Raw genomic sequence first — 144,179 nt, forward strand, 5'->3', positions numbered from 1 at the left:
GAGAGGCTAAATGTTTTATCTCTGAAATGCACACAGCGATTATTGGCACTATGAATGATGCCAAATTGTATTAGCAGATCCTTGTGGCAACTCGGGGAAATGTAAAACCTATGCCTCATGTTCCATAGCTACCTCTTCACACTGTCATGAGACCAAGACCAAACTTTCTTCAAATGATGCACTAAAAAAGTCACATAATTGTAGGTGGTCATATGAAAGCCTCAGCAATATTTGATATGAAGGGAACAATATTGATTTAGATTATCTTGATGCTGATCTTAGTATCTATGAGTACTTGATTCTCAGAGTTATGTCACTCTAGTACTGCAGATCATCCACAGATTTATTTTACAATTTGAATACAATTGGTTTCTTAGTTACGTTGAAAACTGAACTTTGTTCAATTTCTAAATGTATTTTCTCAAATTACTGCAAAGAACAAATTAATGCAAAATAAAGTAGCAGATGTTTTGTGGACCTTCTCTCTTGCATTAGTGCTTAAAATCATTATAGGAAAAACACAGGATTGAGTTTAGAAAAATGAAAAACTAATTTCTCTTGGTTGTAAAGATTATATGTTTTGAAAGCTTTTATTAAAACTGATATTGAATTTGAACTACTTTGATAGTTTTACCTTTTGTTTAAATTTTTTTGACTTAATGCTAAACTGAATTTCATTTAAAATAATTTAAATATACTACAAAGGTTTCAGAGTATACAAATGCAGTTACAAATTATATGCTGTCTAGAAAGCATGCTAGGCATATTGTTTTACATGTTTATATATTGTTCATGCTTTACATGAACAATTGGAGGTTCCAGTTTATTTATGAAAGTTTTTGAAAGGATTTAAATTATTTCATAATCAAGCTTTTAAATTTTACTTTATGCAAAATCTTATTAAAAGCAATCTTAACTAGGCTATAGTTCGATTTAAAATCTTTCTAGTTTTTATGTGTATGATACTTAATTTTTTTTTCTTTTGGTTTTTTGAGATAGAGTATGGCTCTGTCGACCAGGCTGAAGTGAAATGGCACGATCTTGGCTCACTGCAACCTCCGCCTTCTGAATTCAAGTGATTCTCCTGTCTCAGCCTCTGGAGTAGCTGGGATTATAGGTGCCTGCAACCACACCCTGCTAATTTTGTATTTTTAGTAGAGACAGGGTTTTGCCATGTTGGCCAGGCTGGTCTCGAACTCCTGACTTCAGGTGATCCACCGACCTTGGCCTCCAAAAGTGCTAGAATTACAGGCATGAGCCACCACACCCAACTCAAGACTTAATTATTTTTAATGCATGCACAAAATCTTCTACTTTTGTGTCTGGGAGGATTTTTCATAATGTATACTCTGTGTTGCTTTATTGCTTGTAAATCTTCCTGATACTATCTGTGTAAATTATTTTAAATATGAATAAAAATATTTTCATGCTATAAAATACTTTTTAGTAAAGAAGTTTTTGCAAAATTAAGTAAATATGGGATGCATTCCCATTTAAATAAAAATTAAGGAATCAGTGCCTCAATATTAAATTTAAAATTTTCATTGAAAACAAATGCCACTTGGTAATGTTTTATTTTCTAAGTTAGATGCTTCATTGTATTATTCGTAATAGATTTTTAAATATTATACACATAATTTATTTATAATATTTATATCCATTTTAATTCTGGCCAATTATGATAATTGAATCCTCAGGAAAGTTATATTATTAGACTTACATAATTAAGTAGCTGTTTCTGAACATATTTAGACAACATGCATTGGACTAGTGCCCAGCTTAGGGTGTCTAAAGTTGGTTCTGTTTCATTTCCTGTCCTACCTACGAGTTAAACCTTCCTCCCATGAAGGAGGTTTTTAGCACCTATTGGGAGAAAAAAGATCATTTCTTAAAAATATTGTTTACTATAAGGAAAACAAATAAAATCTTATTTTAATTCTATTCACTTTATGCGGGAAAAAAAAAGGATGAAATTGAGCTGTCTTTGACCATATCCAGGAGGTAGAGTTGCCTCCAATAAATTGTTTATATGGCAGTTGGTAGAATATTTTTGAACAGCAAATCTGATTATGTTTCTCTTGCATTTCGAACTCAACGACTTCCAATTGACTTTTCCATAAAAGCCAACTCTCCTCCACCAAACGTCCTTCCAACTCCACCCTGCCTTTTAGTTCTACCTCCTCTCACACACCTTGCTCACTACTGGTGAGCAATTTGAGTCTGTCCTCATGCTTTATGATTTTCAAATCCCTGGAATACTCTCTCCCTAACTCCTCCTTCATCTAATGAGTCTTACAATTTCAGTCTTCATTTAAACATTTTCTTATCAAACCCTTCCCTGACTATGTTAACCCTCCATACCAGCCCACATCCACACACTTCGTACTTCTTCCTTTCATCACATTTACAATGCTTTTATTACTTTTTCATCATCATCCCCTATGATAGATTACAAGTTCCCAAAGGACTAGAAATGCTTCTGTTCCCAACACAGTCTATTCCCAGTACACACGATATACACGGTGCCCAAAGCTCTACAGATGAATCAATACATTTTTTATTTAATAAAGCATCAAAATAGTTTCATAAAAGACATTTTCATCCAGTCCCTGAGAACTGCATCTATTGATTTAAAGCACCCTTAGCACATTTTATTTCTTCAAACAGAGGCATGAATAAAGCAGAGTAGTTTAGTTGGAACCACAAGTATGTCCTTATCAGCAGATAAAACAAACACAGACTTTCTACAAAGAACCCTTAAAACATTTTCCTCCAGATCACCTCATTCCCACAGGTCAAGTTCAAATTTTATTGAGGTGTAATTATACAGATACAGTAAAATAAATATATGCTATGGAATGTTGACACCATCAAGCTCACTCTTTAGTGACTAAGTTCATTTTGATGATACAGTTTTTAAAGAATATATGTTTAATATGTTGACCATTCAGACTTTATATATAAGTTTCAAGAAGCTGAAATGCATATTCCTGCAGATGAAAATTTCAGTAAGAAACAAAGCAGTTCTTGCTAGAAAAAGACTCGTAATTTGGAGCTACTACGTATGTTGGAATGTGAAATTATGTGATAGGGCCACAAGCCAAATATAAAGTCTTTATAGAAAGTCTCTGCCCCTCAGATCTTCTGTCTCTCCTGGCATAGACAGAAAACGACTCCTCCTTTGACTCCAACTCTTCAGTGAAATGGGGAATTAATAGAGGGAATTGACTATGGAACTCACCTAAGATGAATATAACATAAAGTAACACACTAAAAATATGGCAGCTAAATGAATCTCTACATTCTGAGTAGTAAGATCCACAAGATTATTTTAGCCCACCCTATTCAAGAACTAAAATATAACAGCCAAACTTAAAGGCCATACCTCCCCTACATTCAGGAAATTGAAGGTTTCTTCTATAGAGAAGTTGCATCAAGGCCGGGCACAGTGGCTGATGCCTGTAATCTCAGCATTTTGGGAGGCCAAAGCAGGCAGATCACCTGAAGTCAGGAGTTCAAGACCAGCCTGGCCAACATGGTGTGACCCCTCCCTCTACTATAAATACAACAATTAGCTGGGTGTGGTGGTGCATGCTTGTAGTCCCAGCTACTAAGGAGGCTGAGACAGGAGGATCGCTTGTTGAACCCAGGAAGCAGAGGTTGCAGTGAGCTGAGATCACGCCACTGGCCTGAGTGACAGAGAAAGACTGACTCAAAAAAAAAAAAAAAAAAGTTGCATCAAAAGAAAAGACAGATACTGACATCGGGAGCCTTCCCCAAACAAAATGTTTAGAAGATAAAACCAAACACCGCATGTTCTCACTCATAGGTGGGAACTGAACAATGAGATCACTTGGACTCGGGAAGGGGAACATCACACACTGGGGCCTATCATGGGGAGCGGGGAGGAGGGAGGGATTGCATTGGGGAGTTATACATGATATAAATGATGAATTGATGGGTGCTGACGAGTTGATGGGTGCAGCACACCAACATGGCATAAGTATACATATGTAACAAACCTGCACGTTATGTACATATACCCTAGAACTTAAAGTATAATAAAAAAAAAAAAGAAAGAAAGAAAACGGAGATTTTGACACTTCACATCTTTGGAGTGTTTAAATTTTTATTCAATCAACATAGGCTATTCTCAAAATTTAAATATATATATAGTAAAATAAAAATATATACATGTGTAAACATACAAAAAAAATAGATGTTCTCTTCTCTCTTTCTTTTTTTTTTCTTTTTTGAGACGGAGTCTCGCTCTGTCAACCCAGGCTGGAGTGCTGTGGCCGGATCTCAGCTCACTGCAAGCTCCGCCTCCCAGGTTCACGCCATTCTCCTGCCTCAGCCTCCCGAGTAGCTGGGACTACAGGCGCCGCCACCTCGCCCGGCTAGTTTTTTGTAGTTTTTTTTAGTAGAGACGGGGTTTCACCGTGTTAGCCAGGATGGTCTCGATCTCCTGACCTCGTGATCCGCCCGTCTCGGCCTCCCAAAGTGCTGGGATTACAGGCTTGAGCCACCGCTCCCGGCCAGATGTTCTCTTCTCTCATCACCTTACAGAATGTATGCCAGTTGACAAACCCCACCTTTGCACATAGAGCTATCTGTCATCTTTTAAACACTTCTTCTGACTAGAAAGTCAAGGATAAGCAGACCATATGAGACAAGCTTTCACATAAATATAGTGGCCAAAACAAATGAACTGAAGAAAACAGAGCGCAGGCATGAAATTGAAGAAAACTATAAAAAAAACCACTCTATTATATTTGAAGAATTAAAAGACAGTGTATTCATAAAACAATAATGGACTGACATTTAAAGATGAACATTCAGAAAATAAGAAACAACTTCTAAAGTTTAAATTATGAAATAAAAATTTGAAAGTGGTATATAAATTTAAATAATATTCTAAATAGAATAAAAAGGCAAATAAATGAAAAATCAGAGAAGGTAAGGAAATTAGAGGATCAATATAGGAGAGAGAATAGAGAAAATGGACTGGAAATTTTTTCAAAAAATGGTTCACTGTACACACAGAACAATGAATAACAGAAGATTTACCCCAAAATGCATCATTATGTCACTGTGAATTTTAGAACACTGTGAATACAAAATATTTTAGAGGGAGGGAGACAGAGAGACAAGAGATACAGGTTGTAAACACAACCTTGATGAGAAGTCATTGTAACAATGAAACAATCTGAAATTCTGAAGGAAAGTGAAAACCAATCTAAAGTCTTATATTCACTGAAACTAGCATTTAACTTATAAGAGTGGAATGAGGAGATTTTTAGGCATGAAAAGTTTCAAAATATGTACATTTCATGAACGTTTTTCTCAGAAAGTTACTGGAGGATATGTTCCACCAAAACAATGGAACGAATCACAGGAATGAGGATCTACTAAAGGAGAGAGGCTAAGGGATTCCAATGATTACAATGATGAGAAATCCCATGGGAATTTCAGCTCCATTAATCCAGGTAGGAGAAGGATGAAAGTTTCCTCTAGGAGCGTCATCTCTAAGAAAAAAGAAAAAGAAATTGCTTGATGTGATTGACCACGTTGGTTGAAGTTTTACAGCTTATCCCAAAGAATTAAAATGTAGTGATGGCACATAGAAAACTAAGTAACTGAATAAATAATTTAATGATAATTTATTACACAATAAATAAAATTAAAAGGCAATTATTAATTTCAGGAAAAACAGAAAACATATAAGAAAGGAAATTAAATTATGGTAAATTACTTAGCTTACCAATAAATATTATTTATACAACCACAATCATGCAAACACTACATATTAATCTAACTAAAATTGTGACACACGTGCAGAAGATTGGCAATGGTATGTGTGTGAGTGTGAATGTGTGTATGTTTGTGTGTGTGTATGTGAGGGGGAGAGGAAGACACAAAGAGAGAGAGAGAGAAACAGAAAGAGACAGAGAGAGAAGACAGACTTCTACCAATCTACCATCTTCCTTGGCAGGCAGTCAACTAATAGGTAATGGACTATATTGGTTACCCAACCATTCATAATTCTTCCTCATGGGGCCTAAATTTTATTAAGTTTCCAAATCAAACTGTCTCTTGTGTGATTCAGAGAAAGCTGACATCATCTATAGCTCTAGGGATAGATATGAAACTAAACATGAATGGCAATCATTTTCTTCTGGCATGGTTGGTTTAAAAATGGCCACATGACCTAATTCTGGCCAGTGACACAAGGGGATGTCTTCTGGGCAGTTTCTGGGTAGAGACAGAAATAAAAGCACTTCTTCTTTTTCTGGGTAACTTCCTGTCAACATAATGCCCAGGACTTCTGTAAACATGTTGCTACCAGTACAAGAACCATAGGAGAGCAGGGTCAATAACATTGGAGAGAAATAGAGGCAGAGACCTAACAGACTGTGCCTGGGGACTTCCCTGTCTCTGGACAACTTCATATGTGCACTAGTAAGTTTTATTTAATTTCAGCCAAATCAAGAGGCTAAGAAACAGCCCAGGGTTTCAAAGATGATAAGTGGCAAAATCAGGATTGGAACCCAGATTGGCCTGAGTCAAAGACCTGAGGTCAACATAATGTCATACTGTCGTTGTTGAGCAATCTTTAAAGTATCCTCTTAAAAATAGAAATCAAATTTGTGATAGAGAAAGAAATTAGTGCATGTGAAAGTGGGGGGGATGTGCCCTATTGTCAACAATAAAGACTACAAATAAACTCTAATAACTTACCTTCTACTGATTTATTCTCACAATAAAAAGTGGCATTTTTGGTTTTAGGTGGTTGCAGTATCAAAACTAATTATTTTCTTGACTATGAAATAATTATATAACTTTAATTACTTAATTATAGACCAATGTCAAATACACTTTAGCAGTATCAACAACAAATAACAACAAACTATTGCCATAAAAAGGTAATTCAAATTATTATTTTATCTGGGACATTGTAATATATTCAAAATAATCCAGTTTCCCAAATTCAGAAAGTTTATTTTTTCTTTAATATGTTTTAATTTAAATATATTACAGACTAAATCAAGTTATAACAATTTAATTTATTATTTAGCACAGTGATTTGCTTTTGTATGTACATATTCAAAGAGAAAGCAGGATCTAATTCATTTTGAAAGCCGAAAGACAAAGAACAGTGTCTGGAATGTGGTCCCTGCACTAAAACTATTTGTTGAATGAAAAACTGTGCATCTACTTTAAGAAAACCAAGAGTGGAATAAAGATAAAAAGAGATTTTTGACTTTTGGGATTGATTTTGGCCAATCTTGCTGTGTGGATACTAGTTGTATCATTTATTTATTTTGATTTAGAAAATAAGTTATAATTATTGAAAAACTGAAGCATTCAAAGAAGGCATTAAAGTAGTTGATTTGATAATATTTCTCATTTCTTGAAATTTAAAATGTTTAGGGAAAAAATTTTTATTTAATAACCTGTTGTTCATATAAGTATTTATCTTTTATTATAGCTAAAACCTTTTTTGGTAAATACTGATAATCCTTTGCACTTAAATAATGTTATTAGGATATAATTGGTGTCAATAGTCTCTGAATTCCAATTTTTAAGAACCATATTAACAGCTGAAAAAAAAAAAAAAGAGTGCCCATAGACATTAACAAAGTAACACTGCAACAGTAATTAAGAAAAATACTGTGGTTGAAGTAAAAGATAAATTAGAGGGCAGTAACCAAATGGTTACCTTTCAATACCAGAGTGGCATAATGTAATGTTAGAGAACTTTGCAAAATAAGATGTCTGCAGGGAGTTCACCCACCATTTCACATGCATTCAGCAAATGGGCTGCATGATCATTATAGTGATCTTCAAAAAGGATGAAGTGGCTCTGTGCATTGTGATCTGTGCCTATAATACAGAAAATTATACCTGATAGAAACCATCCCTTTTAGAAACCTGTTATGAAAAAATACGCTAAAGAAGACAACACTTATAATTCTAAGGTGCTGCAGTCAGACTGGTCATGGTGTGGCACACTGGCCAATGCCATGCTTTTCTCTATTGGTATATGCTTTAAAGCAAATTCTCCTTACTTTCAGTTCTATTGCAAAAATGTTTCCTTTTTTGGAAAAAAAAAAAAAAAAAGCCACAGAATGCATTACCCAGATTTTAAGAATGTAGATTAAGAATACCATTTGTACCTTTATGCCATATTTCTGAAGAATATCCACTTCCCTAAGACCAAAGTTTTATAATTTTCTATGATTTTATCCTCTCTGTTCTTTCCATAACATCTAATATCAGAGTTATTTACATCTTTAACAAAATAACATCTAATATTAGAGTTTTACAACTGTTTCTATTACATAATAGATCTCAGTATTTTCTTAGGTAGACTATACTTCATTTCAAGAGAGCATCCTTAGAGATTTCACCAAGTAGAATTATAATACAATTGTTTAACTGAAAGTTTCTGTTTGAATCAAACACCTGTGATCAATGTATGTTAATCTCATGTCTGTCATAAAAAGCTCTGCCAGAATAGGGAGGACCAGAACCAGCAGTCTAAGAGCCATGGGCAGGACAGGTAAAGAAATACCTAATAGCAGATGGTAAGACAAAAAATGCAGGCAGGAGGCCTTGAGGAGGTTCAGAGGTTCAATTAAGTGACAGAACTCCATTTTCTGGAAAACTTAGAAGAAGATCAGGAAAGATCTCAGTCTGAGATGAATTAGGCAATCAGACAGGGATCGAAGATACTGACTAAAATACTTGAACCAAGGTATATAAGGACATGCTTAATTATAGAGGAATAAAGTAACACCACCATTATCGGAAATTGAGCAGAGCATACAATCAGAACTGACTCAGAAAGATTCAATTCCATCCTGAGCCCAAGAATTATTGCTCATAGACTCCTTGTATTCTCAATACTTACGGAAAGGATTGGTTTTAGATTCTAGGGGTAGGAAAAGAAGCCAGTCAAAATTTATGGGGGTCTAAAGCATCAGAGATCTTTTTAAAAAAATTATATGAGTTACAAATATAAAATAAAACAAAGAAGCGAGTCCTCATTTAGAATAAGAAAAGAAAACCTAATAATTTAGAGAATCCTTGGAGCTCAGGCCCCTTTTTTCTAAGATTTCCCCAGGCAGTTTCTGAGAAGTGTTTTCTTAGTGATTGTTCCTGATTACAGCCTGGCTTCCCTTCCAGCCTAGCACATTGTACAACTCCCAGACACTCCTAACTCTCACAGGGGCCTTTGCAAATGAGGGGCATTGACATTTAAGCTTCAATTCCAGGGTAAATCTACCTCTGGGCAGAGCAGATGTCAGAGAAAGGAGCTAAATGGTCCCAAGAAGCAGGAGAATGAGAGATAATAAAGGCAGAGAGTCTTTCAAAAAAGTCATTAGAAACTACCGTTGAACAAGAAAATGTTGACGATACATGGTGATTAATCATAATTAATGCTAATCTGGTGTTAGCTATGCCAGCAAGTATGTCATCGTGTGGAACTTTGGTCAAACATATTTGGAAGACTGAATGTGAATGCCACAATGATTGCTGACCCTGTTGGATGACTCACGGCCTAGACAGTTCTGCCCAATCGTTTTGACTAGTCACAAACATCTGCTAAAATCATCTTCAAAATACTTGTGTTTGCTGGCATTCTTTCCTATCCTGGCATGCTCTTCTTACTTTGAACTTGACTGAGTTTCGTTTTACATCTGACATCATTTTGCTAGGTACAAGGGTTTCACAACTCATATCCACCTAAAGAAGATTCCAGATAAGCACACTAAGATGACTAAAACATAGAATTAGTGTTATTTAAAAAATACACTGAAAAGTGTCCTTATCCTCTCTTGAAGACAAATAGGAAACGAAAGAAATAAAACACCTCAGAAAATAAACCATGCTCATTTTTCCTGGGATAAATCACTGTTTTTGTTGCACCAGGAAACCTGTTTTACTTATGGTTAAGCAGGTCATTTTAATGTTTAAGTCTAGCTCCTAGGAAATTCTTCCCCTTACTCTTTGTGTTTGGTTCTTTTTATTTCTAATTTCTTAATGTAGTTGGTCTCATACAGGCTTTGTTTGAAAGGATGTTCAACCTTGAAAACGTCACCTGGTAAATCATTCAAGTCAAATTACAGCTTAAAGAATTTAAAGGGAAAACTGCTGGGGCCCACAGACTATACTGCAAACCTCTCATATGTAAAGGGCAGCTTCAGATTTGTGGCAACTCAATCATCCTAAAATTAGAGAGGTCATCCCCTGACATCTGCAGCAGAGGAATGACTTAGAATGAAGAGTCACAGCAAAAAAGCTCTGCTTCATGGTGTTCTCTAAGCCCTCATCTCCAGTTTGTATGTTATATTTGCTTTTGTTTCTGCTTCCATCTAAGTTCTGATCTTAAACTATATTTCCCGACGCTATAATCAATGACTTCTCTGAGGCTTCCTCCTATTGCCCAGTCTCTCTTCTGTAAGACTTCTCCTATTTATCTGAGTTTAACAGTCTCTTTTGCCGATTTCTTTTTTCCTGTTTCGTCAAAAGGGTCCGCCTTCTCTGAGTTTCAGCTCTTGGATGCCTGGTGGTTTTTCTTTGTCCTCTAATTCATTTAACATCCCCCTTCATCCGTACCTCCAGGGTTATTACACGAATTCCCGAAGCTTTACTTCTTATTCATTCCACAAATATTCATTGACTAAATATTCATTGACTCCTTTTTCTCTCTTACGCCCACATTCAAACATCAAATTTTGTTGGCTCTACATTCAAATCTATCTGGAAATTGACCTTCATTTACTGCTACTGACTTGCTTAAAGCCTCCGTCATCTCTCTCCTGGAATACTGCATTATCCTTCAAGTTGGTCTACAGGTCTACAGGCTTCCCGCTTCATTTCTCCACTCACCCTCCCTTATCTTCCTCATGTGGACTGTGGACTCTGTGGACTCTGTGATCCTTTTTAAATCCTACTTCAGATCATGTCACTGCTCTGCTTACAACCATCCAAAACGCATTTCAATTCATCCAGGGTAAAGGACAAAGCTGTTGCCAGGCTCTACCCTTATCACACTGTTTATCTGCCTGTCTCCGCCCTGCTTATTACCTCTCAGGCTTCATCTCCTACTATTCTTACCCATAGTCACTGAACACTCAATTGCCCTCTTGTCTCCTCACAACACTCCAGATATTTCTGGTCTCACGGTCCTTGTACTTCCTGTTTCTTCTGCCTGGAACGCAGGTCCCCTGTACAGCATGGCCCCCTCTTTTCCTCACCATTTTCAGATCTTTGCTTAAGAATCGTCTTCTCAATGGGGCTTTCCCAGGATCCCTTACTAAGGTTTCAGTATACCTCCCTCCTTATTGATCCTTCCTAGTTACGTTTCCTGATTTACTTTCCTTCTACCACTTATTACCATGACATGTTTATCTCTGTTTCACCTGAAACTAAAGCACAATAGATTTTTGTTTTTTTGTGTCACTAATAAATTTGTTTTTACCAACATCTATCTAGAACAATGCCTGAGATATAGTAGTCACGGAATATTTTTTGAATGACTCAATGAATAAACAAATGTGCTACTATGGTACTTACTCTTCAATGATGAAAAATAATTGAATCCTGACCTTAATAGATAGACTGTCTAATAATAATGCTAAGAAAAGACCCTGTCACAAATGAGAGAGGTTTGCTTCAGAAGTTAGAAATCATGGAACAGGGACAACTCTATCCAGCCTGAGGTAGTGCAAGGTACCCCAGTTTTAGCCCGATGAAGGAAGGAGGACAGGTTTTGTCATCCTTGTTTTTTTTTTTTTTAGATATAGGGATAACATGAACAAAGGTATGGTTGCTGAGCAAATGCTGCTTCTCTCGTTTCTCCTCAAATTTCCTTACCATTTCTGAGCATGTCACCCTGACTTCTTATGATCAAGAGTTACATCATTGGAGTAGCTACTACCACAGCAGATTGGGAATGCCTGGGAATTAATGAGCGTCCCTCAGCCCTTAAGTCAATGACTGATAGGTATTGGGAATATATATCCCAGTTCTCTGACCCATTGACCAGGATATTTTTGAGTGATATATAGTACATCAATTTTGTGGGATTAAGCTCCAGTTACCCACTGTGGTTGATTTAATTGGATATTTTCCCCTTCCTGTGTCATTTTAGTCTCACCTATCTTGTTTTCTCGAAACCCTCCACAAACTGCTAGTCACTGAATTTGGGCTCATGCTCGGGATTCGGAGGAACCCAAATGATTCCTCCCTAAACTTTAGAGAATTAAAGCGACATAGTATTTGGTCTGCTTTAGGAGATAATAAAGCAAACTACATTGGTTGGGTTTAGTTTGGCATGAAGGAATCTGAATACTATGTTAGGGAATTTGTATTGTTTCCAAATCTCTTATGAAACCTGTTTGGGGATGAAGCAATCAAAAGGATAGGAGTATGATTCATTTAGTTGTGGTATAAGTGGTATTATACTGGTGGTAGGGAAAGTCTACAGGAAATGGCATAGGATACACTCAAGAGTGCATTAGTTAGTGAGGTAGTAGTGAGAATGGAAAGGAATAGATGAAGAGAGAACATAAAGCGGAAAAAATGACAAGTTTTGGAGTCCAGCTCTGTGAGCTGGCGGGTGTAGGGGATAGGAATAGCGAAGTAAAAATGTCTGAGGACATATGAGTTAGAGAGCAGTAGTACCAACAGAGATGAGGGAGCTGAGTAGAATCTGGATTTGATGAGTTAAAAGATAATATCGGGCCAGGTGTGGTGGCTCACGCCTGTAATCCCAACACTTTCGGAGGCCGAGGTGGGTGGATCACGAGGTCAGGAGATCAAGACCATCCTGGCTAACACGGTGAAAGCCCATCTCTACTAAAAATACAAAAAAAATTAGCCAGGCCTAGTGGCAGGCGCCTGTAGTCCCAGTTACTCCAGAGGTTGAGGCAGGAGAATGGTGTGAATCAGGGAGGCCGAGGAAGCTTGCAGTGAGCTGAGATTGCACCACTGCACTCCAGCCGGGGTGACAGAGCATGACTCTGTTTCAAAAAAAAAAAAAAAAAAAGACATACCGAGTTGGTGCCAATGGAACATCCAAGTAGAAATGTTCAGCAGATGGCTGGAAATATAAGAAAGCAGGAAGGATTTGGTTTCAGAATTGGGGCTCTTTCAGACTGTGTTAGAAGTGTCTAGGTATTTTGAAAATCCCAAAGAAACACTTGTTTTATATGAGTCTCACAGTACAGACGTTGTGACTCTTAACAGAGAAGGAAGAATGTCAAAGTAACCTGAAATTATTAGTGGACTTTTGGAGTTTAAACACACACACACACACACACCCCTGTGTTGCAGAGAAGCCGTTAAGCATTCATGAGGGGAACGGGGGTTTGCGAGAGCAGGAAACCAGGTTGTAGCTCTGCAAGTTCTTAAAGATACTGGAGAACCAAGGAAGCAAGAAGTCAAGTTCAAGGAGTTTGGCAATTGCAGGTTTGGCTTTCTGGAGACAGATTTGGCCAAAACACCAGCCACTCATAGCGGAGTCCTTGGACTCAGAGGACTGATGCTGTTTGCTTTGTGCCTAGTTTTATGAAGCTGTACTTGCCACACATGAAAGGCTGTCATTAAGGAATCCATCTTTTAGCTTTTTTTTTCCCCCTTCAGACTAAATAAACCTTATTTTATTCTTCTCACAGGTCATAGTTTCCATTTCTTTAATTATTTGTTACTCTTCTCAGAACTTTCTCCAGTTTTCCTCTTCTTTTAAAAAACTGAGACCAAACCTTCAAAACAGAGTAATAACTGGCTTAGTTGTGGGCACAGGAAGTGATTCTTTTCTAAAATGTCACATCCCAGGCAACATTTCTTTGCAAGTTTTCCACCTGTTTCTAATGCTACCAAGATAAGATGAAAGCATTAAGTTCATGTTATCCTGGTATATGAATTTTAGACAAAATGTCATCATAATGGAATACATTTTTCCACAATTTTGTTTTAATTTCAAAGGCCCAGAGTTATAGCGGGTGTTGTCTCAATTCTGTTTTTTTCTCATTTCACGAAAATTGAGGCACGAGATTCCAGAATGGTAGCAGTTTGGTACTCTTTCTCCTATAAGATAGCGTATGTCATTAAATGTATGAGGCAAAACTGTCAAACTTTTTTCTTAATTATTCATTTGCTCCCACTCATTCCAACAAATTAAAACCTTGGCTAGTTAAAATGTGAGAACATAAAAAAGGGAATTTTCTTAGACATCAGTCAAAAATGGAAGGAGTGGCGGCCAAGGCTCAGAGACCTCGACCACTCCGACCACGTCTTTAGGAGTAATTTTCCATGCGGACTGGAGGAAGATCTTGTAAGCACAGCCCTGGCATTACACACGTTGGGCTCTGATTCCGCAGGATTTACAAGCCTCATTACTGGAAAGCGTCTAAGGCTCTCTTGGCACAAGCAGCGGAGCAAGAAATGTTCACTGGACAATAAAACTTTCGGTTTACGGAGTAAAATAAAAGCACGGCCTTCCTTTTACAGGGTGATGAACCTGCCCCTGAATTAATGAGGGGCGATCCATTTCCATGGCTTAGGGTCTGGCAAGGTTCCATTCAGACCAGATTGCGGCAGATCTGCAGTCACTTCAGACTGGGTGGGGCATCCAAGTCCACAGAAGTGCAAATTCTCACCCTTAGCGGCTGCTGTGGAAGCTACTGGGGCTGGGACAGCAGAGAAGAACCCAGACGGGAGCACCGCCCTCCCGCCAGATTCCCAGCGGCTCCTCCTCTCTCTCCCAAACCCACTCCCAAACGTAAGGGCAGTCTTCCCCGTTCCAGGCAGAAGCGCTGCGTGAGTCTCCACACGTAGCCGCAGGCAGCTCCTTAAATAGCGTCCGAGCTGAGCAAACAGTCCAGACGTGGGGCCCAGGAGGGCGAGCGGAGGCGACCGCACCGGGCGCGCAGCGGCGGCGGGTCAGCGGGCGGCCAATAGCCAGGGCGCGGCCCGCCCCGTCGCCTCCCCTCGGGGAGCCTATAAGGCCACCGCAGCGCCCCGGGCGCCTGCTGCTCCGCGCCTCAGCCGACGACCTGACTCTGCTGCGTTACGCGCAGCTCACGCTGCCGGCCCCGCGCCTTGCCCACCCGCTCCCGCCCGCAATCGCTAGCCCAGGGCGGACCCGGGTCTCTGCGCTCTCGCGAGAAGTGCAGCGCTGCGGGGCCGTGGGCGCCTGAGCCCGCGCGGCCCTCGAGGGCCGAACATGGGGGTGCGCACGGTGAAGCCTCAGCTGCTGCTCCTGGCGCTCGTCCTCCACCTCTGGAATCCCTATCTGGGTGCAGACTCGGAGAAGCCCTCGAGCATCCCCACAGGTGAGCACCCTGCGGTGTCCCGCTGTCCCGCGAGGCTCGGTCGGCGGGGGGGCAGTTCATTCATCCACCAACCCTTCCGCGGGGCTGGCCAGGTGAGTAGTGGGGGCCTGTCCCTCCTCTCCAGGACCGCCAGGGTCTTCCCCAGAATTGCGGTCGGGCGGCGCTGGTCCCAGGGGAAGTGTAGGGGCACCCGCCCTTGTTGACTCCTTGAAGTTCTCGGTGAACTCAGCTTGCCCCAATTTCCCTGCAGAACAAGTTGGAGTTTCCTTTTGGACTTGCAGGTCATGGGCACAACACCTTTCCTGCAGCTCTCCTTTCTCTTCCCTCGTTTCTGAGAGTTGGCATGGATTTATCCGTGATGGACGAGGCAGTACTCCTTCTGTGACCTAAACACGGGGCTTAGTGTACTTTCTAATTGATGGTGACACATTCCTTCCAGCACCCCAGGAAGCAGCCGGTAACACCTCCCTCTTGCCAAAAACAACGCTCGCTCAAAAACCTTAGTTGTTTTTAGTAAGGCTGCCTGGTTACCCAATACCTCCAGGCGGCAGCTTTCCTCCTTTGGGATCTGAAGGGGAAGCTGTTCGGATACACGGCTGCTCCCCTTACCTACCCTTTTCTTGAGCCCGGTGCTGTTTCTTGTTTTCAGAAGCTGGAACTGCAGCGAGAGTCTAGTCAAGTTCTTGTAAAACAAAACTTTTTACATTTAGCCAGATTAAAGAGAGTTTCACAACGTTTGTCTAAACGTGCTTTGCTGCCTTTTGTGGCACATGAAAAATCCTTGCAGTTTTCCACATTTGTGCTCTTTGTGCTCAACTCTCTGAAATTAGATCTTGCATTTGAATGACCTTCTAATGTCCTTTTTTGTTGTTGTTGTTAAGGCATTTTGGCATCTTTTTTTTCTCCCAAGTTAATAGAGTGCTTTTCTACTTGAACTTTTCTTAAGCCTAAGGACAGAAATTTCTATTTCAGAATTACATTCAGAAAGTGACATTTGGTCTGCAGTCCAGCTCATCCATGTAGCAATAGTTTTGTTTTCATCTTTAAGTGTTTCAGATAACGTCAGCAGGCTGAACTGCCCATCTTTCTACAAAACAGTGCTTGCTTTGTTAGCTTGAGAACCTTCAGCATTCAGATGGATTTCTATCAGTTACAGGATGCTTTTCTTTCTGTTAGGTATATGTGACCATTTAAAATGGATTTCTGAACCCGTGTGATTCCTCTAAATTTGAACTACACTTTTGCATAATTTAAAAATATTTCTACTAGCATAATATCTAGAAAGTGGAAAGTAAGTGCCTTCAGCAAATTTGAAAGTAGAGACATTTAAAAAGGAAAAACAAAACAAAACGAAAAGACTTCCCCAGAAAAATGTCTTTCTTTGTTGAAACATCCAAGGAAACTTTAATTGGGAAATAAAACAATCTCTAAGGACTTTGTTATATTTAAAGAGGCCTCTATGGCCTTTGTATGTTTTATTCCACTTGATTGCCACTACCCCTTACTTTTTAATAGAGGACCTCCCTTTGTAGCTGCCTTTATGTTTATAGTCAAAATCAACTTCCCTTCTCACTCTGGATTTTAAATTTCATGGAACTGGACAGTAAACTTTTAATGGATTGTGATATCAGAGAAAGAGAATTTTAGATATGAAAGTTTCCTCAGGAGAAGACCACATGAAACCCACTGTTTAAATCTGAGGACTGGTCACTTTTGGTAAGCAGGCGGGAATTCGGTTAGGATCGAAATGTGGGGAAATACTAATTTGTGATAGGTGAAGCCAGCACTAGTCAGTTTGGTTACAAATTTCGGTGTAGGTAGATGTTCTTATAGGTTATATGATAAACTAATAAACGTAGAGGAGAACTGCTTGATAAGGTGGGCAGAATCATGGACTGTGGTCTATATTATTCTTTAAATATTTCAACTGAAAATTACTGAATAGAAACCTATTTGTTGACATAAATATCAAGATCTTCTATAGGACCCTAAATTGTCTAGCTTAATAGTTCTTTAAGAAGAGTGCTTTTCATCTCTAACCCTGTATATCTGTCAACATGTCCCAACTAATCAAGAAGAAATGGTTTAGATCACAATTTCTTGGCCCTATTGACATTTTGAGCCAGACACTTCTTTGCTTTGGGGAACTATGCTGTACATCGACGTTTAGCAGTATCCTTAACCTCTGTGCACTAGGTGCCAGTAGTATTCCTTTTCTAATCTAAGCACCAGAAAAAAAAAAAAAAAAAAAAAAGGCCAAATGTCCCCAGGGGGACAAAATTTTGCCCAGGGTTAAGAATCATGGGATTAGACAAATCTGTTTGTATTTGAGGCAGTGTGGCATTATAGCGTTACTGAAATGATAACAGCAAATCATTTTTGAAAACAAATATTTATAGTGATTTTCAGTTTACCCACTGTAGTTGGGAATGTGACACACATTCATCAATTTTTGGAGTGTAATTTTTCCTAGCTCTGGTGCTTTGTTGACCAGAGTTGAGAACTTAGCTTTTTGTTACATTTTTGAGAGTTCTCTGTGCTGTGTTGGTTCCTTTTGGTTGCCACTTTATTCTTAGCAGGGAAAGACTAAATAAGATTTTGGTTAAAATAATCATTTTCTCTGAAAATAATGTATAGGAATTGTTACCTGAAAATCATATTCTTATGGGAACTTTCAGAGGCAGAACCTTCCTAATCAGTGCCAGTAAATCAGGTTCATACCCTGATTTATCTTTCCTGTCTTTTCTGCCTTCTAGATGGAATAAGGAGAAGGTGGACGTATTCCTGCCAAGTCTTTGCCGTCAGGTCTCTAGACGTGAATCAAATTTGTGTGTGTTTTCTGAGGCACCTTACTATTCTATGATCCAAATTGGGCAGAAACCAAGTTTTGGGCAAAAATAAAGGAAATGGTTTCAAATGTTTCTGTCAAGACCAGTATTTTTCTACCACATTCATTCATTTATAAACTCTCTAATTTACTGTGGTACATTCAAGGAAAAAAGGAAAGATTTATCCCTATCTACTGATGCAAACCAGCAATTTACGGGGTGGAGAGGAAAAGAGCAAGGGCCTGGAGAAACCTCTGGAAGAGAGAGGGTCTTGTCCTCTGTACTTTCTGTATTCTGTGCTTCAGCCACACAGAATGACATATCATCCATAAACAGACTGTGCCTTTTATTTCATATGAAAGCAAGCATATAAAACAACTCTAGAGAATGTGAAGACAAGAAATTAAAATTAAATTGAGCTACACTTTTCTATCCATCACATGGGACAAAGCATCTTAAAATAAACTCTGATTGTACCAAATGTCAGGATGGGAATTGACCGTTGGTGGAAGCACAGTGTTTTTGGAGAACAATTTAATAATGTCTACTGGAGTTGAGAATCCACATGTCCTGTAATCCTAGATATGTAGATGAATAGTTCTCTCAAATTTCTGTTCCTTTTTAGTTTTTTGAAATCCTGTTTATTGTTTAAGTCTAGCTCCTAGGAAATTCTTCCCCTTGCTGTTTTTGTTTGGTTCTTTTTGTTTTTAACTTAATGTGGTTGGTTTATACATATCATATTTACTTTCACTGTAGGTTCTTATGCTTAATAAATTATAAACTCTTTAAAATGAAGGGCTGAGTTTTATTCATTTTTATGCTCTTCAGGGTCTACACTGTTCTTTTGCCACAGACATTCTCAGGTTTTGTTTACTGAGTTTCTGGCCTGTTCTGAGAATTATGAAAAGTAGCATGCAGTCAATGAGGTTGCTAGTTTCTCCTTCCCCCAGAACTTGATCCGAATTCACTGAGGTTCCTTTCTCTGCTTGGGAACCCATACGCTACATGATGTAACAGCTTAAAAGTGCAATATCTGCTGCCTTGTTTCTGAACCATGTTTGGCAACCCTTCTCCACAGGTTATATTTCTCCCTCTACCTGCTTTACTCAATACAAAGTGGCAACTGCACTATTACTTTCAGGTAGTTGGGTGCCATAATTTTTTTTATTGGTGGTGAAATGGAGATTTGGAATGCTTGCGTAACTTGCACAAGCTCACATAGCTGGAAAGCACTAGAAGAGGAGGCTGTGCTCCTTCAGGCTGTGCTTGTCTTTCCTGACCTCCTAATTATTCTCTTGGACTTTTGGGACCTATGGGAAAGAAACAGAAACTGGCCATCAGTGACTTAGAGAACGAAAAGGAAAGCTTTGCTAAAAGGGAAAAGACGTAGTTTGCAGGTGACATAAAAGGAGGAGGAAGAGTAGGCACAGGCTGAAGGAAAACTGGGCCCTAGGCAAGAGTGGCAAATTATGGCCCATAGGCCAAATCTAGCAGACCCCAAACAGCTACCTGTGTTTGTGTGGTCTGTGAACTAACAGTGATGTTTACATTTTTAAATGGTTGAAAAATATCAAAAGGAGAATAATATACTATGAAACATGAAAATTATAGAAATTAAAGTTTTATTGTCTCTCAGCCAAATTCATTCGTTTACATACTGTCTGGCTGCTTTGGTGCTACAAGGCAGAGCTGAATAGTAGTTACAGAGACTATGAGGCCTGCAAAGTCTGAAGTATTTACTAGCTGGTCCTATACAGAAAACTTTGCCGAACCTTGCCTTAGGAGATGACATTCCCACTTAAGCTGTGCTTCATGCCAATCTGCTGCTCTGTGGGAAGGAGCTGGCTTCTGGACAGTAGCAGCTGGCTCTGGGCATTTCAGAGACCTGTTTTTCATTTTAGAATTTGCCAGTGATTCCTATGGTGTTTTGCATTCAAACATAGAGCTTCTCTGTTACATCTTTTTAAATACAGCACTTGAAGCTAACAAGACATGCTCTTTGGTGTAAATAGTGCCCTCATGGTCAAAAATGGTTGAAATACTGATTGCTAGCTGGAAAGAAGATGCAAATTTCTTCTTCAGAGCTTGAGTATATTCTAGAAATTTGTTCTTGAAACCTGGTTATGAATTTGTGGCTGAGCTCCTGGGAGGAAATAGTTAGCAGGTTGATCAAAGAGTATTTTTATTTTTCTTTAATCATTGCTATAAATTAGGCTTAACTGAGAATTTGGTAGCTTTTAAAGTGACATATTCTCTTTAATTTACATTTTACTCATTTGCATTTGCTGTAGAATGCTTGCCTCACCAAACTAAACTGAACAGAACTAATTTTCTTTCTTTCTTTCTTTCTTTTTTTTTTTTTTTGAGACGGAGTCTCGCTCTGTCGCCCAGGCTGGAGTGCAGTGGCGCGATCTCGGCTCACTGCAAGCTCCGCCTCCCGGGTTCCCGCCATTCTTCCGCCTCAGCCTCCGAGTAGCTGGGACTACAGGCGCCTGCCACCGCGCCCGGCTAGTTTTTTGTATTTTTAGTAGAGACGGGGTTTCACCGTGTTAGCCAGGAGGGTCTTGATCTCCTGACCTCCTGACCTCGTGATCCGCCTGCCTCGGCCTCCCAAAGTGCTGGAATTACAGGCTTGAGCCACCGCGCCCGGCCAATTTTTGTATTTTTTTTTTAAGTAGAGATGTAGTTTCACCATCTTGGTTAGGCTGGTCTTGAACTCCTGACCTCGTGATCCAACCCCTCGGCTTCCCAAAGTGCTGGGATTACAGGCGTGAGCCACCGCGCCTGGCCAACAAAACTAATTTTCAAAGCTATTGAGATTGCAGTTAAAAATGGTTATCTAGAATAGTAGAATTATAGAGACTGTGTTATTTTATTTATTTATTTATAGATAGGGTCTCATGCTGTGGGTCAGGCTAGAATGCAGTGATGCTGTCATAGCTCACTACAGCCGTGGGCTCAGTGATCCTGTTCATCACCTCAGCCTCCCAAGTAGCTGGGACTGCAACTCTGTTGTTATTTGTTATCTTTATTCTGCTTACCACCTTAAAGCCTACGTGTTGCAACCCATATTTGGTAATTACACTACTAAAGATGGTGTAGCAGTACAGAATTGATTACTGCCCGACTGTGTCACAAAGATACCTCTTCAAAAACTACTGTTTGTAATTTAAAAATATAGTAACCTCAAATAAGTTTTTGTTTTCAGAGTAACTTTCAAGCTATTCAAAGAGCAAAGATATATTGTTTTTTTTTACACAGAAGGAAGATTTTCATTACAGATTTTCTTTTGTGTATTAAAAGAGGGAAATGTACTTTTGTTAATTTTAATTTGGTTTTCTTCAAAACAATACAATCAGGTTTATGCATTTACATACTTAGTTACTGATTGACTCATGCATTTTTTTCAGGCCTTGTTTTAGTAGCATATTGTGGCAGATTTAGGGAAATAATAATATTTTAAAATTTATAATAAAATATGGATATACTTCCCCTTTCTTGCATTTATTTCTTAAATGAGATGTGATTAAGTGAGGAAATACTTAATTTGTTAGTGTTGAAATATGCTTCATGTTTAGAATTTGTTTTCTGTTATAAGAAATTAGGTTTAAATGAGAACACTTGGACACAGGAAGGGGAACATCACACATCAAGGCCTGTGCTGGGGTTGGGGTAGGGGGGAGGGATGACATTAGGAGATATACCTAATGTAAATGACAAGTTAATGGGTGCAGCACACTAACATGGCACATGTATACATATGTAACAGACCTGCACATTGTGCACATGTACCCTAGAACTTAAAGTATAATAATAAATAAGTAAATAAATAAATAAGAAATTAGGTTTAAAGTTTAGTTTGTATAGGTTTGTAATTAAATTTTAACCAGGGAAAAATCTGTAAATAGCAACTGGATAACCTTTGCTCTTCATTTCAAGAGCCCTTAACACTAATTATTATTATTATTTTTTGCTGTTCTTTTTTATTATTAGTCTTCTCGCAAGAGAGTATCAGTTTCTGTGCAAGTTTGTGAGTGATGGAGATACTCCCCAGGCATTATCAATATAGAAGTGACAAGGTATACTACATTGGAGTGTCCTTTCCTTTTTTGGCTGAAGAACTGTATTTATAATAAAAGTCTACACCAGAAGTTTAAAGTAAAAATCTTATTTCAAGTTTGTATACGATAAAGAACATGATTATTACTGTAAATATACTCAATAGACTTTTAATATAAATAAAAGTCTTGGTGAACATACGGCTAAAATGAGGGGCTACTTGAGGCAGGGGAGTGGTCAGAAAATGTGTTTCATATAAACATTGGTGAATTTGCAAAAATAGGCCAGAGTTGAAATTAAATATCATTTGTTATACTGATAGTTTATTGATTTTAATATTGCTTTTATTATCTTGTGTGCATAAGACATCCTGGTGCATTAACTAATCATCTGCTCATTTAATTTGGGGTTATATTCTCAAATTTTTGCAAAGAACTTTCTCATTTGCTTTCTAGTTACTGCTAACCTGTTTTAGGGTTCCTTCCTTAGGGTAGTGAGAGACAGGAATTTCCTCTGATTTAAATGCTGTTTTTCTACTTTTTAAATTTTTTTTTTAATTTTTATTTTTTGCTGTGGACAGGTAAAAATTCTATATGGGACAAAGGAATTTTTAAGTACACATAATTTTTATTGTTCTTGACAGTACTCCTGGTCAGTCTTGAACACTCAAGTGCAGTAAGGAGATACTGAATATGCATCATGCTCCACAACTTGACCCTCCCACAGGCACAGCAACAAGCAGAATAGATAATGTGGATTTTGGCAGTCTTGGCTTTCTGATGCTAGGGCATCGATCTGGCCTGGGAGAAGAAAAGATCCAGAAGCTATACTTTATTCTGGAGACCCAGCACACAGTGTCTCATAGGCAAGGCTACTCTGTCATTGACTATTCTGTTTTAAATGATTTGGAGCCACAGCTTTTGTGGGGTTTCAGATGCAAAATACTTAGAGATGCTGCACACAGGGCTAAGAAGGGAGCCCATAACATTTAGGTCTTTTTAAATGCATTCTCTAACAGATTCTTTAAGCATTTAAATCTTTCCTTCCTGTTTCTAGCAATGTACTGATACCAACAGCTATTTCATCTTTAAAAATTTGGCAAATATAGAATTTAAATTATTTCTTTCTTAAAAAGGGAACCAGCTAACAGTTTACTGGTAGACTAAAATGTTCTCCTTAATTTGATCACCTGGGGAAGTCTTAGAGCACTGTTGTTGTGAAGAGGGCGGATAGGTTCTTTGATGGGATTTTCCAGTCTCGTCCAAGCCAGATCTGAGGCTCCTTGTCTTCAGAGGCCTCTTCTCCTGCTCTGGCTGTACTGGTTCTTTCCTGGCCTCCAGCTGGCACCACAGTGGTGACCAGAATGTCCTGCTGGTCCAGGGCCTCTGGAATTCCTGCCGGCCACGTCTAGAGAAGGACAATCCTCCTTTTCTTCTTAGTTTGGTTTAGACAAGGTTGGAATTTTTTAAACAGTGACTTTACTAAGTAACCAAGGGCAAAACAAAACAAAACCCCACACTGGAAAATCACCGAGGCAAAGAAATGAACAGATTTACCAAGTAGAGATTCAGAGTTCTTACTCTCCTCTGACTTTGGTATAGTTATATACCTGCACACCTGGCACATTTTGAGGGTTCATGAGTTCTGTGCCCTTGCCCAGCATTTCTTTCTCCCCTCTTCACTCTCATTCCTCACTTCTTCCTACCACTTTCTTTTACACAGACAACTCTTCTCCATGGTTGGAGTCCATGAGATCCATGGGTAGACAAGTGCTAATAGATGGTCTAGGTATATTTGTCATTTCTTAAGGATATATCACATTGCATATTAACATAACTCTAGCCATTGGGCACTTTATTTTCTTCAATAGGTAGAATTTTTTTTTTTTTTTTTTTTTTGGTGAGGGGGAACAGAGGCTTGCTCTGTCATCCAGACTAGAGTGGAGTGGTGTGATCTCAGCTCACTGCAACCTCTGTCTCCTGGGTTCACGTGGTTCTCCTGCCTCAGCCTCCTGAGTAGCTGGGTTATAGGCGTGTGCCACCATGCCCAGCTAATTTTTGTATTTTTAGTAGAGACGGGTTTCACCATGTTGGTCAGGCTGGTCTCAAACTCCTGACCTCAGATGATCCGCCCGCCTTGGCCTCCCAAAGTGCTGGGATTACAGGTGTGAGGCATCGCGCCCGGCCAATAAGTAGAAAATTTTTGTGCTGTTGCCCATAACAATTTTTGTATTGCATTAATTCTTGATTTTAGTAGCAAGTTGTGTATGCTTTTATAAGCCTACGCAATTTAGTAAATCTACATTAATTTAGTTAAGCTTTACAAATTCTCTCATAATACAATTTTTTTAGAGGTAACTAACAGCATTTTAACTTTTTAGATGCAAATGTATGCCAACAATAATTCCCATTGTGTAATACTGTGAAAATTTGGTAATTTATATATATATATATATATATATATATATATATATATATATTTTTGAGACGGAGTCTCGCTGTGTCGCCCAGGCTGGAGTGCAGTGGCCGGATCTCAGCTCACTGTAAGCTCCGCCTCCCGGGTTTACGCCATTCTCCTGCCTCAGCCTCCCAAGTAGCTGGGACTACAGGCGCCCACCACCTCGCCCGGCTAATTTTTTTGTATTTTTTAGTAGAGACGAGGTTTCACCGTGTTAGCCAGGATGGTCTCGATCTCCTGACCTCGTGATCCTCCCATGTCGGCCCCCCAAAGTGCTGGGATTACAGGCTTGAGCCACCGCTCCCGGCCGATAATTAATATTTTAAAATATAATTGGAGTATTTATTGACTGGCTAGTCTGTGTTTTGTTGCTTTGTGTGAAGGAAAAAGAGAAAAAAAAAAAAAAAAAACAGAATGAACAAACAAAAACCACACAAGGCTCAGTTCCTGTTCTGTATTGAAATTCTAAGATTCTTACAGGGAAAATAATGTATATGTAAAACTGAGCAAATCAAAGAAGCACTTAGGGGTAAGCAACCTGGGCTACAGGGAAGAACATACACATCTGGCATCAGGAAACCTACATCTAAGTTCTCATCCTTCCTCCTTCCACTCACCAACCTTGAGCCAATTCTTGAGCCTCTTCAGTTTTCACTTGTAATTTGTGATCCTTATAGTGTTGTGATTTGATGTCTCTTGACTCTTTTTTTTTTTGAGCTGGAGTTTCATTCTTCTCCTCCAGGCTGGAGTGCAATGGCGTGAGATCTCGGCTCACTGCAACCTCCACCTCTGGGGTTCAAGTGATTCTCCTGCCTCAGCCTCCTGAGTAGCTGGGATTACAGGCATGCACTACCATGACCAGCTAATTTTGTATTTTTAGAAGAGACAGGGTTTCTCCATGCTTGTCAGGCTGGTCTTGAACTCCTGACCTCAGGTGAACTGCCCACCTCAGCTTCTAAAAGTGCTGAGATTACAGGCCTGAGCCACTGTGCTTGGCTAATGGCTCTTGACTTTTAAGTGTCAGAATGGTGGTAGAGACAGAGTGCTGCAGGAATCAGAAAAGAGGTCTCAAGAAGGCATAGATATAAGGTTGTTTTGTGTTTTAAATTCTACTTTTTCTACTGGTTATTGTATCAAGATCTGGAGTTGGCCAGGACTTGGTGTTGCTTTTTTCTCTAATTAGATTTGATTTAGATGCAGGACAGTAGGCCAAGAATAACTAGAATTAAATTGACATTTAAAAATATTCCAAGTGTTTTTATATGAGAAGAGAAAACAGTCTGGTGTTTTTATGAAGCTATTTTCTGTTTTCAGAGAGGAACCATATCCTCTTCAGTACATTTAAATATTGTAAGCTGTTAAAAAAATAAACTTATATTCATCTGTTTTAGTTCTGAACTTTAAGTCAAATAAATTAATAACAATTATGCTGGTAACTTTTTTTTAACTGTTAGTTTGGGTTCAGGGGTACATGTGAAGTTTTGTTACACAGGTGAACTCATGTGATGGGAGTTTGTTGTATCGATTATTTCATCTCCCATGTATTAAGCCCAGTACCCAGTAGTTATCTTCTCTGCTCCTCTCTCTGCTCCCACCATCACCCTTAAGTTGAGCCCAGTGTCTGTTTTTCCTTTCTTTATGTTCATGAGTTCTCATCATTTAGCGTCCACATATAAGTGAAAATATTCAGTATTTGGATTTCTGTTCCTGTGTTAGTTTGCTAAGGATAATAGCCTCCAGCTCCATCCATATTCTCGAAAAAAAACATGATCTCATTTTTTTTAAAAGGCTACATAGAAATTAAAGTGAAGTTTTATGATATGTGCTACTTAAAAATTGGGGACCCTTGTCTAACTTGTTACGTAAATAGTCATCAGAATACCTAGATTCAACTTTTAGATTCATTCATTATCTTTAAAATATGATTGCATTTAGTGAACTGAAAACATGGTAAATAAAAACAAAATCAGTTTGTGGGAGAAAAGTACTTATGTGCATATGTATACGTGTGTATGAGTATGTACACATTTGTTTTTACTAGCCATGGAGATTATTGTTGAGCCTTGAGAAAGGAATAGAAAGTATGAGTACCTTTTAATCTGGACTTTTCTTCTTCGATGTATTGCTATTGTTATTGTCACAGCAGCATTTGTTCTACATGTGTTTGCATCTTTGAATGGAGCATATCTAGTGAGTGGTACACTCTGCAACTTAATCTTTGGAGAAGATGGTGGTATGCAGTGGTTTTTTTTCTGGCTATTTTTCCTACTGTTTTCAGATGGATTTGATGTAAATTGAAGGAAGCAGTTCAAACAGAACAATTGGAAGGGAAAGAAGGTAACTTAGTTTTAAAAACGTATATAGTTACCTACACAGTTGTTTTCTAAGTGTAAAATTAGCAAGTATTACAGAAGTATTTAGCCTGGGTGTTGGTTTTTGGAAATTAACAAGTATTTATTGAATAAGCAAATAAAAACCAGTAGCTGTTTCTTTTGTACAGTATATTAGGTTGAAGAAAAATTTGGTTTATTAAAATGATAACTAAGTTTTATCTTATTGTTTAGTATCACTTGATATTTTATGTTCCTCAGGCATAAACATGTTTTTTTTTTTTAAATGAAGTATTACATTTTAAACAACTAGTGTAATATCCTAAAAAACCGAGCTCCTCCTCCCTGAGTGGCTGTATTGCACCAGTACCATCAGCTCCATGAGTTGTGGCAGAGTGGATAAGTGAGATTTTTTTTTCATGTTTTGATAAAAGATAAACTAAGAAGTCTACTTTTGAACCATAGACACAAAGTTAAAAAATAACTGTGATTGATAATTATATCTCATTTTCTGTAACCAGATTTAAATTCTTTATTGATGCAAGGCATGAATTTTTCTTAATAATTCTCAGAATATCCCACACTTACATTAGTTTCGAAGCATATTTGGTTTGTAGAAAATTCTTTCGAGAAAGAGTCCTATTCAGTTTGAAGAGGTGATGGGAGTGAGAGGGTAAGTGAAACAGAGGAAGGGAAGTTGCTTTTAAGTGTGGTACAGAATTACAAAATATGTGACTTGAATGAGTTCACAAATAATTCAGAAAAATCTGAACTAGAAGCCACTGCTGGGTGCTGGCAAGGGAAATTTTGCTTATGTAAAATGTGGCACTGAATTCTTCCCTGAACAGAAAGATGGTTTGGGTAGTTTCATCCTTGGGATTTATTTATCTGGATTATGCTTATTGTGGTTGTAGCATTTCATATTAACTGTAACAAATGGAATATCTCAGCCATTGTTTGCATGCTATGACTTTCAGCCTGTGGTCCAGTGTGCATGGACCCCGATGCAGCATATACACTGAGACAGTGTATAGTGCTGAAGTTTTTTATTTGGTTTCAGGAAGTCAGCTGGTTACTTCAGTAATCAGCAGAGATTCAGAAATATAGATGCTGTAATATTTTGATGCAGCCATGGGTGTATTTCATATCACTTCATATTTCTGATAAATTGAGGTACAAGTCTGTTGTGCTTTGAATTATTGGAAAGTTGTGTTATTTCCTCTTTTATTATGATTAAGTATATTACAAAGAATTTGGGATGATGTTTTTAAAATATTAGGGCAAATGCAGAAACAGTGCAGAGGAGTGCTTGCTTTCTTGATATAGCCAGAGGGTGCTCACTATACAAGGAGACTAGAGACCTCTAACTTTGAACTTCAAACTTTGAAGTCATTTTTTCTCATTCCTCTGATTTATTCTTGGTATTCAGGTATATTGCTTTGCTCATTATTTTGTCTCCATCTTTTTTTGTTTGTTTCATCTGTAGTGGAAAATGTGTGTGTGTGCGTGTATGTGTGTGTGTGTATGTGACTCCCTGCCTGCCTGTATAAATAATTAGATATCTGAAACAGGTAAAGATTATTTTTAACATGATTTTAATATTGTTATTGCATTCAGCAGTGATTCCTTAATGTTATTTAATACCTATCGAAATTCACCTTTGCCTCTTTTTCTCAAATGTCTTTTTATAGTTGATTTATTTGATCTGGATCCATAAATGTATCTTCCTAAACACCTTCCAAGCTGTCACTATCTTAGTCTACAGTGCAGGACTCTGGTAGCCTCAGGGTCATATCTAGCCTGCATATTGTTTTCCAAAGTCTCAAATTAAGTTCTATGTTTCTGGCAATTTTACTTAAAAATCAGAATTTTTCTTGCCTTGGAGGAAAACAAAGGAAAAGAAGGCCTGGAAACCCTGGGTTTTCCTTCCCATGTGGCAACAATAGTTAACTGGCTCTGAAGAGTCCTCTCCTTGTATGGGGTGCTTGTGCACTCCAGTCACCATAGCAGAGGCCTGGCCTCTTCACTGATGTGTTTGCAGCCCCCTCTCAGTATACATCACTGAATTAGATAATTATCATTGTTTCTGAAATTATTTTTCTTGTCTCATCTTTCTTGAGTTCAGTGACTCTTAACCAGGGGTGGTTTTGTCCCCCCTGGAATATTTGGTAACATCTAGAGACATTTTGTTGTGAGCAGTGGGTGCTCCTGGCATCCTGTGGGTAGAGTCCAGGGACGCTGCTAAAACGTCCTGCATTACACAGCATGACCCCATCACTCTCTCCCACCCCCACCCCAAGAAAGAATTATCTGGCCCCAAATGTCAGTAGTGCTGAAGTTGAGAAACTCTGCTACGGTCTGATGGCACACTTCTGATTTCACTGCCCTGCTTCTAGTGCCTTCTCTATTTCCAAATGTATTTATTATCATTTCCCAGTTTGCACTCCCTATTCATACTGGATTCCTCACTATCCAGTCAAGAGATCATGCTTTTACCCATCTTTTGGGGGAGGGGGGATTATATTTCCAGGTTCCTTGACTGTCAAAATACTGTTTGTCATTTTTTAAGGCCTCTATCTGGCTCATTTAGCTAGCTGTTTCTGATGACACTTTATTGCAATGTTCTCAAAAAATCATTTTGTTATAACTGGAAAATTCCTTGAAAATCTATTTGAACTCTCCCTCATTACAGTCTCTGCTTCTCCAGTCTAAGAAACTGAATATAGATATATTAAATCTTATATTCTAGTTTTTTTTTGTAGATTTTTATTGTCCCTTCAGTGTTGAGCTTCTACAGTATTCTCTGCAAATATATAATCTGTGATTTAAATTAGTATTTAGTATGTTATCCTCAGTCTTTTCATATGAACTGACTTTACATTCTTAATTGGATTTTAACCTGCAAGAGGATAGAGATTCTATCTCTTGAATTGCTGTGCCTTAGAACTCCCAGCCTCTGAAGCTTCTCTGCCTATAGGCCTTACAGAGGGACAGTCCATTAACCCTTGGCTTGCCCTAGTCACAACTAACAAGATATAAGTGGGCACCCTATGTTGGTCTGGGTTCTATTCAAATGAAGAACCCATTTTAGATATCTTGAACAAAAGTAGATTTAACAAAGTAATTACAAGCTTATACAATTATTGGAAAGCCTGGAAGAATGGGCTTTAGCAAAGCTTCCAACTGTGACTTCTAGAATAGCAGAAATAGCTGACCATACTAGGAGGCTCCTACCTCTGTCCCAGCTGGGAATCAGTAGCCCACCATTGGAAGTATTGAATTCAGAAATAGGCTTCCATAGATGTAACCCAGGGATGGAGAAGCTGTCTCCATTGATTCCTGATGCCCTTGAGGCTGGTGACTATACCAACAATGCAGAATTCAGCCACAGCCTTTGCTGCTGTCAATATGTCTGTCTGTCTGTCTGTCTGTCTCTCTCTCTCTCTCTCTCTCTCTCTCTCTCTCTCTCCCTCTCCCTCTCCCTCTCCCCCCTCCTTCTCTCTCCCTCCCTCTCCCTCTACCCACCCTCCTTCCCAGTTCCCACAAAGTGTGAGATTGACCCTAGAACACTGGTGTAGGGTAAACCATATCCTTCTGACCATGCTTACCAATGGAAACATCCAAAAGTGATAGAGAGAGGACCATCTGTTTTTCTGATCTCATAGGAACACATCTTAGAGGAAGGGTATAATTTACATCCAAATGTTCAGCTCCAAAGAACTTGGAGAAATGCACCTTTAATATTTGATTTTTCTCATGACTTTCTTCAGTAATTGTTCTTGAAGCTTGGCAAAGCTTTAAATTATTTTAAAATTTTATGGATGTTTTTGACAATAGGGACCCAGTAAGGGCTTAGCATTACATGAAATACATGCTTTTTTAACATGGAGCGCTATTGTAAAGTTCTAAGCATGTTGAATACGTTCTCAGCTTTTAAGAGGAGCAATTTCTAAGAAAGTCATGGGAAAAAATAAACTAAACTATGAAATAGAGGCAACTAAGTAATCAAAATTTATTGTGCCCTCACCATCCTTATTGTTTTAAGGCCAGTGGATCATAACTTTTATGGAAGAGACAGCATGGTACAACTTAATCCTAATTACAATTTTATGATATTTGACTTATAGTTATTTATTCATCTCTTATTCAGTAGTGCTTTTATTTTATACAGCACCCTATAACTTTCAGTAAATTCTTGGCTGACTAATGTCACTTTTCTGAGATAAAGACAGTGGGGCTTCCTCACAGCTTCTGGATTTTGAGAATGTCAATAATAATTCTGGCTCATTAAGGAAGGAAGGATTTAATTTGACTCAGCCTTTTAAAAGTTCATGATAACAAAAGTACAAAAGAAAACTTTGTGAATTACCGTAATTGTACTTTCTAATTGTAAATTTATGTTTCACGATTTTTATTTGAAAGTTTACTTTTTATGTAATTGTTTTTTACTTTTGTAGTTTCTTTGCTCATAACAGTAACGGTAGTTAAGCTTATGGCTGAAACTCCTGCTGAACAAATCTACAGAGGAGTATCTTACATTCAAATTAGAATGTTGATCTTCCTCACATTATTTGGAGTTGGGACACCCCAACTAATGTGGTATTTATTTATTTTAAAATTTCATTTGTTTTGCTCATGGTGACAATTTCAGGTGGTAAGTAGAGGTACCTTAGTGTTCAAATTAACACACAGACAAAACTAGATTGGGAATGGCTGGAATAGAATTAATACATGTCTGTCTGGGTTTATAATGCCACCATGGCAGTTTAGTTTTCGGTTTTGTGTGTGTGTATTTAAAATGATACAGCTAAAAACATTTGCTTTTATTTTGATGAAGAGAAAAATATTTGGGAAATCTGGATTTATTTTGATGATATGCCTGGGATGTAGTCTGTTTAGCCCTTTAAGTGACATTTTTCATCTAAATTGTTGTGAAAGCTCTGGTAAGAAATGACAGCTCCTATAAGAAATGTTGAAGCGCCAGTAGAAATCAGTAAGAACTAGGATATAGTAGATCTAGTGAAGATGGCATAACTTTGTGTAAGAGTTGTATTTTCGGTTACAATGACAGTAATGCTTGTAACTGAAAACAAAGATAGTTAAGAATAAATTTAAATTTGTCCATGAACTCACTATCAATTAGTAAACAATGTAAAACACTGTGATAGTATTCATTTTTTTCTGTTTGTATATCTTCATATATTTTCTTTATAAAATCAGGATATACATACATACTTATAAGCATACTGACACAGTTTTGTATTTGTCTTATTTACAAAATAGTATATTTTAAGCATTTCCCATGGCATTGAATACTCTTCAAGCAATGATTTTTAAGTAACATTTTTATATCTGTCGTGGGATTATACCATAATTTTTATAACCATTACCTTATTATTCAATATATAGCTTGTTTGCCATTTGACGCTAATAGAAATAATATTGTTGGGGTATTATTGAAAATAGGTTTTGGTTTCCATTTTTACCTATTTTTATAGGAAAAGTTCAAGAAACAAAATATTTAAATCAAAAGATATGTACTCTCTTTGTCTCTTATTACATACTGTGGAGTTGATTTCCAGAAGGTTTTATAAATTTTCACTTCCATGAGCAGTGTACAAAAGGGTATGGAAATCTTGGCAAGCATTACTTTTCAAAATACTTTCTTCAGGGTTTTAAGGGAAAATTGTGTCTGATTCTCTTTATCCTCCTTTTTTATTTCTTAAATTTATAGTGATTTATTTACTTGCTAAAATATTTACTTCTGTTTCCTCTGTGAGTTGCATATTCATGTCAGTGGTGTGTACATTCTAGTGGAGTTAGAAAGGACAGTAAACAAATGTATTGGGAAGGTATAAATCTTAAAAAGAAAAATAAAATGAGATTAGAGTGATTAGGTTGAAGAATACCATTATAGGTACTGTTTTCAGGAGAGACTTCTTATCTTTGATTAATTTGAGCATAGAAGGGTGGAGGCTTTCTGAGAGAGGAGGGTTACAGGCAGCAGGGACCACGATATAAATGCTCTTGGCTGAGGATGTATTTGATGTGTCTGCAGAGCAGCCAGGAGAACAGTGTGCCTGCAGTAGGGACAAGGAGGGTATAGTGATGGAAGAGATCAGATTGTCAGTCAAGACCAGATCGCTTAGTTACTTGGAGTTTGGAGTAGGGTAAAGAGTTTGGATTTTATTGAGAACAAGAGGTAAACCCTTAAAAAAAACTTGGGGCGAAACGCAAGATATGTGTGTGAATTAGAAAAGGTGATCTTATCTGGACTTGTGGTTGGTGAATGTAATATATGCTGATTTCAGTCCCATTTTCCCCTTTAGCCTCTCTAAAGAGTGGCTCTATTATATAGTTGCTAAACTGTATACATTGTGACCCTGAATTGATAGAGTTGTAGCTTTATCATTCTGACCAGTAGAAAGGAGAGATTGACAGTGGCCAGGGTAGATACAGGGAGATTCTCTAAGAGAAGATTTCAGTAGTCTAGGGAGAAGAGGATAGTGCCCAGGTTTAGACTAGTCACAGAAAAGATGGTTAGGAGAGAGGCTGGATCCTGTAATGCTGATAGAATTTGTGGTCAACTTAGATGGAGAATGTGAGAGAAAAACAGGAGTTAAGGATGACTCCAAATTTTATTCTTAAAATTTTGCATCGTAGAAGTTTTAATTTGTTTAAGTCTTACACAAATTGGGTATATACTCTACATGCTGTTTTTTTTTTTAATATTCTCACTCGTGTTTACATAGACTGGAACAACTTTGAGGGACTCTGGTGACTGTTTTATTTTAATAATTACTATTAAAATTTTTAGTCTTCTTTGTGTCTATAATGTTATCTAAATGTTTATTCAGTAGAATGCTAGTGGTGGAAAACAGGACCCTAAAAATATTTTTACAAGGGCGGTCGGAGTGTTTAACTCTAGGAAGTAGGCCAAAATAGCTGCTGTGATTCACTGAGCCGTGAGTTTGGGAAAAAGCATTCTGCAAAATGTTAGCTGATAGCGTTGAAAAATAACAGAGCTGCTCAGAGCAGATTTTTCAGTTTACGGAAATTGTGTTATAACCAAAGCATGGGAAATGGGAATAAATAGCAGGGGAAATCTGGCTGCATGACTCTAAGATCAGTGCTGCTGCAAAGAGTCCCTGAGTCAGCTTTGGTTTGTACCAAGGCATCAAGTGTATTTGGTTTGACAAGAGATTGGAATGTGCTGACAATGCCCCTTTCTTATAATCTTAGGCAGTATATTACAAAGCTTTATTTTCAATGTAGCTTTTATTGTTTGTTGTTTATTGTACTTAAATTGTGGTTAAAAGCAAGCACTGGGATATTTGTGTGCTTAAACTTTGTTTAAGGGCAAGAGCTAGAGATTTATTTGCCTGGAACAGACCCTGCTCTGCCTCTGATTTCCATTCAGTTCAGTGGGCAATTAATCTTGTAATAAGAAAGGTTTCAGGTTTGTAGTGTTTTTATTGACCAACCTTTACATAAAAGTACGCCTACCATGTAACCGGAAAAAGATCCCTGATGACTTTTCTATGTACCACCCTTAGTTTTTGGAAATAGGTAAAGGAAGAAAAACTGACAGACTGAGAATGAATAGGCAGAGAGATGGAAAAAAAAACAGTAGAGAGAAGTACCAGGAGGGGTAGATTCATACAGCTGGATGGTGAATTTGGCACTGATCCGTTTTACTAACTTAAAACTTGTTGGATTACATAAATTTCTATTAAAAAAGAAAACTGCATTCATATTAATTTAGGCAGTATTTTTCTCGATGACAAAAATCTGAATAGAAAAAAATTAGTTTCTTTTAATAAAGAACATTAAATATCAGTAGATAGTAGTTTTACTTGTAGTTTATTTAGAGGTACTTTCAAGGGATAAATACTTTCCTCATCTTTTTGAAAGTTATAATTTGGCAATTGTTTTCTGACAGGAACCTTTGGTTAATGATACAGTAGATGATGTTTTTGCCAATATTCTAACTCTCTGGGAACAGAAATGGAGAATGTTGAATCCCATTCCCCTGTTACACACGTTTCTTCACCTGGTGAACTCGTGTCCTCAGTTTTAGTGTGAATTCCTCACAATTTTTTTCATAAACCTCCAATTTAAAATAACTTCTTCTGTTAAAACCTTTCACCCTCTTCCTGTTTTTGAACTTATTCTTAGTATTTACTGCAGTTTCCACTTGAAATTGTTTGTGGAATTATTTGCTACTATCTCCCGTCACAACTGTATTGTAAGACCCATGAAGACAGGGATTGATTTTTCCAAAAATGTTTATTGAGTGACTTCCTTCCTTCCAAACATATTTATTGAGTGCCTACTATGTATCAAGTAGGATTCGGGGATACATGAGGTTTACATTCTCTTCAATTCCAGCATTTACTTTGTTTACCATTATATCTCCACCATGTAGCACAGTGCGTGATGAACTGTGAATGTCAATACCTGTTGAAAGAATAAAGATGAAATCCCATTGAGGAGTATTTGCAGGGCTCAAATGTGGTGTGGAGTCAGGGGTTAAATCTGTGGTTGAGGAACACGAACTTCTCCCGAGATTGGGGATGTCTTTCCCCATCTCAATCTGAAATTTCCAACTGCCCCTGTTCTAACTTTTCTTTCAATAAAAATGAGAACTTTCTAAGTGTTTAGATCCATTTTGTAAACTGCATGTGGGGAATGTATGCAGTTTACAAGATAAATCACAGAAGAGTTAATGCAGTAGTGATCATTTTATTAGCAGTCCACATTAATAAAATACAGCAGTTTAAATTTTAATGTAGTTAACTTTGTACTTTTTTGGCTGTAATTAATCCAGCCATTTATGTTACTTATAATTAAAGGTAGGAAAGCCATTAGATACCTCATTTGTTCATACTGTGTATTAAATTATCTAATTTATTATTTATCTAGTTTATTATGTACAGAGAGTACATAATAAAACTTAATAAAACCTCATAATAAAACTTATTAGGGGGCAGTAAATGAAGAAACATGTTGTGTTTTTGACAGAGCAGGTACGTAGACACTCAGACATTAAAATGGAGGCCAGGAAATTAAAGGTCAGAAGCAGCATGTGGAAAACATTGTGTCTGGGGCCACTTACTATAGGAATAAACAGCTCTGTAGATTTGGATGTTCTGGGGAAGTACCCTATCATTGGAAAGTATGGAAAGTGATCATGAGTCCTCAAGAAGAGGTTATATTTGTTTGGTATTCTTTGCTTAATTATCACATTTTACAGAATGATTTGCATTGTTAGCATCACTAATAGAAAATGTTTAGAGAAAGTTGAAAGGCACCATGGTTTAATTGACTGGAATGCTTTATGACTAAAAATGCAGAGAGTAGTTTGTGAATTTTTAGAAACTGATCCTATTCTTTATTAAAGCGTATTGTGTATTTCTGAAAAAGCACACATAGTATAGTTTAATTCAGACTCTTTGAGCTGTATATACTTCCAATTATATACTAGTTTATGAGTTCCTTCTACTTTGAGAAATTCTGGAATTAAGAATAAGTGAGGATTGTTGGGGAGAGGTTGTTGAAGCTGACAGAACACTGAATGCTTACCCTTGTTTCTAGGTCACAGTGAAATCAGACTTCACTGGGGAGCAGTTATCTGATGAGGAATGTCATGAATCCTTTCAGAAATGGGAATATCTCTATGTTTGTCTCTGTAATGTAGAGGCATCTCGAGGGGCTGCACTTTTGACAAATTGTCATAAGAACTGGCCCCATATAACACTGGCTTAGCTTTCCAGCAAGGGGATTCTTATTCCCTGCTACACAGATTCCCCAAATGAACCATTGACTCTTTCAGATACAACCTGACCCAGTGCACTGGAGCATCCTGACCCTGTATGGATTTATACTGCTGAGAATAAATTGCATTCAAAAGAGAGCTATTTTATGAACATCTACTTTAAATATACATCTTGTTTATGACTAATTAATGCCTTGCTGTGTTTTTGTGGAGCAGTCTTGAAGAACCAGGTGGTGAGCCATTCATTTCTAATGTGTTTAGCTAGGAATTAGTTGAATATGACTGTATATGAGATGGGGAAAGAGAAAGGGAGGAAGGGAAGGAAGGACCAGTTTTTACACAGTGACATTCTTCAACCATTTTTTTTTTTTTTTTTTTTTTGCCAGCAGCTGATATTTCTTCCCTAGTGCTGTTTCAGTGCACATATACTAAGCCTTGTAATAAATTTCTTGCTAATGACTTAAAGTGATGGCATTTGTACAGGAATGTGTAACTGTTGGCTTGATTTTGTTTTACAAACTGGTTTGAAAAAGAGAGAAAATCCTCTGAATATTCATTTCAGATTAAGTCCAGTGGAAATCTCAGTAAAATATTGGATGTGCAGAAAAGCTTTACACTTTAGGATGAGCTGCGTTATTATCTTTTTCCTGCGTCATAATAAAACCCTTAATCCAACATTAAGGTTGTTTGATAGTTGGTGTTTATAACACTACCGGGGTGAGCATTTAGCAAGATAAATTGTAGAGATTTGTGTTCCTTCAGGATAGGGAATGTGGAATTTAGAATTCTTATTGTTTAGAAAGTCACAGAAGATACTTGAAACATTTCCCTTTTTTTTTTTTTTTTTTTTTTTTTTTGAGACGGAGTCTCGCTCTGTCGCCCGGGCTGGAGTGCTGTGGCCAGATCTCAGCACACTGCAAGCTCCGCCTCCCGGGTTCACGCCATTCTCCCGCCTCAGCCTCCCGAGTAGCTGGGACCACAGGCTCCCGCCGCCTCGCCCGGCTAGTTTTTTTTTTGTGTATTTTTTAGTAGAGACGGGGTTTCACCGTGTTAGCCAGGATGGTCTCGATCTCCGGACCTCGTGATCCGCCCGTCTCGGCCTCCCAAAGTGCTGGGATTACAGGCTTGAGCCACTGCGCCCGGCCAGCATTTTCTTAAAATTTTATTTATGTAACAGACTCATCTTTTCAGGTTAGTTTTATGAGATAATTTGGAGTCCTTCACTACTTTAAACATTTTCTTAAAATTTTATTGATGCAGGAGACTCATCTTTTAAGATTAGTCTTAATAAATAATTTGGAGGCCGGGCGCGGTGGCTCAAGCCTGTAATCCCAGCACTTTGGGAGGCTGAGACGGGCGGATCACAAGGTCAGGAGATCGAGACCATCCTGGCTAACACGCTGAAACCCCGTCTCTACTAAAAAATACAAAAAACTAGCCTGGCGAGGTGGCGGCGCCTGTAGTCCCAGCTACTCGGGAGGCTGAGGCAGGAGAATGGCGTAAACCTGGGAGGCGGAGCTTGCAGTGAGCTGAGATCCGGCCACTGCACTCCGGCCTGGGCGACAGAGCGCGACTCCGCCTCAAAAAAAAAAAAAAAAAAAAAAAAAGAAATAATTTGGAATCCTTTTTCACTGCTCTTTTTCACAAACCCCATTTAATCTGTCAATCAATGTTGTTTAGTCTGCCTTAGAAACATATTCAAATGGATGACTTTTTACCTCCTTTACTACTGTTCCTTGTCTGTGTCACCTGGTCTCTAACATAGAACACTGTTTGAAACACTCTTCAACAGACTTCCTAATTTTGTCCTTGGCCTCTTTCTGTGATAGCAACCAGGGTAATCCTGTTAAACTTGAGTCAGATTATGAGATGCAGTAGTGCATAGCAGTTAAGAGCACAGCCTCTGGTGCTAGTCTTTCTCGGTTCAAATATGGGCTCTGCCACTTACCATGTATTTAATTTTGGGCAACACAGTTAAATGTAATATTGGAAGAGCAGTAGTACTTGGATTAAATGAGTTAATAGTATCTATATAGTAGACATTGTTATTACTATTATTTTAGTAGCTATTATGTCATCTCTTTACTCAGAATCCTCTACTAGCTTGCTATTACATTTGAAATAAAAACCAGAATCTTTACAATGACCTCCTAGACCCTGCACAATCTATTCATTCTGACTTCCAAACTCATCTGATTTTCCCTTGCGTAGTCTCTTCTGGCCATTCTGGATGCCTACTGTCCTCCCTTTTCTTCCACTGCTAATATATGAAGCCTGAACCCAGCTCAGTCAGATTCTCTGTATTTGTTTCCTTTTACTGGAAAGATGTCCCTCAGATATCTGCATAGCTCACTTCCTTTGCTTCAGGTCACCCTCTCAGTGAAACTTGGTTATGTTATCCAAGATAGCAACCCATTCAGGACTCCCTATGACACTCTATGACACTTTGTTCTTTCTGTTTAGCCCTGAAAGTTAAATGCAGTTTTTTTTTTTTTTTTTTTTTTTTTTTTTTTGTCTCCCTGTATTGGAATATGAACTCCATGATGGCAGAAGCTTATTTTTGGTCTCTTGTCCAGTCGTGAATGCTGAGTCTCTAGAACAGTGGCATGTAGTAGGCACACGGTAACATTGAAGGAACTAGTGAACTTATGGCACCTGGTTAATTCTCTTCTCAAAACCTCATGTGGTATCATCTTTCCCATATATACCCAGTATTCTTTCAGCTGTGCCCTCTGTGGTCTGTGATCTGCTCCATCTTGGCTTCCAGCCATCTGCTCTTAATTCTAAATGGTAATTTGCAATTAACCATTTCCTGTCTTTTGAATAATGAAAACACGAATCCCTCTACATTTCTGACTAGCAGTGTTTCTCATGTCTTTGAGACCTACTTAACTGTTTCTTTCCCCTGTGGTTTTACCTGAACTTGTCTTGATTTCTTCCTCCTCTGATTTATTGTTGCCCTTCATTGTTTAACCTCCTCATTGGGCTGTTACCTAGAATCAGAAATACCAATTTTTTTATTATTTGGCGTACCTAGGATGGTATTTTTTTTAGTGTGATTCCTGTTGAGCGTCGTCTGCATCTCTTCATGATGATGCCTGGTACTCGGAATTTATTACCCAGGAGCTCCCCATGTATACTGAATCAGAAACTCTTGGGGTGTGACCCAGCAGTCTTTGTTTTTACAAGGCTTTGGGTAGTTGTTCTAGTCTATACTAATGTTTGAAAAGCACTGAGCAAGGACATTGGCATGATAGGCCAGTTTCCAGACTGGGAATATCTGAGATTAAAGGTCCAGTTGGGGCCAGCACTGTGGCTCATGTCTGTAATCCCAGCACTTTGGGAGCCCAAGGTAGGCAGATCACTTGAGACCAGGAGTTCTAGACCAGCCTGACCAACATAGTAAAACCCTGTGTCTACCAGAAATACAAATTTATTAGTGGGGTTTAGTGGTGAGCACCTGTAGTCCCAGCTACTCAGGAGGCTGAGGTGGGAGTATCACACTTAAACAGTGGGAGCTAATTGAATCAGAGGTCGTTATGTCTTAGGAGAGTTTTTGTGAATGTGGCAGATAGAGCTTCTTACTGAATCAAAATGGTGCTATAAAGCCAATTATTTGGAAACAACATTATGGAGCTGTATTATCTTCCTGTTATTTTCAGAATTTTTATGCTTTGATATATAGAAAATACCTTTTAGTCAATTCCATCTTTTTTAAAAACTCACAGGTCATCTTGGAATCATAGTTGAAATAAATAGTATTTCTCATTAAAGCATTAACATGTCAGTTCATCATAAGTTTGGTAATTCAGAATGGAACCAAAGAACTTCATTGTTTGGAATACAGGTTGGATATCCCTTATCCAAAATGCTTGGGACCAGAAGTGTTTCAGATTTCCAATTTTTACAGATTTTGGAATATAATCATCTTGCATAATGACACAGAAATCTTCTGAGAATTGAGTCATTAGGCGATTTTATCATTATAGAAACATCATAGAGTGTACCTATATAAACCTAGATGGTATAGCTTACCACACCTAGACAATATAGTATATACTCTTTCTACACTACAAACTTGTAAGGAGTGTTACTGTACTGAATATTTAGGTAGTTGTCACACAGTGGTATTTGTGTATCTAAATATATCGAAACATGAAAAAGGCAGCCCATTGTGCTATGACTGCTACTATATCACTAGATGATAGGAATTTTTCAGTTCTATTGTAATATTATGGGACCAGTGTTGTATATGTGGCTCATCATTGATGGGAACATCATGTGGCACATTACTGTATTTATATACACATAATGAGATATCTTGGGGATGGGACCCAAGTCTCAACATGAAATTCGTGTATGTTTCATATATACCTTTTACATATAAGACAATATTATATAATATTTTAAATAATTTTATGCAAGAAATAAAGTTTTCACTGTCCTCCTCACATTAGGTCAGGTGTGGAATTTTATACTTGTGGTCTTTCAGCACTCAAAAAGTTTTAGTTTGAATTTTGGATTTCTGGACTAAGAATGCTCAACCTGTAATATGAATTAGTAAAGTCTTATCAGGTTCAGTATTTCATTTATTCAGCATTAAGCATATGACAAAGTATCAGTGTAAAAAATAAAACTATAAAAGTACTGGAGGAAAATATGAGTAATTATTTTATAATTGCAGCATGTAGAAGGCATTTCTGAAGCATGAGAAACAAAACCCAGAAGATGTAAGAATTAATGGCTGATTTTAAAAAGTCATAAAAATAAAAATTCTGTCTGGAAAAAAAATCATACAGTCAAAACAAAGTTGAAAGATAAGTGGTAAATGAGGAGAAAATGTTCAACCCACAAGGTTTACTTGGAATTTATTGTAGAGATACAGTCTTATATGTAAGAAAATTACTTGTGAACATCATTATCAATTGCAGCATTTTAATATTTAATTTTTATTTTTTTAGCACAGCAGTGGAATGGAAACAGCCTAAATTTTTACCAGCATATGCTGGTCAGATTATGGTTCATTCATACAACAGAATATTATATGTCTGTACTCTATTTGGAAATATCTCAAAGAAATACAAAATTTTTAAAAGATGCAGAGTGGAATAGAGAGTATGCACATTTATGAGAAGTATTCACTTGTGCATGCATTAAAATATCTCTTAAACCATACATCAGAACCAGTATTATTGATATTTTCTGAGGGAAAGTCAGTTAAATGTCTGGTAAAGATTATCACTTTCTACTTCACCTAGTCCAAAAATTAAATTACAAATAAGTAAAGATCAGCCACATATATAAATACATGTTTTAGATCTCCAGCTTGGCACAGTGGATGCTAGAATGTTTTTTGTATTTTCTGGGATATACTCCAAAAAAAGATATCTCCTTACATAAAGATGAGAATTTATGGCAGTTTTCAACACAGAGTGAATAATAAACTTTTTTGGACTCTTGTGGTAATTCTATAGAAGATGATATTTGTAGTTGTCTTCATCAAATCATCATTTAATTTTATGTACTGAAAATATATAATATACAGATTCAATTTTCTAATAATCTCTTATATGGCAACTTCAACTCGTGGAACAATGTGGAGAACTAGCAACTTGTTGGGGGAGGATTCTGAGCTGCCAAAACTGATGCCATAAAACTTTCAAGACAGTATGAGGATGAGCTGCTCCTCAAGTTAAATGTACTTATTTTATGCAAGGTAGATAACAATGGATGATATCTCCTTATAAAAATCATAATGTGTTCATGGCCATGTGGAGTAAAGTAAGCAAATATTTCACTATAATTAAAGATGGTAAATGAAAGTTAATGTCTTCTTTCCATTTTTGTTCCTGTTTCAATCACACCGCACTTCTTCAGGTCTGCATTTAATTTTGTGTACCTGATTCATTTATTTTCATTGCTTTCGTTTCGGCAGACTTGTACATAAAGCATGTTCTTTTTCCGTTATGAAGAATAAAATGTTATCTTGATTCAGGCACCTCACCCTTACAACTTTCTCTTAGAGCATGGCTTGCCTAAGCGTAAGTGTAACTCAAGCTTTCTGTTCCAGGGCAACTCTCCTTATTCATATGCGAATTGGCAGGAATATATTACCTCAGCCTGTGCTTGTTTGTCCTGGTTCCTAACTTTACTATTGATCCCCTTTTCATATAAGCATTGGAAATATTTTTAGTGTCTGTGTAAAATATGAAATAAACAGTAACAGATCATATGTGTTTCAACAAGCTACGTAACCTTGGTACCAGATTTCTGGCAGGCAGTTCATATTATCTAGTAAAGCATTTGGCCAGCAGATGGGTTACCCTATCCCACTCAAAGAAGATTTCTCTTTCATTTGTGGAGGTTGCTGAAACCTTTAAACCCTTGGAATTCAACAGATTAAAGTACTGTATTTGTGAAGGAGCAGATCCATTTTCCTTTGATATTAAAATTATATCTAGTGTATACATTTTTATAACATTTGAAGGGATCAAATGTGCTTTCCAAGTCATAAATTTTGGAAAATGGTCCTATACTCTTTGTTTTAATTTTTATAAAGATAGGAAACATACTGCTTTTCCAAGATAATCTTTTCATTTTGGATGTTGTTTATTATACTTTGTATTGATATGTAATCCGCACTCCTCAATTAATTCCTTTCTTTCTTTCCACCCCAGCCAGTTTTTTCCACTAAAATCATATAGAGAAAATCTAGTATTGTTTTCTCTTAAAATGTAATGAGTTGGTGGGGAGGTAGTGAATCTATTTTTTTTTTCATGTAGAAAAATTCTCAGTCCCTCAACTATTCAATAATGATATGATTGCTAGACCCCTGAACCTACTGGTTAAACTCCTTATTTGTCAAAATTCACCTTAATTTAGCATCCCAAGTTCTTACAGTTTCCACAGATGGGCTATACAGATTGCAGTGTAATCATCACTTCTGTTAAGATAGCTTTTGTTATTTTTGTTTTGTTTGGTCAGCCATCTCACATATTGGCCCATTTTTGAGTTTGTATTCAAGTAAGGCCCATAGCACACTTTTTTCTCCAACTTTTTAAAATCAAGTTTTACTCTGATTGAACCTCCTCCCCGCCGTGTGTGATCATTCTTTGCTGTTTGAATTTTACTTTTCCCTTCTGAACTCTGGAAAGAATTTGCTGAAACTCAGTGTATAGTCCTTGGCTGCAATCCAGTCATTTCGTCTGTGTTTCTGGGAAGGGATTGGTATACATGTGGAGGAGCAGCTCCCCCTTTTTTTAATTGCTTATCATGTTTAGGTTGAGTTCTTAACTTTTAGGTCATGGACAATTGTTGAGAGGCAGAAGTAGAGAGGTACAGGGGTGATGAGGGCCTGTGGGATTTACTGAAGGGAGTTATTGCAAGCAGTTCTACGTAAAGTGGTTTTTTGTACAGGTTGGAAAAATTATATGGTTCATATGTATATATTAATGACTTTCTAAGGTATATGGATACTGTCGAGATTGTGAGAATGTAAATTTATTTAAATGTCACTATTTATTTCAAGATTTTCTCTTAATTTTCTTGATCAGTTGTTGCTATAATATGGCTATAGAGCAGACCACAATATTTTATATTAAAAGTTACACCTCATATTAGGAAACTGGAGCCTTATATTTTTATTTTTTTGAGATGGAGTCTTGCTCTGTCGCCCAGGCTGGAGTGCAGTGGCACGTTCTCCGCTCATTGTAAGCTCCGCCTCCCGAGTTCATGCTATTCTCCTGCCTCAGCTTCCCAAGTAGCTGGGACTACAGGTGCCAGCCACCACACCCAGCTAATTTTTTTGTATTTTTAGTAGAGACCAGGTTTCACCGTAGCCAGGATGGTCTCAATCTCCTGACCTCGTGATCCACTTGCCTTGGCCTCCCAAAGTGCTGGGATTGCAGGCGTGAGCCACTGGACCCGGCCAGGCTTTTATTTTAAGATTCAGATCTTCGTCTAATATTTATTCAAGTTTTATTGACCATAGATATACTAATTTTGATATTTTTTGCAGTATAATCTGTATGTTTTAAAAAAATGTCTTGAAGCTTTGATAGCATTTTGAAAGTAACTACTACTAGAAATTCTTGATCGTAATATTCCTGTGAGTTCTGTCTTGAAATTTGGTGTCCATTCACTGTTAGGTTACCTAACAGACAAAAGCTCACATGTGGGTATATCACTGGAAACCATGAGTATCCTAAAGGACGGTCAGGAAACCTAAATACAAAGTTCTTAATGTTTGCATGTATAACATTTTTATTTCAAAAAATGATAAAGATATTTCATGGCTTGGTTTGAAGTATTTATAAAGGATGGGGATGGTCTCGGTGCACTTGGTCTTTCACATACCTGTTATCTCTGGAAGTCTTGATCTATTCTTCTTCATTTGGTATCTAGTTAGTGTTGGACCTTATGGTTCTAGAAGAGTTTATTTTTAACTTCATGATTCCTATCCAGGACCATTTGTCTTACAGCCTTTCTGTAAATAACTGGCAATACTTGCCCTCTCCATCCCACTGCACATACTGCTATGGTGACCAACTCATTCCAGTTTGCCTAGGTTTTTCCAGTTTTAAAACTGAAAGCCCTGTATTTCTGGAATCTCCTCAGCCCTGGGCATACTGGGATGGTGAGTCATTCTGCATACTACCCTCTACTTTTCAGCACTTCTCTTAAGTTGTGGTTTGTCTGTTCATTGTCCAGAGTGGGCTGTGGAAGCCCAGGCATCCATCTGAAAGCTATGTGTGTGAAGATGCCCTGTATGTAGCATTAGAGGTTGAAAGTGACTTTTTTCTTTAAGCATTCCATTGACCCTCTTTTTCTACAAAAATGGTAGGAAATCATTGGATGTCTCTTAACACATCCTTTTTAGGTTTCTTTTTTTTTCTTGTTGAAATTGTGACATAAATTACCCTTGAGGAATTTTTGTCTTGAATTTGTTTCAACAATTCTGCAAAATAAAATTAATTATCTTCAACAATTCCACAAAATAAAATTAGACTGCATGGCTTCAGTTTGTCATAGTTTTTGGTGACTCAATATTTAACAAAGCAACAAAATTGTGCAATAAAATCTAGGAAAACCAAGTTTTTTAGTAATTGTGAATCCCAAATTATCTTAGATTGGTTACCACTTAACTGCAGGATCCTGGACAAGTCTTGGTTTCTCTTTAGATTATGGTTTCCTCCTTCATGAAAGAAGCGGGCTTTGCTAGACTGACCCTGAGGTCATAATTCACATTAAAGGAAATGACTTTCAGTCAGTGGAAGAGCAGGGTATAATTGCTTTATGTACCAAATACTTATTTTCTGGAGTCCATTTTGAGTCATTTTTGTGTCTCTCTAGCTTGTCCTCTGAGTACAGAACACAGTGTAACACATTGTCCCCATAGTACCTCTTACAGATAAGACTTCCTGACTGTAGCTAGGATAATATGTCAGACATCCCCAAGACTTATCCTGCAGGTTCAGTGATTCACCAGGAGGACCTACAGGATTCAGCATATAGTTGTACTCATGTCTATGACTTATTACTGTGAAAGGATACAAAGCAAAATCAGCAATGAGAAAAAGCACATGGGTGAGGTCCAGGGAAAACAGGAATAAGCTTCTAACGGTTATTTTCCAGTTAAGTCACACAAGATGTGCTTAATTCTCCAAGCAGCTAACTAGTTGTGACAACATGTGTGAAATGTTGAAATGTTTACCTACTATGAAAGCTCATTAGAGATTCAGTGCCCGTAGCTTTCCTGGGGAATGGTCACATAGGCAGCCTCTGTACCAAAATTTCAAGCACCCAGAAGGAAGGCAGATGTTCAGCATAAACCACATTGTTTGTATAATTTAGCCATAGTGAGCCATCTTATCTAGGAATGATGGGAACCCTTCCCATTGGAAAACCATCTGGAAACCATATGGAATCCAACTTTTCAGATGCCTGCCAAGGACCAACCTTACAAGCAGATCTTTCTAAGGATAGAAGTCTTAAGTTGCTATCTCTTTTCTGAACATAGTAAAACTCAAAGATTGCTTCAGCCCTTAACCTGTTGTCACCAAGGGAAGCCACATGACATTGAGGAGTAACTCTGAAGTTCTACTTCTGGCCCTACTAGTAATTTGTTAGGTGACTTTGGCTAAGTTGAGAGGAGCTGTACCTTCTTCACCTGTGAATTTGAGATGATTATGCCAACTACATAGGGATTTTGTTAAATTATTTTATGCACACGTACGTGCAAGACATATGATATTACTTGCCCCTGAGTCCACTCATTCTGAAATGTTTTTTAAGAACCTACTGTGTGCTTAATATTGTGATAAGCTCTGGGGGTCAAACTGTGAGCAAAAGAATGTTCTCTGCCTTTCTGTAACTTATAGTCTCGTTGGAGAGAGAGACTTTAATCTCACCTAATTTGAGAGTATTCATAATTTGAGATTATGCAAATTAATATGTAATTACAATTTGTGTTGATTGTCCTGAAAGAGAGTTAGAAGGTGCAGTGAAAACATTTTATGGGTACTGACCTATTCCAGTAGGTCAGAGAGGGTCTCTCTAAGGAAATAGTATATGTGTAAGAATCTCAAGTTTACCTAGGCAGTGGCCACATCAAGATGTCAGGGAGGAGTATTAGATAATGGTCTTGAAAAGGCTCTTCTCTTTGAATGGGAGGGTGCAGATTATTAGAAAATAAAACACAGGCCAATGTGGTTGAAGAAGAGAGAACAAAGGGGTGAGAGAAAGTGGATGAGACTGGAGAGAAGTAACCTAGGGCCACATTGTAGTAATGGAGTTTCTCCACTATCCTAAGAGGGTATTTACCAATGAAGTGACATGATCAGATATCTAACTATTTTGAAATGATCACCCTGGCTGCTTTGTAAACAAAGGTTTAGAATGTACAAAGTTGGCTTAAGAGGCGATTGGAGAAGCCTGAGCTAGTGCTGATTATAACTTGAGTTAGAGTTACTATAGCTTGCTGGGAGATGGAGAGGAATGTAAAGATTTGAGAAGGCGTATCTAGAGTTACTAGCTAAACTGTTTAAATAAACAGTTTCACGACTGTTTTTCCATAATTTTTAAACAATCTGGATAGCATCTCTGGTAGAGAAAGGGATGGGAGTTATAACTTGCTGAGTTTTGCACATCAGCTACAATCTATCTTACCCATGCTTTCTTTGAATATGTATAAGATACTGTCTAACACATATGTAGGAGTTTGTATCTACTGCTTCATATATAGTAACTCATTTTACTTTCACGGAAATCCTGTCAGGTAGATGCTATTATGACAGACATATTACAGTTGACACACAGCGTTTAAGTAACTGACCAAATCAAAACAAGAAATTGTAGAGCTGGGATTTAAGCTAACTAGTTTGCATTCAGATCCATATGGCCAACTATATGGATAAGTAGCAAACTTATGACCCTTAGGCCAATTCTGATCCATGGCTGTTTTTGCACAGGCAGCCAGACAACTACAAATGTTTTTTAAATTTTTAAAGGGTTGTAAAATATAAGGAAAAAATAAAATTTTGTTAAAGAGTGTATGTGGCCCACAAGGCCTGAAATGTTTACTATTTGACCTGTTGCAGAAGAAGTTTCTCAACATCTCTGTTATGCTAACTTTTACTACGAAAACATTTTTCTTTATTAGAAAGTTGAGAAACTTTCTACTTTACAGATAAAAGATGTGTCCAGTCGTAAAATCGGTTAGTAGTAGAACGAGAACAGTGTACTCCCTGTTACTTCTGTGGCGCAATAATTTGTTTTTTATTGTTGCCAGTTTAAAATTAAGAACTGTGTTTAAAGTTACTTGAGAAGATACGGATAAAAGGCAGCTGGGCTAGTGCTGAGTTACTTAACTGTGATGCCTTCATTAAGAAAATGGATTTCAGCGCCACTGAGACTCCATCTCAAAAAAAAAAAAAAAAATAAAGTGGATTTCAGATGGACTTTATAAACTGCTTTAGCATTTGGTGACATGATATATTAGCAAAAACAGTTTCTGTTTTGAAACCATGGTTTGTTTTTAAATAGAAAAATTGTGTCACTACTGAATATTGGTAAATTCTGTTTTGATATCAACAGCTATTTGGAGAAAAAAAAGACTCCAACTGCATTTTTTTTTTCTTCCAGACCTTTGAGGACATAGCATGTTTTGGCCTTTCTAAGCAAATTGACCTCTTGATTTTTGGAGAAATTATGAAATTCATCTAAATTTTCAGACAGAGCAAAATAGCCATTTAACAAATACTTATTAAATCTTACTGTAGTATTAGGCATTTTGGAGGATTATGTAAAGATGATTACGTAGTCTGCCACTGGTTTTCATTTGGTAAGTGTTTGTTCAAATCTACCACACTGTATAGATGCATCACCTGTTTCTTATTCATGGAAACTGTATTGATCTGTTGTCTAATAGAGTCTAAAGGTGGCAATAGAGGTTACATTTGGCTACTGATGAGCTTCCATTTGCTTGTTTTTTTAACATCATGGTGCCAGGTATCTTGCTGAAACCAAGAAAATGAGATAACTGTTGCTGTTATAGATTGGTGATAGCAGTGGTTGGTGGGTGCCTGTTATTGAAGCACCATTCCTCAGTCATCTCAATTCATCATTCATTTGGCTTGTGGAGGGTGGATTGGAAAAGGTATTATTATAGTTATTTAAATTATAATATTGTTTGGTTAAAGAACTCTGTATATTGTATCTTTCATTATCCTTAGATGATTCAGTCTGCTAAAAGATTCACATTGCAGAATTTTCTAACATTTTTTTTGATTGGAAGTTTAGAGATTTTGCATAAAATTGTACTCCGTCTTTATAGGAATTCTGTATTTTTAGTTATTTGATAACTTTCCATACTATTTTCCATAGAGGTTGAACTAATTTACATTCCTACAAACAATGTGTAAGTGTTCTCTTTTCTTTGCATCCGTGCCGACCTCTGTTGTTTTTTGACCTGTTAACAATAGCCATTCTGACTGTTGTGAAATGGTATCTCCTTGTGGTTTTGATTTTCACTTCTCTGCTAATTAGTGATGTTGAACATTTGTTCATGTATTTCTTGGCCACTTGTATTTCTTCTTTTGAGAAATATCTCTTCAGCCATCCTGGTACTGGGTATCTACTCGAAGGGAAAGAAGTCATTATATAAAAAAGACACCTATACTCATAAGCTTATTGCAGCACTGTTCACAACAACAAAGTCATGGAGCCAACCTAAAAGTCCGTCAGTGGTTGACTGGGTAAAGAAAATGTGAAATGTGATATATATAGACCATGGGATATGACACAGCTACAAGAAAGAATAAAATCATGTCCTTTGTAGCAGGATGAATGGAGCTGGAGGCCATTATCCTATGTGAGCTAACTTAGAAAACCAAATACCACATGTTCTCACTTATAAGTGGGAGCTAAACAATGGGTACACATGGACATAAAGATGGAAGAAATAGACACGGGGGACTCCAAAAAGGGGAGGTTGGGAGAGGGTTGAAAAGGGTTGAAAAGTTACCTGTTGGGTACAGTGTTCACTATGTGGGTAATGGTTATACTAGAAGCCAGATCCCCACCAATATGCAATGTACCCATGTAACAAACATGCACCTGTATCCTCTGAATCTAAAATGAAATTTAAAGAAATAATAAAAACAAGAACTATTCAGCTGAGCTCATATTGTAGAACCATACGAAAATAAAGTTTTATATTTTTTAACACTGAATTTTGTGTTTGTGTGCAGCAGTGAGTAACTGAACAAGGGACTTGGAAAATATGTGTTGACTCAATAAGTAAATGAATGAATAGATGGAAAAATAATAATTATAGGGATTTTTAAACATACAAAAAATGCAGTTTCAGTATTTATCACATATGACCAGTCTTGTTTTAATCTGTCTACCCCAATTAACTTTAAAACAGATTGTAGACATGATATCATTTGATTGGATATTACTTCAGTATATGTCTCTAAATTATAAGGACTCTTTTTTTTAAAAAAGTAAATGAAATTAGCATGCTAAAAAATTAACTAATTTCTCAATATCACCAAATATCTAATTAGTATTCAAATTTCTCTGATTTTCTCACAAATGATTTTTTATAGTTTTTACAAATCAAGTCCGAACTCAGGTCCATGACTAACATTTGTTTGAAATGTCTCTTATGTTAATATTCTATATATTTCCCTTCCCTTTTGTGCCTTTTGCCATTGATTATATAAGTCATTTGTCCTATAGAATTTTTCATGTTCTGAATTTTATTGCTGACATCTCTTTCCTGTCACCATATCTTTGTCTCTTTATTTCTGGTAAATTTGTAGTGTAAATGGTAGTGAAATCTGAAAAGTATGTATCCACTTTAGGTTACATTTTCTAACAGTAATACTTCATAAATGGTGAGATAGTTGAATTTTTGAATTGGCTGATAAAAGCATGTGGGTGATACATGTCAACACTATTGTTTTTTTTTTTTTTTTTTTTTTTTTCTCCAACTAAGATTTATTTGTTATTGCAGTCATGATACTGAATAGCAAGTTAGAGGAAACAGCTGTTCATGTGTAATGTTACTAACCTGACCTTTCTTTAACAAAATTACGTATTTGTGATTTGGTTTAGGTTATTTATAAAGAGCAACAGTACTGAAACAGTAGGAGTTCTTATTTGGCATAAGATTGCTAGACATGGTGAGACTACACATGAGTAAGCTTTGCCTTCTGAGTCATTGGATTTGGTAACATTTTTGTCTACTCAAGGGTCTGGCCAACTTTACTTTTCCTACTAAGGATGATGAAATCCTTGCTGTTAACTTTATGCTGGAATTGTAAGTGTGAAAATACATCCAGTAAAACCCGAAACTTATAGTTAATTCTTATGATTTATATAGAAGAATTTAAGTAAGAAATGTAACTTTAAATAGAGTAACTTTATTACAGATAGACTTTAAAAGCCTTTTTGTTCTTATAAAATAAAATGTGGTCTTCCCTATTTTGAAATTTATTCTGAATAATGTTAAATTTTCATAATCAGTTAAGCTCTGTTTGAAACTTTATAAATGAAAATTTTTTTAAGTAGTTAATTTTAAAAAATATTCTTAAAATATATTTACTAGGGCCTGATCACCCAGGCTGGAGTGCAGCCATGTGATCTTGGCTCACTGCCGTCTCTGCCTCCTGAGTTCGAGCGATTCTCCTGTCTCAGCCTCTTGAGTAGCTGGGATTACAAGCGTGTGCCACCATACCCGACTAATTTTTGTGTTTTTGGTAGAGACGAGGTTTCACCATGTTGGCCAGGCTGGTCTCAAACTGCTGTCCTCAAGTGATCTGCTCACCTTGGCCTCCCAAAGTGCTGCGATTACAGTCATGAGCTACTGCGGCTGGCCAGGAAATACCTTTTCTTAGAAAAAAATCTAAGACTGTTGATGTTTATCTTCATGGAAATATTGTTTTTTTTTTTTTTTTTCAGTTGACGAATGTTTGAATTTAGTATTTCTTTGTATATTGTACTGATTTATATTTTATTGTAGTTATTTTCAAAATTTGATGGATAAAATACATTGGTTCATCTGCTATAATTTTTATAATACATTTTTGCCATGTTTGGTGATTATTGCTTAGGGGATAGTCAAAACCTGTATTGTTTTCTTATAAATAGAGTGCAAGTGAGAAACAAATGATGTTACTCAGAGAATATTGAAAAGATGTTAGTTTTGCTTTCTTAGTGTGTGGGTCCTTCTAAATCTTTAGTTAAAAACAACAACAACAACAACAACAACAACAACAACAACAACAAAACTGTTCCAGCCCTTTTGGCATTTGTTGATGCACTTGTTTGTTTTGTACATTTTCCAACATGCCTTTTCCTATTAATAATAATCATTATCTGTAGTAGCTTATTGTAGGTGTTTTGAGACAATTCCTTAACTCTGTCTATTTCTACTAAAAAGTGTTATGTGGGACTGAAAATAATAATTCATTATAAAATGGTCGTTAACAGTTGTGTATTTACTAGGGCAGTGGCTATTTTGATTTCATTTATTCTTTAAAGATAAATCAAAACACAATAAATAATGTCACTTATAAGAATTTTCATAAAAAAGCAATCCCGGATAGTAGAAAAAATTAAGATTTTGTTTTTAAATATTTGCTCCCAGTTGTCACAATTTATTTTAGAAAATTGGGATCAGATTTAATGATTGTATTGTTTTTTGTATATGTCATTATTTTGATGAATATAATTTGCTGATATCCACTGATGTCATAAATCAGGAATGATTTATAGATGATGGTGAAGTTTGTTAATTAGATCATGTCAGAGAATCTTAATCATTGTGGATTATTAAAAATTCATTTTATGGAAGTTTTTCTCAATGTTGAAATACTCTATTGATGGCATGCTTTTTCTTAATCATCGGTGTACTTTTTTGCATTGAAATAACTGCCATTTGAAGGTTCATCATTTGTCAGTAATACAACCAATTTGAATCATCTGTTGTTTCAGCAGCTCTTTGTTTAGTCTTGTATAGATCAACAAACCAGAATATTCCCATGGGTTTAGTGAGGTCTCTCATTATTGTACTGAGTTGTAAAATGTGAGCATTTGATCTCTTGGTAAATCTTCTTGTGTTTCCTTTTGTCTTTGCAGATAAATTATTAGTCATAACTGTAGCAACAAAAGAAAGTGATGGATTCCATCGATTTATGCAGTCAGCCAAATATTTCAATTATACTGTGAAGGTATGGTATATCCTTTAACCTTTGAAGATCCTATAATGTATGCCTAAAGTACAGTTTTCATAATAACAGCACTACAATCTGTAATCCTCACAAGGAAGATAGCGTTTGGTTACATAATTGCTGTTAGTTCGTATAGTTTTTGGCCTTATTAATATTTCCTAACACAAATAAATGGTAAATGCTTGAGGTGAGGGGATAGCCAAAGTATTCGGATTTGGTCATTACACATTGTATGCCTGTACCAAAATACCACATGTACCCCATAAGTGTGCAACTATTATGCACCTGTAATAATTAAAATAAAATAATACTGTGCCGCTTAAATAATAATTTCTTAATTTTTGCCAATGCTTTGCATAAATATGTTCTATAAAACAGCAAAAACATGTTAATATGTATTTGCATATATAATTTCTTTCTGGCAGGTCATATACAAATACAATGTAAGTAAGATTTGGCAGGGATTTTTTTTCACTGAATAATTTTTTCTGTAATGGGCTTTGCTGTCATAGGATGATTCTTTGTTTACAGAGAATTAGAAACATAAATCTGAAGAGGGTGCCTTTTCTGTCTGTTGAGAATTGCTTTTTTTTTTTTTTTTTGGTTCATTTGTTTTCATTTAGAGGAATTTGGGAGCATTGTTACTGTATTTTTAACAAAAGTGTTTTAGAAAATTTATCTCCAGGTGAACATCTCATTGACAAGTGATCAGAGGAAACTTGGGGAAACTGATAGAACTATTAAACTTAGCTATGAGAGGCCTGACATTTTATTTACTTACTTGTTTTTTTTAATAGAAAGAAGGATCTGTCAGCCAAGTCTTTTCTACCAATAAGAGGAGAACAAGGAGATACCTAGGTAGGAACACAAAAAGCAAAACAACTTTTTTTTTAAAAAAGAAGAAAGATTACTTTTTGGAGAAAAACTGATCCATTTGAGGATGTAATGCATTAAAAAGGTAGTTTTTATTAAATAACCACTGGAATACTAAATATAGATGTAAATACAGACCAGCTTTATGTTAATATAGAATAGCTAATAAACAGCTAAACTTTGCTGAAAAGGAGATGTAGTGGTAATAAGTAGATGTTTAATATAGGATAAATGAAAAACATGTTAGAAATATGTTACTATGGTAGAAGAAAAATGTATGCACCAATAGGAGACACTGGGGAAATAAAATTAAAATTAGGATAAAATAGTGCTGAAATCTAGTTGGGGAATCATTAGGGTTCAGACTGGAGAGAGAATGGAATGTTTCTTATGTGCAAGGCGCCTTGTTGGGAAATTTATATATGATATGCTATTAAGTCACTATATGAACCATGTAAGGTGGATACTACTTTAGTTCTGGATGAGGAAAACTTGTCGCAATGCAAATAACTATAGAGTATAATATCAGATCTTGGACCCCATCCCCACTTAACTTACTGGAATTTATGATCCTTTTGCTGTCTCCTCATGTAATGCAGTGGTTCCCAAAGTGTGGACCTCAGACCACCAACATCTGCATCACCTGGCTGCTGGTTAGAAAGAAAAAATAGTCAGGCTCCACCTCAGACCGACTGAATTACAAATTCTGGGACTGATACCCTGAAGTCTGTGTTTGAACAAGGCTTCCATGAGATTCAGATGCACACTGAAATTTGACAACCACTAGTGTAGTGGAAAGAACATAGAGGGTGGTGCTTAACATGGTGTATTGCACAGAGCAGACTCTCAGATGTCATTGGGTCCAATATTGCTTCAGAATTAGGGATTCCAGATGGGTTGTGAAACAAATCTCAGGGCCAGCGGAGGCCAGTTTTTAGAGCAAGTACTATTAATGCTTCTAGATTAGCCTAGTTTGAATCCAGATCCAAAACAGCTTGAGTTTTCTTAGGTTGTGTTTTTCCCTCAACCTTCCGCATAGAAGTGATAAGTTTTAACAAGACATTTGAGGCTGGGAGCCCCACAGGCTTTCCCGGAAAGACTTATCTCTGACTCAGTATTAAGTAAAGTTAGAACTAATGGTATTTTTATTAAATTTTATTTTATCCCTTTCTTGTGTGTTTATTTTTAATTTCATTCTCCATTAATTTCCCAGATCTTTTAGTAGATTATTATAATGGCAACTTCAGACTTTGTTTTGATGAAACGAAGAGAAAAGGTGTGTGTTGTGTGGGGGAAGGGACATGTATTGTTCTTTTTGCTCCCTTAGAGTCAGTGTGTCATAATGCATTTCCAATTCAGGGAGCAGCTGCTGAGGCTCAAGCAAATAGTAAAGAGAAAGGGTACAGGATAATTAAAATGAAATTTAAAGTAATTGTACTTAGGCAGTTTTTTGCATTGAAAAATCCTTGTGAAGCTTTAGACAATTACATAAGTTTAAGATGTATAAGGTAAAGAAGGTGATTTTTTTTCTTGATGCCCTCTGTAATTCCCTGAAAAACCCATTTGGGTTCAGTAGGAAAATCACTTAAAGGCCTCTCATCAAGGAGTCACTGAGCTCCAATATTGATCATAAAGATTTCTTGCCAGATTGAAAAAAAGCTATATGGGAAATTTATTCGTTTTTCTTTTTGGTCTAAACAAATAGGAATAAAATGATACAATGTGAGAAATACTTTCTGGGTCTACGTCCTTGGGTTAGACTCACAAGTTTTGAGATGGTAAAATTGAGAAGGGCATTTTGTGGATGGTAACATTAAAGAATTATGATCTCACTTAGGCATCTAGATTTTTTTTTTCTAGCATCATGATTTCATGAAACATTAGAAGAGTGGTTATTGTACAGTACTGTTCAAGTTGATGATGTCTTTAAGTTTTCATAGTACTTTCATAAATTGAGTTTTGCTCAGGAATGAAATGTTGATTTTGTTCATAGGTCCTTGGTCAAGGAGAAGAATGGAGAGGTGGTGATGGAATTAATAGTATTGGAGGGGGCCAGAAAGTGAGATTAATGAAAGAAGTCATGGAACACTATGCTGATCAAGATGATCTGGTTGTCATGTTTACTGAATGGTAAGAGAAACACCTGTGAATTTTAAAATCTATATTAAATTACTTTTTAAAGAGCTGAGATTTGTATTTGTAGATGATGTATTAAAATATGGTTGGGCGGGTAGCTCACGTTTGTAATCCCAGCACTTTGGGAGGCCTAGGCAGGTGGATCACAAGGTCAGGAGTTCAAGACCAGCCTGGCCAAGATCGTGAAACCCCATCTCTAGTAAAAATACAAAAAATTAGCCAGGCATGGTAGCGGGCGCCTGTAATCCCAGCTACTTGGGAGGCTGAGGCAGAGAATTTCTTGAACCCAGGATGCGAGGTTGCAGTGAGCCAAGGTTGTGCCACTGCACTCCATCCTAGCAACAGAGTGAGACTCCATTTAAAAAAAAATTATTGACAAGGAATCATTGTTTTAAAAAGTAGATGTTACTCAGTTATAAAACTACTGCATTAATTAGTTCTTATGCTACTATAAATTCCTGAGACTGTATAATTTATAAAGAAAAGAAGTTTAATTGGCTCACAATTTCACAGGCTGTATAGGAAACATGATGCTGGCCAACTGCTTGGCTTCTGGGGAGGCCTCAGGAAACTTAGGATCATGGCAGAAGGCAAAGGAGGAATGAAGGTCTCACATGGTTAGAGCAGGAGGAAGTGAGGGGAGGTGCTACATACTTTTAAACAATCAGATCTCATGAGAACGCTATAATGAGAACATCACTAGGGGGATGGTGCTAAACCATTAGAAACTGCCCTCATGATCTAGTCACCTCCCACCTGGCCCCACCTCCAGCACTGAGGGTTACATTTCAACATGAGATTTGGTTGGGGACGTAGATTCAAATTACATCAACCATGGTCTGACATGACATAATGCCATCAAAGATGATGAATTACCATGAATAGTAATGAGACAACATGGCAAGAGCTAACTAACATTTTTGTGAAATTCATACTTTAGTCTTGAGTTAAGAATAAATATCATGTTGAACTTTACTCTTGAGAAGGGTGACTTAATGGATTCTGGTTAAACAGAAGAAAAAAGACCACGCAAAGTTATAAATACAAGTGAGACGTAAGAAAGTCTGTGTTACTAAGAAAGAAGACCCTTTTTAATGTAAATGTATTTTGTGTAGTATTTCCTTCTCCTAATTAAAATATCCACTGTCTCTTTTTGCCATCTTCTTATAATTTTATAATAACATCAAATTGTCATGAGTTATTAGTTACTACTTCCTGTCTTTTATTCTCTGTATTTTATTTGTTTTTGCTATTGATTGCTCATTTTAACTCCTCGTGAATTTTCCCCTCGAACTTAGGAAAGTCGTTTTACATGTTTCTTCTCAACTTGAAAATGTAAAGACACAAATTATTTGCAGATGAAAAGAGTAATATTTTTATGCATTAATATACGTAAGAAAGTTGTAAATTATGAAATGAAAATAGATATTAATATAATGAAGTGTGCCATACACACTTAAAAATTTTCAAAAGGTACATAACACTTGCATCTGTAAAATTTTCCTGTTATATTTTATGCAAAAAATTAAGTTCTACTTGTGGTTACTTATTTTGTAAGATGAAGTATGGTAAGGCAAGTATTAGCCATAGTGTACTGGCAATTTTTCTATAGCATTTGTCGTTTTTTTACACTTAGAAAAAGAATACCAAGTTCATTAAAATAGCTCTGTAGAATAAATACTGAGTATGTTTTGGTTTGAAATTACCATGAATTTCAAATAACCATATTAGTCAGCTTAAACTTGTCACATGTACATTTTCACTTTGGCTCTGAGGCAGATTCTTCTTGTAAGAGTTACTACTTATGAGTCAGTAATGATTTTAGATCCCCAAGCTTCCTTTTGGGTTTTAGGAAGAACTCCTTTTCTCTACCATTACTCTCACATCACCATCTGCCACCTCTTGCCCCCTATCTAACATTTATCCTTGTGGACAACTGATATAGTGAGGGACCTGTTTTTTTCTCATGAGAAGTAGGACACTGTGAGGTACTTAAAGCCTGCTTGAGTTTGAGTTTGTTGATTTAGATGATACTTTAAGACTTAGCTTGAGAGAAAAGATAATAAAATTTTAATGGAAGACACAGTGTCTTCCAGGCACTGTTAGTGTTTGGGATATATCATGGAAACAAACAGATAAAATTTCTTACAACTCCTGTGAGAACAGCCAGCTAACTGAAAACACGGGTGCCCACTCAGCCAAATCATTGTCTAAGAAGAGTCATTAACATTTTCTCCATCATTACCTACCATGACTATCCTGTGGAAAAAACCTAGAGGTCGTGAGAAAGTAGCCAGGAGAGTAAAGAGGGATGAGCACTTGAAGCCACGTAAGAACTTTTTTTTAACCCCACTTATTTTTTAAAAACAACACGCATTTTAAAAAGTATATACAGAGTGATGAATCTAGTTGAAAATTGTGGGTAATCTAGGGCCCAGGAGAATGAATTAAGTGAATTAAGCTGTTTGTAAATGGTTTGAAATATGATGCCCATTCTGTAACACAATTCCTAAATGCTTCATTAAGGTTAGCTCTGGCAAAAGACTGGAATTCAGGATATATGCATTTCAATGAAGCAAACACATTCTTATTTTTTACGTGGTATTTTTAAGGACAATTCAACTGTAATAATTAGTTTTATGGAAGCATAGGTCACTATTATATGAAAATATACAGAGATTTATAAACTTAATGGTTTAGATGAGCCTTTTAAGAAACACAGCTTTGTTATGGTATAATTTATATAACATGCCATAAACATTTGTAAGTGTAAAATTCAGTGAATTTAATTAAATTTACAGTTGTGCAGTCATCGCCATTATTCAATTTTAGAACGTTTCCAATACCCCATAATTATCCCATATGCCATTTAGACATGCTAAAAAGCCCGAATTAATTTAGAAACAATTTTGTCACATTCCTTCCATGGAATATGTATACTAAAATTACTTTTGGATGAACATTTAAAATTAGAAACTGGCTCTTTATAAGTATAATCTGTAGGGTAAGATTTATTATACTTGATTTAGATAAAAATAAATATTTGGCAAGGTTTTAGGTTATTCTCAGAACAAAAGGAAAACTGAAGATATCCATATAATAAATTCAGTCTTTTTTGCAAGTTATTTCATGCTTCAGTGTGTGTGTGTTTCCTTGCAATTAATATGGCTTATAAAGTTTGATAATCTCTCCTTGATTAGAACACCAAAAAATATGAATTTGGTGATTTTTTTTTTGAAATAGGCTAATGAAAATTTTGGGGACAAATATTACAATTTGGTAGCTATCGACTCCTTTATGGAGAAAAATGATGTCATAAATATTTTATAGTATGCCTTAATCAAAGTGAATGAGCATGTTGAGTTTTATAACTGAGTACTTTACATTTGTTTTAGAATTAAGTTACAAAGTTTGTATTTCTTCTATTATAGTCATATTGAAGAGAAATGATCAGACCTAATTATTATATGTTGGCTAGTGCTTTCTTATTATTTTTGTAAGGATAATATATAAACCAAAATATAACAAATTATTTGTGTTCTTGGGAGTAAATTTGATACATACTGAATATCCTCACACAACTTTTGCTGTGTTGCTTACAGTGAAATATAAACTAGCAGAGGCTCAGGCCCTAAAATAAGCCTATGGTGAAGTAAGTTTTCCAGATTTGGGGGCATCAAATAAAGTCACCTAATAAAAATTTTGACTGTTCTTTTTTCTTTTTGACTAAAAATTTCTTCTAGACTTAAGGAAATTTAGAAGCAAACCAGTTAGAAATAATGTTGGCATAATTAATACTTGAGTTTGAATTTGGGACAGGACAGACATTTACACTTTCATTGGTGGCACTTTATGTAACTCAACTGATTAGAATGTAGCTGTGCACCATGTTGAAGACTCCCAGTATATGAAATATTTGAAAGACATTTGGTGGTGGTTACCGGCCTTACAAAAAAGGAGTATTTCTTTTATGGAAATATCTACTCAAAGATATTGATATATAGAAACCTCCCAATTCTTTGAAGTATTTGTTTAAAGATGATTATGAGTTTGAGGTAAGATAAAAGAATTGGCTGTTGCGAATTAAAGTTACCAGTAGGAAAGACTAAACAGAAAAAAAAAAATTGGAATGGTAGTCAATGGTATAGTATACAAGTTGATATATATAATTAAAATGAATATAAAGCGTAGTCATTATTTGAGCAGTTTCCTAGGTGGCTCTGATCTGCAAAGTTGATCCAAGATAAATAAACACTGGTTAAAATGGAGGGATAATTTCAATCACACAAATCCCTGCCGTTCACCAGTGTACCTTATCACTTTGATTGTATATGCATAGTTTCTATTCAGTTATGCTGAATTGTAATTGTGTGTTTCACACAGTGAAGCTGGGGCCTGTTCCTCAATTACATACATTCAGGGTGCAATAGCAAGAAATCAGTTGGGTAATGGCAAATTGCATTACAAGAAGAAACAGTACTCTTAAGAAGGGGAAATAATGGTGAATGCTTTGAAACTGGTTTTTTTGAGATTTTTTTGTTGTTCATTTGAAGAAATAAGATGACTTCTAAAGGTAAGAAGGCATCTGAACTTTTTAAATACCAAAGGATGGAAATTATTTAAAAGTTGAATTTTGATTAGAAAATATGAATATGAGGATATTGTTTCTGATTTCATATGTCAGCCAACTTTTGTTTTCCTTTTGGCTTCTCATTGATCATTATTTTGCTGAAAAAGTGGCATCAGTGAACAGGTTTTCCACTTTGCATTCAGGATACATATGTTGAGCACAAAATGTAATCCAGGCATTAAAGTTAATACTATAGAAAAAGAGATATAAATAGATGCCACCCTCAAGGAATTCTCATGTATATTATACTAATTCTGCAGACAAAACAGAACAAACATTGTGGAAAAAGAATGCATAGCTTTTAAAAAACCTGAATGTTGGCATAATCTCTTTAGAATCATTTATTTTTGGGAAAGTTGTGAAAGATTGTGTTTTATTGAGTCACTTAGATATTATTTTGAAAATAGCATTTTTATGATTTTGTGGTTATGTTGAAGAATAATTTATATGTGTTATTCTAAAGGTGACCAGATCTTATTTGTATTTAGGATACATTTTATACCTCTCATAATTCAGATTGCATTCCTAACATACTTGACTTTTGCATTGTCTTACATAATTTATAGAAAAGACAAAGTTTTTTGAAAGAAAAACTTGTAAAATACAATATCTATAATTTTAACTAACAGCGGCAGATTTATTTGACTCTTTCTTGGTGGTGATGTCATTTTAAGTGTGCAGATGCAAGGAACTTAGTCATTAGTGATGGACAGCATTTCATTATATTAGTGTAAAGGAAAGCCAAACCACATCATGGATCCCAGTTTCTATACTGCTTCTTTCTTCTTCCTCTTTTTTTTTTTTTTGAAGGAAAGATTGAAATTATTAGCTGTACTTAAATATATTGCACTGCCTTCTGGTTCATCTAGAATAGTGTGAAATGTGTTTAGGAATTAAGTAGAAAATGAGTGGCGTTTCTTTTCTTAAATTGTTCAAATGATCTTAATGTTTACTGAGTATGGACGAGCATATTCGGAAGTAGATTGAAATGAGGGAAAAGAAGGTAACATACAAAAAAATGTTAGGTGTTCACGTATGTGTAGATTGCTCCTGGGTATTCTTATATCTGATTATTTTGTCTGACTATTATATGTATGTAGGTGTGTATTCCCAAAATGGATTGTCTGCTTGAATTTTATTCTTCTTAGGAAAATGTACTAGGCATCACTCATGTTCAAAATATGATGCTGGCTGCTGTGGCTGGATCTGTAAAATATGCTCCTAGCTGCGATGGCTGGAGGACTGACTGGGGCAGAAATTCTCATCTCTGGATATATTTCTTTCTCAGCAACTTGGTATTTGTTGTATCTGGCATGTGGTGGCTACATCATAATAGATGATAGGAATTTCAATTTTTTTCTTAAATATTTATTTCTTCATTATTTATTCATTGATTTAATGAACACTTATTGTGCTTTAAATATGTATGATATTTGAGAGTTCTAATATTGCAGAAATAAACTTAACTGTCATTTCTTAACTAGAGGGAATTTTTCATTTAATTTATTCTGTCATTTCACAAGTAAAAAGACTGACCACGAAACAAGTAGATATTGCTTATGGTCCTACAGGTAGATAGCAGCTTGAGCAGCTTGCAGTCTTTGCCACCATTTTCTCTTTGGCTGCTCTTTATCTTAGGTGGTGTTATAGCTCTTGGACCACTCTCAGAAGTCATTTTGGAGGAAGTAACCCTCCAGCTAGACAGTGTCCTCATTGACTTCCACCTCTGCCCAATTTCAGCCAGGATTTCATATTCAGCAAATGAAATTATATACTATTCCGAGGAACATCCCCCATGTAATATTTAGCTTTTTTATTGATGCATAATATTTATACGTATGTATGTGGTACATATGATATTTTGTTACATGCATAGAATGGTAATGATCAAGTCAGAGTATTTAGGATATCCATCACCTCAAATATTTATCATTTGTATGTGTTAGAAACCTTTCAATACCTATCTTTCAGCTGTTTTGAAATATAGAATATGTATTTGTCCATTTTTATATTGCTGTAAAGAACTGCCTGAAACTGGGTAATACATAAAGAAAAGAGGTTTAATCGACTCACAGTTCAGCATGACTGGGGAAGCCTCAGGAACCTTATCATCATAGTGGAAGGCGACGGGCAAACAAGGCACCGTCTTCACAAGGTGTCAGGAAGGAGAAGTGCTGAGCAAAGCTGGAAGAGCCCCTTATAAAACCGTAAGATCTCATGAAAACTCACTATCATGAGAACAGCATGAGGGAAACTGCCACCATGATTCAGTTACCTCCTCCTGGTCTCGCTTGACATGTGAGGATTTTGGAGATTATGTGGATTACAATTCAAGATGAGATTTGGGTGGGGACACAAAGTCTAACCATATCACAGTGTGTTAACTATAGTCACCTTACTCTGCTATAGAGTGTTAGAACTTATTCTTTCTATCTAACTGTGTTTTTGTATCCATTAACCAACTTCTTTTCATCCCACTTGGCCCCCACACACCCTTCCCAGCCTCTGATAACTATCATTGTGCTCTCTACCTTTAACTTTTTTTTTTTTTTTTTTGATGGAGTCTCGCTCTGTTGCCCAGGCTAGAGTGCAGTGGTGCAATATCAGCTCACTGCAACCTCTGCCATGCGGGTTCAAGCGATTCTGCTGCCTCAGCCTCCTGAGTAGCTGGGATTACAGGCACCTACCACTAGGCCCCACAAATTTTTGTATTTTTAGTAGAGACCAGGTTTTACCATCTTGGCCATGCTGGTCTTGAGCTCCTGACCTCCTGATCCACCTGCCTCAGCCTCCCAAAATGCTGGCATTACAGGTGTGAGCCCCCGCGCCTGGCACCTTTAACCTTTTTAGCTCCCGTATATGAGTGAGACCATCTGATACTGTCTTTTTGTGCATGGCTTATGTCATTAACCTAATAACCTCCAGTTCTAACCATTTTGTTGTTGCAAATAACAGGATTTCCTTTTTTATGGATGAATAATATTCCATTATGTATGTACTGTATATTTCCTTTAGCCATTCATCTGTTGATATATACTTAGATTTGTTCCATATATTTGCTATTATAAATAGTGTTGCAGTAAACATGGAAGTATAGGTATCCCGTTGATACACTTATTTTCTTTCCAACAGCACAACAAAAATACCCCATGATCAAGTGGGATTTATCCCAGCAATGCCAGGATGGTTCAATATTTAGCTGTTAAAATAGTATTCATTTTATGCCAACTAACTCCCTTTCCCTCCCTCCAAAATTTATAAAATAATTTTAATCATTTCACTGTGATTTTTATCATAATCTGTTCTGCAAGGTCAACTGGGTAAGTGAGTACTTTTAACTGTGTGTGTGTGTGTGTGTGTGTGTGTGTGTGTGTGTTTTAATGGTGGGTGGTTAGGAGTGGATCCATAGTATTGGTTTATGGTGTATAATTATCTCTGGAAATATAGACATATGTTTCAGGTGAAGATATGGTGAAAGAATTATCAGGTGTGAAACTACTTCTGTGCTGCTGATAGTTTGGATGATTATAATTTTTTGCTGAAGTTTATGCCTATAATGATAAAGGATTGGGGCTCAATGACAAGGTCAGGGAACACTTCTGTTGCTTTCTTTTTTGGCTATATGGGAGCTTTTGCTTCTTGTTGAGACTCAACATGATAGATTCTGTGGCTTGTAACACTGCCTGTTTTTGCAAAAAGTTTTGTTGAAATGCAGCTGTGCTCATTTGTTTACATAGTGTCTGTGGTGGCTTTTGCAACACAGTGACAGAGTTGTCACTGTGACAGACAATATGGTCATCAAGACCTAAACTATTTTCTGTAAAAGGCCAGAGAATAAATATTTACTGACTCCCGCTTTAGGCCATAGTTGAGAACCATTGATATGGTCTGGGAACTGGCACAGAATCATTTTTAAAAGAGTTTGTCAGACAGTCTTAATTATGAGTGGGGAAGAGATGGGTAATGTGGAGGTCTCTAGGGTTTTAAAATTAATCTAGCCTTGTGCCTTCTAGTGGGAGTGGAGAGGATTTGAATGCAAAATAAATTAAGTAGATGGAATCAATAGGATTAGGGAAAAGATTCCATGAGATAGGCCATGGAAGGAGAGGAGTGAAGGCTGAATGAAAGATTTTCAACCTAGTTAACTATGTGGTTGATGGTGTCACAGAAGTAGGGAACACAGAAGGACAAAACGGAAAAACACTTAGGAAAATCTCAATCATCTATTGAGATAGAGCACTGACATGTCTGGCAGGGGACTCAGTATGACCACATCACGTAGAGTCTTATGGTTTTTGCAGGACCCAGGCATACTTACCACAGTTTTATGTGGCAAGTTTTATTTCCTTCATATGTAAATGGACTCAGTTTCTGTGAGAATATTTTTATGACCTGTGTGCATTTTTAAAAATTTGACAATTTGACTTTTTGTAGCCAAAATAAATTTAAGTATGAAACCTTTCTTGCCTTTTGAGAAGTTTTAAATAAGTTCAAATAACTTTTCCAAAGTATTTAAACACAGAAATAGCAGTGCTACTAGAATGAGATAGGAAAAGTTTCAGCAATGTGAAATTTTTCTTCAAAGGCAAATTAATTGAATTATGTGATAACTTTTGTCTTGACTTTTTGCCTTAAAATAATTGTGTTTTGTTATAAAGATAATGCAGGCTTATAAAACGCTGAATTATAAAAGTTGCCATAACTCCTTTTCAAACAACTGACATTTATTAATAGTTTGAGCTGTACTATTTATATAATCTGTATCCATCATTAGGGTTTCAAAGACAAAAAATATTCACTCACATGCCAAAGTGCATTTATAACTTTTTTTAATTTTTAAATTTTATTTTTATTTTACTTTAAGTTCTGGGATATATGTGCAGAACGTGCAAGTTTGTTACATAGGTACACATGTGCCATCATGGTTTGCCGCACCTATTACCCTATCATCTAGGGTTTTTTTTTTTGAGACCAAGTTTTGCTCTGTCGCCAGGCTGGAGTGCAGTGGCACGATCTCAGCTCACTGCAACCTCCACCTCCTGGGATCAAGCAATTCTCCTGCCTCAGCCTCCCAAGTAGCTGGGATTACAGGTGCTCACCACCACGCCCAGCTAAGTTTTGTGTTTTTAGTAGAGATGGGTTTTCACCATGTTGGCCAGGATGGTCTTGATCTCTTGACCTCGTGATCCACCCGCCTTGACCTCCCAAAGTGCTGGGATTACAGGCGTGATCCATTGTGCCTGGCCTCATCTAGGTTTTAAGCCCTGCATGAATTAGGTATTTGTCCTAATGCTCTCCCTCTCCTTTCCCCCCCGCCTGCCACCCACCGACAACACCACACGAACATGTGTGATGTTCCCCTGTCTGTGTCATGTATTCTCATTGTTCAACTTCCACTTATGAGTGAGAACACGCGGTGTTTGTTTTCTGTTCCTGTGTTAGTTTGCTGAGAATTATGGGTTTCCACCTTCATCCAGGTCCCTGCAAAGGACATGAACTCATTCTTTTCATGGCTGAATAGTATTCCATGTAGTGTATGTGCCACGTTTTCTTTTTCCAGTTTATCATTGATGGGCGTTTGGGTTGGTTCTAAGTCTTTGCTATTGTAAATAAGGTTGCAATAAACATATGTGTGCATTTATCTTTATAGAAGAATGATTTGTAATTGTTTGGGTGTATACGCAGCAATGGGATTGCTCTGTCAAATGGCATTTCTAATTCTAGATCCTTAAGGAATTGCCACACTGTATGCATGCTGCTACCTGCAAAATTTCATATTCAGTTTGGTCAGAGTCTCCAATCATAAGATGCTCTGACATCACAAGCTATTTTTCCCCATCTCCAGGCAATGCACAAAGGTTCTGTTTATCACTCGCATGGTAGTCTCTGTTTCAGAGACTGGTTTATTTGCCTCACTTCTCACGGCCCAATTACCCATAAAACTGGTCTTATTTCCCAGTCTTTGTTATTAAAAAAAAAAAACAATTATCAGCAACTTACAGTCTTGAGGAAAATACTACCATTAAATCGGGTTGAGGAAATCAGTTGTACTTAGCAGAAAAAGTACAGTGTTATGTTTTGTAATGTCAGATTAATCAGTTTTTTTAAAAATACACGGCAAAGTTTGAGGTTTCAGTCAGAAAAATTTTATTGTAACTTCAAGTTCAGTTTCAAAAGTACAAGTATTTGGTTAAAAATAAAATTATTTTAACCTACAGATTTGTAAAAGCTTTGAAGTGAGTTTTCCTCTGTCTCTCCCTCCACTCTAGTCCCTTTCATGTTAATTTTTAACTTTGTTCAGTGTTTACAGTGTGCCAGGAGTTATTTTTAATTTCTTAAAATTATAACTTGAGGATATAGATACTACTTTTCCCTCCATTTTATACTTTACACTTAAGTGTAAAGAGGTTAAGTGACTTGTCCTAAGGTTATTTGCATATCAAGTGGCAGAGCTGGGATTAGAAATCCACCTGGCAGACTTCAAATTGTGTGATGTGAGTGGCTTTATAATTATGCTATTAGCTACCTGGGATGGGAAGTCGTTAATTTATCATCACTGGAAACCTTTGGTCTTAAGGTTCACTGAGGTAAAAAAATGTAAAATAATTTGTGATCGTAATGAATAAAGAACTTACTGCAAAGCAGAACAATTTTAGATAGTGGCTTTTATGTTTCACATTTTGTTAAGTCATTGTGATTCTGTGAATGGACTATGAGGAAGAAAGTCATCAGAAAAATCAATGAAATTATAGATATTAAATGGTAGTGTCAGTTTTTACAAAAATTTCCCCTGAGTATATTGAGCTTTAAAAACCTGCAGTTTTCTGAACACACTTATTTTAAGATTCTGTGCTAAACAGTCATTCAGATATTCAGCATATATTGATGACATTTAGCAGTTAAACACATTTTGTCAAAGATAATTCTTCAGAAAGTGTAATGGACTGGTACAAATTCACTTGAAATATTAGGCAGTTATGGCAACTTCTGTAAATGACTGTATCTGTATTATTAAGTTATACAACAAGTAATTGCATTTCTACCATTCAATCCTGTTTTAGAATTTCAATTTGGGAATAAGTGATTATTGAAAAAAAAAATTAAGGCTACACTAAAAAAGCTATCTTTCATTTGGACTTCATTTGCTAATGTAATGTAAACACTAATAATTCAATACAATTCATATAATTTGAGAGAAATTTTGTTTGGTGTTCTGTGTAAATAGTTGGCACAAGTATTAATCTTGCATTGTATCCTAGATTCTGACTTTTGCTAGGGAACTTTTCATGGTTTATGTGCCTAGATTCTGACAATTATATTTTAAAACACCTTTTTTCCTTATTGAACAGCTTTGATGTCATATTTGCTGGTGGTCCAGAAGAAGTTCTAAAAAAATTCCAAAAGGCAAACCACAAAGTGGTCTTTGCAGCAGATGGAATTCTGTGGCCAGATAAAAGACTAGCAGACAGATATCCTGTTGTGCACATTGGGAAACGCTATCTGAATTCAGGAGGTGAGTTAGATACTGGAAGAAAAGTTTAATGCAAGTTATAAAGACTAATGAAACAACCATTTTTGTAGATGTAGTAACTTTAGATATGAAGTTTTAAATAATCCTTATCTTACTATTACTATTATTGACAAAGCATTTTCCCTTTTATTATGTGAGTTGGTGTTCCTAAAAACACTAGGTAGTATAAATGTTATAATTTCCACATTATAAGTAAGGAAACTCATGTTTTTCAAATTTAAGTGACTTCTAGAGATATTCTGTTGTTAAAAAAAGAAAAATACAGATCCAGTTCCTTTAATTATGACACATTGAGAATTTTTTTGCTATAGGATAAGATTAGTAAGCTCCTTACTTGAAAAAAAATTATTATCAGTCTTCAATCAAGTAGCTTTTAAGAATAGGTATTACTTAATATTATCTGATTTTAAACATTTTGGGAGTAAATAAATGATTTGTCTTGAACTCAGTAGTGAAAAATATCTAACATTGGGTTTCCGGGTATACTTAATATTGCATTAGCTGTGCTACTATGGATTAAAGGAACGAACTACCACATTCCTTAGTCCAGCCTTTTGGAAATTAAACAAAATTTGACTTTGGGCATTGTGATGGCTACAAATTTATTTTTACTAGTTTGAGATTAATGTAAACATAGGGACAAAAGACATAACCAAATAGGATGAAGGACATGTTAGAGAAACAAATTGGGTACAAATTGCAAACCACATTGGAAAAATGGATTTTGGGGGTGGTCTATGTATATATAACCAATACTATACAGGCTAATTAAAATAAGTGCTGCTCCAGGCTCTAGGCTTTGCTTAGCCACTAGGAAGTGATTTAGTTTCTTGGTAACGCCTCAATTTCAGCTCGTTGCACCTGCACTTTATTTTATCAACCTATTCCCACAGTTGTATCTTGGAACTGTGATAGCTCATGTAGATTTTGTACTTTTTGAAACTTTAAATTCCAATTTGTACTGCCTGGCTTCAAATCTCTTTTCCTCTTCATCTCAATATTTCTACAGGTAATGCTTTCTGGGATCTCTTGACCATTTTCTTTTCTCCAAATCTATCTACCACCTTGGATTTAACTTCCATATTCAAGTGAGCACCTACGGTTTATCATATTGGTTACTCTGTGCTTCTTGCCTTAGCAGTCTTTCTCTGTTGGACTTCCAGTTCGTGAACCGTCAAAGCCTCTCCCTAATACGGGTACCCACCCTCACTTCTCTGCTTGAGCATTCGGCTCATGGATGAGTGCTGCTTCCACATCATGGCCTCCATACCGTCAAGACTTCAGTAACATATGGCTAATCTTGCAACTTATTCTAAGTCCTCCATTGTTTAAAATCAATTTTTTTTAAAGGAAATACGTAGCTATGGGATTCTGAGACATGTTTTATTTTATACTTGTTGAACATTTTCTGAAGATGACTTGCAAGTGAAATCTCATGTAAATGTATCTCAAATAGTGATGTATGTACTCAGGTGATTAGGTTTCAGACAGACTCACAGTGCTTTGGAAACAGCAAGAAATTAGCAAGCAAGTACAGTTGTAAGCCAGTTTAATTAAGGAAAAGGTGTTTACAAGTGGGAAGGTAATCATAAAAGGATATCAAAGCATCATCCTTATGCTTTCTGTAGTCAAAATAATTAGAGAACGGCAGAAAATATAACTGTTTAATAAAAATTTGAATAATTTCACAGATCACATATTTACAGTTATTTAAGGAACATGAGTTGTTTGTGGGCATACTATTTAGTTTTTAAAAATAGTTTTAGGCCAGGCACCATGTCTCAAACCTGTAATCCCAGCACTTTGGGAGGCCTAGACAGGAAGGTGACTTGAGCCCAGGAGTTCAGGCCAGCCTATGCAACATAAGGAAATCCTATCCCTACTAAAAAAATTGTTTTTAAATTATCTGGGCACGGTGGCACATGCCTGTGTTCCTATCTCCTTTGGAGACTGAAGTGAGGAGATTGTTTGAGCCCAGGAGTTCGAGGCTGCAGTGAGCCATGAGCGCCCCATTGCCCTCTAGCCTAGGTGGCAGAGTGAGAGCCCCATCTCCAAAAATAACAACAAAAAAAGTTTTTAATAGAAAAATATAAGTCACATAAAATAATGTAATGTGAAAATAGATGTATTTTTTTTCATTTATTGAGGACATTTAGGATCTGTCAAATAAGGAAACAATTTTTGAAGAGCAGTAATATAAACCATTGGAAAATGTTGCATGTCTCTGTGTGGTACATTTTTCATCACAGAAGTTTGGCCATGGGATTTAAAAAATCTATGATCTTCTAGTGTTACAGAATTTTTTTATTTGATGCCGGGCCTGGTGGCTCACGCCTGTAATCCCAGTGCTTTGGGAGGCCGAGGCGGGCAGATCACCTGAGGTCAGGAGTTCGAGCCCAGCCTGACCAACATGGTGAAACCCCATGTCTACTAAAAATACAAAAATTAGCCAGGCATGGTGGTGGACACCTGTAATCCCAGCTACTCGAGAGGCTGAGGCAGGAGGTGGAAAATGGAGAGGAACTCGGGAGGCAGAGGTTGCAGTGAGCCAAGATTGTGCCTTTGCACTCCAGCCTGGGCGACAGAGGGAGACTCTGTCTCCAAAAAAAAAAAAAAAGAAAATTTTTTTTATATGGCAAGAACCAAAAAATGAGCAACCAGTGATTGGTTTTGGTCATGTTTTCATTTTGTCTTTTTTTTTTTTTTTTTTTTTTTTGGTAACAGTAATTTCCCTGCACCTATTTTTTAAATTCTTTTAAGAAAATTTTAATTTTGACAGTTAAAAAGGTTTTTCTTCAACTTACAGGAGTAACACTGGTTCCTTTTTCAAAGTACTGAATGTCAATGAAACATAGCAGCTTGGCTGCATTTCCATAATTCAGAGGAAGATTCAGACAGGAAAAATGATTCCGTTTGTGTCTTTAATAGACAAATGTTATTGGCAGTCTTAATGCTTATGCTCTAAGGCCAAGGAGAACCATCCAATTTTAGACTTCCTTTTTCCAGACTATGACACAAAAAACCTAGCCAGAAAATGGTTTAGCAGGCACAATAATGACTGGCCAAAGTAATGGAAACATTTCCAAAATGTCTTAGATATAAAATTTCTTTGGGATGTTTGCAGTTAGTGACAAATCCAGCATTCCTTTGATTGCATTAGCATCTCTGGCACTGACAGTAAAACTATTGTAGTAGAGATTTTATTCTGTAAGAGAGTGAGTTTTCTGCAGAGAATCCAAGAAGAGCTTTGTAGAAGGTCAGAGAAAAAATTCTTGTCTCAATCTATTCTTTTCCTAGTAAATCTGTTTCCCTTTGGAGCCTAGGAAAACATTAGATCTCCCTCCTTTGTCAATTAATTTTGGAGACACATTTATTTAAAAAGAGTTTGGTTATTTTCTGTTTTGCAGTTGGTAGCAAACACTTTATTGGAGTTTATATATAAAACAAGCGGCACTCAATAATTCATATTTCTTTCATGATGAGGTGTGAAATTCCAACCTAAGAATTAGACTTCATGACTTCACAACTCTTTTCAGCTGGTCAGTGAAATTAACATGACACCAGTTTTGGTCTTTGAATCCTAAATTATCTACTTTCTCTCTGCTGTGTTGCAGGATTTATTGGCTATGCTCCATATATCAACCGTATAGTTCAACAATGGAATCTCCAGGATAATGATGATGATCAACTCTTTTACACGAAAATTTACATTGATCCACTGAAAAGGGTGTGTAACAGCTGTAATTTTTTTCTTTTATTGATTTGGTTTTGTGTGTTGTATTGTGTTAATGTGGAGTGGTCAGAAACAAAGGATTTTATGATAGTGTGGCAACTGGTAAATTGAATTTCAAAATGTTCTTGGTGATAACATATTTTTAGTAGGTGAGATTGGTTTATGTCACCTGACTGGATATCAGCACTAGCTTAATGTGTCTTTATGGCTTCTCTTTTGTGGCCAAGTTGGCACACTCGCCAAACTTGGTTGGATGAGGTAGAAGGAAAGAAGAACTATGTAATGCAGTGCTATATGTATTGAAACACATATTGAAATGACTTGATACTAAAATGAAATGGCAGCCCTCACACCGTTGTCATGGCCCTGCCTCCACTGCATACTCACTTAGGCTGCCTTAGAATAACAGAATAAATTACATTATCAAAACTTCTGAGCTTGGAGATTTAAAGAAACAATAATGAAATCCTAAAGATTCTGGAGAATGTCTTCTTTCATAATCTTGAGTAAATAGCTGTCATTTATTAACGTAGAGCATTATAAATGTGTATTCTTGTATTCACTCGATCTTGCAGCTATAACTGTTTTCTCAAAAACTGCACCAAGCCATTTGATACCAGAGTGAACTTCTGCGGTTTAAAAAATGCAATGTATTCTCACTTGTAGTCCTTTAGCCTTGCAAAGCCCTTTATACCTCTCTGAGCTTCTTTGATCCTAGATAGGCTAGATGCTAGACTCTGTATCCACACTTTATCCATAGAGAAACTGAGACCACATAGTCAGTGACATTGTAGGGACTGGATCCTTGGTTCTCTGAAAACCAAAATCTGGACTTAATTTTCTATTTCATACGATAATAACGTAGACTTTATGTGTTTAATTGGCTACAATTGTAAAATAACACCTTTTCTGATATTTTGAAATGACGTGTGACTAAAGCCACTCAAAAGACAGTTTTTAATTTGAAAATTACCTGTAATACCCCTGAAGACAGAGACCTTCCTCTGAGATTTGGAGCCTGGATATCATGGGTGTTGAGAAAACACTGAGGCCAAAAGCCCTGGTCCTTGTTCAAGTGTTTGGTGGCCCAGAGTGGATAGAGCCTGTAAGGATGGGTGTGATCCTTTTTAGGAGACTTTATAGCCAATTTGTGGATTTCAGATATTTGAGAATATGGAGCCTGAAGATTTAAAGAGATGATAATGAAATCCCTAAGAAGTTAGAGCCTGAGGATCCATGGGACTGTGCTATAGACACAGGCTTTTGCTTTTTATTCATAAGAATACTTAAACTGTAGTAAATAAAACAATGCAAAATAGCAGTGGTCTAAATAAGAAAGATATTTTATTTATTTATTTTTCCTTCTGCCACATTAAAAGTAATTAAGAGGTAGGGAGCACAAGGCTGTTAGGGAGACTTTATGCTGTCAAGAGGGATAGCTCTTTTGTTGCTCTATCATTGGCCCATAGCTCCCAGTTTTAATCTTACTTCCTTGTCCAAAATGACTACTTGAGTTTCAGTTATTGCATTCATATTCTGGGCACAGAGAGTCACAGTAATAAAAACAGGCCATCTCAGTTTCATCACTCTCTTTAAGTAGCCTTTCTAGAAGTCTTACCGAATAGTTTCTCATACTTTGATAAGAACATATTTATGTGCCTGCTCATAATACCCAAAAGAAAATCTCTTTTTTTTTAAGCAGATGTGTGCTACTGAAATCTGAGTTCCCCTATTGGGGAGTTGAGGGAATGTTGGGTACAATAAGCAGTCTCCCATAGGCCCTAGATAGAATATTCCTGAAATTGATGTAACTGAAACTTTGGAGAACAGTAAAGCAAGATTTTCTAATTTGAGAATACTTTTATAATATTTACCAATATAAGTTGATATTTAATAAACTTGCTATATATACTGGATACAGATATAAAAGTTACTTAATTGTGTGTTTGTAGTTGCTGTCATTAGGAAACAAGATTTTCTTTAAGTGTATTTTGCAATGAGTTACAACTATAGCAGTTTCTGTGTTTTAGCTAAATACTTTAGTCATCTAAATATTTTGATTAGACACTTAAGATATAAGAATATTTAACTTTAAATTCCCACAAAGAACAAACTGTATTAATAGTGTTTGCTGCTTTTGCTGTCATTTTCAGTATCATTTCTATTCTTATGTTTCAGGAAGCTATTAACATCACATTGGATCACAAATGCAAAATTTTCCAGACCTTAAATGGAGCTGTAGGTATGGTTCCTAAATACCGGATTGCTTAAGTATACAAACACCTGTGTTTTCAACTATCTTTCCTTTGTTATGTCCATTTGGGGGCTGTGACTAAGGTTGACAGTGTAAATATTGTAATTAGTGTAACTTAAAAAAAATACTGGACTTGAACTTAACTTTGGTACATTAAAATCATTTCCTATGACTAGGGTGAAAAAGATAAGCTTCTGGCTTTAGGTAACTTAAAATTTAGTGTCTCACCATTTGGGAACTTTAGATAAGTTTATGAATTGATTACACTTTATCATTACACATTTTCCAGTGAAATTCTTTGTATCACGTATTGCCCAGAGTATTAGGGTAGATCCTTTTGACCCAACTGAAAGATAACTGGTGACAACTAGACAGGTAGACCAGGGAAGAGTGTGAGTGTGTGTGTGTGTGTGTGTGTACATGCTCATGTGTGGATATACATATGTGCCTGTGTATTATAGCTACATATATCTTGATAATACATTAAAACTAATCAATACAGTTTTAAATTTAAAATATTATAATTAACACATAAATACTTTAAAATATATGCATAAAGTTGAGAATATATTGTAATTCAATCAGTACTTCAAGTCAGTTCATTTAGTAAAAAGATTCTTAAAATCTAGTCAGTCTAGGCCGGGCGCGGTGGCTCAAGCCTGTAATCCCAGCACTTTGGGAGGCCGAGACGGGCGGATCACGAGGTCAGGAGATCGAGACCATCCTGGCTAACACGGTGAAACCCCGTCTCTACTAAAAATACAAAAAAAACTAGCCGGGCGAAGTGGCGGGCGCCTGTAGTCCCAGCTACTCGGGAGGCTGAGGCAGGAGAATGGCGTAAACTCGGGAGGCGGAGCTTGCAGTGAGCTGAGATCTGGCCACTGCACTCCAGACCGGGCGACAGAGCGAGACTCCGCCTCAAAAAAAAAAAAAAAAAAAAAAAAAAAAAAAAAAAAATCTAGTCAGTCTAGTCAGGCATAGTGGTGCATGCCTATAGTCCCAGCCATTTGAGAGGCTGAGGATTGCTTGATCCCAGGAGTTCGAGGCTGCAATGAGTTGTGATCATGCCCTTGTACTCCAGCCTGGGCCAGAAAGTGAGACCCAGTCTCTGGGGGGGGGGGAAAAAAAAGAGAGATTCTCACAATGCAAAATGTTTAGTTTGGATTGCTCAGTAAATTTTAAAAAGATGGCTGTGCTTCCCTCTGACTTGAGTTTTATCTTAATTAATGTGCTAGGTCTGATGTTTAAGAACAGGAAATATTGTCATTGGTAGCCAATTGCAGAAACCTTGCTTATGCCAGACAATATTCTACTCACCATGCATATATTGTTATTATCTTCATAATAACCCTAAAAGGCAGGCATGGATACCATTTGATAGATGACTAAACTTGGCAAGAATAACATTACTATGAAGGGGCAAAGGCAGGGTTGCAAGATGAATTATTCTAACAGACAACTCAGTGGCTTTGCACCTCAGTCATTTTACTGGTGCCAGGTTGGAGTGAGTTTGGTGTCAGTATCTGTTGTCACTGTCATCCCTCATTTTGGGTATCTGCTGACTTGGAGTAGATGAAGTTACTAGTAGTGTTGTAGCCCTTGGAATATTACATCCATGAGAAATTTTTTAATGATGACACACACACATACACACACAGACACACGAATACAGACACACACGCACACATACACACACATTTTAAATTACTAAAGCCTATTTTCTCTTTTTAACCCAGATGAAGTTGTTTTAAAATTTGAAAATGGCAAAGCCAGAGCTAAGAATACATTTTATGAGACATTACCAGTAGCAATTAATGGAAATGGACCCACCAAAGTAAGTAACGTTACTTTCATTTGGCTCTTTCTTGGAGATAGACTATGGATTGATATGTGGAATTTCATCTATTTTATTTTTAAAAATTTCTTTCAAAGACTTTATTTTGGTGCTAAAATAAAGGCTTCATCTTTTACACAGTATATCATCTGGTTTTATACTAATTAATTAATCAAACTGATGATTTTTCCTCAGCAGAGTGATAGCCTTTTATTGTATTTATAGCACGTTTAGTGTTTCATTAAATAATAACACCTAACTTGGGAGTGAGCCACATTTCTCTATACTGGGTATCCTTTCTCATTAGGAATTGCTCAGGACGTTAAGAGATCATTTGTTTCACCTGACTTGCCGTTTTCTAAGTTAACAACACTGTTAAGATTGGGGTATTACAATATGTCCAGAAAGCTTCCTCTTTTTCTTATTTCATTAACTACAGTAATGAAACTGACATAATTTGACCAATAAAACTTTGGATCCTTTCTGTTTCAAATGTATATAATTGAGCTTGCCAAAAATGTTATTGACTGCAAAATTTATAGATGAAAAGTTTGTTTTGCGTGGGTCCAATCAAGCTGAAACGTAAATTGCATTGAAAAAATATAGTAATACTGTGCTTAAAACAACCTTCTGACATGCTGAAATGCCTGGTTTAAGTACCTAGAAAAGGGATTAACAGATTTTCGTTGTGGGAAGAAAATATTGGGGGATATGGGCTTCTGTTTTAAAATTTGAAAATGGAATGAGTGATCTGAATTCCAGGAAAAGATATGTGAATGGAAAGAAACGCAAGGAAAACCTGTGCTGGCAACTTCTGCTCCATCAAACTGAAAGAAGTAGATTCTTATCTCTTCTACTTAATCTTTCCCCTTTGGTTTTTATCCCATTCCAGCCTTCCTACAAAGCAATCTCTATCTTGTGCCCTCCTTCAGTCTCTATCTTATAATCAGTTTCCCCAGCTCTGTCATCTCCTTATTAGCATTTTGAAGACCCTTAAGTCTCTTCCATCTTGCAAACCAAACCAAACCAAGCCAACACAAGGTAAAACATCCTCTTCAACCCACACTGCCTTCCAGGCTGCACCTGACTTTTTTATTCCCCTTCACAGCCAAACTTTCTTAAAATATAGATAACTCGCTGTCACTATTCCACCTCTTCCCATCACACTAAGAAATGCTCTTGTTAAGGTCTGTTTTGAAATCTTTGGTGAGTAGTGGACATTCTTCAGCCCTTATTTTTATTTCACTTAAAGACAGCATTTGACAATTTGTTGATCTCATTTGGTCCTAGTTGAATGCTCCTTCCCTTTGCTTCCACGATGCTCTGCTGCTTTGTCTATTAATTTTCTGGGCTTTCCTCTTCAATCTCTATTGTTCTTTAAAATACTTATTTTTAAAATTTTACAACTCAGTTTGTGTGCATGTAGTGACCCTCATCCTTACTGTTTTAGTAAATGTTCACAGGGGCGTGTCTGAGGCCTCTTCCTTTTTGTTTCCATATACATTGTTGGGTAATTTGGGTCATCAGTGAATTCTCTAAATGCTGGTGGTTTTCAAATCCTTGCTCTAACTCCTGTGTCTCTCCTAAACTCCAGGTCAGAATACTCAAGTGGTAGATTTCTGTGTTACATATATCCAGAGATTAAGACTTACAGCCTTACCGTCCCTTATAACCCAGTGGTTAACCAGAAGCTCTGTTTTGTTTTGGCTCTAGGCACTTCCCACTCCAAAAGCCCTCTGTTCTAACTCCTGTGCTTGCTGGTTTTATCTGATTTTCTCAGTGGCCATAGCAACTTTCTTAGTTCAGGCCACCTGCAGCCTCCCACTAGTAGCAATCACACCCCTAGGAGCCTAAAACTAGAGTATTCTGCCAAAGCAGAAACCCTGTCACTCTACTCAACTATATAATGACTTTCTGTGAACTTAGTTATAAAGTTGAAAATCCTCAACTTGTCTTACAAGGCTCTTTATTTTGCTCCTGCTTTAGTGGCTACCAATCTACCACCCCATTCACTCTCCCACTCCCAACACTACTCATATTCACACCCTCTTCACATTCATTTTCTCTTCCTTTCTCCCTCTCTGCTCAGCAATACTACATTACTTTCAACTTTGCAGAAGTTTCATGTTACTGTGTCTGCAAGTCTTCTGTACATGGTTTTTATATATCCTGGAATCCTCTGCCCCAATTCCCACCTGCTGTATCTCTACCTGCTAAGTCCTCCTTATCTTTTAGGTGACAGTGTAGTCTTTACTTTTCGGGTCCCTTGTATGCTTTTGTAATATCTGGAACTACTTCTGTTACAGTACATATCACACACTGGACAGGAATGGTATTTGCCTGTTTTCTGGTCTCTCTTACTTATTAGGCCTTTGGTCTAGGAATTACAGAAATCTTACTGTCTTGTTTACTTTTGTTTCCCCAAGGTCCAGCACATGTGAGGCAAATACTAGGCTTTCAACAAATCTTAATTGAATGTTAGAGTCAATAATCTAATGACCTAGCATTATTCTTGGGAGTAGTAAGGCAGATTATTTTCTGGCAGGGCAAACGCGTTATCAAATTACTGTTGGTTGTCTGGGCACGGTGACTCATGCCTGTAATCCCAGTACTTTGAAAGGCTTAGGTGGGTTGGATCATTTGAGGGCAGGAGTTCAAGAGCAGCCTGACCAAGACAGGGTGAAACCCTGTCTCTACTAAAAATACAAAGTTAGCGGGAGGTGGTGGCACATGTCTTTAATCCCATCTACTTGAGAGGGCTGAGGCAGGAGAATCGCTGGAACCTGGGAGACAGAGGTTGCAGTGAGCCAAGATCATGCCATTACACTCCAGCCTGGGCAGCAAGAGCAAAGCTCTGTCTCAAAAAAAAAAAAAACAAAAACAAACGAACAAAAAAAAAAACTACTCTTGGTCACTGTAACTTTCCCTAGGCAAATCTGATAAATGAATCCCTTTACTATGTGTGTGTAGTCACTGTTTTAGCTTTCTGTGATACTGTCAGTGCCAGTTAGTCAAGAGTTGGTAGAATCCCACTTTTCCCATAACTACATAGTGTTCTGTTCCTCCTTGGTAATACAATGTTTTAATCAAGTTTAGGCCAGTGCAGTGGTTCACGCCTCATGTCACAGCCTGGCCAACATGGTGAAACCCTGTCTCTACTAAAAATACAAAAACAAAACAACAACAACAAAAAATTAGGCAGGTGCTTGTAATCTCAGCTACTTGGCAGGCTGAGGCACAAGAATCGCTTAAACCTGGGAGGCAGAGGTTGCAGTCAGCCAAGATTGGGCCACTGCACTCCAGCCTTGGCGACAAAGCAAGACCGTGTCTCAAAAATGTAAATGTCTTTGAGGAGTGATTTTGGTCCTGAGAATTTAGTGATTATGGATAAGGCCTTATGTTCAGTGATTTCAATGTGATCACCAGTTCCTTCCAAATTTCCAGGATGATGCTGACTGGAGCTTTAAAAAGTAACTAAAGGACATATCACAAGAAAAGGAGCACGAATCCTTAATCATTTAGAAAGACCTAGGTGTACTAAGAAATATTAAGTCTTCTTGGAAACATTTTCAGTTTGCACTATCAGTGTTTCTGGCATTTCAAGCTATGTGATGCTCGTATTATGTTTTCTCCGATATGATCATATCTAGTTCATTTTGTTATTCTATTAGACAATAAAATATGAAGTTTTATTATAAATATTGGTATAATACAAAAACTTGAGAAAATTTGAATATGTAAACGTTTAACACTAATACTTTATAATATTAGGTTAAAATTAAATAAATTCAAATGAGTATGCTGCATATTCTTCTTATCCAGGCTGATGGGGAAAGAAAACTGATTACTACAAACATTTTTTAACCTTTATAAAAGGTGGAAGGATTTTTGGTATGATTTTTTGTAAGTTAGTTTTACTTATTATTTTGTTTAATAATGGATGTTTATAATGACAGGGGTTTTGAACCATAATATTGAACTAAATATTTAAGCAATTTTTTTCATTAAAAATATATACAATCTATAAGTGGTGAAGTGATTATAGTGTGTTGATAATACTAAACTATGTAAAATGAGCTTGTTTCCTACTTTCTCCAAATTTTATGCCATCAGAAAAAATAATTTTAATAATTTTAAATAATTTATACTGCCCTCCCATATGGTTTTAATTCATAGCTGCTTTCAGTTTTTATGTCTCCCCAGTATATATCTTTGAACATTATGTTTTCATTTGTTTTCATAGTAGTATATAAACAATTTTGTGTTTCTGAATTAACATTTTATTTACAACGTGTTTAGGTATTTTAAATAATTATTTTCATACTTGTCTGTATAAATCTAACATGAATCAATTTTTAGATAGAAACTGGTTTCTAGTTTGAAGCTTTACTTCTTTACTTTTTATTCTTGAAACTCATTTATTGTTAGTAATGTATAAGATGCACATTTTAATGTTCAACCTTTTAAATATCAAACGATATACATCTTAATTATCGTGAATTTGGTTGCTTTTTAAAATTTTACTCTAAGTTCTTGGATACATGTGCTGAACGTGCAGGTTTGTTGTACATAGGTATACATGTGCTATGGTGGTTTGCTGCACCTGTCAGTCTGTCATCTAGGTTTTTAACTTCGCATGCATTACGTAGTTGTCCTAATGTTCTCCCTCCCCTTTCCCTCCACCCCACAACAGGCCCCAGTGTGTCATGTTCCCCTCCCTGTGTCCATGAGTTCTCATTGTTCAGCTCCCACTTATAAGCGAGAACATGCAGTGTTTGGTTTCCTGTTTCTGTGTTAGTTTGGTGAGGATGATGGTTTCCAACTTCATCCTTGTCCCTGCAGAGGACGTGAACTCATTCTTTTTTTATGGCTACATAGTATTTCATGGTGTATATGTGCCACATTTTCTTTATCCAGTCTATCACTGATGGGCATTTGGGTTGGTTCCAAGTCTTTGCTATTGTAAATAGTGCTGCAATAAACATACGTGTGCATATGTCTTTATAGTAGAATGACTTATAATCCTTTTGATATGTACCCTGTAATGAGATTACTGGGTCAAATGGTATTTCTGGTTCTAGATCCTTGAGGAATCACCACAATGTCTTCCACAATGGTTGAACTAATTTACACTGCCACCAGCAGCATAAAAGCGTTACTATTTCTCTGCATCCTCACCAGCATCTGTTATTTCCAGACTTTAGTGATTGCCATTCTAACTAGCATGAGATGGTATCTCACTGTGGTTTTGATTTGCATTTCTCTAATGACCAGTGATGATGAGCTTTTTTTCATATGTTTGTTGGCCACATAAATGTCTTCTTTTGAGAAGTATCTGTTCATATCGTTCGCCCACTTTTTGATGGGGTTGTTTTTTTTCTTGTGAATTGGTTTAAGTTCCTTGTAGATTCTGGATATTGGATGGATAGATTGCAAAAATTTTCTCCTATTCTGTAGGTTGCCTGTTCACTCTGATGATAGTTTCTTTTACAGAGCAGAAGTTCTTTAGTTTAATTAGATCCCATTTGTCAATTTTGACTTTTGTTGCTGTTGCTGTTGGAGTTTTAGTCATGAAGTCTTTGCCCATGCCTGTGGGCTGAATGGTATTGCCTAGGTTTTCTTCTAGGGTTTTTACAGTTTTAGGTTTGCCTTTAATCCATCTTGAGTTGAATTTTTATAAGGTGTAAGGAAGAGGTCCAGTTTCTGTTTTCTGCATGTGGCTCGCCAGTTTTCCCAGCACTATTTATTAAATAGGGAATCCTTTCCCCATTGCTTGTTTTTGTCAGGTTTGTTGAAGATCAGATGGATGTACATGTGTGGTGTCATTTCTGAGGCCTATGTTCTGTTCCATTGGTATATATATATACGTTTTGTTGCCAGTACCATGCTGTTTTGGTTACTCTAGCCTTGTAGTATAGTTTGAAGTCAGGTAACATGATGCCTCCAGCTTTGTTCTTTTTGCTTAGGATTGTCTTGGCTATACGGGCTCTTTTTTGCTTCTATATGAAATTTAAATTAGTTTTTTCTAGTTCTGCGAATATAGTCGATGGTAGCTTGATGGGAATAGTGTTGAATCGATAAATTACTTTGGACAGTTTGGCCATTTTCACGATACTGATTCTTCCTATCCTTGAGCATGGAATGTTCTTCCATTTGTTTGTGTCCTCTTTTATTTCATTGAGCAGGGGTTTGTAATTCTCCTTCAAGAGGTCCTTCACGTCCCTTGTAAGTTGTATTCCTAGGTGTTTTATTTTCTTTGTAACAGTTGTGAATGGGAGTTCACTCATAATTTGGCTATTATTAGTATATAGGAATGCTTGCAATTTTTGCACATTGATTACAAAAGAGAAAGTAAACGGGGGAAGAGCCAATAACCTGATCTGCACGTGAACATAACTCATTTCTAAAACTAATTTGATTTGTAATAAAAATAGAGATGTTAATTTTGTGCATAAAAACTGTAGTACTTCGGTCACTGTGACCTTGAATAATTGGATATAATTCTTAAAAGGAAGAAAGAGGAAAGGATTTGGGTGGAAAAGTTTCTCTGTCAATGAAAATGACATCATACTTGGAAACATTTTGATATTGTGAAAGAAGAATCAGGAAAATACTGCCACCTAGTAGCCCAGGAGTGCCCAGAGCAGCCTAACTGCATAAACAGCCTTCTGCGCCGTCTAGAGCTGCCAGCAAAAATGTCTGCAGTTTTCATGAGGAAAACAGATGTGAATGGGGGCTGGTGATGGTGGATAACCTCTGCCTGTGTGGTGAGGGATCCAAAAGAGGGAAGTTTCTAGTCAAAAGTAATGTTTCTAAAAGATATTAGTTATCTAGGAAACAAATTGAGATAAAAAGCAGAAGGTAGGAAAGTGACAGGTTTAATTCTGGAAACTGAAAGTGCTGTCTTTTATGCTCTAACATTTTAAAACTAGTGATCATTTTAATATTCATATAGGGATACTAGTAGACTGATCAATAATTCATGAAATAAATTTTACATTTTTAATAGGATTTCTGAGGTGGTGGAAATACCATTCTTCATATATAATGGAGATTTTAGATATGGCCAAATATTTGGAAAATTTTTTCTGTCCTAAAAAAAAAACTTTTTCTCAGGATATTTTAAACAAAACTATGCTTTCCACCCTTGCATATTCTTCATCTTTTTAAAAAATAGTGCTAAACAGGAATACATTTCCACAGATATTTTTCCTTCAACACCATGATATTTTGTAGAACACAAATGATTAATGTTTGCCTTTGTCATTTGACAACAGTAAAATATTTATTTCTGTTTTTATTATCAAGACACATTAAAATGACCACATCGACTCTTGAAATGTCATTAATATCATGACTACATATTTCCTGCCTTGTAATTTGTTTCCTGAATTATCCTGTAGTCCAGAAGAAATGTAAATGGCTTACTTGTCCATGTCTTCTAATTTTGCTGTAGAGATTAAATGTAGCTATATCTATAATATCTGTACAACACAAAGTTTTTCCCATTTTAAAGTTCTTGTTTCAGCAGTATTTGTTTCAGTGTTTCAGTACGATAAGAGTATTTGAACAGGATCCTAAATATTTGAAAAGAATCTGGCAAAATGGTACCCAACTACTTCATGTATTCCTCACTTTAACATCTCCTTTAGAACTTTGAGAAGCTACAAAACTATAGTTGACACTTTTGTCCATTTTTTTGATCCCCATGTTTAACATGGGCTTCCTTTCTTTTGATTTCATTTTACCTTTCCAATAAAAAATTATTGACCATATAATCATAATAGGGATTTTAGGTACTTCTTTTTAATAGCATGAGGCAAAATTATAGTTTGTGGAAAGAAAATTTGAAAAACCTATTAATATAAATGCTCAAACCTCTACTGAGTGTTAAAATTGCGATGTAGTAATTTCACTTATTATTTACTCAGCAGGATTTTCCCTAACGTGTTCAAATTCTAGGGACATTAAAGATTTTGAGGATTCAGAGCAAATCTAAATGTGTCTACCTCCGTCACTTACCCTTCTTCCCTCACACCATCCCTCCCCAAAACACACAGAAGAGCACAGATTTTTTTTAGCAGTTAAAATGAATACCAGTAGCTGTTTAAGGACAGATACTTCACAAAGGGGATCCTCAGAGAGATTTGAAAGAAGATGGGTTAGGAAATAATATTGTACTTTAGCTTACTTTCAATAGAATTTGGCAGGTGACTGTTATTAGGGGTTGCCCTGGATCTATTTTGATCTGCAGGCTGTCTTTTCCTGAATCAGTATCCCTGAATCACTGCGCAAAAGCTTAGCTTATAGTAGCATAGTTTCCTGGAAGAGCTTAGTGTCTTTTGGTAACAAAGCTTACTTAGTATTTATTTTGTGTGGCATTGTGTTAGTTAGAGGTCACATTACTACTGCCCCATTTACTGTAGGTATCTGTGCTCAGCTTTAAACAGGTTTATCTTATTACGAAATTACTATTCATTTGACTCTTATTTGTATTTTTCCTAATTAAGTCTCACTAGCCTAGTTAAAACACCATTTCATTGTTTGCTTTTTCTTTTTGATCATCCTTTCCAGTATTATATCTAATATAATATGAAATAAAATGACCTTTATGATTTAGAAGACTTTTTTGGCATTTCTAGACATACTTTTTCCTGCTTTACAATTCATATTCTGGAGAAAACTATTCAGTGTGCACTACAGATGATATATTAGTAGAATTACTAAAGGAATATGCCTACTGCAGAAAACATACTTTTAAAATAGATGATTATAGAATGAAACCACATTGATGAAAAGCCTACTTTCGTTAATAACCTTTTCCTTCATTTACAAGATTCTCCTGAATTATTTTGGAAACTATGTACCCAATTCATGGACACAGGATAATGGCTGCACTCTTTGTGAATTGGATACGATCGACTTGTCTGCAGTAGATGTAAGTGGAATTGATTATGTGTGAAATGTAGTAATAGAAAGTACCTTGTCATGAAATACTGTGATTTATAGGAAAAAAAGCAAATTATTTTATAGTTTTGATTTTGTGATAGATAACAGGTGCATAGTTTTAAAACATGGTGATTCAGCCAATTGATAGATTTGTGTTTCGGAACTGTTTTTGAAAGAAAAACCAGCTAATAATTGAACCCAATGAAAGAGTCCTATGGTTAATATTTAATAGCTTACTACGATTGAGTGCTCTTATGTTTAGTCTGTTAGCTTAGGCAAAGCATTGAGAAAAAAATCATTACAAGGCTTCAGTATTTTTATTGACTAATTTTATCTGTGCTGGATTTTCAAAATTGATATGTAAAAATTAATATTACCTGATTATATAACACAGTAGTGTTCTAACTACTTTACGTATAATAACTCATTTAAACTTCACAAAACTCCTAAAGTAAGTAGTACAATTGACTCAGTTTTGCAGATGAGAAAACTGAGGTGCATAAATGTAAGTAACATGTTTAAGAGCACACAGTTTTAAGTATTGGAGTTGGGATTTGAATATAGGGAGTCTGGCTCCAGACTGTATGTTCTTGACACTGTGCATTTTTACCTGTGTGATGTGTATATTCTAGGCATGGTGTTACTTGTATGTATTTCATAGATAGTTATAGTTACATTTTATCGTTTGTGTTTTGAGGGTGAACAAAGAGTTGAAAATATTTATTATTAATCTATGAAACATTTTTATGTATCTTTGTTCTAGCATCAGCCAGAGCTGATATCCTACAGTAACATTTTTCTTCCAAAAAATTGCTCTCATAACTTGGAAGATTATATGTACGAAGCGTTGATTATAGGGAGTTATTTTGTCATTAAGACTGATTTTTTTCCTTCATTCACCATAGTTTCATTGAGTACCTATAGCAGCCAGAAACGTAGAAGCTATATAGGCAAAAATAAAGCTCTTAGGAATATAGTACTACTAACTCCGGAACCCATCCAAATGCAAAATACTTTTACTGTAATATGTTCAGGCTCCTGAATTAAATAGTTTCTATTCTTACCATTGTCTGAAAGGAGTATAAAGAGTAACTCGTGTACATGTAGGAGCTTATGAATAGAGCCCTGTTTTACTGAAAGTAAGGTTTTTGACCAGTCTCTCAAATAACAAACTGTTTGCTATCTGGAAAGAATACCAGAATATTTCTGAATTAAGCTGCATCATGAAGATATTTAAAAATTTATCCTGGCCGGGCGCGGTGGCTCAAGCCTGTAATCCCAGCACTTTGGGAGGCCGAGATGGGCGGATCACGAGGTCAGGAGATCGAGACCATCCTGGCTAACACAGTGAAACCCCGTCTCTACTAAAAAAATACAAAAAACTAGCCGGATGAGGTGGCGGGTGCCTGCCTGTAGTCCCAGCTACTCGGGATGCTGAGGCAGGAGAATGGTGTGAACCCGGGAGGCGGAGTTTGCAGTGAGCCGAGATCCGGCCACAGCACTCCAGCCTGGGCGACAGAGCGAGACTCCACCTCAAAAAAAAAAAAAAAAAAAAAAAAAAAAAATTATCCTGATCTTTTTTGCTGAAAGCAGTATTGTCTTCTGGAGGGCGAGTTAATACTTTTTATCTGTTTTGTTTCTTTTTATATAAACTTTCTGGTGCAAAGATAGAAAAATATTTATATTAACATTTTTCTTTTTGCATATTAGGAGTATGTGATTTAATACTTAAGCTATTTTGTCTTACAGCTTGTTAAAATGTGCTAGAAAGGAAAACTGTTCATTCCATTATGCACAATAAAATTATTTGCTACATACACCTATTTTTCAATAGGGATATAAAAATTAAAATTGTGTTGGTGGTTAAATCCCAAGCCTATCATAATGTTAGATGTGGGCCATAGGCAAGTTTCTTTATATGTAAAGTCATAGTGACTTTCTCAGAGTGTTGGTAGGAATGTTAAATGAAATGTTACACACATGTATATAATGAATATATGTAACAAATATATAAATGATATTTTATTTGTATAAATTTAATATACATATACGAAGTGGTCAGCCTTCAATAAATGTTAACTGTTATATTGTTGTTATTATATAAACATGAACTTAGGTTGATAATGGTGATGTAGTGGATTGAAACCCAGCACTTTACCCTCAAATATGTGTGTTCTAGGTTACTTAAATTTCTCTAAATCTCATTTTCCTCATGTGCAAATTTGGGAAAAGACCTCTAAGGCTTTTATGAAAATCAAATGAAATGCATCATCTCATTTGATAAAGGACAGTTGTGACCTACTTTTTAAAGTATTTTTCCTATTAAATTGAGAACTACTAGAGAGTGGATATTTTGTATTCTTTGTATTTGCTTATTCATTTAATAAATATTTGGGCAAGTGAATGAATGAAGAAGTATGATAGTGTACAAGGTGTACTTTTATGCGAGCATATGTTATTATACAGATAATGGAGGAATGTGTGAGGTACTGTGTATGAAAAAATGGAAGAAGGTTGCTAATTCAGCACTTAACGTATAAGGTATTTAAAAAAATGTGTAGTTCTTTTGTTCAGACTTTAAGACATGGCTTTGGTAAGACATAAACAAATCTTCCATAGATTTCTGGTCATGACACTGTTACGTGGGCATTTACTTGTGTTTCTGTCTTCCCCATCTACTTGTAAGTCTTTCAAGCCAGGAACTTTCATTCCTTTTGCTAAATATTGCCCATCATGTGGATTGGAATGTATAATTGCTGTTTCAGAATTGTTTGTGCAATTAATGAAGGATAAACTCCACACCAAAACATATCTAAAGAGAACTTAAGAAAATTTATTAAAACATATACATTAAGATAAGACGGTGAAATCCCGTCTCTACTAAAAATACAAAAACTAGCCGGGCGAAGTGGCGGGCGCCTGTAGTCCCAGCTACTCGGGAGGCTGAGGCAGGAGAATGGCGTAAACCCGGGAGGCGGAGCTTGCAGTGAGCTGAGATCTGGCCACTGCACTCCAGTCCGGGCGACAGAGCGAGACTCCGCCTCAAAAAAAAAAAAAAAAAAAAAAAAAAAAAAGATGAGATAATATTAGTGAAAGAAGATAGCTCTCCTTATACATAATATAATAACGAAAGGAAATAAAAGGATAAGGTCTCAGGTCTCCCACGATTGCTTTTTTTGTGCTCTAAATTAAGCCCTGAACTTTAAGCCATGGAAACAAAAAGAGAAACACAATTAGTATTTTGTTTCTTAGATGAAGCTTTCAAAATAGCTTTCAGATGTGAAGAAGTTTTGGTAAGGGCTATTTTAAAGGAAGCATTGACTAGTAGTGTAAGCAGTACCATGAATTACATTCATGTAATAAATATGATAATTTCATCTTTAAACCTAACCCATAACCAAGATGGGATTCAGAAATATGATAATTTCACTTTTAAACCTAACTCATAACCAAGATGGGATTTAGTAAAATCACTTTGATGAGAGGGCCACAAAAATTGGTTTCAAGTGTTAGAGAACTGCCATGGGGCAATTCAAATTTAGCAGATTATGTTGAATTGGTATTCTAGTATTTTTTGTGTCATGGTGATTAAGATTTGAATAAAATTTAAAATAAAACCATACTAATGATAATTTTTTATGTTTGGTGTAAAACAAAGGTCCATCCAAACGTAACAATAGGTGTTTTTATTGAGCAACCAACACCTTTTCTACCTCGGTTTCTGGACATATTGTTGACACTGGATTACCCAAAAGAAGCACTTAAACTTTTTATTCATAACAAAGTAAGTATTTGAGAAATGAATATTTTATGTCAAAACTATTTCTGGTCTCTTTTGGAACTATTTGTTATTTATGTCTAATAAAATTCATTGGGTTAAGTTCAGTGGAGGATTTTTGGAGTAATTACAGCCCTGCCTTTTTAGGACCTAAGGATTTTAGAGTCTAGAGACTAGCACCACAATATTGATAGGAGCCACATGAAACTGCCAGTTTCTGTAGATCAAAAATGACTGAATATTAGCCATCATCATATAGCTTAAATTAATATACAGTGAAGGAGATTCAAAGGACCTTAAATCCCTTTGCCTTTGGCTTAGTTATGGTACTTTCTTCTATAGAATTGGTCATTAAATTGTTTGCAATTTAAGACAATAACATATCATCAAAACTTGAAACAATTTGCAGATAGAGAACTGTTTTGATGAATCACACAAGTGCATGCCATTCCTCAAAGGATTTTGATACTGTCATTTTCTTCAAAAATATTCCGAGCCTCCTACATACCTCCCACATATTTCTAAACTTGAAGATATTTTTCCTCAATATTTTTTCAGTTATTTTTCATCTACTAAAACAGTTGGTGTTTAACATTGTCTAGAAAAACTCAATAGCTGTGAAGTGTGCGATTTTCTCTCTTCTGTCCTAATACTGTTTGTTTACCATTGTTCTTTTTTCCTAATGTAAATGTCAGCTGACCATTCACATTGTCCAGGGAATATTTTAACTGCAGGAAACTAGCTTAAATGGATTTAAAATAGTGAAAAATTGAGCATTTGTGTTGTAAAATATGTTGTAATGTATATACTTTCACTAAAGTATTTTGGTTTTATGTATTATCTTTTATTTATATTTTCCCTGCTTTCATAGGGCCTTAAAATCCTTGATGGCGGAAGTTTTTATCTTATCTTCAGTTATTTAGTATTAACTCTATGTTGCTTTTATGTGATAAGTTATTTTAAAAATCTGCAAACAGCAACAGCTTTTCAGAAAACTGAGAGACTTGACAGAAATCTCTGAAATACTCTAATGACGGAGACAGATAATCTTATGTGAATTTTAGCACAGTTGAATCACACTAAAATTGGTAACTTTTATGTTGATGGTTTTCCCATTAATCTGTCCATAGAATTTTGTTAAATTTTTCCTTTTTTTGGTAAATAAAACATTTTATTGTATATGACCATTTATTTTGCTCTCTGGTTTCAAAGAGTATTTTGTAAAATGTGATTATTTAAATTTATAACTCAGATTGATGACTATTATGCTTGGAAGACATAGTTTTGTAGATATTTTACAACATATATCTAAGATTTCTAGGCTCTAGGCCATATTTTTCTTCTCCAATTGGAAACATTTTATATTACTCAGGATTTAAGTATTTATGCAAACACCTATTAAAGATTTAAGTATTTATACAAAGACTTGTCTAGCAGTAGATGTTGACAGAATTTTGAAGCATCTTTAAGAATATTGATATATATGTATTTAAGATTATTCATGTGACATTTAAGTGATATCTAAATATAACATGTTTAATGTGGTTATTATTTTATATGTAATTGAATATATGAATTGTAGAATTCACGACTTTGAATGTGAAGCACTCTCTACATATGAATACTTCAGTCATCTTATTGTCTTATTCTCTAATTTTTGATTTTTAAAATATGTTACAGGAAGTTTATCATGAAAAGGACATCAAGGTATTTTTTGATAAAGCTAAGCATGAAATCAAAACTATAAAAATAGTAGGACCAGAAGAAAATCTAAGTCAAGCAGAAGCCAGAAACATGGGAATGTATGTTTTAATAAATTAAAATTAAATTATGCTAAGGAAACTTTAAGAAAAAATAAACTTTTAAATTAAAATTGTTATGCTGAATTTGGGTGTCTCAAACTATTTGTCTTTTTGTGTATGCAGTAGCCAACTTAGACTGCGTTTATGTTTGTACGTATTTATACATAAAGGGCTGTAGAAGTTACTTATGTTTTTCTTTTAATGGCTACGAGTCAGTATGTTTAATCAAATGATGAGTCAAAGTAAGATCAAGATTTTTTAAACTGCAGATAAATGAATAGTATGACTTTCATAGCAGTGACTTAATGTTAAATGTACGCTCTGAAAGTTGTGTGTAGTAAAAGTGTGTTTTTAGACTGTGGGGGAAACAGGTGCTCTTAGTCTCCAGTTGCTCACTGATCTAGATAATACTGTAATCCCAAGAAGGGGTCTTGTAGGCCTTTTGTTTAGCCCTGTTAATACTTCATTCTACTAATAAAACTCTAGTAATAGTAAAAACAATCGTGTATTCAATGAATGTTAATTGAATATGCCAGGAAGTGTGTTAAGAGCAGCTGATAAAAAGGTGAAGACATAATCCATTCTCATCAGGAATTAGTCTTATCTACTACGAACCCTAATGCCTGTGCTGCAGAAGCTGAGGTCCCAGAGGGTTGGATTCTGACTAGGTTGGGGGTGTAGGGAGAGACAGAAAAGAGGCCTCTGAAAAACCGAACTGATGTTATTACTAATGATTCCATAATTTATTCTTTAGAGAATCCTCTGGGTCCACATTCAGAACATATTTTCTTTAATTTTTTTTCATGATTGTACCAAGTGTTCTGTCTGGTATTTTGTCTGACAGTTGCTTGGAACAAATGTGGTGTGGAGACACACACTGACAACAGCAAAAAGTGCTGCCTGGGACTGGCAGTGAGGGAGGGGAGCTCAGAGGTAGGAAGTTGATAACCCAAATGTCATCCGGTATCTTCAGTTGTTCATTCCTTGATATTCCTGATGATAGTGTTACAAACTGTACCAGGGAAAGCAAACATAGTCACTGCCCCTGGTGAGAAGGCAGGGGAATAACTATCTTAGAAAACTTGATGCAAATCAAGTTCTTAAAATATTAATACCTGAAAAATCATATACTTATATCTCCAACATTCTTTTAAAACAGTTGTGGGATATACAAGTTGCATTTGTGTGCATGTGTATGTATGTGTGCAAAAACATTTTGATTTGTGGATGTTTTATGCCTTAAAATATTTAGTGGCTTGAAAGTACATTTTAACTGGCCTAAAATTTTAGAGGTGATCTCCTTATGAATATCTGTGTTAAATTGAACATTTTGAAATTTAAGACAATATATATATCCTTTCAGCTATTGTCTTTCTATTTTGATCAGAAAAGTATGCTAGAGAACCATATTTTACATATAAGAATATTTATGTTAACATTTTTCAGTCAGCAGATATTTGTTTTATCTCATGCCCATTTCATTTTCTTTTTCAATGTTAGGGACTTTTGCCGTCAGGATGAAAAGTGTGATTATTACTTTAGTGTGGATGCAGATGTTGTTTTGACAAATCCAAGGACTTTAAAAATTTTGATTGAACAAAACAGGTACTGTCTAAAATTCAATATCAGTTTATGGTTAAAATGATCATTTTTCATATTGATGTGAACATAGTGTAGTTATTGCGTGTTTAGTAAATTGAGGGAACTTAGTTATATTCTGCAGCTTATAAACTTTCAAGTTAATTACTTTTCATTTTAAGAGTCTTAGAAAACAACCTGAATACATCTAGAAGTATTTAATATTAGTTATAATCACAAATATAATTACTTCCCATTTTTCTGTTTAAAGCTAGGTGAAATTGTGATATATCTGATATTAAAATTTAGAGTTGTTTTATTCTCTATGGATATTTTTAAAGTAGAATTTCACATAACTTCTGACCAAAATAGTTGTTGCATACAGAGTTGTAGTCCTTAGTATCAGAAAGAAATTTCAGAGGTACAAATCATCCCACAGTCATATTTGTAGCTTTATTTGCCATTAAACTAATTAACACTTTACAGCGCCTGTTTGCTCATTTAACTCAATTGAAATGGGAAAAAGACACTACATATATCAGTTTATAATGATATTAATGTTTGTTTGTCAATACTATCGCTAATACTACTAATACCATTTTTACTACTCTTGCTAAGAACTCACCATTAACAAGTGCTTATTAAGTGCCAGGTGTTGTTGTAAGTACATGTATTAACACAATTATTTCTCATAATAAGTAGAGTGTTTAGCAGATGAAATGTTAGAATGACTGTTTTTATTTTGTTAAATAAGATACATGGGAAATCTAGTATGCTTTATTAACCAACCCTATATATAATATCTATATCTATATCTATATAGATATATCACTAGAATTTGTAAATTTGAGAATTTAGTTTTTACTTCAAAAAATCTAAGACCTCTCTGTAGCAATCTGTATATGCAACACAACTGTATAGCTGTGTTATAGATACTCAATATCTAAGTTAACTATCTATACATTGTAGGTAATTTTCCAAAGCATATGAATGAGGTTTTGATCATTTGGCAAGGAAAAGCAGTTGTGATACCCTAGAGATATGAAATAGTGTATGATTTGTAACTCTTGAAACCTAGTTTAATTCAGTACTATTTTCTTGAATTTGCATTGCTTTCTCTTAATTTGATTGAAATGCTATAGTGTGTAATGCACATATGCTTTTGAATAATATTTAGATGTTATTATTATGTGGCCCAACGTGTGTTTATTTTATTTCACTTTTGTGCATGTAATAGAAAGGGCCCGGCTGGTCTTCACAAGATAGAGGTATTTAATAATATTTAGATATTTTCATTTTATGACTACAATTTAGATATTAATTATTCTCTTGGTGAACTATTTAATGAATTTACACCATGTATTTGGCATATATCCCCCTTAATATTAAACATTTTAAACCTTCTAAAAGAAAAAAAAAATTCCCCCATAAGGAACTTACCTGCCATCTGGGTCCTTGCCCCTGAAAGAGTAAAGCTCAGGCCATGTCTCCATGGAATTCTGTTAGTCAAAGGTTTAGGTTTATGCAATACCTATAGTTCTTGCTTCTGTATCTGGACATGTGGTTTCTATAAGCTATTCACATATGCCAGGAATGTTGCAAGATTTAGTAGATTTGACTGAAGGGTAGAGAAAGAGATGTGACACATCTTGGGCATGTGGCTTTCTAGCTTCTCATCGGCTCTCTTTTTTCCTATCCTCTTCCTATCTCTATTTGCTCCCTTGCTCTAAATTTTACTCCTTAAATTGTATAATAATATGAATTGTTCCTCGGCTGCCATCCTTACTTTTCATTCACAAAAACATCAAGATATACAGCAGATGGATTTTGGTTTCCCAAATTTGTTGGTTTAAACCTTTTCAGGAGGCAGCTGGGGTTATAAATTACAAGTTCTTTTTAAATTAAATATTTGATAGTTATTCATATTGAATTATTTCCCAAATTAATGTATGTAGATTCTAATTCATGTTATTATTTCCAATATTGTAGGTATTCAAAACAAAACAATATATGTGTTTCTGATTAATAATTTAGTAGGAATTTGGAAGAATAAACCAAAATTTATTATTTTGCATGATGTGTGTTTATTTTTATTTATTTTTTGAGACGGAGTCTAGCTCTGTCACCCAGGCTGGAGTTCACTGGCACGATCTTGGCTCACTGCAACCTCCACTTCCCCAGTTCAAGCGATTCTCCTATGTCAGCCTCCTGAGTAGCTGGGATTACAGGTGTGCGCCACCATGCCTGGCTAACTTTTTTGGTATTTTTAGTAGAGATGGGATTCCACCGTGTTGGTCGGGATGGTCTCAACCTCCTGACCCTGTGATCCTCCCACCTTGGCTTCCCAAAGTGCTGGGATTACAGGCATAAGCCACCATGCCTGGCCCGATGTGTGTTTATTTTATTTCACTTTTGTGCATGTAATAGAAAGGGCCCAGCTGGTCTTCACAAGATAGAGTTATTGTGAAATAGGGTTGTTGTTTTTTTCTTATAAAGAGTAGTTGTTCCATAAATTTGCTTTCTAAAATAAAGTTTAGTGTTGCCGGGACTAGCTTACTGTGATCACAAGTCATTTTTTAAAGTCTTGGAAAACTGGAAACATACTTAAGTACTTTGAGACTTAATTACAGGAAATTGTGCCTATTTACAAACGTCTCAGTTCATTTTCATTCATTTTTAAAAAATTCAACAAATATTAATTGAATATCTTAAATGCATTGGGGCTGCTGTTTGCCAAGTGACAATAAAAACATTTGTGTTCATTTAGTATAGGTTCCAAAATACTTTAATTAAACTTAAATATAATTAAATATCCAAAGTAGTTTCCCTCTGTTGGATGTAAGCAAGGCATTTTTAAAAGTCATTTTTATGTATTCATTAGCATTTTCAATTACTTTTTCCTTCTTTGTTACTCTTTTTAAGAAATATGGTTGAAAATTAGCAATATACTTACTTAAGCAAAGATGTCAAAGATGTTGGGAAAGAAGATCCTTATTTTATTTTTATTAACTGCAGGTTTGTTAAATGAGCTTTATTGTGTTATATGTCATGCTAAGCCCAAAATACATAATTCTGTGGTAATTTCAAAATAAATAATTATATAGGTTTCTCTCTCTCTCTCACTCTCTCTCTGTCTTCAGAAAGATCATTGCTCCTCTTGTAACTCGTCATGGAAAGCTGTGGTCCAATTTCTGGGGAGCATTGAGTCCTGATGGATACTATGCACGATCTGAAGATTATGTGGATATTGTTCAAGGGAATAGAGTGTAAGTTACTTGATTTAATGTTTTAATGTGAAATATCATAATCTAAAGATGTAGTCTTATTAGTATTACTTGAATTTTTTTTTAATTCATCTCTTTTCTTTATAGTTAATGGGAATTTGAGAACCCAAGACCACTTGGAATCCTGAAATACTAGTATAAAACTAATATTTAAAAAAATGTTTTAAAGTCCCAAATCTTCAAAGGAACAAGCTCATTGCTGTGGGGAATACTAAGAGATAATATATGGTTACCATACTCACAGTATGGTTGATAGAAGAGTAATACTCTTTATTTTAAAGTTTGGAAAGGGGATTTAGTTTACTGACTTTTTAATGGTTATAATTAAGGGTTGTTTTGATAGGTTTTAAAATTTATGATTAAGCCGACAATAACACTAACAGCCAGAACATTCCAGTATTCCCTGATTGCATGATTTTTTTTGTGTGTGAAATAGCTATTATTCTGCTTTAAATATAAGTTTTTTTCACAAATATTAGATTTTTACTTCTAGAGATTGAAAAGAATATATTTGCTGAAAAGTGTGTGCATGATTTATATTTATTTCAGAGACAATGGTTGATTACTAAAAATAATCACAATTGAAATAGTTTTGCTAAGGTAATACTGGGGAAGAATGTCATTCTTGTTTTCATACATATGATGGACCAGAGTGACTAAGACGTTACATGCTTTGCCTTAGTTCTCAAACATGTCAGCCTGATTACAAAGGGGCAGTACACTCTCAGGACTAAAAGGATGTGCCCTTAAATTTAGAAGAAAAAAAAGGCACATGTTTCTGTTCAAACAGTTGAGTGGTAAAAAGATGTGTTGCTTGTTGAAATAGTAATTGGTGTGGAAAGCTTCAATCTGAATGATGTAAGTACAATAAAGGTTTTTGTTAGCTGCAATTAAAATGCATGGTAGAGGAGAAAATGCTATTAAGATTGTGTTCTGTTGTTTCTATGCAGTTGTATTGACTCTGGGTGAGTTGTATAGACAGTATACCTGATTGTATCTTTGGGCACATCAGAAATGAGGATTTGTGAAAGAAGAATGGAAAATTAGTTTCAAATTGCTTTAGGCATTGGTGGTTTTCTGTCCAACCTCCTGTCATTTTGTCTAAAGTATAAGGAAAAAAATATGGCAGAGGCTTTTGAACTGGAATACACTTCATGTCCAAAAGCTACACGAAGGAGCAACTTTGTGTGTGTGTGTATGTGTGTGTGTGTGTGTAAGGTGAAGCACTGAATAATTCCCCAGAGATTGATTTCTGAATTTAGCTGATACGTTCTATACAGTAATTCGACCTTATCTATGGTTTTGCTTTCCATGGTTTCAAGTCAACTGTGGATTGAAAATACGAAGATATGTTGAGATAGAGAAATTGTAAACATTCATGTAACTTTTATTACAGCATATTGTTATAGTTCTCTTGTCTTACTGTACTTTATTTATAAATTAAACTTTATTATAAGTCTGTATATGTAGGAAAAAACATAGTAGTATATTTGTAGGGTTTGATACTATGTGCTTTCAAGTATCCAATGGGGTCATGGAATGTATCACCCTCACATAAGGCAGGGACTGCTGTAACTCCTTAAGGCATTTTTCTTTGAGGCTGTTCTAGTAAGATACAATATCATATTTCTTTTAGTATCTAACTACATTTCTTGGTCAAGATCTTGCCTTCATGTTCTCTAAAAGCAAGGCACACAGTCTTAGAGGCAAAACTTGTTTTGCAGTTTTTATGAAATGAGTCGTTTTCAGAGGGAGAATATAGATGTGGGAAAGGATGAATTACAAAAGAACCTTCCAACATTCGTGTGCTAGCAGCTGTATTTCTTCATGTTTTCCTTTTTCTATAAAATATTTAAGATGGCTTAATGAATGGTAAGAGAATGTAGTTTTGGAGAATTTTAGGCTATATTCAGTGGTATGCTGGTCAATGTGTAACAACTGGCTTTCGGAAGTGGAGGATTCCCTGATTTAAAGAGCTTGCCCATTTGTTTGGAGTAAATATTTCTACCATGGCTGATTTTAAGTTTCCAATGTGAAATTACTGAACACGTACTTGTCAGTAAATGTTAACTTTGGGGATCCAGTATGAGCTCTGTCTGGTGTACCACTGGTTGTATGTTATGATTCATGCTATCAAATTCTTTAATTTTAAATAGAAACGTCTTCTATATAACAGATTATAGCAGTCTAATTGTAACAACTGATTGAGATATGGTAGCTATAATAAAAACGCCAAGCAAACACCAACCCAAAATTGAAATGTATTCAAAGGGACAGTGGTTTATCTCCTGAATCTCATTAAATATACTATAAACAATGGAATCATATATATAGGGCAAATATCATGGAATACATTTGTATATTGATTCAATAATGTGTGTATACAAAATCTAAACACAAAGCATTTATTTTAAAAAAGTAAAAATGAAACTTAAAATTGTTTCTATTTGTGGTATTTAAGAATGTCTTCTCTTTACTTTCAGAGGAGTATGGAATGTACCATACATGGCTAATGTGTACTTAATTAAAGGAAAAACACTCCGATTAGAGATGAATGAAAGGAATTATTTTGTTCGTGATAAACTGGATCCTGATATGGCTCTTTGCCGAAATGCTAGAGAAATGGTAAGATGTGCAATGATGGCTTGCTTGAATGTTCTTATAAGATGGCTTGCTTTACCAGTTGGTGTGTCACTATGTTTTGATGCCCTTTGTCTTGCTAATTTGTAAGTACTAGCCAATTTTTTTGGTTCTGTATTAAAAATTTGGGAGCAATTTTGGAGATAATTTAACATTTGCTTGTAGAAATAGCATGAAAAATGTTAGTTTTTGTGCTCAGGCTAATTCATAGGCAACAGAGTTGGATTTCAAAAATAAAGATGTGTTTGTTACAAATCGGCTTTGCTCTTTTAAGAATACATCTTTATTTTAATTTGAAATTCTGTAGTGAACACTTGACCTAATTAAAATTAATTAGATAAGCTTTGATGAAACAATAGTTCCAGATTTAAGGATGTTTTTGTTCTAAAATTAATGTCTACATTTTCTCTAACCAGGTGAAATTTTAAAGTTATTATTAACTTCACATTCTTAAAAAGCAGGATTATTACCACCAAAGTAGTAGAAAAGTTGAGATACGTAGTATATTTACTCTAAATAAAATACTAATGATACCTTGCTGCACTACAAATAAACTTAAAATGACTAGAAAATTCAAAATGTATAAATATGGTTTAGAATATATTGATATGATTTTTGGTTTGGAAATGATAGGGCTATTTTATTTCTGATTTCCAAATTTATATATGCAATTGTGATTTGATGAAAAATCAGAAAAGTTGGCAAGTATTTTTTTCTTAGTTTAACAAAGCATGTGTTGTTTGAATATGTTTGTTTTCTCTACAAACCTATGTGCATTATTATTGAATATCCTCAGTACTTGTGATTGTATTTTGTGCTCATGTTTGGCTAATTTGACTCAACAGCGCATCATGGAATGGCCTCTCTTACTCATTTTTTCCATTGTCTTATGTGTCTAATGAAAATTCTGCTAAGGAATGAGCTTAGACTTACGTTTGACCCCCCAACACCTCCCAAAAAGAAAAGAAAAGAAAGGGCTGAAAGAGCTGGAGATGTTTCTTTGTGTGCGCTATAAGCTTTGCTTGTTCTGCATGTTGTCTATGAAGGACATTTCAGAATGTTAGCTTTTGATCAACAGCTGCTATTATTTTTATTTACCAAAGAATACCTGAGAGAGCGGGTGTACAGGTCAACTTACCCAATGCTTCTCTTCATTTTAGACTTTACAAAGGGAAAAAGACTCCCCTACTCCGGAAACATTCCAAATGCTCAGCCCCCCAAAGGTGTTATTTTTACTTATTTTATTTATTTTTGTTTATTTAATATTTGATATAGTATATTGCCTAGTACTAAAGTTTCTTTAAGGGCCTTATTTGCATTTAGCTTGGTAAAATGTTGATATTCTTCAGTCATCTGTTTATGTGTGTGTGTGTTTTGTGTGACTTGGGCATGGGTCTTGTGCGATAGTCAACTCTTGACTCTGAGCTGATTTATATTTTATGGTTGACAGGTGAGAAAGTTAAACCTAAGTCCCTTTCATTCTTTTTTAGGGTTTTTATTTCTTTTTAAAGGGAGAGAAGGGGATAGAAGGAGGTATAAAATAGAATTTGATTACAGTAAGGCTTAGGTGCACCTCATTGAGTTATTAATCACTAACTCTTTTACCATTAAAACAGGTCCAAAAAGAAACATTACCTCGTGGTGTTTTCCACATTTGTCTGGTTTGGGGCAAGAATATGAGACTGGTTTTCTTTATCTGCCTTTATAATGCATAACTCATTTGCGTGTTAGCCTTTAAACATCAGAAAAAGAAAGGAATGAAACAGACTGGTGAAATATGACTGGCAGTGAATTCTTGTTTAAAAATGTGATGCTTTCTTTGAAATAGAAAGAAACCAAAAGAGGTATAATTCATTGCGCTGTGTCTCAAACATATTTCTGCTTTCAAACAGGAATTTTTTTCCCTGATGTCTGCATCTAGGATCAATGAGAAAGGGACAAAAACAGTTCATTCTTTTTTTCAGTTGAGTGTCAGTGCTATCTACTAGTTTTGTGTGGTGTCTGAATTCATAATCAAAATTTGAGTTTTTTATTTTAAACCAGGCACATTTTATATGAATACTAAAAATGCATGTTCATAAATGAAATACAAAAATTGAAATTAATATCTTCTATATATTTTTCATATGATTAAATTTACTTTTGTACCTACCTCTGAGATTAATACTGTTATTTTCTGGCATATAGGGTGTGTTTATGTACATTTCTAATAGACATGAATTTGGAAGGCTATTATCCACTGCTAATTACAATACTTCTCATTATAACAATGACCTCTGGCAGATTTTTGAAAATCCTGTGGTATGTATTTCATACTCAACTTTATTATTTTTCTGTAACTCTAAGTGGTTATAAATCAGTTGTCTAATAATATGAAATGTGGTTAAAGGCTTTAAAAAAATGACATAATGTGAAATGCACATCAAAACCACAATGAGATACTGTCTCACACCAGTCAGAGTGCCTATTATTAAAAAGTCAAAAACAAATATGGATGAGGCTACACGGAGAAAAGGGAATGCTTATACATTGTTGGTCACGATGTAAATTAGCAATTTGAAAAGCAGTTTGAAGATTTCTCAAAGATCTTAAAACAGAGCTACCATTTGACCCAGCAATTCCATTACTGGGTATATAGCCAAAAGAAAATAAGTCATTTGACCAAAAGACACATGCATCTGTATCTGTTCATTGCAGCACTATTCACAGTAGCAAAGACATGGACTCAAACTAGGTGTTCGTTAATGGTGGATTGGGTAAATAAAATGTGGTACATACACGCCATAGAATACTATACAGCCATAAAAAAGAATAATATTATGTCATTTTCAGCAACATGGATAGAGCTGGAGGCCATTACCCTAAGTGAATTAATGGAACAGAAAACCAGATACTGCATGTTCTCACTTATGAGTGGGAGCCAAACATTGGGTACTTGTGAACATAAATATAGGGACAATAGATGAGGGGGATCACTAGAGGAGTGAGGGAGGAGGGGGGGGACAAGGGCTGAAAAATCAACTAATGGGTACTATGCGTCACTACCTTGGTGGTGGGATCAGTCAAACCCTAAACCTTAGCATCATGCAATATACACTTGTAACAAACTTGCACATATACTGCCTGAATCCAAAAGCTGAAATTATTTTTTAAAAGTAAATAAAAAGAAAAAAATTAAAACGACATAATTAATTGTATTTCATGATCTGTACAGTAGATCTAAACTTGACCAATAACTTTTTTTTTTATTAGAACAGTTATTAGGTTTGGGGAAGGGAATTATCAATTTGTTGTCTTCCAATATTCTAATATTTTTGTGTGTATTCAAAAGCAGCATCCAGTTTTAATCATAATTTTAGAAACATGTCTACAAATAGCTCACATATTATAATAGTTTGATTTTTTAGAAGAAAATTCAAGAATTTTGTTTAGGAAAATACATTTTTAAAATTATTTTTTGTCAATTTTGTGAATGTACATCAAAGCCAGAGAGAATTGCAGAGAACACTGATTCAGCATATGAAGAGAGTCTTAACTTGAAGAAACGATTTTCTTTTAAAATCTGTTTTCTTCTTTCTTTCTTTTTTTTTTTTTTTTAACAGAGTTGAATCTACAGTAATTAGCTCCTTTTGTGTTTTACAGGGACATCTTTTTGTTAGGCAAGTGGCACACTTATTCAAGGGAAAATACTCTCTTCAACAATCAGACCTGTAACACTGCTGTAATGATTTTCCCCTTGCCAATAGTAAAAGTTTTAAATTGCAGACTAAATCCACTTGAGGAGAGTTGTCCTTTGTTTTGTAGGAATAGTTAAGAAATGGGGATAGTAAGTGTAGTAATCTCTGAATATTCTGAATAGGAATATAACATCTTTTGACATTTTGTTATTTTAAAAGTACTTTTGTACCATTTTAGCCACATACCTTCCTCTTTCACAGAAGTTGAAAAGAGGTGTTTTCTAGTCGTGAGGGTAGAATGCCGTATTTCACTTCACCGTTGAATCTCTTGGTGTTCTTGAGGGATAGAATTATTTGATTTCTTGGATGTCATTAGGTTCCTGGTAGGATGTCCTGAATTATATCCTGAATTGTAGATATTTGTGCAAGAATTCAAGTCTGTGGAAAGTAAGCAATGAAAACATCAGAACTGAGTAGGAACAACTTTTCTTTCCATGGCTTTCTTTGTTCTGTGTTAAATCAACCTGATTAATATGCCTCGTGAGGGATACCCCGTAGCTAAATGCATATTGATTATCCCATTATCAGAATATCTAAGAAATTAATAAAGTCACGGTTTACTCAATGATTTAAAAGGTGATCTAAAATGAAATGTTAATACTAATGCCCTCAAATAAAATCTTGAGGGATTTTTTTTACTTGAAGAAAAATCAGTATTGATGCACAGGTAAAAATGCTATAGGTAAAAATTCTTAAATCTTATGGATAATTATTCAGTTTCTTCCCATATTTTAGAATCAGAAAGCTAATTAATATTAGAGGGAATAATGAGATAATATAGAAATCTGATCCATATATACCATATAAACATGAAATTTATTGAAATTTTGAAGATACCTTTGTTTCCTCCACATGAAAAATGTTTGAGTTCCATATAAACAGATATACAAAACTAATGACATAAATTACGTTATAAATATTCAGCCCCTAAAATGGAGCCTCAAAAGATGTATTTAAGACAAATATCTTTTGAAAAATCTTTTGATTGGAATTATTTTGAATCTGTGTCTCACTTCCTCCCTGCTGGCTCTTTGTATTTGCACTTTGTAAAGAGAAAATTAACAATTTCTAGAAATATTCTAAATTTAAGAAGAGATCTTTTTGGATACTTGTATCACTCCATATATTAATATGTTCACGTTTTAGTAAATACCCATATTTGAATAAAGAACTTGACCCAGTAAAATAATTATTTAGCTTCTGTTGAAAAAAGTTTAGATACCTTTATGTGTGGATTTTATGCCAGAGATTGGTCAAAAAGAATCAAATTCATGAATTAGAATAAAGAGGAACTGTTTTTCAGTATAGAGCCCTAGCCCTTATTTTAGTAACTGAAAGAAGTGAAAGTGCTAGTAAACTCATGTTTATTCCTTGAAAATATTAATGATTGAAGTGACGGCAGAAATTTTTAAAATTCATTAAAAAAATCAAAAAAAATATACTATAGACATATAAGACAGACCCTAGTTAATGAATTTACTAATTCATTTTTACAAATATTTTTGATAGAATTTTGCTCCTTGTCTTTTACTTTTAAGCACGCATTTGTTTACCTACTCTGTGTATATATTAAAATACTGATGGTCCCCCAACTTATGGTGGCTTGACTTAGGAATTTTCAACTTTATGATGGATTTATCAGGGTATTGTGTGTTTATAACCTCCCACGGGTTTATTGGGACATAACGTCATCGTGAGTCAAGGAGCATCTGTAAAAATGTGTAAATCTATTCACCATAAGATTGCTTAAGTTAAAAAATCCTGAGGTACAGTATTTCATAAATAAAAATTTTGTATTTCATAGAATGACATAAGCATATTCAGAACCAGGCAAAGATTAAACCATATACTGTGGCTTCTGAAAATTACTATTTTGTCCACTATATGTAATCATTTATAAGTTGAATAATTTCTAAAATGCATATGCTTTATACTTTTCAGTAAAGTATTTATAAAGATATTTGTTTTAATATGTACTTCTTTTTATAGGACTGGAAGGAAAAGTATATAAACCGTGATTATTCAAAGATTTTCACTGAAAATATAGTTGAACAGGTTTGTATTAATGATTACAAAGTAAAGAAAATTTTGCTGTTATTTTCCAGAAGAAATATTATTAATACAATACTACTTTCACAGAAGATGTGAAAGTGGAGAAACTACCTTTTAGGTAAAATTTATGTGACTCAATTACCGATTACATAGCCTTAAGGAACATACACTTGAAAAATATAGAACATAGAAATTAACATTTTAAAAGCATGCCTTTTTAAAAAGCATGCTCCTAAGTGTCATAGCTTTCTGAAACCACTAAAAATAGGAACTGTTGACAGATCTCTGATGTAGAACTCTTACAGTGAAAGCGTATCTTTGGAAGAGACTTGGCTCTCTTTCTGAGTCTTTTCTCAGAGACATCTTCAAAACATGAATTCTCTTTTAGCTTATTGTTCAAAACTATTGTTAATACCTAATTTTTGAGAATGTAAGATGTCATCAATTCTGAGGTGCACCATTATTTATGTACCATGAGAAAAAAAATACTGTCAATAAACCATGAAAGAAAACTGTTTCCTAGTCATATAGGATTTTTTATTTTGTACATATTAAAATAACCATTTTAGACTATTAAGACACTGAAGTTATTATGTCTTCTAACGATGATGCATATTTTATAGCCCTGTCCAGATGTCTTTTGGTTCCCCATATTTTCTGAAAAAGCCTGTGATGAATTGGTAGAAGAAATGGAACATTACGGCAAATGGTCTGGGGGAAAACATCATGTAAGTTGTAATTTCACACCAAGAGCTAAAATGTGTGTGTGGGTTAAGTAGATACTCAGATAATTCGGAGGGGTTATATACTTTTTCTCATATGTCTCTGAGTTCTAGACCTAGAAAAAATGGCTAGCCAAGGCTCTGATTTCAGTCTACTTCTCCCACCAATCAATTATTTAACACTTAAGTAATTTCGTCAGTCTGGGTAGGTTTCTCATTTATGCATTTGATTACACTGGATGTTCCCTAAGGGTCGGTGTCCTCAGGCCAGAGTTAATGTTAGGTAACACATGTCTTTACAGAGTGATACCACTCCCTTCCAAGGCCACCTTTTATTCTTGCATTTTCACAGTGAGCTGTGGTGAAAATTCTAAGGCAAACTTTATCTGACTGTCAAAACTGTGTTTTTGTGTGTAAAGATAGGAAGGAGGGATCTGAGTGCCTTAGGTGTAATTCAGTTTTGCATTTGCTTTCAATGTCAAAGACTTGGCAGGAAATACCACTGCCAGTGGTTAGATGTGTTTCTTTTCCTCTGAGAATCACATGCCATTTTAGTAGAATACTCTGGAATATTACTGCCTCTGCATGATTATGTCCCCCAGCTAATGAGCTGATAAGGGAGAGGGAAGCTAAAAGTATAAGGAAAAACTTAAAGTTGGTAGGTGGTGAAATAATGAAAAACAATCGTTCAGAGACTTTGAGTGTTACAAATAGAAGTGAGGAAGGGCAGGGAAAGCTTGTTTTCAGTATTTGGTAATACAGAAAGCAGATATGCCATCAGTATGCTCTTCAAGCAGCTAAGACTGCCTAAAGGGTCACTGTAAAAAAAGACTCATTTTTAAGAGGGGATGTGAGGGCTTAGGAAGTCAATTTTATTTACTTTATAGTTAAATTTCACATATACATTTAAGAAGTAAGAAAGGAGTCTACTGACCTTATTTACTTTGTTTCATCATTGTATCATTGACAAAGATGTTCCCTAAGTTTTTTGATAATTTTACAGTTAAAGCAGATGATATGCCACGTTGGAATAACTGTTATTTTTATTGTCTATTATGATCTGTGGTTGAAAAAAATACTATAATATAAATGGGAATTGCACGTGGACAACACCTTACGATGTCATTAATGTTGTTTCTAGGATAGCCGTATATCTGGTGGTTATGAAAATGTCCCAACTGATGATATCCACATGAAGCAAGTTGATCTGGAGAATGTATGGCTTCATTTTATCCGGGAGTTCATTGCACCAGTTACACTGAAGGTCTTTGCAGGCTACTATACGAAGGTAGTTATCCTCCTCCCCCTCCAGCCTGTTTCTTAGCAACTTTTACACAGGCATTCTTTTTAATGTTTGTATTAATAAGCAAATCCACTGGCTTACTTTGCTTTTTCAGGGATTTGCACTACTGAATTTTGTAGTAAAATATTCCCCTGAAAGACAGCGTTCTCTTCGTCCTCATCATGATGCTTCTACATTTACCATAAACATTGCGCTTAATAATGTGGGAGAAGACTTTCAGGTAATTATGACTTTTGTGTTTTTAGATTTTTCAAAAGAAATATGTCATTATGAAAAGGACTTTGCCTTAGGCCTTACTTTCTTTTTTAAATTTTGCTCAAATGACATGATTTGAATTTTGCTGCTGGTTAAATATAATCTGATATATTCCTTCATTTTAACTTTTTTAGGGAGGTGGTTGCAAATTTCTAAGATACAATTGTTCTATTGAATCACCACGAAAAGGCTGGAGCTTCATGCATCCTGGGAGACTCACACATTTGCATGAAGGACTTCCTGTTAAAAATGGAACAAGATACATTGCAGTGTCTTTTATAGATCCCTAAGTTATTTACTTTTCATTGAACTGAAATTTCTTTTGGACGAATGACTGGCATGAACACATCTTTGAAGTTGTGTCTGAGAATATGAGAGGAATATTTAAATAGCGTCAACAGAACAACTTCACTTTGGGCCAAACATTTGAAAAACTTTTTATAAAAATTGTTTGATATTTCTTAATGTCTGCTCTGAGCCTTAAAACACAGGTTGAAGAAGAAAAGAAAGAAAAAACTTAAATATTTATTTGTATGCTTTGTTGCCTCTGAGAATAATGACAATTTATGAATTTGTGTTTCAAGTTGATAAAATATTTAGGTACAAATGACAAGACTAATATTTTCTTATTTAAAAACATGGGAAGATTTTTATTTATCAAAATATAGAGGAAATATAGATAAAATGGGTATAAATGAATTACCATGTTTTAAAACCTTGAAAATCAGATTCTAACTGGATTTGTGTGCAACTAAGTATTTTTTTGAACACCTATGCAGGTCTTATTTACAGTAGTTACTAAGGGAACACACAAAAAATTACACGTCTTCCTCAAGAAAATTAGTACAGGGGCCGGGTGCGGTGGCTCAAGCCTGTAATCCTAGCACTTTGGGAGGCCTAGGCAGGTGGATCACGAAGTCAGGAGATCGAGACCATCCTGGCTAACACGGTGAAACCCTGTCTCTACTTATACAAAAAAAAGAAATTAGCCGGGCGTGGTGGCGGGCGCCTGTAGTCCCAGCTACTCCGGAGGCTGAGGCGGGAGAATGGCGTGAACCTGGGAAGCGGAGCTTGCAGTGAACCAAGATTGCGCCACTGCACTCCAACCTGGGCGACAGAGCGAGACTCCGTCTCAAAAAAAACAAAAAACAAAAAAGGAAAATTAGTACAAAACACAACCGAGGAGCGTATATAGTTGCATTTTTGTTTTGATTGTAAGGCAGATTATTTTACCTTTGTGTTAAAAATCAAACCCTATGTTTCTTCAGATGAATCTTCCAAAGTGGATTATATTAAGCAGGTATTAGATTTAGGAAAACCTTTCCATTTCTTAAAGTATTATCAAGTGTCAAGATCAGCAAGTGCCCTTAAATCCAAAACAGGATTTTTTTTCTTTGTTTCCTTTTTTAGAAAGTTCTAGAAAATAGTGAGGAAAAATAAAAATTTCATTGAGATGAGTGGTGCATTTAATTATTTTTTAAAAAACACTTTTTAAGTACTTGAATTTTATATCAGGAAAACAAAGTTGTTGAGCCTTGCTTCTTCCTTTTGCCCTTTGTCTCTCTCCTTATTCTTTTTTTGGGGGGAAGGTTATTTGCTTTTTTTATCTTCCTGACATAATTTCCATTTTATTCTTCTAAGTGTCTATATTAACTTCCCTTTATCCCACTTATAAAGAAATTCTCCAACAAAAATATTTGTTGACTTGATGTTTTATCATTTCTCTGAGTAAGGTTGAAATATCCCTATTGTAGCTACTGTTTTTAATGTAAAGGTTAAACTTGAAAAGAAGTTCTTAATCATGGTGCCAAAATTCATTTTCTAACACTGTGTGTTAGAAAATTATAAAAAATAAAATAATTTTAGAAAGTTTTGTTGTTATCTTTATTGTTGGTGTTTGTCTTCAGAAGTGAATACGTGATGGAATTGTCTGAAAGAATGAAACCTATGATTTTTCATTTTGCTTAGTAGATTTAATGATATGTGAAACTATTGAATTATAAATGAAATTATAAAATCTTCAATTTTAAGATGACTAGGGATTTGATCTAACTCGTTTTACAAGTGAGAAAATAGAAGCCAAACGTTATTCAATATAGGTTTATTTGTTTATTAATGTTTTCCGAGTCTCTATTATGGTCCAGGCACTGTTCCAGGCACCAAGGATATGTTGATGAACAAGACATTATAGTCACTGGGAGATGGACTTTAAAAGATAAGAAAGTTGGGTTCTACCCCTTTCTCTTCTTTGGCAACACTTAATACCCAAAGAAAATGTCTACTATCCATCAACTAGGATGAGGAGACATTTTAGTAATGATTTGTGAATTATGTTACTATACATCAGGAATGGTTTTCAAAATATGTAACACCTGGTATGACGTAGATGCCAACTCATCGGAACAAACTCTGGTTATAAAAGCAGATCAGTTCCTACCAGTGCAAGCCAGCTTAATATCTCTTGTGGTACAGTTCAAAGACATCTCCCAGATACTAGTTCTTTTCCATTTTGGTATCTACGGGTGGTTACCTAGCATAACTATTTCAGTCTCATGCCATGTTTTCAGAAATGGGATCCAGGTAGGCTATTGAGCACATTGTTTTGTCTTTTCTCTTATCCTACATTCCATGAAATAATATAAGATGTAGCTTTAAAAACACGATTCATAATTAGTGAGGGAAAATTAGAAAAATTCCCATAAGTAAATTAAAAAATTTGAAAAATGGAAAACAAGTAGAATCGGAAGCATGGATAAAAATACAGCTTGAAACACACAGAGCAGAAGATGCAGAAAGTATATCTATTGTTTGAGTCATTTATTTTATGCAATATTATAAAGAATTTTAAAAGAAAAATATACATATACCCATATATATAAACAATTATCCCCTGAATAATGTGGGTGTTAGGGGCACTGATCCCGTGCAGTCAAAAATCCACATGTACCTTTTGACTGCCTCAAAACTTATCAACTAATAACCTACTGTTGACTGGAAGCCTTACTGATAACAAACAGCTGATTAACATTTATTTTATATGTTATATGCATTATACACTGTATTGTTACAATAAGCTAGAGAAAACGTTATTTAAAAAATTATAAAGAAGATAAAATATATTCATTAAGTGGAAGTGGATCATCAGAAAGGTTTCATTCTTCTTGTCTTTGCGCTGAGTAGGCTGAGAAGGAAGTGGAAGAGGAAGGGTGTCTCAGGGGTGGCAGAGACAGAAAAAACCCGCATATACATGAGCCTGCATAGTTCAAACACATGTAGTCAAAGGGCTTATTGTGTATCTCCAACAATCAGATATCTCTGACAGATGAACCTGATAAAGTCACACTATTTAGAGTATGATACCATTTATGTTAAAAACAAAACAACAAAAAAAACTATATATGTGTGCATAAACCTACAGCAAATTTCCGAGAGAGGAACAACTCTGTAGAGTGGTATGAGATCATGGAGGAGTAAGTGGGATTTATGCCTTTTACCTTTTGCACTTGTGTTTTTGAAATATTATAGAAATATATTTGTGTATTGATTAAAGAAAAAAAGACTAGAAAGGAGACATTCATGTAACTAATTTGAATAAATGAAAGTATGTGGATGTCAATAGTAACTGCACATGTGCGTGCACAAGTGTGCATGTGTGTGTATGTATATACATACATTACCAAAGTGCTTTAAATGCTCACCGTGGTAGAATTTTTTCTAATTCTTAATGTGCATAGGAATCAATATGAATATTTTCTTTAATATAGATACTTCAGTAGTAGTCCAGTGCGTTCATCTTCATTCTGCTTCGTCTTTGAAAACACCAGTAATTCATCTGTATTGGTAACTAAGAGGTCAAATATCCTTCTATGGAATAGAAATGTGGAAAACAATGAATATATGAGTTGAGTGGTCCATTCTTGTCACAGAATCTCGTTATACACTCGCTTCTATTTTCCTGTATGACACATGTATGTCTTGATTTATCTGCTTTTTATGCCCTAAAGCCCATTTTACATGACATGCTGGTAACTTGTCATTCATTTGGAATTTGGAATGATTATTCAACAGATCTCTTAAAGTTGCAGAAGAGCCCAGTAGAATTTTTAGTCCTAATTGAGTCTGTGTAAATAACTCCCTCTGACTAGATGTTAACTGTTGTGGAATACTGAGGTCTTCAAGACTTCATGAAGTAGTGTATCAAACAGAACTGTTCATTTTGTAGTCTTTTAGAGTAGCAAGCTACAGCATTATTTAAGAATAATTATTAAGAAAAAGCCATTAGGAAGAAAAATAGGGAAATGTATAAAACTTTTTAATGCCATGAGTTTTGGATTAAAATGGAAGAGAAGTACACTGAAAAATAATGAGAAAATTGTGCATGTAGAAATGCTTTAAAAATGTGAAGTGTCACATAATTACATTATTTTGATAAAAGAAATTAGAACAGGTTAGGGATTTGTGAACTTTGTAAATCTTAAATCTTTCTAATAGCATTTAAAAACGTACTCAACATCATTGTTCATCAGAGCAATGCCAATCAAAACTACAATGAGATATTATCTCACCCCAGTTAGAATGGCTTATATCCAAAGACAGGCAATAACAAATGCTTGAGAGGATGTGGAGAAAAGGGACTCCTCACACACTGCTATTGAGAATGTAATTAATTACAAACACTGTGGACAGTTTGGAGGTTTCTCAAAAAAACAACTGAAAATAGAGCTGCCATATGATACAGCAATTCCAGTGCTTGGTATATACCCAGAAGAAAAAGAAATCAGTATATCGAAGCAGTATCTGCATGCCCATATTGGTTGCAGCACTGTTCACAATAGGTAAGATTTGGAGACAGCCTAAGTGTCCATCAACAGATAAATGGATATATTTTAGTTTTATTCTTAATATATTAAAATAAATTAGGAAACATTCATTTGGAAAAGTGGTTTCATTCCTGACAGGTATTAATGAAGTGGTGGTAATGTTTGTTTAATAAATCAAGAGACTGATGAGCTTAGCATGCTATTCTATCTTCACTGAAACTTGGGTGACTCAAAATCTGAATATTCTCTTTTGAAAATTAGAAATTTCTGCCTTTTCAACGATACAAAACACAAACAATCAATTGCAGACCCTGAAGTCAGTATTAGAGTTCAAAATAAATTAAGCGATGGAAGAGAAAAAAAAAATACGTTTTATGATGGTTAATGAACTAGTCTGTGATTAATTATAAAATAATTTTAAAAGACATTATTTTAACACTGGTTTAAAGCCACTAAAACTGTTTGGGATCGTGATGTGAAATGACAAAATAATTCTGCACCTACCGAAGACAATTTTATATATGATAAAGCTCAATAACGGCTAAGTGAGAAGTGGACAAATTAAATGATAGTTTTCTTCTGATAATGTCTGGAGAATTGATTAATTTTAAATAGTGCATATTTGCAAGATGAGACTATCCTATTATACTTTGTTTTATTGCATTATTTTCGTCTGTATATACATGGTTTTTGTATCTTACAAATCTTGCCAAATTGTGACATCACAGCTCCACCTTGTGGTCAAAATAGCTAACGGAATCTAAATTTAAAGCAAATGCAAGAGCTTTATAAAATCATGCTATCAATTTTTTTCCCAAAGGCTAATACTAATAAAATGATAAATATTGGATGCTTTTATTCAGGAATTATTTATGTGTTTTTAAGTATGATACAATACAACATTTTAAAAGGAAGAATTATGACACATTATTCTGAAATAAGGGGTAGCTAGCATATTTCCAGTTAATACTGATGATTTGTTTTCTATTTTTATCTAATTTGTAAACTGCTTTAATCTATGTTCAATAGAGAATATTTACTTGGATTAATAATAAAATAAGCATAACAGTAGTCAGATTCGACTACAACTGATAAAATAATTTGTTTAGAGTAGATAAAATTACTTAATTTACATAATATTAAAACAGTTCCATAGGATCTTATTGTAAAAACAAAATGTTAAAAATGTCTGTTTGTTAGGAAAAGGTAAATCATAATTTTTCTTTATTACCGGTACAGAACTGGTAAGTGCAACAATGAGGACAAGAGTCTTGTGGTACTCAAAATTGGACGATTCAGATACTGTGAAAATTATAATCTTTGTTTTGACTTTTTGAAGATTAACAAAATTTATTCCTGCTGAAGTTATGCACTAAAGTAGGTTCTAATTTACTCCAGCTGCTGCACATTTACTTATTGACCACACAGCCTCCTTGACCACCCTTTTCCTCCTTTGGGTCACTTAGTGTCTTGGCTGCTGGATGAAATCAAGGGGATCCTCAGCTAATGCTGGAGTAGTATCATTGATTTTCATATTGTCTCAGACAGCTTTCCCATTGACCTTCTATGAGCCAAGAGGAGAGGGCATTTTAAAAATATGTATTTTTGAAATGATTTTGTGCCCGTGATAGCAAGTCGACAAAGATGGTCCTCAATGAACCATGCTTCCCAGTACTCATACCATTGTGAACCCAGGTGGGTCCTCTGTAACCAACAGAATGCAGTAGAAGTGACTGCCTAATTTCCAAATTGAGTTATGAGAAGCTTTGTGGTTTTGAGCTCTTGGAACATTTACTGTTAGGACATTCTCTGTAGAATCCAGGTGCCATGCTGTGCCCATGCCACATGGCAAGGCCATGTGCAAGCACTCTGGCCAACATCTGAAACCAAGCTCCTGCATCAACTTCTACCACATAAGTGAATTATTTGGATATCAATCCCAGACAAATATAGCTCTTGTCAACGTCTGCCTGCGACCACATGTGAGACCCCTCAGCCAAGAAACACCCACCTGAGCTAAGCAAACCCATACAGAGCTATAAAAGATGGCAATGTATTAAGTCACTACGTTTCCACATGATTTGTTACACAGAAATGCATAACTGAAACAGGGTTAACTGCCTATAGTGTATCTCTAATAGGCTTTCCTTCTCAGAGCACTTTGCATACTGGATTGTTTACTTACCTTTCATTCTCCTCAATAAGGCCATGGGCTCCTTGAGGGCAAGGACTGGGTCTTATTCCATCTTTTCAGTTTTAGACTCTAGCATACAGTCTGTCACATATCAGGTATTTGTGTGTTAACTGGAAGTTGGTTTTATGTCTGAAATTTTATTGTATTTGAATCAAAATGATCCCAGAGGGGGAATAGGTGTTTTGAATTTAAGAGGTAGCCAAGAAATAAACTTACGTGTACTTTAATGGTGTGAAGTAAAGATGTGTGAAAGATTGTAGTTTGTCCCTAAATAAAAGAATATGTAGGCGGCCTCAAGTTGGATAGAGTGACGCACTAAGACAGTATAAAAGGAAACTGCTGTCACTGTTATCCTCAGCATTCTGGGCCAAAGGACTGAGAGAGGGAGAGTTCAGTTTATGAGTAATTTGCTTAGTATGTGTATTAGTATGTGCTTACTATGTGTGTTTGTATTAAACATTCAGTAAGTGTTTCAAATTGAATTTGCTTTTATACATCTTAAAGCAGTTTTCTGAAAGGTGCTTTGAAAAGTGTTATTTTATGTAGTGACTACAAACTCTATATATTATCCTCCAACTTTAAACTAGAAAATAGTTCTAAAAGAGAAATATGTGAAGATAGTGGATTTTTCAAATGCCAAGGAGAGAGTAGCTTTGATAGTTACTGACACTGGAACTAGTGGTGTTACCCCAGTCCTGGATTCGATTGCCCATTGGGTATGGCCTCTCTTGGTTTTGACCAAATGTCATTTTAACATCTATTCAGTCTGGTCTTACAAATGTGATAAATAATGGAATGAAAACTTTATAATTTCAGAATTATGAACCTGTAGGACTCTGTTCAAAATATGAATTATTTAGGAAAGTTATAACTGGGGTGATGTCAGAAAAAATAGAACTTAGAACATCTCTTGAGGTTCTTGTGAAGTTGTTTTTTAATTGATATAGATGAGCTATTTTTAAAATTGGTAAGTGAATTGCCAAATCTGAGACATTTAAAAGGTACCAAAGAGCAAATTTAAGTGCATGAAGTAATAAGAATTAAGAGGGAGCAACGAGATTCAGGAGTTATGATTAATCTAATTATATTTCAAGTAGGTATGTAGGGAATGAACATAAACACATCCAATTTACCATTGATTAGAGGGGTTTCATCTAATAATTTGGGACATTTGTTTTGACATTAAATTTTCTGATCTATTAATTTTGGACAGAATATCATCTACACTGTATTCTAGACAATTTCATCCTCCGATAGATTTTCTTGCAGATTTTTAATCCAATGTTACAGTATTTTTTTAAGTTCTAAAATGAAGACAGAACAAGAATTACAGAACGTATACTTGTCTGTATGACATAATGTGTACTTGTCTGTATGACATAATTAATTTGTGTCCTCTCTCAGATGCTGGTAGCCCTGAATCTTAATCTTCATTGATGGTTTACTTTTGTGACAGTTGCATGTATAGCTAGCTGAATATATATGGGCTTCCCAGATTTCCTAGACACTGATAGTTAGGTGGGATTATGGAACTGCTTTTGGCCAGTGGCCAATGAATGGCAGTTATGTGGATTACTTGCAAAGCTACACATTTATGAGCCCATTTTAGAGACCCTTGAAGCATAGGTATTGAGATACCTGGATCTCTGAATCACTATTTGGGAGTAAGTTGTCCTTAATAGCTGCCAGGACCACAACAGATTTGTGCGAGAGAGAAATAAAGTTTCCTATGCTGAGCCACTGAAGTTTCGAAGCTTGCAAGACCGCTATTTTAATCTGATGAAAACAATAATCACAAGTGTGAGAAAAAGATAGATACTTTATTTGGAGAAGATGGATTTAGGTTTATGTTGGTTTACAAATAATAAAAATCTAGAGTTATCTTAGGATTTTGTGATTGAATTTGTGTCATCTAACAATAGAATCTGAGGATTGGGAGTAGTGTTAAAAGCTATATAGTCCAAGGTCTGTCCTACCTCGACGCTAAACAAATCATCTTTAAGCCTCCCTAGTTGTTGAACACTCAGATTTACTTGAAAACTTCATTTAGTCAATGTTTGTGGGTATCAGTTACAAGCCCATCGATGTACCTGAAATTACAAACATGAGTTAGATATCAACCCTGCGTTACAATCTGGTAACAGGCAGTTTACTGCATTCTAACATAGAAACAGCAAAGCGTTTTCCATAACTGTAATGAAGACTGTCTTTTGTAAGTAAAGTTTATATGGGTACACTTAGTTGGAAATTATATGAAAAACCTAATACCTTTTAATGTGGGTTTATAAAATATTTAACAGCTGTAATCACAGTAGTTGCTTCCCACCTACCACCCCTCTATGCCTCACCTTACTACCATTTCCACATTTAAATATAGCAGATTCTTCACTAGTCTTTCTCTGACCACCCTCACTGCTCCTCCCAGCTGATGGGCTTGCTGATTTTACAAAGTCCTAGTATCAGTATCACTCTCCTCTACATTTGGAATGGTTTATCAATATAGCCGTGGAAGGGTGGTGGCCAGATCTGAACTTAATACGCTGGGTAGTACTAGGTATAAGTGGTATAGAAGCAAAGAAAAGACTCATTCATATTTTGTATTTTTGTTAATAAAATTAAGTATCAAATTACTTTTGATGAGGGATGGGCAACTGTATTATACTGCTGATAATTTGCAGTCAGGAAAAATTTTGTTTTCCTTCTCATAACAACACTGTTAAGCCATGACTTCAGTTTATAGTACTTACTTTCACATTTTTCTTGAGCCAAGTATAGAATGCTATTACATTAAATTTTATTGATTTTAAATTATAGTTTTAGCCTATTCCGATCTTTGTGAAAGCTAATTCTATCACTCAACATAATTTAGTTATTCTCCTCTTGGGCTCACGCCACCCAAAATGATGAGCTAGCTTTCGACAGCTGAGTCTTGGTAATTTACAAAACTATTCAGAAAGACTAATCAAAATTTGAATGACTTGCTGTGTTCTGTATAAATTTATAATCAAAAGTCTGATCATGGCTACAGGTTTTTTTAACTTGTTCTGTTTTTCAACAAACAATATACTTATTTACAATTAAATGAAAATAAAGCATTGAATTCTGAAGTTTTAGAGAATGACCTTAGAAATTTTTAGTGGTTGTTGGCCTTAGCCTCCTATTAAAATCATCTGGGAACTATTAAAAGCATTTAATGTTGTGACCCTACCTAGACCTATTAAATTCCATTCTCTGGGGGTGAAGCCAGGCCATCAGTTATTTTAAAAGTTCTCCAAGTGCTTCTGATTTGCAGCACAGGTTGGGAGAATCTGATCTAGCTTAGCACTTAAAGGTTATGGTGATTATTTCTACCACTACATAACACTTCTATACTGAGTTTACTGCAGTGTATTAATGGAACTATCTTAAGTGGAAAATGTCTGATCAATTATTAAATAGCAATCTAGGTGAAATCTATAACTAAAATTAGTATTTTGAAAGACAAAAAAAACCACCAACTTCTCTTTGAGGGTATGCTATACCCAGAGGCTTGGCTAGGGCTAAGGAGGGCATGGTAGACTTCCTGAGGTCATACAAAGAACAAGCAGCTCATGCTTGGTTCTGTCCAATAGGCTGAGTCCCCTCAGTCATTCTGTTTTAGCCTCTAAACCACTAGGACGTGATTTGAGAAATTTCATGAAGCTTCGAGGTGTTCTTTCAGGTTATTTGTATAATGGGGAAGAAAATATCTATAGTTCAACTTCTTTCCCATGTCCATGACAGATCACCTGGCCTGTGCTTGAGTATTTTATAGATTGTTCATCTGTGGCTGAAAAGCTCTTATCAAAATGCTCTTACTTTTATTGAGCTGATAAAGTTGCCATCCTAACTTCTACCCATTGGTTCTGGCTCTGCCTCCTGGAGGAACACAGACTATGTTGATTGTCTTTTCCCTGTGTTAGCAATGCAGATGGATTGTAATTTTCCTAAATCTGCTCTTCAAGAAAAGATTTCAGGTTTTCAAAACCATATCATCATCCTGTCCTCGGTGACACCTGTTTCTCTCCTTTGTCAACAACACCTTTCACAATATGTCACCTGGGTAGCAGATAGAACAACCTGGCTGTAATAGTGGTTCCGATAGCCTCCTTTGATCTGGTCATCGTATTCTAGAAATGAAGCCCAAGGTTTTATCAATTTTTACCACCGTCATACCACATTGATTTAAAAGATCAATGATTTTCAAGCCAGGCTGGACATTAAAATCACTTGGGAGAGCTTTGAAAAAATGTAGCCATACCCTGTTCTACCCTTGATCAATTAAATCAGAATCTCTGGGGATAAGGCCCAGGTACGGTGATTTTTAAAAGTACTTCAATGACCCTAATAGGCATCTCAGTAAGTTCTATTCTTAAATGTGGTTTCTCTCAACTTGTAGGTAAATACAGTATGTTGTTGTTGTTTGAATGTAAATATCAGGCTTTTGATCTGTTTTAGTTTAATTTTCTGATAATAGCAGTCCCAGAATTTTCAAATGCAATGCTTTAAGATTGCGGTAAAGTTAGAACACTTATGTTACTGTTTATGTCCAAAAATGTTTAGAAAAGTTTGAAAAGGATTTTGAAAAAGTAAAGATTAACTTAGTGTTAATACTTCTTATATTGCTGGGTTTATGCATAATATAATTTGGTTAATATGTATCATAAATAAAAGTATTTTAAGATTGCATCATGAACTTTTATCACCATTGATAGCAAATGACATAGCTCATAAGCATGGGATCCAAAATTGCTTTTCCAAATTTAAGGACTTTCCAAGTAGAACAAATTTTAATGCTATGCTAATTGCTCCTCTTTTTATTTAAAGTATTGGGTTTTAAGACATAACCAAAATAAACTACTTTTTATTCCTTTGACTTTTGCTGTTTCATAAAGCCTGGCAGAAAACTTTCAGTCTCTCTCATCTGAAATTAATCACAGTATTGAATAAGAGTTACCCGGAACAAGTGCAATGATTTATGGTGACCCTGGATCATTTGGCAAAGGCATTTTTTCCCCAAAGTTTTTAAGATTGCCTAAGTATTTCAGTATAGTGAATAGAATTTTATAAAAATCAGTGTTATTAGCCATTTACATAAAAGGCAAATAGCAACCTTTGTGGTATCCTCCATTATTCTTGAAATACTGCATACATTGTTGGTGAGATCATGATGTATAATTCTAAAGGCACTGGTTCATAGGCTAAAGTATCATACATTGATATTTATACTATCTGTCACACTCACAATGAATTAGAGGTAGTCCAAAGGAATAATGTAAATACTATTAAAATGAAGACAAGAAAGGTCAGAAAACACGGAGACAAAGCAGTGAGAGGCTTATTGTAATTGCACAAACACAAAAAAAGCTAACATTAAGCTCTTTTGATGCCAACTCAAAAGAAACACAATGAGTTATTATATTAGACCTTCTTATATTGTCATAAAGGCATTCCTCTTAACCATCATCTTTTGTATGTATACATTAGAACTTCACCAAGAGATTCAGGCTCGCTTTCAGCTGAGTTCTAATCTTATCTGTGCTTACGGGCCGCAAATAACTTGTCACGTATCACGTTAACACTGATGCCTGCTTTGCTTCGACTTTTTCGTTCAAATCTGTTAACATCTATTTTGAGCCAATGGATAAACTATGTACTCCACTTACTAGAACTGGATTTGTTTTGTTCCTTTTGTTGGAACATCTTCCTAGATATCTTGATTCTCATAGCTGTTACCATAAGACTGAAGTCCTATTAGGGATAAGAGGTCAGTTTTTGTTTATGAAGATTTCCATTAGCCTTTGACACGCAAAAGATTACATAACAAACCACCTCCAAACACAGTGCTTGAACATGCTGATAATTAATCTTATTGATCTGTGGGTTGGTTAGGTTTAGTTTAGCAGGATTTTCTCCACTACACATCTCTCATCTCCCTCCCAGGGCAAGTGGGCTAACCCCAGCAAGGTTTTCATCATAGCAACCTCAGAGGTAAAAGATGGCAAATGCAAACATACAAGGCCTCTAAAGGTCTGGGCTTGAAACTGGCACATGATCACTTCTACTTTACTCTTTTGCTAAAACAAATTATATAGCTGAACCCAAATTGCGTGATGGAGAAATACTCTTGGAACTTTTACTAGGAGAAACTGTAACATCATATGGCAGAAAATACTGAACCTAGGAATGTTTTTGGAAGATATAAAGTGTTATTTAAATACATTAAAATTTGTGATTTCAATTTAAAACTTAATGTGTTGGCCGGGTGCGGTGGCTCACACCTGTAATCCCAACATTCTGGGAGGCCGAGTTGGGTGGATCATGAGGTCAAGAGATTGAGACCATCCTGACCAACATGGTGAAACCCTGTCTCTACTAAAAATACAAAAATTAGCTGGGCATGGTGGCTCACGCCTGTAGTCCCAGCTACTTGGGAAGCTGAGGCAGGAGATTCGCTTGAACCTGGAAGGCAGAGGTTGCAATGAGCCAAGATCATACTACTGCAATCCAGCCTGACGACAGAGCAAGACTCTGTTTCAAAAAAATAAATAAATAATAAAAATTAATGTGTTAATATATTATCAAATTACCATTGTGACATCTACCAGGAAAATGATTTTTCCTTTATCAATTCATGTCTTTCAAGAAATGCTTGAGGGTCCAGTCAGAAGACTATTTATCTTTACTTCTGACATAAAACTCACATAATCTTGGGCAATTCAATTAAGATTTTTTTCTCAACAAAACTGTTTTTTTGGTGTACAGTTTCAACATAGTTTTAACATAAAGGTAGATTTGTGTAACAATCATTATAATCAGAATATAAACAGCCAAATCACACCAAACCATTTTTTTGTTGCCCCTTTGTAGTTAAAACTTCCCCTTCCTCATAGCACCTACTAAACTGATTTTGTATATAGTTTTGCATTTTCTAGATTGGCATATAAATGAAATCATACAGTATGTAACCTTTTGAAAATGATTCTTTCACTCAGTATAATACCTTTGGAAATCAACAGTGCTATTGCATGGATAAATTTTTCCTCTTTATTGCAGTGTAGTAATCCATTATATGGTTAAATTACAGATTTAACCCATTTACCTACTAAAGGACATTTGAGTTGTTTCCAGTTGTGAGTAAATACAAACAAAACTTTCAGAAACATTCATTTACATGCCTATTGTGTCTATAGATTTTCATTACTCTAAAATCGATAGCTAAGAATGATATTATAGTATCCTATGGTAAGTAGCTTCTGTTTTTCATTCTACTGTTTGTGCCTTTTTGGGTTATTCAAATGTTTTCAGAATTCCATTTTATCTATTAGATTTTTGAATACCTTATTGTATATCTTCCCAGTGGCTACTCTAGAGATTACTATATATGTATATATATATTTAACTTTTCACAGTTTACTTAGAATTAATATTCCCCTTCATGTTTTAATTGTAATACTTATTAACTCTGTATATTAAACAACCCTCCAAAATGTTATAATTTTTGCTTTTAACAATTATACATCTTTTTGAAACTTAGGCATAAAACAGTCTGTAATATTCATGTGGATGCTCCCATTTGTGTTGCTCTTCTTTCAAGTTTCCCTCTGGTACCTTTTCCCTTCCACCTGAAAAAATTACGCATTTCTTTCATAGCAGATTTGCTGGTAATGAATTCTATTAGTTTTCATTCATCCAAAACCGTCTTTATTTCATCTTTGTTTTTTATTGTTGCTATTGTTTTAATTTTTGTGGGTACATAGTAGATGTATATATTTATGGGTTATGTGAGATATTTTTGATACAGACATACAATGCATAATAATCGCATCAGGATAAATGGAGTATATATCACCTCAAACATTTATCCTTTATTTGTGTGACAAACAATCCAATTATACTCTTAGTTATTTTAAAGTGCACAAATTTGTGTAAATTCTTGTTGACTGTAGTTATGCTGTTGTGGTATAAAACACTGGATCTTATTTATTGTACGCATCTGTATTTTTGTTTCCATCGACTAATCTCCCTGAGCTCCCATGACCCTTCCTAGCCTCTGGTAACCATGATTCTACTCCCTTTGTCTATGAATTCAATTGTTTTAATGTTTAGCTACTACAAAATAAATGAGAATATGTGAATTTTTTGTGTGTCTGGCTTATTTCACTTAACATAATCACCTATACTTCCATCTGTATTGCCGCTAATGACAGGATCTCATTCTTTTTTATGGCTGAATAGTGTAATAGTGTTTTATTGTGCATATGTACCACATTTTCTTTATCCATTCATCTGCTGATGGACACTTAGGTTGCTTCCAAATCTTGGCAATTGTGAATAGTGCTGCAATAAATGTGGAAGTGCAGATATTGCTTCAATATACTGATTTCCTTTCTTTTGGATATATTTCTAGTAGTGAGATGGCTGGGTCATATGGTAGCTTTATTTTAAGTTTTTTGAGGAACCTCCAAACTGTTCTCCATGGTGGTTGTACTAACTTACATTTCTACCAATGGTGTGCAAGTGTTTCCTTTTCTCCACATCCTCATCAGCATTTTGTTACTGCCTGCCTTTTGGATAAAAGCCATTTTAACTGGGGTGAGATGATAGCTCATTGTAGATTTGATTTGCATTTTTCTGATGATCAGTGATGTTGAACACTTTTTTGTATTACTTTTTTTCTATTTGTATGTCTTCTTTTAAGAAACGTCTACGTAGATCTTTTGCCCATTTTAAAATCAGATTATTAGATTATTTCTATTGATTTGTTTGAGCTCTTTATATATTCTGGTTACTAATCCCTTTTCAGGTAGATAGCTCACAAATATTTTCTCCCATTCTGTGTGCTGTTTCTTCTGTTGATTGTTCTCTTCACTGTGTAGAAGTGTTTTAACTTTACGTGATCCCATTTGTACATTTTTGCTTTGGTTACCTGTGTTTGTGAAATATTACTCAAGAAATCTTTGTCCAGGTCAGTGTCCTGGAGAGTTTCCCCAATGTTTCCTTGTAGTAGTTTCATAGTACAAGATCTTAAGTTAAAGTATTTCATTCAGTTTGATTTGATTGTTGTATATGGCAAGATATAAGGATCTATTTTCATTCTTCTGCATATGGATATCCAGTTTTCCCAGTACCATTTATAGAAGATGTTGTTCTTCCTCAACTTATGTCCTTGGCACCTTTGTTGGAACTGAGCTCACTGTAGATGTATGGATTTGTTTCTGGTTTCTCTATTGCATTCTATTGGTCTGTGTATCTGTTTACATGCCATGACCATGCTGTTTTAGTTACTACAACTCTGTACAATAACTTGAAGACAAGTGATGTAGTTCCTCCAGTTTTATACTTCTTGCTCAGGAAAACTTTGGTTGTTCTGGGTCTTTTATGGTTCCATATATATTTTAAGATTCTTTTTTTTTCTGTGAAGAATGTTATTGGTATTTTGTCAGGGATTACATTGAATCTGTAGATTGCTTTTAATACAAAAATTTTAACAATATTGATTGTTCCAATCCGTGAACATGAAAACATTTTCCATTTTTGGTGTCCTCTTTAATTTCTTTCAGTATTTTATAGATTTCATTGTAAAGATCGTTAGGTCTTTAATTAATTCCTTTATCTTAATTTTATCTATTGTAAATTGGATTACTTTTTTCTTTCTTTTTCAGATTGTTTAATGTTAGGATATAGAAATACTACTGATTTTTGTATGTTGATTTTGTATCCTGCAACTTTACTGAATTTGTTCATCAGTTCTAATAATTTTTGGTAGAGTTTTTAGGTTTTTCCAAATGTAAGATCATATCATCAGCAAACAAGGATAATATGACTTCTTCCTTTCTAATTTGAGTACTCTTTATTTTTTATCTTCATTTGTAAATGAAGGTTATTTTTACAGAATAATAATTCTAGGCTGACAACTCTTTTCTTTCAATACAGTAAAATTTTCACTCCACTGTGTTCTTTCTGATGAGAAATGTACAAAAATCTGAATAGTTATCCTCCTATATGGAATGTATTATTTTGCTTTGGCTCCTTTTAACATTTTTTCTTTATTTTTGGTTTCCATCAGTTTGATTACAATGTGTATGGGCGTGCATTTCTTTGAGTTCATTCTCTTTTGGGTTTGATGAACTTTAATTTGTAAGTTTATGTCTTTACACAAATTTGGGCAGTTTTCCAGCATTATTTCTTCAAAATTTTTTCTGTACCACCATCTTTCTCTTATCTTTCTGGAATTCTGATGATACAAATGTTAGACCTTCTGATATTGTCCTCAAGTTCCTAAGACTGTCCTTTTTTTTCATTTTTTTATTCCCTTATTCAAATTAAATAGTTTCTATTGATTTATCTACAAATTTACAAACTCTTTCCTCTATTGTCTTCCTTCTGCTATTGAACGCATCTACTGATTTTTTTTTTTAATTAACGGATTTAAAAGAACATTAGTGGTTTTATTCCATTTGGTTCTCCTTTATAAGTTCATCTCTCTGATGAGACATTTTTTTTCTTTCCATTTTTTAAAGAATATTTGTTGTGACTTACTTGAGCATGCTACAAAAGCTTTTGATAGGCCGGGCGCGGTGGCTCAAGCCTGTAATCCCAGCGCTTTGGGAGGCCGAGACGGGCGGATCACGAGGTCAGAAGATCGAGACCATCCTGGCTAACATGGTGAAACCCCGTCTCTACTAAAAAATACAAAAAACTAGCCGGTGAGGTGGCGGGCGCCTGTAGTCCCAGCTACTCGGGAGGCTGAGGCAGGAGAATGGCGGGAACCCGGGAGGCGGAGCTTGTAGTGAGCTGAGATCCGGCCACTGCACTCCAGCCCGGGCGACAGAGCGAGACTCCGTCTCAAAAAAAAAAAAAAAAAAAAAACTTTGATAATTCTCCATGTGTTTCCTATCAGGTTGGTGTCTGTTGGTTTTCATTTCTCTTGGTAATTTGTCAGACTTTTCTAGTTCTTTTATATGTTGAGTAATTTTGGATTGGATGCTGGACATTAGGAGTATTAAATTATGAGGGTCTGGATCTACATTAAATCATATGGATAATGTTTCATTGTTGTTAGGTTTGTTTTAGTAGATAGTTGATCCAGTTGGGTGCTGACTGCAATTTCTTACACACTTTATGTGTACTGTAGTTCAAATATCAGTATATTTTCAAAATCTTTTCAATGTTGTTCAGCTCTTCTGCGTGTGTGCCACCAATGGGGCAGGCCTCAGATGTGTGTGGTAGTCTCCCTCATATTTTTTGTTCTCAAAGCAGTTTAGGCATACCATTTAAGATCAGATCCACCATTCAACTCAGAGGTGAGAACAAGGGTTCATATAAAACTTTTGGGATGTCTTTCTTGAATCTCCTTTTCTCCACAGTCTCCCCCAAACCCCAGACTGCCTCACTCCCAGAGTCCTTCCTTCTTGGTTGCCTGGCTAAGTCTCCTCATCCTGCTTTGTACATTATTTGACTCATTCTGCCTCCAGATCCAAGTGGCAGGAAGAAGTGAAAAAACGAAGGGTTTTCTTTTCAATATCTTTTTTTTTTTTTTTTTTTTTGGTTAGAGAGACAAACTCTCTCCTCTTTAGAGTTTTCCATACCTGCCTGGTTGCCATGACTAACTCCCACCACAAAGTTGGAGATTCAGAAGGGTTGCTGTAGGCAAAGTGGAGGAAACAAGAAAAGGTCAGGGAATTCCCCCAACTTTTTCTACTTCATAGAGACTCTACTTCCCATGCACAAAACCAAAATAAATAAAATCATAATTTTGAAAAAGTGTATCATAGAGCTCTTCTATGCCTGCTATATTATCTATTCTGGGATATTATCCTCTAAGGCAAGGAGATAATGGGTGGAAAAAGAGGAAAACAAGAAAACTCCCCACTGGATTGCTTGTACTTTGGGTTCTGGATGTCTTCCTCAATCCACCTGCTATCATTTACTTTTCCGAGTTCTCAAGTAGCTGCTTCATGCATTCTGTGAAGGGCTCTTGATTCCATTCAGCTGAGACAGAGTTCACTTACTGTATCTCCATTGGATCTGAAACCATCGATTAAGTCGAAGTTACTTCATCTTCAAAATGAATGTGATTAATACTTGCCCTTTCTATCTCACAACATATTTATAGAAGTAAAATAAAATGGCATATTTGGAAGTATCTCATAAATTGATTGTGATAGTAATATATTGATATTTTAATATATATACACATACTTTGAATATATTTTTTCCATTTCATCTTTATCATTCTTGGCAATTTCCCAGATAGAAACTGCCATGTTATGTAACTGCCATTATGTTGTCCGAAAAGTTGGGAAACCCTACGATAAACAAAGCTAAACAGATTTACTTACTGCAAGACTTCCTGAAGTCTCTGATAGATTAATGCATATTTTGAATTCCCAAGATATAATTCAATGTATTTAAAAATTTATCTCTCAGCTGTTTTATCTCCTATTGGTCTCTTAAACTGAAATACATGCAGAATGATTATTTTGTAAACATTCTAGAAAATTCTTCATATTTAACATCAATAAGAGTGTTGTAAGCTTTGGCAGAACCTTTACTCCCCCTTTAAGTCACCTTTCAAGCCTTGCTCATAGATAGAAATATGGCTAAAGAAAGAAAAGGTATTTCAGGGGTGACACAGGGTTTTAATGAAACACATAGATGCAAAGCAAAATATTATATATCTGCATATCTTCCTGATGTTTCATTCAAATAAATATGTTCCGTGGCTTCATTTTTCAAACCATGGCCTATTAATGTGGTAGTAGTTAAGGGATATTCTTAAAATTTGGTACTACAATAAAAATCCAGGCCACACACTTGTACTGCAGTATATTTCTTATGCTAGAGATAAAGCTTATGTCTTTAGAAAAGTTTTATCTAAATCTAATATATTTGTACTTCCTGCTTCTTTCAGTTAAAAATATTTTTTAGAATTTAGAAACATAACATAACAAGTTTCATGAATGTAACCTCACTTTCTTCATTGGACTTCTAATTATCTCGTATCTTTAAGAGTTAAAATTGGAAACATTTAAAATAATTTATCTCTTCTAGACATTTGTGTAAATAAGTTTGTACTAAGCAAACTGCAAGTAGAATTTATACTTCTTAGACAAAGAAATGAAAAAAATATAATTTTAGACAATGAATTTAACATCTTGAAGATTAAGTATTGACATTATCTCATAAATCGGTTTAAAATTTCAACTTCACCATGTAAGACAAATAATTCTGGAAAAGAGTCACTGAATTGTCAACATGTTGATCTATCTGTATGCTCTAAAAGGTGGTAAGCAAAGAGAGGAATTTACATTCACAAAAGTCCTGGACTTTGACCAAGAATCAACTTAAACATAATTATTATGAATTTAGTGACATTATAATCCAGTTCTAATTGTGACCTTTATTTGCAACTACTTCTTCCTGGAAAAACTTATCAGCCCCTAAATGCTTGTGGTCTTATGCCACGCAGACAGTCCTGGGGTTTTCCATTCATGCATATTTTGAGAGTACAGACTACCATTTCTTGCAAATTTACAGATTTTGGTTAAATAAAGCATAAAGAGTGGTAATTCAAGCTTAACCACAGTAACATGTCACATTTGGGGTCAAGTCTGTATATATCTAGCATCTGACCAACATCTGTCCCGTATTATTGAGATATCAGCTGTACTTTCTGAAATATAACATTTTATGGACAGTATGTTAAGGCACTGTGCAAACACTCCAGGATTTTTTCCCTAATTTAAACAGTTTACATATTTCAGTTTTTTTTCCTTTTATTGTAAGCAGGGGTCAAAACATTTATGAAAAGCTGCATTAGAAAAGGCTAATAGTCTCCCTATTTGTAAAGAATATTTTCATTTCTAGATAATAAGTTGTGGTGTATTGTTTTTCTCCTCATCAAGTCATCTAAATGTCAAAGTTTATGGGCAGATGTAGGCCTCTGGCTGCCTATAAGCCATTTAAATTTCTCACCTACTTCCACTACTGAGGCCGAAAAGTGAAAATACTCAATTTCCAATCTTCCCTGGGGAAGACATCATATCAGTCCTGAATTTAAAGTCTATATTTTTGTAAAATGGAATTTTAAAAGATTGTGGAGATGTCCTAGATTATGTGCTATGAAAAAAAGAGAATATAATGTTTTTAATTCTCATGATTAAAGCAATCAAGAAAAAGTTGTATTTTTTAGATAAAAAATATAACAAAAAATTTTGCCATAAAGCCACTTTTTTCTGTTTTTAAAATCTAATTCAGTTTTAGTTTGAAACTGTTGTTCAAAGGTAATCATCTGTGATAAGAGACACAAGCTGTTTCAGAAAGTGGCTGCATCAGAAAGCAAGCTGTTAAGAGTTGCAGGTTGTTAAATTCACTTTGCATGGCAGTAGATCCAAAGTGTTGTTGCACTTCAGTTTTAGTTTATTTCAGAAGCTTCCTAAGAAATCAGATCTGAGGCCATGGTAGCCTAGGCACTGAAAACAACAACAGCAGCAACAACACAACAAAAACAAACAAACAAAAAACAAGAAATCAAACAAAAAAATACACAGCAAAACCTCAGGGAAATCTCTACCTGGGGGAAGTTTACTTTGTTGGCTTTTTATACAGAGGGCCACTGAGTGATTCTAATCTGCTCTGTCATTTTCTGCCAATTGGGAAGAAAGGGTATGGGAGTTGAAAACTGGAAATAATAATGAAGAAGAATTTCTGATGTTTAGCAGAAGTATGTGATATCGCTTGTGTCTTGGGGCTTCTTTGAAGTCTGGCATTGCTGGCTTATATACCTCACCTGTCAGAGTTTGATTTTCTCACACAGCTAAAATGTACGAAGTATAAGCTCATTAAAACAACATAATGGGTTAATGGAAATTTGCTGAAGTTTACCAAAATAAATTGCTAACCAAGGCAATGATAAAAAGTGAAAAAAAACCTGCATTATTTTTATGTTTTATTTAGTGCATGGTAAAGGTAATTGCATTTAACAATTTAATAGCATATTTTAGGCAATAAAAAAGAAATATTTTAATAAAGGAATAACTAATATGCAGTAAAATGCATACATTTTAAATGCAAAATTTGTAGAGTTTGAATATTTGCACACATCCAAATAATCCATAATCTATCAAGATATAAAACATTCTCAGCATCCTAGAAATTCTTAGATTAATCCTTGTCACTGCCCTTACCTCTAGCAACCACTCATGATTTATTTCTCCATTGCTTAATTATCTTGCTCTAGAACTTCATATAAGTAAAATCATACAAGATATACTCCTTTGTGCCTGTTTTCTTTTGCAGAATAATATTTTTAAGATTCTTCCATGCTGCTACTGTGTATAAGCAGGTTTTTTATTTGTCTGTTTGTTTACTACTAATACTATTTCATTGTATAAAACACAATTTATCCATTCACAGTTGATGAACATTTGATTAATTTTAGTTTTTGGCTACTATGAATAAAGTGACTATGAACATTCTTGCATACTTTTTTGTTAACATGTATTTTTCATTTCTCTTTAGTAAATAGCTAGGGATGAATTTTGTGGGTTATAAAGTCAGAACATCTTGAATTTTATAAAACATTTCAAAACCAATTTTCAAACTAACTTTACCAATTTATATTTCAGTAATGTGTGAGTTTTCCAGTTGTTCCACATTCTTGCCAACATTCGGTGCTGTCAGTCTTTTTTATTTTTTTATTTTTAGCCATGCTAGTGGGTATGTAATGGCGTTTAATTGTGACTTTAATTGGCATTTACCAGGAAACAAATGGTATTGAACATCTTTACTGTGTTCATTAGTCATTTGTATTTCTTCCTCAGTGAAGTGCCTATGTAAGTCTCTTGCCAATTTTTATCTTAGGTGTTTTTTCTTATTATTGAGTTGTTGAAATTGCTTATATATATAGTCGTCTCTAAGTATCCATGGACGAATAGATCCAGGACTTCCCACAAAGACCAAAATCCACAAATGCCCAAGTCCTTCAAATAAAATAGCATAGTATTTGCATATAACCTATGTACATCTTCATGTATACTTTAAATCATCTCAGGATTACTTACAATATATAATAGAGAGTAAATGCTGTGAAATAGTTGTTATACCATATTTTACAGGAAATAATGATAAGAAAAAATCTGTACATGTTTAGTAAACATACAATTAAAAAATGCTTTTGGCTTGTGGTTGGTTGATTCCATGAATGTAGAACCTATGAATAAAGAGGTCTGACTGTATTGTAAATGTTTTCTTATAGTCTATGGCTTTCCCATTCAATTTCTCAGTAGTATCGTTTCATGAGCAGAAATGTGAACCTTGATGACATCGATTGTATCAATTTTTTAAATACTTAATAGTCAACAGTTAAAAATGTTAATTTTTAATAGTTTAGGATAATTAATTCTAGATCTTGTCTTAGAAATCTTTGCCTACACAAAGTTTATGAAGATATTCTGTTATGCTTTCTACTAGCAACTCTGTAGTTTTTTTTTTTTTACATTTAAGTCTATAATCTATCTCAAATTAATTTTTCTGTATGGTGTGAGGGATGGGTGGAGGCAAATATTTTTCCTCATATAATACTGATTTTTTTTAACTACTGAAGGAATTTCTTGGTTATCTACAATCTTTGCCTAACATAATACTAATTAGATTACTTAACAATGATGGTAGGGAGTACACAGTTACCCTAAGGTCACAACAGCACCTCAGTGTCAGTCAGTTGGGGCCTTGCCTGAAGGCTGGTGCAGTGTTGCTTAATATTATGTAATTTTATTATTTTTAAAGAAGCAGAAATTCAAATACAAGTAAAATTATTTCATTATTTGCTGACAGTTACTTTTCTTTCTTCAGGTCAACACTGAAGAAACTCGATTTATATTATGAGGGCAATTTTCAAATTTCTGCTTAGACTATTGACTCAAGGTAAATGTCACTATTTCTTAATGGTTACAAAGAAGAAATGATTAGGCCACCATAAGGTGGACTGTAGAAACAAAGCCTATTAAGTATGTCTTGGATATAAGGTTATAGACACCCACGTCTTAGCTGGACACAAAATTTGTTGAATTAAACAGTTATCCAAATGGTGTTTCCAGTGGAAAATAACTGTTTTTGGTTTGTTGTTGTAGAGGTAACTTGGCCAGAGTCAGCATTTCCTCATATTCCCTATTCACATTGTTTTGTGTTTGAAAATTTAAATTATAGAGTCATTGGTGGTGATTCAGAAATCACCAGAGATACCCAAGGCCCTGTTGAAACCATTAAACTAGAAATTCATTTGTACATTCATTCACCAAATATCAATTATTGATTATCTTCTCTGTGTCAGGCACATGCTAGGCATAGACATTTAACAGTTAAGCAAAACCAAACAAAAAACAGGATCTGTGATCACACAGATTGATTTTAAGTTGTGATTAAGAGATGATATGGTTTGACTCTATGTCCCCACCCAAATCTCATGTAAAATTGTAATTCCCATATGTTGGAGGAGGGGTCTGATGAGAGGTGATTGAATCATGGTGGCTGATTTCCCCCTCGCTATTCTTGAGATAGTGAGTGAGTTCTCATGAGATCTGCTTGTTTAAAAGTGTGTTACACACCGGGCATGATGGCTCATGCCTGTAATCCCAGCACGTTGGGAGGCTGAGGCTGGCGGATCACCTGAGGTTGAGAGATCGAGACCAGCCTGACCAACATGGAGACATCCTGTCTCTACTAAAAAGACAAAGTTAGCAGGGTGTGGTGATGCATGCCTGTAATCCCAGCTACTCAGGAGACTGAAGCAGGAGAATTGCTTGAACCCGGGAGGCAAAGGTTGTGGTGAGCTGAGATCATGCCATTGCACTCCAGCCTGGGCAACAAGAGTGAAACTCCATCTCAAATAAATAAATAAATAAATAAATAAATAAATAAATAAATAATGTGTTGCACTTTCCCCTTTGCTCTCTCCTGCTCTGAAATGAGAAGACATGCTTGCTTTCCCTTCTCCTTTCTTGTAAGTTTTCTGAGGCCTCCCAGCCATGCTTCTTGCACAGCCTGCAGAACTGTGAATCAATTAAACCTCTTTTCTTTGTAAACTATGCAGTCTCAGGCAGTTCTTTTAGCAAGATGAGAATGAACTAATACAGAAAGTTGGTACTGAGAGTGGGGTATTGCTATAAAGATACCTGAAAATGTAGAAGTGACTTTGGAACTGGGTAATGGGGAAATGTTGGAACTATTCAGAGGGATCAGAAAAAGACAGGAAGATGAGGAAAAGGAACTTCCTGGAGTCTTGTTGAATGGCTGTGACCAAAATGCTAATAGTGATATGGACAGTGAAGTCTAGGCTGAGGTGGTCTTAGGTGGAGATGGGGAACTTATTGGGAACTGGAGTAAATGTCACTCTTGCTACGTTTTAGCAAAGAGACTGGCAGCATTGTGTCCCTGTTTTAGGGATCTATGGAACTTTGAACTTGAAAGAGATGATTTAGGGTATCTGATAGAAGACATTTCTAAGCAGCAAAGCATTCAAGAGTTGACCTGGTTGATGCTGAAAGCATTCAGTTATATGTGCTCACAAACAGTTTGAAATTGGAACTTATGTTTAAAGGGGAAGTAGAGTATAAAACTATGGAAAATTTGCAGCCTGACCCTGTGGTAGAAAAGAAAATCCCATTTTCCGGGGTCAAGCCCAAGGCCCCGTTGATCTGTGCAGCCTTGGGACATGTAACCCTGTGTCCCAACCACTCCAACTCCAGCCACAGCTAATAGGGACCAAGGTACAGTTTGGGTCATGACTTCAGAAGGTGCAAGTCCCAAACCTTGGCAGCTTCCACATGGTGTTGGGCCTGTGGGTGTGCAGAAGGCAAGAGTTGGAGTTTAGGAGCCTTTGCTTAGATTTCACAGGATGTACAGATAAACCAGCATATCCAGGAAGAAGTGTGCCTCAAGGGTGGAAACCTCATGAAGAACCTCTACTAGGGCAGTGCAGAGGGGAAATGTGAGGTTGGAACCTCCATGCAGACTCCCCACTGGGGCACTGCCTAGTAGAGCTGTGAGAAGGGGGCCACTGTCCTTCAGGTTCCTGAACAATAGTTCAACCAATGGCTTGCACTATGTGTCTGGAAAAGCCATAGGCACTGAACACCATCTTGTGAAAGCAACTGTGGAGGCTGTATCCTGCAGAACCATAGGGCAAGAGCTGCCCAAGGCCATAGGAGCCCACCCCTTACATAAGCATGCCCTGGATGTAAGACATGAAATGAAAGGAGATTATTTTGGAGCTTTAAGATTTAATGAATTTCCTGCTTGGTTTTGGACTTGTATGGGGCCTTTAGCCCCTTTGTTTTGGCCACTTTCTCCCTTTTGGAATGGGGGTATTTACCCAGTGCCTGTCCCCCATTGCATCTTTGAAGTAACTAACTTGTTTTTGATTTTACAGGCTCATAGGCAAAAGAGACTTGCTTTGTCTCAGATGAGACTTTGGACTTGGATTTTGAGTTAATGCTGAAATGAGTTAAGACATGGGGGACTATTGGGAAGGCATGATTCTGTTTTGAAATGTGAAAAGGACATGAGATTTGGGAGGAGCCATGGGTGGAATGATATGGTTTTGTTGTGTGTCCCCACACAAATCTTGTGTTAAATTGTCATTCCCAAGTTTTGGAGGAGGGGCCTCATGGGAGGTGATTGAATCATGGGGGCAGATTTTCTTCTTGTTGCTCTCAAGATACTGAGTGAGTTTTCACAAGGTCTTCTGGTTTAAAACTATGTGGCCTTTCCGCCTTTGTTCTCTCTCCTGCTTTGCCATTGTAAGACATGCTTGCCTCTCCTTTGTCCTGTGTCCTGCTATAACTGTTAAGTTTCCTGAGGTCTCCCAGCCATGTCTCCTTTACAATCTGCAGAAGTGTGAGTCAATTAAACCTCTTTTCTTTATAAACTACCCAGTCTCAGGTATTTCTTTATAGCAATTTGAGAATGGAGTAATGCAAGAGATTACACCTAGCTCAATTTATGTACTCAGCTATTACTCCACATCTCCACTTAGATCTGCAATGGGCATCTCAAACCTGCCATATTCTGAATTGAATTATTGATATTCTGCTTCTAAATCTGGTCTTTTGATAATCATCCTTGTCTCATAATACAGTAGTATCCCTTATCCATAGCCTCACTTTCAGTGGTTTCAGATACCTTCAGCAAATTGTGGTCTGAAAATATTAAATGGAAAATGCTAATAATACCAATTCATAAGTTTTAAATTGCACACTGTTCAGAATAGTGTGATAAAATCTCACACCATCCTGCTCTCTCCTAACTGGAATATGAATCATTGCTTTGTTCAGCATATTTTTGCTGTGCACACCACCTGCCTATTAGTCACTTACTAGCCAGCTTGTTGAGTATCACTGTATCACTGTGCTCTGTTCAAGTAGCCCTTATTTTAATTAATAATGGCCTCGAAGCACAAGAGTAATGATGCTGACAACTTGGTTACACTAAAGAGAAACTGTAATGTGCTTCCTTTAAGTAAAAAGGTGAAGTCTCTTGAATTAAGGAAAGCAAAAAAGAAATAAAAAAGAAAAAAGTTGTATGCTGAGGTTGGTAAGATCTAAGGAAATTGACATGGTTTGGCTGTGTCTCCACCCAAATCTCATCTTGAATTGTAACTCCCACAATTCTCACATGTTACGGGAGGAACCCAGTGGGAGGTGATTGAATTATGAGAGTGGGTCTTTCCTGTGCTGTTCTCATGAAAGTCAATAAGTCTCATGAGATTTGATGGTTTTAAATACTGGAGTTTCCCCACACAAGCTCTCTCTTTGTCTGCTGCCATCCATGTAAGATGTGACTTGCTCCTCCTTGCTTTCCCCCATGATTGTGCAGCCTCCTCAGCCATGTGGAACTCTAAGTCCATTAAAACTCTTTTCCTTCCCAGTCTTGGGAATGTCTTTATCAGCAGCATGAGAACAGACTAATACAGTAAATTGGTACCAGTAGAGTGGGACATTCCTGTAAAGATACCTGAAAATGTGGAAGTGACTTTGGAACTGGGTAACAGATAGAGGTTGGAAGAGTTTTGAGGGCTCAGAAAAAGACAGGAAAAAGTGAGAAAGTTTGGAACTTCCTAGAGACTTGTTGAATGGCTTTGTCCAAAATGCTGATAGCAATATGTACAATAAAGTCCAGGCTAAGGTGGTCTCAGATAGAAATGAGGAACTTGTTGGGAACTGGAGCAAAGGTGATTCTCATTATGTTTTAGCAAAGAGATTGGCAGCATTTTGCCCCTACCCTAGAGATTTGTGGAACTTTGAGCTTGAGAAAGATGATTTAGAGTGTCTGGGTGGAAGAAGTTTCTAAGCAGCAACATATTCAAAATATTACTTGGGTGCTGTTAAAGAAATTCGGTTTTAAAAGGGAAACAGAGCATAAAAATTTGGAAAATTTGTAGCCTCATAATGCAATAGAAGAGAAAATTCCATTTTCTGAGGAGAAATTTAAGCCAGCTGCAGAAATTTGAAGAAGTAATGAGGAGCCAAATGATAATCCCAAAGAAACAAAAGAGGAAATGTCTCCAGGGTATGTCAGAGGTCTTCACAGCAGCCCCTCACATCATAGGCCCAGAGGCCTAAGAGGAAAAAGTGGTTTGGTGGGCCAGGCCCAGAGTCCCCAGGCTGTGTGCAGCCTAGGGACTTTGTGTCCTGCGTCCCAGTCACTCTGACCGTGGCTGAAAGGGGCCAATGTAGAGCTTTTGCCATGGCTTCAGAGGCTGCAAGTCTCAAGCCTTGGCAGCTTTCACATGGTGTTGAGCCTCTGGGTGGACAGAGGTCAAGAATTGAGGTTTGGGAACCTCTGTCTAAATTTCAGAGACTATATAGAAATGCCTGAATTTAAAGACAGAAGGTTGCTGCAGAGGCAGGGCTCTACTGGAGAACCTCTGCTAGGGCAGTGTGGAAGGAAAATGTGTGGTTGGAGCCTCCACATAGAGTCCCTACTGGGGCACTGCTTAGTGGAGCTGTGAGAGAAGGGCCACTATCCTACAGACCCCAGAATTGTAGATCCACTGATAGCTTGCACTATGCGCCTGGAGAAGCCACACACTCTCAACTCCAACCCATGAAGGCAACTGGGAGGGAGACTTTACCCTGGAAAGCTACAGGGACAGAGCTGCCCAAGACCATGGGAACTCACCTCTTGCATCAGCGTGACCTGGACATGAGACATGGAGTCAAAGGAGATCATTTTGGAGCTTTAATATTTGACTGTCCCACTGGATTTTTGGTTTCCATGGGGCCTGTAACCCCTTTGTTTTGGCCAGAAAGCATGAGTGATAGCCACTTTGTTTATGAAATGGTTCCACCAATGCTTCATCCTGGAAGTGAAAAATACTTGGAAGATAAGGGATTGGAATTTAAAGTCTTTTTATTAATAGGGAATGCACTGAAACATCCTGAATATTTGCTACAAAAATGAAAATGTTGAGGTTGCATTTTTACCTCCAAATACAAACTAATTGCTTCAGTCCCTTGACCGGGGTATCATCTAGTCTGTTAAGGCCACATAAACCTGCTTAGTATTTGATTGAATTCAATTAGCAATTGATGCAGACCCTAATCTGGACATTATGCAGTGCTGGAAATGACTCACTATTGCTGTCACCATAATATTAATCAAGTTGTAATTGGTGAATTAAAACCAAAAACTGCAAATGTCTGCTGAAAGAACATATGGAATGAAATTGTGAATGATTTTAAAAGCTTCCTGAAGACTGATGGCGAAGTTAGGAAAACAATTCCTGCAGCAAAGGAGAAGGATTTGCCAACATACTTGCTCAAGTGGAAGAACATTTTGAAGGCCATCAGGAAGTATTAACAAATAAAGAATTGGAAGAAGTTCTAATTGAATCATCTACAGAGGAAGAGGGAGATGAAGAAGAATAAAGGACAGAAGCAGAATCAACAATGTGGACATTACCAAAATTTGCTGACATGTTTTCAGCTGCAAAGACATTAAAGGACAAAATTATGGAATGCAATCCTTGGATCAAATGCAGCATTAAAGTCACCCATATGATTATGATTACCAAGGGATTACAACCTCAGCAGCAACACTTTGATGAGTTAAAAAGAAGGAGACAACACATTTTTATTATGGTTATAATGTTCTTCCAAAAGATTTTGGCAAAAAAGTGCAATTATAGAATCCTCTACCATCACATTGTCTGCTCCAGGCATCCAATCATGGTTCAATGATCATGGTCCAAGATCACCAGAAGCAGATGATCTTTCTCACTTATTAGAAGCTTGATGGCAGCCTAATGCTCCATCATAATGCCTGTCATTCACCTCACTTCAGCTCATCATATACATAGGCATTGTATCATCTCCATCATCATCATCACCATAAGAAGGGTTAGTACAGCAAAATAAGATATGTTGAGAGAGAGGGAGAAAGCACATTGATATAACTTTCATTAAACTATATTATTATAATTGTTCTCTTTTATTATTAGTTATTATTAATATCTTACTTTACCTAATTTATAAGTTAAACTTTATCATACATATGTATGTACAGGAGAAAACATAGTATAGATTTTGGTACTATTCGTTTTCAGATAGTCACTGGGATTTCTTGGAACATATCACCTTTGGATAAGGGAGGATTGTTATAATGATCACCGTACCTTGCTACCTGCTCAGACAAAAAATGTGGTATGATCCTTGACTACGTTCTTTCTCTCACATCCTATATTCAGTTCATCTGCACTTTACTTTTAAAATATGTTCCAAAACATCTACTTCCTACAGTATCTAATACTGCACAGTAGTCCCGGGCACTATCATCTCTTGCCAGAACTACTGACTGCTACAGTCTTATAAATGGTCTTTTTCCCCACCTTATTTCTTACAGTCTTTTATCCACACCACAGACAGAGTGATCCTTCTAAACTGGTTCATATCACAGCTCTATTCACATCTCTCCATGGCTTCTATTCCAGGCAAAATTAAACCCAAGTCTACATCAGAGCATCCATGTCCCCCATGATAGTGCCACTGTGCCACTCACTTCACTTTGCCCTCATTCTGTCATTCTTTCTCTTGCTTGTCCTTTCCATGTCTGGGATTATGCCAAGATCATTTCTATCTTAGTACATTTGTGTGTATTACACTGCCTGGAATCCTCTTCCTCAGAAACTCACATGACTTGTTTTCTCACTTTCATGTCTCAACTCCCCTGTTGGTTTGTCAAAGAAGCCTTCCCTGATTACTTTGAACTAAAGATTTCTTCTTGCCCCAGTCACACTCTATCACATTACCCTCTCCATACTTCATGACACTTACTCTCCAACATGTATTTCTTTCTTAATTAAATAGTGTTTGTTGAAGTATAAGCCCATGAAAGTGATAACTTGTCTGTTTTGTTCACCGCCATACTTCCAGCATCTAAAACAACACTTGGCATATATAATAGACACGCAGTAAATTTTTGCTGAATAAAGAAACATGTAATTGCATTAGAGTGCTGTAAGTGCCAAGACAGGGAAAATACTTTATGCCAGTGAAGCACTTAGGAAATGTCAAAGAAAGCTTTCAAGGGAAGTGATATCTAAGCTGAGTTCTGATGAATATATTAGACAATTAAAGGTGGGAGAAGGGAATAAATGGAGTGAAATGAGGAAGTAGTCCATGGGAAGCCGTAGCTGAAAGCTCAGTAGAAACACTTAGACTGGGGAAACCATGTGGGGCTTAGACTTCACCTTAAGAGCAATGGGGAGTTATTGAAGTGCTTTACCAGATGAGTGTGGTCAGCATTACATTTTTTAAGGATCAGTCTCCCTAAGAAACAAATTTGTTGTATAGGGTTGAAAATGGAGATGCTATCTCAGTTAAGAAGATACGACAACAATCCAGGAAACATATGGTGTCATCCAATTTGAGCATGAAGAAAATCTGGTAAATTTTAGGCAAATGAGATTGCTGAATAAAACTGAAATGCACAATTGATTGAATATAGGGAGAAGATGGAGAGGGAGAGAGATGAGCCAACACTTACTAGGTTTCTGTCTTGGGAAACTGGATGAATAGTAGTTCTACTACTGTGGTAAAAAGCATGTTTGTGTTCACTGGAAGATGATAAGCTTATCTAGGTATAGTGAATTTGATGGCCTTAGAGGCAGTTAGATGTGTGAGGCTTAAGGTCAAGAGAGAGGTTATACCTAAAAAGAGATAGATGTAGGGATTGTTAGTGTAAAGGTGGTATTTACTACCATGGGCTTAGATGAGACCCCCTAGCTCAGGAAGACTTTTAGAGCCTGAAATGAACTGAAGCTATCTCCATCTCCATGGGATCAGGGTTAATAACAGAAGCTGAGAAAATGTAGGATGGAGAAACAAGTTTCTCAATGATGGAACAGCTGAGGGGAGGGCCTCATGTGTATGAGTCATCTTAAGAAGTTCTGTGCTCCTACACAGGCTGAGGCTTAGACTGTCTTACAGGAATGCAAGGCAAAAGGAAAGGACTTGCCAGGTGCGATGGCTCATGCCTGTAATCCCAGCATTTTGGGAGGTTGAGGCAGGCAGATCACTTGAGGTCAGGAGTTTGATACCAGCCTGGCAAACATGTTGAAACCCCATCTCTATTAAAAATGCAAAAATTAGTCAGGCATGGTGGTGTGCACCTGTAATCCCAGTTACTTGGGAGGCTGAGGCAGAAGAATGGCTTGAACCTGGAAAGCCTTCTGCCTAGAAGTTGTGGTGAGCCGAGATTGTGCCACTGCACTACAGCCTGGGAAACAGAGCAGGACTGTTGTCAAGAAGAAGAAGGAGAAGGAGAAGGAGAAGGAGAAGGAGAAGGAGAAGGAAAGGATTTCTCTAGGGAGGTGTAAGATATTCTGCATTTTGAAATACAATAATGTATTATTTCTTCTATGGTAATAACACTTCTAGAAATGAATTTGATTATTGAAAAGCAGAACCTTCAATAAGTAACACTAGTAGAGAAAAATAATTCAACCCCATTTTCTTGTTACTTTGACTTTTCTTTTTATTTCTCAATTTTAACTATAATTACTACACTTCCTGTTCCCAAAACTTTTGTGTCTTGTCTGCTGATGCTGTCAATAACCTTAGACAACTCTGAAGATTTGGCTTAAAAATACAAAACATATGAGCCATATTTAATTAAATTCTGTTGGTTGAAAGCTCATGAAAGAATTTCCCATGTATGCATAGCTGATTATTGCCTTTACCAAAACCTCTTAGCCTTCGGAGGAGACTGCTGGTGACAATAATCACATCAGCTCCCAAGAGGAAACTAGGCCTCTGGTTTCCAGGGATCACCAATTCTGTTGGAGTATTAACAAATATTTTCCTACCAACTCCCTCTTGTATGTAAATAGTAAACATCTTTGGTATGAAAGCAGACATAATTTCAATATTTATAGTTTAGATTAGTAATGATTCACACAATAATCATGATTGTGTGAGATTTCTCTAGAAATTCATGAAGCCAATTTTAGGGTATAAAATAGACTTATATGGTGTTGGGTGATTATAAGTGAGCTTTGACACTGAAGAAGCTGCAAACTGATTTTACATAACTATTTTCAAATACTGTCTTAAAACTTCTTTTTTTTATATGATTACATAACTACTTTTCAAATACTGTGTTAAAACTTCCTTTTCCTCTGTATGATTGAAGGCGTTTTGAGGGATGTCTTTATTACAAAATACCTTTCAAGCCATATTTACAGTACGGTCAGGTGTCTCAATGACAGTGATACCTTCTTAGAAATGTGTTGTTGGGTGACTCATTTGTGTGTGGACATCATACATAAACCTAGATAGTATATCCTACTACACACTCAGAATATGTGGTGTGGTCTATTATGTCTAGGCTGCAGACCTGTTCAGCATATTACTGTACTGAATACTATGGGAAAATGTATTACAGTGGTAAGTATTTGCATATCTAAACATAGAAAAGATACAGTAAAAATATGGTATAAAAGATAAAAAAACAAAAGGTACACCTGCATAAGGTACCTCCCATGAATGAAGTTTACAGTGCTAGAAGTTGATTTGGGTGAGCCAGTGAGTGAGTGGTGAGTGACTGTGAAAGCCAAAACATTATTGTACACTGTTGTAGACTTAGTAAACACTGTGCACTTAGGCTACACTAAATTTAAAAGTTTTTTCCTCAATAATAAATTAAACATAGGTTACTCTAACGTTTTTACTTTATAAACTTTTAATTTTTAAAAATCTTTTGATGCTTTTGTAATCACACGTAGCTTAAAACTCAAACACATTGGACAGCTGTACAAAAATATTTTCTTTCTTTATATTCTTAATCTAGAAGCTGTTTTTTAACTTTTATTTAATTAATTAATTTAAATTTTACTTTTTGAATTTTTATTAAAAACTAAAGTAAGACACAAACACACACATTAGTTTAGGCCTACACAGGGTCATATTCATGAATATCACTGTCTTCCACCTCCACATCTTGTCCCACTGGAAGGTCTTCAGGGTCAATAATATGCATGAGTCTGCCCTCTCGTATGATAACAATGACTTCTTCTGGAATATCTTCTGAATGACCTACCTGAAGCCGCTTTACAATTAGTTTCTTTTACTAAGTAAAAGGAGTACACTCTAAAATAATGATAAAATATAGCATAGTAAATACACAAGCCAGTAACAGTCATTTATTATCATCATCAAGTATACTGTACCCATTTGTATATGTTATACTTTAAATGACTGGCAGGTAGTAGGTTTGTTTAGACCAGCATCATCACAAATACCTGAGCAAATATGATGTTACGATGGCTACTAAGACACTAGGCAGTAGAAGTTTTTCAGCTCCATTGTAATCTTTTTTTTTTTTTTTAGATGGAGTCTCACTGTATCGCCCAGGCTGGAGTGCAGCAGCATGATCTCGGCTCACTGCAACCTCCACCTCCTGGGATCAAGCGATTTTTCTGCCTTAACTTCCCAAGTAGCAGGGACTACAGGCACGTGCCACCACACCGGGCTAATTTTTGTATTTTTAGTAGAGAGGGGTGTCACCATATTGGCCAGGCTGGTCTCGAACTCCTGACTTCGTGATCTGCCCGCCTCGGCCTCCCAAAGTGCTGGAATTACAGGTGCAGCCAACGCACCCGTGCTTAATAAACATGATTTATTACACAGCTGCTCCGTTGTAATCTTATGGGACCACCATGTATATGCAATCCTTGGTTGACTGAAATGTCTTTAAAGGGTGCCTGATTGTGTAATAAAATAATGTGACTCCTTAATAGTCTGAATATCCTCCTTTATTTCTGGCATATGACTTTTCTCTCTCATGTTTAATAAACTTTCTGTCCCTTTTACCTTTTATAATCATTTTATGCAGCATCCTTATGCTACTGATTATTTAGAACTTTGCTACTTTCAGGGCATCTTTGATTCTAAATTTTACCTACACAAGTTAAGTCAGAGTACTTTTAAAAAAATAAAGATATTTAATACATTTATAGTTTTAGAGCTGCTTTTATATTCAGTGCAGCACCAACACTTTGGAAATGTTTAATTGGAAAGAAAAGACAGATTTCAAAACATTAGGCCCAGGGCACAGTGAATATTTTAGTTGCGCTGACTCCAACTCTTAGAAACTCCATGAAACACCAATGTGTTTAACCTTTTCCAACTTGCTTCCCAGATCGAGAAAAGATTTACTTAATGGACCAGAGCAACACTGGATTTGGATTTTCTTTTTCTTTTGAGTTTATTGGAGACTTTTCAACCAAGCTGCTAAGGAGAGGGAAGCACACAAGCAAGGCCACTGCCAAACTCTGGTGAAAAGGAAGAAATCAGTGTGTCTGTGAGTATGTCAGAATCTTCACAAGCCAGGCAGGCAACTGATGTGAGAATGAGGAAACCTGCCTCCTAACATGTTCTTGGCTCTACCAGTAACTAGCTGTGTGACCTTGGCCAAGCTCCTTTCATTTCCTGAGCCAAGCTTCTCACCTCTAAAATGTATGGAATCAGAGCTCTGGTAGCCCATAGATGTGATTTATTTGATTCACATGTTACTTGCCTTCTTTCCTTCTTGTTTTGAATCAAATAATCTTGAACATTAAACCAGCCCCTCATGAGAAATTAGATCTGCCGATTCAGTGTCTGGGTGCTTACATGGCAAAAGCAACTGAAACTCAGTGTTGCTATCCCTTTGACATGGGACAGAAACTCCCTTGATTGCCACACAGTACCCACTGGGTCCCCTACAACATTCATGACTCTGACCTCAGTAAGCACTTGGTTTTGTGACCTAAGGGATTTTAAGCTTTGTGATCTTTATGATGCTTTCCTTTCATCTCAGTAAGCCTGTAATTCTCAGTGGGCAAACCAATAATTACATCTTATGTATATTACCATTTCAGCAGCCAGGCAAATAAGCTGGAAAACCTTAGAACAAGACCAGACTTAATTAACATAACCAGAAATTATTTCTTCCCCAGATTTTCCTTGTAGGTGGCAGAATTTCTATACCATGTATCTTTCTACATCCTTCTTTGGAAATGCTAGCTTTCCCTTTTAACTATCGTATCCTCGTAACCAGATGATGTACTTTAAAAAACTGGCCTCCTGCCCTCCCTTAAAACTGGTTCTTCTTTTGAACTGTCAACATATGCAACTTTAAAACTCACAATGCCATTGCTTAAAAATTTAACCAACTCCAGTTCACGTAAGTCCTAAAATGATCTCCTAATCCTTTAGGGAAAAAAAAAAAATAAAGAGATCAATAGGATTTTCTTTTTTCCTCATTCCACTTCCCGTGTATTACTGTACATCCTCCCCCAGTTTTCATCTCAATGCACTTGCTCTCCTTCCTTTTCCTTATTTTCCTTCCTCTTACCCCTACACACCTCCCCTTCTCCATGACTGTGGCCTGTCTGCTTCTACTCAGTCCATTTTGCCTTCTCATCTCCCTTAATGACAGAGGATAGAAAGGAAACAAAAAAACATTTACATGGAACCTGCTTTCAAATAGTTTTTTTATGTTAAGTTCAGTGTCACAGGGATATTTATCTTGTTTTAAATTTTTTTTGTGTGTATGTGTTTTAACCAAACAATGCACTCTGCAACATGATAGATTTATGTGAAATTGAAGCTACAAAAAGTGTTGTTGAAGGTAAGAAGTTTTCTGTTAACATTTTTCAAATACACCTTATGGAAGGAATCTGGGAAACTATGATGAAAAGATTTTCTTAGTGTTTAGGACTGAGAATCTTATGGGAGCTTCTAGTTTGTTTAATTGCATCTAGGCTCACATTCTCTAATTGACTGACGTTCCTTTGTTTTTGAATAGTGATTCTTTGAAGCATTGTAAAAACCAACCATTTCCCCTTGTCAGATAAATTACTATTTTCTATGTTGCTCTTTATTTTAATGCATCGGACTTAGGCATTAGGAAAAGACTATTTTCTGCAAAGGAAAAGAAGACTATTTGGGTTTATGAAAAAAAACGCAAGATGA

At 35.8% G+C, this 144,179-nt stretch overlaps 1 protein-coding gene across 2 annotated transcripts; it reads left to right on the forward strand.

The window, feature by feature from the left end:
* The first annotated feature begins 14,893 nt into the window (after positions 1 to 14,893).
* Positions 14,894 to 107,237, forward strand: PLOD2 (procollagen-lysine,2-oxoglutarate 5-dioxygenase 2). Of its 2 annotated transcripts, XM_010363398.2 has the most exons (20): positions 14,894 to 15,347; positions 53,447 to 53,538; positions 56,405 to 56,541; positions 68,527 to 68,690; positions 72,323 to 72,435; positions 74,620 to 74,683; positions 76,432 to 76,529; positions 85,366 to 85,467; positions 89,137 to 89,262; positions 90,937 to 91,058; positions 92,559 to 92,663; positions 95,777 to 95,902; positions 98,404 to 98,545; positions 99,721 to 99,783; positions 100,748 to 100,861; positions 104,287 to 104,352; positions 104,973 to 105,077; positions 106,213 to 106,359; positions 106,469 to 106,594; positions 106,764 to 107,237. In XM_010363398.2, the coding sequence occupies exons 1-20, from the start codon at positions 15,239 to 15,241 to the stop codon at positions 106,917 to 106,919; spliced, it is 2,277 nt and encodes a 758-aa protein (XP_010361700.1). In that variant the 5' UTR covers positions 14,894 to 15,238; the 3' UTR covers positions 106,920 to 107,237. The 2 variants fall into 2 exon arrangements, with proteins under 2 accessions (XP_010361700.1, XP_010361701.1); XM_010363399.2 differs by lacking the exon at positions 99,721 to 99,783 and having other exon boundaries at positions 14,895 to 15,347.
* Positions 107,238 to 144,179: the final 36,942 nt, after the last annotated feature.

This window comes from Rhinopithecus roxellana, chromosome 1 (assembly GCF_007565055.1).
Source record: "Rhinopithecus roxellana isolate Shanxi Qingling chromosome 1, ASM756505v1, whole genome shotgun sequence".
NCBI classification, from domain to species: Eukaryota; Metazoa; Chordata; class Mammalia; order Primates; family Cercopithecidae; genus Rhinopithecus; species Rhinopithecus roxellana.

Excerpts from the sequence above, each read along its gene's own strand:
- PLOD2 (XM_010363398.2), top strand. The coding sequence starts at position 15,239 with ATGGGGGTGCGCACGGTGAAGCCTCAGCTGCTGCTCCTGGCGCTCGTC. Across the intron at positions 68,691-72,322 it reads ACGCTATCTGAATTCAGGAG|GATTTATTGGCTATGCTCCA; the intron begins GTGAGTTAGATA and ends GCTGTGTTGCAG. Across the intron at positions 105,078-106,212 it reads GGTCTGGGGGAAAACATCAT|GATAGCCGTATATCTGGTGG; the intron begins GTAAGTTGTAAT and ends TGTTGTTTCTAG.